Below are 123,347 nucleotides of genomic sequence, written 5' to 3' on the forward strand. Positions count from 1 at the left end.
GTTTAGGTTGTCTGTTGATGCCAAGCTGTTACACTTTTCCTCCAGGCTGGTGGGACAAGATATTTTATAAAACCTCAGCATCAGAATTCCAATAAATGGCATTGAGACCTGATGTTTTATTGATAATGAGCTATTTGTGACTCATAATCAACTACAATTCTCCATAAGTGTGTACAAATGGCATTTTCATAAATGGAAATTCGAAATGTAAAATTCCTGCGAAGGGTACAACTTTTAAAAAATAATTGATGTAGTTTTTAGCAAAACATGATGACAAGATTGAAATTCGTTTGCACCAGTGGACCTAATTCCTGATCGCGATGTTTAGGTTGTCTGTTGATGCCAAGCTGTTACACTTTTCCTGTCCAGGCTGGTGGGACAAGATATTTTATAAAACCTCAGCATCAGAATTCCAATAAATGGCATTGAGACCTGATGTTTTATTGATAATGAGCTATTTGTGACTCATAATCAACTACAATTCTCCATAAGTGTTGTACAAATGGCATTTTCATAAATGGAAATTCGAAATCTTAAAATTCCTGCGAAGGGTACAACTTTTAAAAAATAATTGATATAGTTTTTAGCAAAACATGATGACAAGATTGCAAATTCGTTTGCACCAGTGGACCCTAATTCCTGATCGCGATGTTTAGGTTGTCTGTTGATGCCAAGCTGTTACACTTTTCCTGTCCAGGCTGGTGGGACAAGATATTTATAAAACCTCAGCATCAGAATTCCAATAAATGGCATTGAGACCTGATGTTTTATTGATAATGAGCTATTTGTGACTCATAATCAACTACAATTCTCCATAAGTGTTGTACAAATGGCATTTTCATAAATGGAAATTCGAAATCTTAAAATTCCTGCGAAGGGTACAACTTTTAAAAAATAATTGATATAGTTTTTTAGCAAAACATGATGACAAGATTGCAAATTCGTTTGCACCAGTGGACCCTAATTCCTGATCGCGATGTTTAGGTTGTCTGTTGATGCCAAGCTGTTACACTTTTCCTGTCCAGGCTGGGGGACAAGATATTTTATAAAACCTCAGCATCAGAATTCCAATAAATGGCATTGAGACCTGATGTTTTATTGATAATGAGCTATTTGTGACTCATAATCAACTACAATTCTCCATAAGTGTTGTACAAATGGCATTTTCATAAATGGAAATTCGAAATCTTAAAATTCCTGCGAAGGGTACAACTTTAAAAAAATAATTGATGTAGTTTTTAGCAAAACATGATGACAAGATTGCAAATTCGTTTGCACCAGTGGACCCTAATTCCTGATCGCGATGTTTAGGTTGCCTGTTGATGCCAAGCTGTTACACTTTTCCTATCCAGGCTGGTGGGACAAGATATTTTATAAAACCTCAGCATTAGAATTCCAATAAATGGCATTGAGACCTGATGTTTTATTGATAATGAGCTATTTGTGACTCTTAATCAACTACAATTCTCCATAAGTGATGTACAAATGGCATTTTCATAAATGGAAATTCGAAATGTAAAATTCCTGCGAAGGGTACAACTTTTAAAAAATAATTGATGTAGTTTTTAGCAAAACATGATGACAAGATTGGAAAATCGTTTGCACCAGTGGACCCTAATTCCTGATCGCGATGTTTAGGTTGTCTGTTGATGCCAAGCTGTTACACTTTTCCTGTCCAGGCTGGTGGGACAAGATATTTTATAAAACCTCAGCATCAGAATTCCAATAAATGGCATTGAGACCTGATGTTTTATTGATAATGAGCTATTTGTGACTCATAATCAACTACAATTCTCCATAAGTGTTGTACAAATGGCATTTTCATAAATGGAAATTCGAAATCTTAAAATTCCTGCGAAGGGTACAACTTTTAAAAAATAATTGATGTAGTTTTTAGCAAAACATGATGACAAGATTGCAAATTCGTTTGCACCAGTGGACCCTAATTCCTGATCGCGATGTTTAGGTTGCCTGTTGATGCCAAGCTGTTACACTTTTCCTATCCAGGCTGGTGGGACAAGATATTTTATAAAACCTCAGCATCAGAATTCCAATAAATGGCATTGAGACCTGATGTTTTATTGATAATGAGCTATTTGTGACTCTTAATCAACTACAATTCTCCATAAGTGATGTACAAATGGCATTTTCATAAATGGAAATTCGAAATGTAAAAATTCCTGCGAAGGGTACAACTTTTAAAAAATAATTGATGTAGTTTTTAGCAAAACATGATGACAAGATTGGAAAATCGTTTGCACCAGTGGACCCTAATTCCTGATCGCGATGTTTAGGTTGTCTGTTGATGCCAAGCTGTTACACTTTTCCTGTCCAGGCTGGTGGGACAAGATATTTTATAAAACCTCAGCATCAGAATTCCAATAAATGGCATTGAGACCTGATGTTTTATTGATAATGAGCTATTTGTGACTCATAATCAACTACAATTCTCCATAAGTGTTGTACAAATGGCATTTTCATAAATGGAAATTCGAAATATGAAAATTCCTGCGAAGGGTACAACTTTTAAAAAATAATTGATGTAGTTTTTAGCAAAACATGATGACAAGATTGCAAATTCGTTTGCACCAGTGGACCCTAATTCCTGATCGCGATGTTTAGGTTGCCTGTTGATGCCAAGCTGTTACACTTTTCCTATCCAGGCTGGTGGGACAAGATATTTTATAAAACCTCAGCATTAGAATTCCAATAAATGGCATTGAGACCTGATGTTTTATTGATAATGAGCTATTTGTGACTCCTAATCAACTACAATTCTCCATAAGTGATGTACAAATGGCATTTTCATAAATGGAAATTCGAAATGTAAAAATTCCTGCGAAGGGTACAACTTTTAAAAAATAATTGATGTAGTTTTTAGCAAAACATGATGACAAGATTGGAAAATCGTTTGCACCAGTGGACCCTAATTCCTGATCGCGATGTTTAGGTTGTCTGTTGATGCCAAGCTGTTACACTTTTCCTGTCCAGGCTGGTGGGACAAGATATTTTATAAAACCTCAGCATCAGAATTCCAATAAATGGCATTGAGACCTGATGTTTTATTGATAATGAGCTATTTGTGACTCATAATCAACTACAATTCTCCATAAGTGTTGTACAAATGGCATTTTCATAAATGGAAATTCGAAATCTTAAAATTCCTGCGAAGGGTACAACTTTTAAAAAATAATTGATATAGTTTTTAGCAAAACATGATGACAAGATTGCAAATTCGTTTGCACCAGTGGACCCTAATTCCTGATCGCGATGTTTAGGTTGTCTGTTGATGCCAAGCTGTTACACTTTTCCTGTCCAGGCTGGTGGGACAAGATATTTTATAAAACCTCAGCATCAGAATTCCAATAAATGGCATTGAGACCTGATGTTTTATTGATAATGAGCTATTTGTGACTCATAATCAACTACAATTCTCCATAAGTGTTGTACAAATGGCATTTTCATAAATGGAAATTCGAAATCTTAAAATTCCTGCGAAGGGTACAACTTTAAAAAAATAATTGATGTAGTTTTTAGCAAAACATGATGACAAGATTGCAAATTCGTTTGCACCAGTGGACCCTAATTCCTGATCGCGATGTTTAGGTTGCCTGTTGATGCCAAGCTGTTACACTTTTCCTGTCCAGGCTGGTGGGACAAGATATTTTATAAAACCTCAGCATCAGAATTCCAATAAATGGCATTGAGACCTGATGTTTTATTGATAATGAGCTATTTGTGACTCATAATCAACTACAATTCTCCATAAGTGTTGTACAAATGGCATTTTCATAAATGGAAATTCGAAATCTTAAAATTCCTGCGAAGGGTACAACTTTTAAAAAATAATTGATGTAGTTTTTAGCAAAACATGATGACAAGATTGGAAAATCGTTTGCACCAGTGGACCCTAATTCCTGAGCGCGATGTTTAGGTTGTCTGTTGATGCCAAGCTGTTACACTTTTCCTGTCCAGGCTGGTGGGACAAGATATTTTATAAAACCTCAGCATCAGAATTCCAATAAATGGCATTGAGACCTGATGTTTTATTGATAATGAGCTATTTGTGACTCTTAATCAACTACAATTCTCCATAAGTGATGTACAAATGGCATTTTCATAAATGGAAATTCGAAATGTAAAAATTCCTGCGAAGGGTACACTTTTAAAAAATAATTGATGTAGTTTTTAGCAAAACATGATGACAAGATTGGAAAATCGTTTGCACCAGTGGACCCTAATTCCTGATCGCGATGTTTAGGTTGTCTGTTGATGCCAAGCTGTTACACTTTTCCTGTCCAGGCTGGTGGGACAAGATATTTTATAAAACCTCAGCATCAGAATTCCAATAAATGGCATTGAGACCTGATGTTTTATTGATAATGAGCTATTTGTGACTCATAATCAACTACAATTCTCCATAAGTGTTGTACAAATGGCATTTTCATAAATGGAAATTCGAAATATGAAAATTCCTGCGAAGGGTACAACTTTTAAAAAATAATTGATGTAGTTTTTAGCAAAACATGATGACAAGATTGCAAATTCGTTTGCACCAGTGGACCCTAATTCCTGATCGCGATGTTTAGGTTGTCTGTTGATGCCAAGCTGTTACACTTTTCCTGTCCAGGCTGGTGGGACAAGATATTTTATAAAACCTCAGCATCAGAATTCCAATAAATGGCATTGAGACCTGATGTTTTATTGATAATGAGCTATTTGTGACTCATAATCAACTACAATTCTCCATAAGTGTTGTACAAATGGCATTTTCATGAATGGAAATTCGAAATCTTAAAATTCCTGCGAAGGGTACAACTTTTAAAAAATAATTGATGTAGTTTTTAGGAAAACATGATGACAAGATTGCAAATTCGTTTGCACCAGTGGACCCTAATTCCTGATCGCGATGTTTAGGTTGTCTGTTGATGCCAAGCTGTTACACTTTTCCTGTCCAGGCTGGTGGGACAAGATATTTTATAAAACCTCAGCATCAGAATTCCAATAAATGGCATTGAGACCTGATGTTTTATTGATAATGAGCTATTTGTGACTCATAATCAACTACAATTCTCCATAAGTGATGTACAAATGGCATTTTCATAAATGGAAATTCGAAATATGAAAATTCCTGCGAAGGGTACAACTTTTAAAAAATAATTGATGTAGTTTTTAGCAAAACATGATGACAAGATTGCAAATTCGTTTGCACCAGTGGGCCCTAATTCCTGATCGCGATGTTTAGGTTGTCTGTTGATGCCAAGCTGTTACACTTTTCCTGTCCAGGCTGGTGGGACAAGATATTTTATAAAACCTCAGCATCAGAATTCCAATAAATGGCATTGAGACCTGATGTTTTATTGATAATGAGCTATTTGTGACTCATAATCAACTACAATTCTCCATAAGTGATGTACAAATGGCATTTTCATAAATGGAAATTCGAAATGTAAAAATTCCTGCGAAGGGTACAACTTTTAAAAAATAATTGATGTAGTTTTTAGCAAAACATGATGACAAGATTGCAAATTCGTTTGCACCAGTGGACCCTAATTCCTGAGCGCGATGTTTAGGTTGTCTGTTGATGCCAAGCTGTTACACTTTTCCTGTCCAGGCTGGTGGGACAAGATATTTTATAAAACCTCAGCATCAGAATTCCAATAAATGGCATTGAGACCTGATGTTTTATTGATAATGAGCTATTTGTGACTCATAATCAACTACAATTCTCCATAAGTGTTGTACAAATGGCATTTTCATAAATGGAAATTCGAAATATGAAAATTCCTGCGAAGGGTACTACTTTAAAAAATAATTGATGTAGTTTTCAGCAAAACATGATGAAAAGATTGCAAATTCGTTAGCACCAGTGGACCGTAATTCCTGAGCGCGATGTTTGGGTTGTCTGTTGATGCCAAGCTGTTACACTTTTCCTGTCCAGGCTGGTGGGACAAGATATTTTATAAAACCTCAGCATCAGAATTCCAATAAATGGCATTGAGACCTGATGTTTTATTGATAATGAGCTATTTGTGACTCATAATCAACTACAATTCTCCATAAGTGTTGTACAAATGGCATTTTCATAAATGGAAATTCGAAATATGAAAATTCCTGCGAAGGGTACAACTTTTAAAAAATAATTGATGTAGTTTTTAGCAAAACATGATGACAAGATTGGAAATTCGTTTGCACCAGTGGACCCTAATTCCTGATCGCGATGTTTAGGTTGTCTGTTGATGCCAAGCTGTTACACTTTTCCTGTGCAGGCTGGTGGGACAAGATATTTTATAAAACCTCAGCATCAGAATTCCAATAAATGGCATTGAGACCTGATGTTTTATTGATAATGAGCTATTTGTGACTCATAATCAACTACAATTCTCCATAAGTGTTGTACAAGTGGCATTTTCATAAATGGAAATTCGAAATATGAAAATTCCTGCGAAGGGTACAACTTTTAAAAAATAATTGATGTAGTTTTTAGCAAAACATGATGACAAGATTGCAAATTCGTTTGCACCAGTGGACCCTAATTCCTGATCGCGATGTTTAGGTTGTCTGTTGATGCCAAGCTGTTACACTTTTCCTGTCCAGGCTGGTGGGACAAGATATTTTATAAAACCTCAGCATCAGAATTCCAATAAATGGCATTGAGACCGGATGTTTTATTGATAATGAGCTATTTGTGACTCATAATCAACTACAATTCTCCATAAGTGTTGTACAAATGGCATTTTCATAAATGGAAATTCGAAATATGAAAATTCCTGCGAAGGGTACAACTTTAAAAAAATAATTGATGTAGTTTTTAGCAAAACATGATGACAAGATTGCAAATTCGTTTGCACCAGTGGACCCTAATTCCTGATGGCGATGTTTAGGTTGTCTGTTGATGCCAAGCTGTTACACTTTTCCTGTCCAGGCTGGTGGGACAAGATATTTTATAAAACCTCAGCATCAGAATTCCAATAAATGGCATTGAGACCTGATGTTTTATTGATAATGAGCTATTTGTGACTCATAATCAACTACAATTCTCCATAAGTGTTGTACAAATGGCATTTTCATAAATGGAAATTCGAAATCTTAAAATTCCTGCGAAGGGTACAACTTTAAAAAAATACGAGGAATTCGTACTTTTTCCTCTTCTCGTCTGCCCTCCTTTCGGCTACCCATCCTGGTCGAGTGCTGGTATGGAGGATGTGGGATGGGGCTAAAGTGTCTCCTCAAAAAAAGTCCCAAACGACGGCTCTGCCTCTTGCCCATGGAATGAGGGTGAGAACGTCGGGACGCTTTCCGTCTGCTCGGGAGCAGCCGGGCGGCTCCTTGGTGCAGGGGATTTCGGCTGATCGCAGGGCGCGAGCGATCACTTCATTGACGGCAGCATGACGAGATTGGCGCCCTGCACTGCTACGGCAGGAGAGGTCGTGATAGCCTTTCGAGGTGACTTGAGCCCCACACGGGCACTTATCGCATCCGAAGCGGAAGGCAGTTGCGACGCAGAATGCTTCGTCGTGGAGCAGTGTTCCAAGTTGAGGTGAGGGGACAACGTTAAGCCACGCACCCGTATTTGGCTCCCTCACGGCGAGAAGTCGGGCTTGGTCTTCGGGCGTGGATGCCCAATTTTTGAGGTGGGCAAGAATGGCTTGATTCTGGGGTTCCTCCCAAGCTGCTTGGATCCCTCTTATTTCCGACGGGGGGAGCTCCATTGTTCCCAATGGATCCCACGTCTCCACCCTTTCCTGCATGGCGGTGTCGGAGCCATGGATTTGTGTTGGGAGAAGGCGTTCGATGAGGGGCAGGGCGCTGTAGATGGACGCGAGGAAACACGGAATCGCCGCATCTACACCGTGCCTGATCCCAGACCGCCTGACTTGACTGGAAGGGAGGACTGAGTCCAGGATTGTGGGGAAAGGGAGCAGTTGAGAATTCCCTCCATCGCTGTCTTCAACTTGTCGTCGTAGATGGTGAGGGCATCGAGCTTTCTCCAAGTGAGGGCGCAGCGGAGGAAATAAATTAAATGAGCTATTTGTGACTCATAATCAACTTTAATTCTCCATAAGTGTTGTACAAATGGCATTTTCATCAATTGAAATCCGAAATGTGATTACTCCATTACATTTTAGCGACTAAAACTAAGCTGGACCCTCTCGTAGACCGTCCTGTAAAACTTTTTCGAAGTCGATCCGGTTTTTGAGTTATGGCGTGATATTTCAAATTCTAATTTTATTGTGCTATATAACGTATGTGTTGCCGAAAGCAGTGTTTTCCGCAGTTTTACCACATAACTTGTTTAGTAAACTTGTTATACTGTGTAAACAAGGTTTACACAGTATACATCTATACTGCATCTATACTGCGTCTATACTGTATAAAACCTCTCAGTACAGTGTTGCCGTTTAATTCTTGTCTTGTCTTGTCTTGTCTTTATTTACGAAATGGCCGCAGCCCTCATCGCTACAGAGTTGCCGTTTAATTACTAATTACAAAAAAAAATATTTTGGCCGAATATATTGACCCGCCAATGAATTAAATTTTTTAATCAATCCCACCTTCGAGCTCGATTGCTTAACTGTGCAGACACATGTTTCTGCTAATTTTCTTTAGAATCCTTTAACCTGCTATTGAATTATGGTTAGGCAGACAGAAATATATTATGATTCTATATGCTCTGACTCTGACTAACAGGTAATAAAATTTATTATGCTTAAAATTATTTACCTATTGATATTCACCCTATCCAATCTAAATTAGTACCACGGGAACATAAATGTTATTACCTCAATTAAATTGATATAACAGAACACTCAATTTTGGTCATACCACGGATCTGTCTGATCAGTCATCACGCATCTGTGGATAAGATGGCTTTCCTAAAATATTTAGTAAATCTTTTTATCTTCTTCCCGATAATATCTGTATTGTGCACTTTCCAAAACCCCATTATCTCAGATTTACCGAACACCCCACTAAATTGTCCCCTAACTTGGGTATCGTTCCACAAGGGGAATCATTACCTTAAGGAAAATATTATTGGTCTCAATTTCAACCCAATTTTTTTACCAGGCCCGCCAGAAATTATGGCGCCTATCGCTAGATCAAAATTTTATAATAAATTTTCTCTCGGATTTTACTCCCCTACGCAACAAACTGGCCACTTTATCAACACCCCAGCAGAGGGATTGTGGACTTATGAAATTTTGACAAACCCAAACCAATGCCAGTATGAGTGGGTCCCTGCCAAAAATAAAAGTATGGCTTCGTTCAGCGTAAAAATTTCGGAAAAAACCGAAGAAACTATTGGACGGACCTTTGTTTCCGGGGAGTGGCATGTTTGCACCATTGCGAAAGATGGACAATGCCGATTTATGCAAGGAAATGGGACAATTTTTCGACAAACTTGTGTAAGTTATTTTTCAGAATAATAAAAAACTCTTTTGAAAGTTTTCTACTAAATAAATTTTCAGAATTTTCAACGTCTAACGAGCCACACCCAACTTTCGCTAAACTACAGAAATTTATCTATCCAACAAATTGTAAACTATACTCTGGACATGGAACTTGTTGGGGTGGAAGTTATTCAGGGCGGATGTGAGTCTCCGTGAATCCATCAGCTATTCGAAGACGGTGGTAAAAACATTAAATTGGGATTTCGACTTTACCTTCAAATTCAAAATCGGTCTGTCCCTCAACATTATGAAGAACTGGGTCGAACCCTGGCTCAACCCGGCTGACCTAGCTGGATATTTTACCTTTGGCCAGACCCGGTCGACCTTTAATGGGCGAGTGACACAAGTGGGAGTCACGATTTCGAGAGATGTCGATATTCCGGCGAAAACCTCGGTCGAATTGGTTAGCACGATCGTGTTGAGCACGTTTGTCCTCATTATTAACGGCGATGCAGAATTTTCCGCGAAAGGAAATGATGCCACGGAGGTGGCAGAATATTTAAAAAATGCTGGCATTACGGAGGAGAGATTGGTATTTTTGAACGATAAAGTTGTGATGATGAAAAGTAACGCTACAATTATGGGGAGTGCACCGTCCAGTTCGGAATTTCTGGTGGTGCCGTACAACGCGTATAAGGGGTCAGCTGCAGTCAGGATGATGGAAGATATGAAGGAGAGGCAGGAAAAGGTCAAAGGTTTTGGAGAAGACGAATTATTTCAGTTTATCGAGTCACATATTACGAAATGAGCAATAAAATATGGCATGTCATTTTTATTGGATTTTAATTTTATTACATTTTATTATGAATCACTAAATATTTGCATTTACATATACCGAGAAATTTGAATTTCACAGATACCACACCGTTGGCTAATTAAAATATTTAGATTTCTACGATGAAAAAATGTCGATAAAACGTAGGATTAAACAGTTTCCAAAAATTCTGTATTATTAAATTAAATATATGGATGCTAAAATAAATAAGCAACATTCTGATGAAATTTATTAAAGTTCGAATAAACCTTGTAAATCTGACAACGAGTTTTTCCCATCATTTTCCAACACTGCGACACAAGCCCTTCTAGCATTTACTGGTTCCACGATGTAAGACGACACCACGGATTTCTCTGCCGCAATAATTGTACCAATTGACTGAGAGTCTCCTAAAAGATACCCGACTTGTATAGGAGAGTTCGTGATTTCTAATATGGTGCAAGATTTCACCGAAGTTCTGGCCGGGAGTGTGATCGTTCTTCGTATTGTGACCGATTTTTTGTCCACTTGTGTCTTCCTGTTTACCCAATGTTCTTCATGGGAGATTAGCAAGACATCTTTGCGTACGATGATGTCCACATCGATTAAAGTGTCGAGGTTGGTCCGCACGGATTTTTCCAAGGAATGTGTCTGGCTCAGAGTTTGTGTCACTGTGACGTCTGCTTTGTTCCGGATGAAATCCGTACCGGGGTATCGGACTGAGAGGAGATCAGGTTGTGTGGTCAAGGTTATTTTGTTGGCGTTAGGGAGTGTGTTTTTGAAAGAGGTAAGAACTTGTAGGTGGGAAAGGTCGGCGGTGATCTTGAATATTTTTTGTGTGGAAGTTTCGATACAGGAAGTGGACCATGATTGACCGACTTTCGTCACTTGGCAGACCGACCACTGCTTTTGTCCATTTTTCATGGTTCGTCCGATAAAGCGTGGTTGGGTGGAGATGTCGTCTATAGGGACAGAATAAGATAAGCTCTCTTTGGATAAAGGTGTCCAGAGGAGGGAGCAATTGTAAAGATTTTGTAAGATGTCTAATTTTCGTGTGGAAGTTGCACTATCGAAGTGAAAAGTTGCGTGTTGGGAATTTTGGAGTATTCTGGTCTGATAAATTCCAAAAAGTTTGGCACGAGTGATAAGCAATCCCGTAGTGGGTGTGTTATTGTCCAATTTCCAATTTTTGCTGGAAGTCCATACCAATTGACAAATTGATTTTGAGTCGGACCACTTCAGAAATATCAGCATTATTAAAATTTTAGAAATCATTTTAGAAAACGAGTGCAAGAAAGTTTTGCAGTAATAAATACTTTGTGCGTTATTGGATATAAAGTTGTCGGCTATAAATAATTAAATAAATTAAAGTATTTAATACCAAGAATTGGTAATAAAAATCAAACCGAAAGTAAGCAATTACTCATAATCCCTCCAATTTGTCGGAACTGGGAACAATTTACAACTTTAATTTGATCATTTACCGAAAAATTGGTAAACAGTCAAATCAAATAATAAATGACGCAAATGCTTTTCTTTTTTGCACACATTCTCAATCTCTGATTTTTATCATTAATGTCAAATCTAGTGCAGAATTTGCATTGGTAAAATATAAACCTGATTCTAAAAACAGCGACTTACAATGTCCCCAACTTTTCTCCACATTTTCGCCGCTTTTACAATATTTTGCGCAGATTCGCAAATTTTTGCAAACCATCTTCCTTCCATCGAAGTAAACATTTTAAAGTATGGTATCCCATGCAAATTAGAGTGGCAAAGGTACACCAGAGGAAAAAGTCTGCCAGATGGTGTAGTTTCCCTAGATAAGGGCCATCACTACATCGTTCGCGGTACCATTCTGGGGCAACGCGTCCTTGGGACTTTCTCCGAGGATGGGGGCGGCGTGGCAAAATTTTACTCGAAAAAGGAAGGTAAAATGGTCTCCCTCTCCGCAAAATTTGACCTATTGACAAACCCTTTGAAGAAATGTAGCCTCGAGTGGAACTACTACTTTCCCAGGGAACAAAAATCACCCCATAATTTTTTCAATGTTTCCGAAAGATTTGTCAAAATTGATGGAAATTCAAGTATTTATCTGGGTCGTGGGAAAAATGAGAAAAATGAATGGGTTCCATGCACCACAATTGCATACTTCCCACCAGAAGTATGGCAAAAATTGCAACAATGTCGGATTTCCAGGTGCTTGAATCCCTCACGCCGCAACTGACCGTAGCCCTGGAGAATGTCACATTTTTAGAGGAGGTGTCCATGCTAAGTGTGAATTTTGAAGGGACGGACCGCATCTTAAATAAGGTAACTCAACGGATCATAAAAATTTGAATTTCTTCAGAAATATTACTGCTAGGCTTTTACCACTAAGTATTTTACTACGTACTTGTGCTCTTAGGCCGATGCAGAAGTGACAACCTCTTTCTCTTCTTCCATCTCCAAGTCGTCTGGAACAGGGACAGATCACTCCACCACCACCACAGTTGGCCCACCAACCTCCAGTGTGGCCACGTTCATCGGAAATTCCACCGATTCCAGTGAAGACTCTGACCTCGACGCCTCCTACGACATTACCGTCCCCGCCTTCACCTCTATCGAGTCCTGCTCCTATCAAACTTTACCCGAATTGGTCGTCACCTACGATGCAGTGGCAACCTTTACGTGTGATGGGGGAAATCTGGATGGGACCACAATTGCAACGATTCTCTCCCAAGAAGGGTATCCCGGTCCATTTACTTTAACTCGGAATTCGGTCAAGACCCGAATTTTGGGCCAGATCGACGGCATCATGGGCATGGTGTCGTCCACGTTCAGGGTCAATCCGGTCAACGCATACGAACTGAAGGGCTGCGATGAACAGAAGAGAAAGTTGGATAACGAGAAGAGAAAAAGAATTGAGGGTCAGATTGGAAAATTTGTGGAAAATGGAAGAGGGGTCACACAGGAGGAGTTGAGATACTTATTTACAAAAGAGTTCAAGGGGTGGGGTGGCTGGAATTCGGTGGAATAGTAAATATTGGTGTGCCAAAATAATAAAGAATTTTGCAAAAAAAACTATGCAAAAAATAAAATTGGAGTTTTATTCAAAATTTAGATATTTTTTAAAATTTGTTCACAAGTCTGTCCCACTTCATACTGGGATATGGCGGACACCTTACCCGAATAAAATTTCCCGTTGATAACCCCACTTATCTTTACGACGGCATCCTTTCCATTCACATTTAGTACGGCTCGGCCGGAAGCTTGTAGAATTTTTGCGACTTCATCACCACTAAGGTTTTCCCCTTCGAATCGGCCAAGTGCCTCGTACTCCACCTCACCTTGAAACATGTTGACCCCGGAGCAGATTAGGACACCATTTTGATTAGTGGGCCCAAGTTCGATGATCTTTTTGAAAGAAATTTCGCGAGTTTGGGTATATTCGAGGTTGAAATTGTTGCCGTTTTCGATAAGGAAGGTATCAGGAGTTTTTCCAGGTGTAAAGATTGTGGTCAATTTGTTAATCCCATTCCACCCAAAGGGTGACTCTGAGATTTGATAGATTTCCTGGATCGTTCCGAAATGATTGATTTCCTGGCTGGTTTCGAATCCAGAGTGGAAAATTGTTTCCTGATCGATGACTTCGACATGGTTAGGTGTCAAATGACCCGTGTGGAGGGTAAAATTATAGAGATATCCGGACAAAAAGGGGTACACAGATGTCAAGATCTACTTAAACACAGCCAATTGTTAATATGTATTAGTTAAGGAAATCAAATTATTTATTAACGAAAAATTTAAATTCACCCGCCTGAAAGTCCAAACTGATTTCTTGCTTAGATTGAAATGCGACGAAAAGTTGACCTTCTGACACCGTGCCCCCTACGGTGTTAAAGTTACCATCCTTGTCGACCATATGTGTCCGTCCGATCATTAAACTGTCTGTAACTTGGACCTGCTGGCCATTTGTTGCTAATTCGTCGTTATTGTCGACCCAGGTCACAAGACAGGACGACGAAGGGTTGGTCAGGACGTCATAAACGTTTGATGTGTGTACCGTTTCGTCCAATGGAAGAGTTCCGTAAGCCATGCCATCCTCTGGGGAGAGTCGGGCGGGTACAAGAAGGCCCGAAATGTTCAACCTGGCGACGATTTCATCGCTAGAGAAGGCAATTACGCCTCCTTCGGGGGACTCTCCGTTCTGAGAAGGGACCCATTCTAAGGGACATGCCACCCTGGAATAAGTTCCCGGTAATCTGGCGAAATAAACTAGGAAAAGGGAAAAGTACAGGCTGGTTTTCATGATCTGTGTGTATAGAGTATTCACCTATGCGCGAATGGACAAACTATAATAAAGTAAGGATTTGTGTATGTGCCCAGCTCACTTTGTCGGCACAAGAAACACCGACAATTACTAATCGAAATTTGGTGGAATTTATGACATTAGGAATATAAATATGTGTAGTAATGTCGTAAATTAATAAAGGTTGCGAATTAATTACGTGCTCGGCATTAGATAATCACCTTGATTCTGTCAAAGTCGCAAATAAAATGGAATATCCAATCTATCTTGTTTTCTTAATTTTTCACCAATTTTTTCAAACTCCTCCCACCTGTGCGACAAAGCAGGGAACGAAATATGTACCGTGTCCGCTCCAATGGCGTGAGGTGTACAGAGGGTGTCCCATTCCTCCCGGGTCGGTTACAACATCTCTAAAATCTAATAGTTGTGGATCCCTTGAATGTAAATACTTGGGCAGAGTAAAAGCTCCTCAAGGGTATACAATTATTGAAATCGATTCAAACTTCACTGTCATCGAATCACTCGCAGAAATCTTTGGGAACGAGGATATCGAAATTTTGATCAATCCGCTTAATTGTACGATGAAATGGATGTCAATCGAGGAAAGTAGGGTCCCTGTAAAATATTTGGTCAAAAATGGAAAGGAAGCCTATATTGGCGCTATCAAGACCCAAAGTAATGAATATGCCCCCTGTAATTTGATATTTGGATCGAAAACCATATGCCGGTCGTTATTTCCGATGGGTAAGATTATAAAAAATTTGTATTATTACAACCTAAAAATTTTATTTTAAATTATTTGTCCATAGATTCAATCTCCTGGTCAGACACCTTCCTTTTGAAATCATACATCAAACCTGTCCTCCAAATAGAGCTGGATCATTTAGAAATCCTAAATCAAACGACGCAAAATCACATAACAAACAACAACGCAAACTGCGAAAAACTGAGCAACAAAGGAGACGCTGATGTCTCCAAGATTTTAACGCTTTCGACAGAATCCTCCCAGAAGTTTAGGATCGCGCTAGGAGCCGGAATTAATCTCGGGGTGGATGGTCAAATCGAGGTTGAAGGAGCAGTTACGGCCTTCTCTGTAAAACTTTTTTATGGATCAGTCAGTCTACATTTGGGTCTAGATTTAAGCCTGAATATTGGCGGGGATTACTCACAAGAGGCAAAAACCACGGTTCTAACGACGCAAATGATTACCTTACCGGCGAAAACTGCGATCGAAGCTTGTTCTCAGGTTGAGGAAAGAAATGTGAAAATATACTTTGAAGCTGAGGCAAAAATATGGCATTCATTTTTAAGAGGGGAAGATTTGTTGGGGATAATTGAGAATGACGATAGGTTCGCGGGACCGTTTGAATTGGATAGTGATACTATTAGGGTTAAACGTGTTGAAGGATATGCGATGGTTACTCAGCCACTAAATTCTGAAGTTGTGATTGCGCCATTAAATTATTTTGAAGCGCGAAGTTTAAATTAATTGATCAGTAATAAATTATGTCAAAATTCAGGTCGAGTCTTTTTTACAATTTTTATTTGACTTCTCGCACTTTTTTGACAGTACATGTTGTCTAACTTTTCTTATGTCTAAAAATTTTGACTAACTTCTGGCGGGTTTTACGTTTACTAATTCGTGCCCAAATCTGTTTATTTCTTTTGTTCATTACGGTCTGCTTTAAACATGCTCGAGAATACCGATTTAAATTGTTGGCCGTATTCCTTTTTATATTTAACCCTTGTAAACATTCATTGCACAACTCTCTTGTATTTTCTCTGCTAGTTTGTTTTCTTCTCTCTCGATAGTACTTGCGTGCTTTCTTACGTGCTTTCTCACGTGCCTCCGATTTCTTGCCTAGATTTTAATAAATTTAAATTTGTTAAATATATAGATTTGTGGAGTATGAATAAGTCTTGCTTACCATCGTTATATTTTATATTTGAAAAGAAATTAGACAATTCTCGCATTTTTTTTCTTCTTCCCCCTTAAACCCTTGATAAATCCATATAATTCTTCGCAGTTCGGGCATTCTTTTTTATAACTATTTTTAAAAAGCTCATCTATCCCCTATAAATATCTAAATTCTAGAATGCTAAAATAAATTAACTTTCATATTTCTCACCTCACCTTCACTGTTACTCCTACATGAAGATTTGTTGTAATATTACGTGGTTGCTTGTATTTGGCCGGATATTTTTCAATCTTCTCGGATTTCTCATATATTTTTGACAAGCGCTCCGTTTTTGGGGTACCATATTTAATGTCGATGTATCCAACTTCCAAATCCCCATTAAATACATCTTCAATTGCGGCCGGGAGGGAAGTTGCACATTTATTACAAACGGGTTTATTCACTCCAAGAACGAGAATATCTTTCTTAGGTGGCTGTCCGGCGTTCGAGGATTTTATTAAATGGCTAATTAACTGTGGTTCCGCGTGAACTCCTGTGCTCTGGTAAATACTTTTGGGTTTTTGATTTTGATTGACAAAGTTAATTTTTCCGCCAAATCGTGACATTTCCTGCAGAAATTAATTATTAATAGACTATACTAACAGTAATACAAATCTTCAATATTATAAATTTTTTTATATTTTTGCACATCACCTTGGCCTGTCTTATAACTTTTAAGGCAATTGCCATATCCACTTCATCTAAGCCAAAATGTTCTCCAGGTTCTTCTCGCTTTTGCGTTGTCTTTGTTGAGAAGATGGATGCAGAAATATAGAGGTCTCCATCAACTTCTAAAATGGCAACTGTATTAAATTCCCAGGATATCTTATCTTTTTTGCCAGTCGGTGTGACATCGTCGACATTATTCGTCTCCGTGTTTCTGGCATGATACAGTTCAAATGCGATCTCTCTTGATAACTCTGCTGCAATTCTTGGAGTAAAAGTGGTTTTCGGTTGTTGGCTTGCTTGGGCGCATGTAATCTATTATGGATAGCATTTTAGAATATCATTTTTTTTTATTTTTAAGTAAACATACCAGGTCTATGAGAAGCAAAAATGAGATAATTAATCCACATTGTGAAATCATAATTTTGTCATGTAAATATTGTCTGCTTGTCAAATGAAAACTAAGATGTCCTCATCCTCACTCAGCAATTTATTTACTTTATCGTCGTATCTCTCGTTTTAATAGAATTTGCATCGAATAATGATTTGACATGACCCTGCTGTGCGTCATGTCAGCAATAAATATTTCGGCCCAGTATGTAATTATCGGATAATTTTGCACGATGCCGCAAATAAAATTTAAAATAGTAATTAAATTGTAAACAAATTATTGTATTTATTACCTTGTAAAATTAATTAATTATATGATTTTGAGTATTCCATTAAGGTGATCCATTTTCGAGGATTTAACTTATGTATTACAAAGAAGAGCCGTCGTTATAATTCCAACCCATAAAAAGGAATTCATCAAAGAGAAAATATATTTACAAGGGAGATTTATTTTATATTCGTGGAATGAGTAAGGCCGACTTCAGTCACTAATAAAGAAATGATGCAACCAGATAGAAATGCATTTGGATAAAAATATTAATTAATTATTAAAGTGAAATCATCTTTACGCGTTAACTTTTCCTGTTTTGGCTATCTTTCTGGGCGAGGTGCAACTTTACTAATTGAGTTTTTGTCAATCGACATTAGGGTTCATATCGGTGTTCAAGTTTTTTAACTGCCCTTCTATATCATAAGTTACCTGCGGCCGGTCAAAATTTTGACATTTTTTAAATAACGACACAAGTGGGGTGTGAGCCTGTCATCATTTCATTGAACATTGACTAGCTCCACAAAACTGGTGTCAATATATGTATCTGTCTTAACCGTACCATCATTTTGCTATACATTTAGACTTTTTTACGATAAGAAATGGACGAGAAGATCTTGAAAACTTAATATTTTAGGTTTTTATACAGCAGATTTTTTATCTGAAAATAAAGTATCTTCATATTATAACTTTGGGAATTGGCAGCATACGATGTTAATGGGGTGGCTGGGTTTATGGGGGTGCTTATTCTAAACCTAGAAAAGGGAATTTGGATGCTCCACTCCAGTCTTCCCCGTTTACATATTGTGAATTGGAGATCCTCCCCCGACACGGTGCCTACTGCTATGAATGTCAGCATTCTCCGAATTGTAAATCGCTTATAATCTCTGGAGTTCATTTTTTGTATCTGAATTCTTCACTTCTCTGCAGTCAGGGCCGAATGGTGTTCTGCTTAAGCTGGTTGTGGTTTATCAAACACACCATAATGGTTATTTTTTCTACCACTCCACTGATTGATGTCATAGTTATTATTATCTAAATATTTGGCTCTGTACATATGCAAGAACTATTAATTGGTTGATATGCATTAAAGAATATTTGCATTTATACATACTTCTATTTATGCCGAACAATTAAGTATTAATCGATAATCAATTAATCAGTAATTGATTATCATCATCAAGTTGATATGACACATATGGAACAGATAATGAATCAATGGAATTGAACATATACTGCAATCATGCCATCATAAATGCTTGCCAATATTTAGAATGAATTTACGTCTGATTTTAATTAATAACAGTTCCCACAATTTAATAAAAAGATTAAGAAATCTTACGTAATTCTGATCATAGCTACTGTGACGATACTACAAATTTTCCCAAAGCCCACAACAACTACTGGAATTCAATGCAATCTTATCTGGAAACCGAGTGGGTTTGGAAATCTTTTAAAATTTGACGTGCATCCAGGCGTCAAAAACAGTGTGGCCAAAATGCAAGTCGCTCCGCAAGGTGACCAGCCTGAATACGTGGGAGGGTATTTAGACGAGGTTGATGGAAATGCGTATGGTGTAGATGAACAAGAAAATATCATAAAGAAGGAAACTTATTTGGTAATTTAAAAAAAAAAATTCCATTATTTAAAAAAAATTCATTATGCTTGAAGTCGAGTCGTATACCTTAATAATGCTGTAAAATATTAACAGGTCCTCACCAATCCCTTAAACTGCACTTTACGCTGGATTTGGATAAACGCCGAGCCCTTCCAAATCCCACACACCGCTGTGAAAGTAGACGACAGCCAGCCCACACCGGATTCGTCGTCATACATTGGACGCGCCGCTATCGACAGTACTTACAAGGCTGGTTCCACCCCGGTTGGAAATTCTCTCCTGCATGTCGTAAGGGATGGAAAAGTCCTAAAATTTTCAGAGTTTGAAGTCCTCACGAGTGAGTATCCGTCCCTGCAAGTGTCCCTGAGGAAGTTCGACTTTACCGAAATTGACCTAACAGCCGTCGAAGGTAACGCGAAATACGAACTATTTGGGGTTGACGAGATAACGACGAAATTCAGCGACAGGACAGAGGTCACGTTGGAACGGGAAGGAATAATAGATGAATATTTTGACCTTGTTGAAGACATCGCAGATAGTTGGGCTGCCGTTTATGGGGTAGAATTAAACATGATATTATGGTGCGGTTCACCCGCGATGAAAACCTGGATTCAAATGGAAGATTACGAAATCCCTAATGTTTTCGGGTTTAGGGTCGAACGTGAAAGAAAGGTCAGAATTAGCGCCAAGTTTGAATTAGCCAGCGGCGAAAATTCAGCACAATGTTCGTTCGCGGTAATTCATGAAGATTTAGAAATTCCTTTCAAGGCCACCGCCATTTTTAGGAGTGGCGGTAATGGTCAAAATAAAATTAGCCAGGAGGAAATTTCCAACCTGTTAAGGGTCACGGGTAGGGATGAGAGTACCTTTGTTAACTTGCCAGATGGCAGTGTCCAAGCGACGGTAACTGGGAGACTTAATGGGAGATGGGTACTTAGAACGTATCTGCAATCCGATGATCCGGATGATCCGAACTTAAGTGGGTATGGCCCATGCGATAGGCATCTTATTAGAGGGGGACCTTAATTTATGTACATATCTGTTTTGTTAATTTTTGAAATGATTTATTCTGGGAATAAAATTAATTAGTAACACTGTTAATTAAAAATATTATAAATTTCATTGTTCAAGACCCCTATCACCCCACAATTCCATTAACGTTACGATCCCATTTTCTAAATCGTGGCGTTCTAACCGAGAAATATCCACAGGTTCCCACCAACTGATAAATTTCTCCCTTATAACCTTCCTTAACGTTGAACTGTATTTCCGTCGACGTCTCCATGCCCCAAGTCTCGACCCCTACGACGGTCCAGTTTTGCCCCGTTTCGACACTGTCTGCTAGTACGGTGGCAAATCTGTTTGACAAGTCGTGCATCAGCCAGAATGGTGGTTCTCCGTATTGCCAGGAAGATGTAAAGCCGAGCGCCGAATATTGGTAGAATTCATCAAGTAGTGATTTCCCCCCAGGTGGGGTCGCCTCAAAGTTTGGCGTCCTGCCGATTCCTACTGTCCGGAAGAATTTGCACTCAATTTGTAATTTACCCCGAATGTTGTCACATTCTTGGACGAGTTCCCATCTCTCGGTGGGCACACAGTTAGTCGCTGGGCTGGGAATGTCGCAACATTTTACGCGAATATTATTAATCCCGGTTTGGTCAGAGCCTTAAATTTGTAGAAAAACCAATTTTGTAATTTGTAGTATTTCTATTTAAGAAAGTGTTTTTTACCCGAGTTTTGAACTTGACTCTTAATTCCGCAAATAGCTTGGCGATCCTTGCAAAATTGTGGATCCGTCCATTCTCCCGTATATTCGCCGTACCCTTCGACATACTGTGTCGGATTTTCTTTCAGACCGGAGCAGTAAATTCGCAAATTATTTGCCCCCGTGTTATCCAAAGCGATTTGAGGTTCGTCGGACAAAAGTTGAAATCCAGTGGCGAATCCGTCACAAGCAGTTTTTAGTGGGGCGACAAAACTACCGACGGGACGACCACTGATTTTTACTGCGCCGGGTAGGTCAACAGAGTCTGACATGGAGGAACATTCTATCGCGATGCGGATCAGGCCGTGGTTGTCGTCCGTGTCAGGGCCGTCCCCACCGGGGGGAGGGAATTCCTCTGCGAACGGACTGTACTCGAGTTGAATGGCTTTGACGAAGGTATTGTGGTCACATTGAACCCAGTTGGCGTCCCAAACTCCGTAATTTGTAATGACGGGAGAGTTTAGGGCGAAATCGGGGTAAGCGGGGTTACATAAAAGGGACAGGGTAATTATTACGAAATTTAGAAACGATGTCATTTTGGGTTATGCTAAAAAAATGATGGAGAGACTGGTGGTGCTTGGTTTTGTGAATGCTTAAATATTTATTTGTCCACATTTTGAGCTAGCTCTAAGATAGTATTTATTGGTGCAATTTGTGGACATTTGCCGATTTTTATTTGTGGACGGATTTAGTCGGTCAGCTAGTAATTATGTAAATTGATAAGTTTTAGTCCGACGTGCAAATTTTTTTATGACACTATTTATTAGAGTGATGCCGACTTTTGCACATTTTTATTTTTATGATGGTATTATGTAGACATACATGCGTCATTAGGACGATTTTTTTAAATTATTATTTACAGAAATGAACAATTATATATTATTTAAATCGATGTATCGTCTTAAGAACTTTTTGCATCTCGACCCTTGAATATTCCCTTTTTCTGGAAATTATATCCTTTATTTTTTGGCAGTCCATTCCATACGAGTTAAGTTGGAGGACGTAAAACTCAAAACTGTATGGACCCTGATTTCGAATCCTGCCAACACTTAAGTTTTCTACTTGAACATCGGTCCCATTTCCTTGGTGGTTGGCAATCTGTGGTATTAACTTATCCAGTAAATTTGCACCACATCCATTATGGAACTGATCGACTTGAAACCGTCCCCCGACCTGGAGAGTAGCCTCACTTTTTCTAGTCACAGAAACAGGACAAACCTGGACCGATGTTTTTCCAGGAATCGTGACTTCAATGACGTTTGTTTTTGTACGACTCTCGATTTTTGTGATGGTCAGATCACCCTCGAGATTTAGGAAGGCCTCGAGCTGAAGGAAAAATCGGAATTCCAACTCAATCCAAAATATTCCGAAGATATCCAGCGGTATAATTTTGATGGGTCTAATTGCACACCGTTTACCATCACAAGGTTCAAAAATCATGCCAAATGTTCCATCCAGACCGTTAGTTGTGGTGGTTGTTTCCACGTTTCGTTCCATCGCGGAAACGGGGCGTCGCACTTGGGCCTCGCCGTGATTGTGGAATTGTGCCGTTTCTCCGACGGAGATTTCGAACGTTTCCTCCATGTCGACTAGTTTGGCAGAGTGCAGCTCGAATTTGACCTTTGTGGTGGTGGAGGACAAAATTTCCGAGACAGGAATTTTATACTGAATTTCAGAAACATTTGTAGGGTGGGTTTGAAATTCGGCGGTGTCCAGGTTGAACTTCCGTCCGACGAAGATGGTTGAATTGTTGGTTGTCCCAACGGGGACGAACTTGGTAGGGCAAGAGGATGATTTGAATTCGAAGTATGGAACCCAGTTGATTATGAAATTGTTGGGATTTGTTAAAATTTCGAATTCTTGGTTTTCCAAAATTTTACGTGATATTGAAATAAAATGCGCCGTTCCAGTAATATTTACTTCTCCAAGCGTCCACCTACCAAGTATTTGGGCACGAGCGATAATTTGCGTCGCATCACCATGGATCATAACGGTTTTTGTGGTGGTAGTGCTGAAACCGGGGTCATCATGGTCGAATGGTGTCCAAACGAGGCTACATGAGATTTCAGAAGTTGGAAGGATGTAGGGTGCAAAATAAGTGAGAAAAATTAGCAAAATACCTGGTTTTGTAAAATAATAGTAATTCATTTTTTAGATAGTGAGACCCACGCAGGAGATCCTGGTCAATTGGTTGGTGAATTATTTATGCAGTTTTAACAACTATTTTACAGTTGATCGTGGAATTAAGGGATTTAGTAAATGCGATCCAGCATGTTATCAGTTCAGTTTTGTGGCTTGACTGAATTATAGTCTGTAGTGATGCAATGGTATACATAAGTCTCAAATTTGTAAAATCTATACTAATTGACAACCCTCTGAATAATATTTCACCACTCCATCTACACACCAGCTATCTCTGTTATCATAATGTTTATGATGTTAATAATCCATTCTCACTATACCCCTAGAGGGTGTGGTTGCGTAGATAGACAGTATACACTCTCCGCCACTCCCATTAATGCACACTTTCTTGTAATAATGTATATAGCAATAAGACAGATGAATTTATTCAGTTTTTGACATTATCTGTAGATAGCAACCGACATCTTGGTGTAGGCTGTAAGAAATTATTACCGTTTCATATAGGTATCTGGCTCACAATCACATAACCACATATCTACTTACAATATCTAACGTATACGATTAATATCGCAGGTCCGTACAAGAATTTGCAGATAAGCGTACCCATAATGATTCACACCTGACTAAATTACGCAAATTAATACGTGCGCTCACCTTCATCGTCAGACGTCATCCTGCCACACATTACAGTATATCAAACATAGGAATTATATATATGTGTAATACCTCTCTTCCAGCTGTAATCAGTGTATATTCCTGCTGAATGAAACAGTAATAAATTTAATAATTTATTGTCACAAAAAAGGCGACTTTGTAGTTTGACATTTATTTAAAACTGCGAAATAAATTTAATTAATTATCTTTCCTCAGCTGCTCCTTTCGGAATGGACTCTACTGTAGGCATGTGTACAAAAGTTGGCCTTCAAAGATTTGAGCACAATAAATTTTAATTTTAAAAGTTTAAGTAATTCCTGTTTTTGGTGTTTGTTATTCTACATCTACTCAAGTTTTTTCTTTATTTCTTTTAGTGAATTTTCTACATGTCGAACTCGCTAAATTAATTTAAATGGCTCTAGTCCATTTCACTGAGGAAGAAGTAATTCAAGACCTCCTGTCCATAAGCATACCGAGACTTTCCGACAATAGAGCAAGCATGTGGGGAGTCGGTGGGATAAGTGAATTTCTTCTCCTAAATTCAAAAACCAGGGCCCACTATACCCTTACAATAATTGATAAATGCCTCTGCTCCAACCCAATTGTTGCAAAACGGCTCAAACAATTTGACCAATTCGCCACTCTGGATCATCCTTTCCTGTACAAAATACAAATTATCCACCACACGTTTACCCGCGAAGAAATTCTGATCCTAGACGGTCTGAAGGGTGACAATTTAGCTATTCTTGTATTTCCCCCAATCACGGACAACCCAACTGTGGATACGATTTGTCTAAAAGTGGAACAGCGCCATACCTTTAGTGTCATTGCGTGGGTGCATAACAACCACTGTCGAAGAGACTCCCCTATATTTCACCAACAGCAGATCGTCATCATCCAAAATTTAATAGAGGTCATGACCTATCTACACTCGAAAAATATATTCTCCGATGGCTTACCTTACTGCGGTTCGTTCTATTGCGGGGAAAGCGAAACTACTTTAAATTCTCCGCTTGTTAAAATTCACTTGCCTAGTGGATTACTTGGCCTACGTGAGGAGACGGTCGCCAATGTGGATGATATTGTCAGCCTGGCCTCTGCGTTTACAGAAGTGTTAACCTGGGGAAATCCATTAGTTAAAAATATTGAAGAATTGTCAACTTTGGAAAATGTCACATCTATCGATCAAATTCTGGTCGAAGTAATTGGCCAAGACAACAAATTCCAGCAGCTGATGAGTTTCCTAAGAGACCCGGTTGGAACAGGGTGGCTGGATAAGATACAATTTACTGGTTACCTTGGGTCAGGCGCGTTTGGTTTGGTCTTGTCGGCAGTGCATGGACAGTATGAGAAGGTTCTTCCACAATTTATCAATTCATTTTATAAATTACCGGAAAATTAACGGTTAAGCATCGCTGGGCTATCTGTTATTAACACTTTATTACCTTTCCTTGCAATTTAGACTGCACTGGCCCCAGCCAGCGCAGACGAGGTTCATTACACAGCGGTAAAGATAGTGGCTGGTCGAGATCCAAATTCGGCAGACGCTGATGAAAATTCTCGCAGTAGCGAAAGCTTATCAGAGCGCGACACAAGTACTGAGACTTCTTCCGCACCCTCCCCCATGTCCAAGGCCAGGCGGGAATTTGAAAACATGAAAGACACTCAACATCCCAACCTAACGAAACTTTACCAACTGAAAGAAATCAAATTCACTCTCCAACAAATCCAAGCTTTGCCGAATCTTCGCGATAACGATTACACGAAATTTAAGTCTATGTTAGGAAGAATTGCTGAACGGAATGAAATAGTTTACTGTATCGAGATGGAGTTATGCGGACCCAACTTAAGGACTTGGTTAGACACCGTGACTCACAATTCTTCTACCGAATTCGACATTATCAGATTAGCCATTATTCGCGATATAATCGAAGGCATGCAATATCTTCACGGTAAAAACATTCTTCATCGAGACTTCAAACCTGCCAATATATTTTTTGCCTCGCAAGATAACATGTTTCCTGTAAAAATTGGCGATTTTGGGCTCTCTCAGACATCCTCAACTCCTGTCTTTATTTCGGACAACGCCAGCTGTTACCCAACCTTCGGCACGAGCTACCACACAGCAAACATTGGCACGTCCTTGTACCAAGCGCCAGAAATCAAGAATCCCACCATGCCCCAGACCAAGTATGGGAAACAAGCCGACATTTTCAGTGTCGGGCTTGTTCTCTTCGAAATTGTCCAGCTCTTCAAAACTAGGGTCGATAGGGTTGAAGCATTCTCTGCAATCGCCAATGATGTCAGCATCATTAGTGATACCGATAAATTGGTCAAGTCCACCAACCTGAAACAATTAATTATCAAAATGACAAGGATCCTAGCTCAAGACTAGCCTCAATGTCTGATTGTCTCCTAATAGGACCGGAAGTAAGGGCTGGAACGACTCAACAATTCCGGAATCATTTGACTCTTCCTGGAACAATACTGCTTCCCCAAGGAATCTACCAAGGGCCATTTCTGTTGGATAGGGACTGTATCTATATTAAGGGAACATCTCTAACTAACACGATCCTACAAATTGATGACCTCTCCATTGGAGACCCTGTCGTAACCATGACCGGGAATAACTGTTCTATTTCCAACCTAACAATCCTCGTTGGACAAAATAATCAAGGCCTTCTAGTCACCGGAACGGACAACAAGTTGGATAACATCACCGTTTCCAGCATCACGGAATGTCTCCCAATCCAAGACTATTATCGATTGTCAGGTCAGAGTATCTTACTTCAGGGCGACAATGCAACCCTGACAGATTGCCGTGTTCTTAATTTGAATACCGGTATTCAAATCTTTAAAGGCAGGGGTAACAATACCTTAAGTCGTATCAGCTTTACCGTGTGCCAAACAGGGTTAGAGGTCTGTCAGGGCGGAAACACCATTTCAAATATTTTCACCAAGGACTGCGAGATAGGAATTGCTTTGAGAAGATCCACGAATAATGTTGTGGAGGATATAAGTTGTGTTTTAAGTGATGAAATTCCAGAGACTGTGGCATCCTATGGCATATATATATCTTCAGGGGAGCGCAACGTGTTGAGAAGGATTTCCTGTGAGAATTATAGAAATGAAGACGACTACGGAGTTAGAACGGAAAACGCGAAAAGCTGGGAAATCTCGGACAGCAAATTTTACAGCCGTATTTCTTTGCACGGAATCCAACATCAAGTTGGAGTCGGTGGATGTTAGGGATCATTCTATCGAGGTGAAAGGCGAACAAGTCCGATCAATAAAATGCACAGCAAAATTATTTAAATGCTACGTGGATGACAGCCAATTAATATGCGATCAGTGTGAGTCTGGTGAAGTTAGGAGGGATCCTGAGCAATAGGTGAACGACGAAGAGAAACTGCGTAGATTGATAAAGAGAATGTAGAACTTTAATAAATTAGTCTGAATAATTCAAGGTTGTGAAAAAATTAATGATTTTCGTGTCCCTGTAGGACACCCAGGTTAGAAATTTAATTTTAGTCAAACCTGATCTTAACTAAACATTAACTTATATATTTACCCAATTCTGTCTGTCTGTCTGTCTATCTGTCTGTCTATCTGTCCGTAACGCTCTGTCTATGGGGCTATGTCTGGGCCAGCCTTGGACCTGAGCAATGCCGTCTATCCAGATAACGGGGTAGGCTTATCCTCTGGGGCTATGTCTGGGCCAGCCCTGGACTTGAGCTATATGGTCTACTCAGATATCGGGTTAGGCTTATCATCTGGGGCTACGTCCGGGCCAGCCCTGGACCTGAGCAATACGATCTAACTGGATATCGGGGTAGGCTTATCACCTGGGGCTACGTCCGGGCCAGCCCTGTACCTGAGCAATACGATCTAACTGGATGTCAGGGTAGGCTTATCATCTGGGGCTACGTCCGGGCCAGCCCTGTACCTGAGCAATACGATCTATCCAGATATCGGGGTAGGCTTATAACCTGGGGCTACGTCCGGTCCAGCCCTGTACCTCAGCAATACGATCTAACTGGATGTCAGGGTAGGTTTATCATCTGGGGCTACGTTCGGGCCAGCCCTGTACCTGAGCAATACGATCTAACTGGATGTCAGGGTAGGCTTATCATCTGGGGCTACGTCCGGGCTAGCCCTGGACCTGAGCAATGCGGTCTATCCAGATATCGGGGTAGGCTTATAACCTGGAGCTACGTCCGGGCCAGCCTTCAACCTGGGATATACGATCTAATTGGATATCGGGTTAGGCTTATCACCTGGGCCTACATTCGGGCCAGCCATAGACTTGGGCTATTAGGTCTACCTACATAGATATAAGGATAGACTAACCCAATAAGGCTAAGTCCGACCTGGACCTTACCTTTACAGTAGGTAGGGTTTAAAGGATAGTTTGTAGGGAATATTGTATAGAGGATAGAGAATGTAGGATAAAATATACACTATGGAGGGTGGGGGTTTGACGATGGACGACACAAGAGAAAGAGTAGACGATAGAGGATTGATTTAATTAACTATGAAATTCCTAGGCATGGATTAATCGGATGCTTTGCATACAAAGTTGCCTTTATACTAAAATAATTGGTGCCACGGGCACCAGTGAATTGCCTAGTATGTAATAACGCACAAATATATTTAAGCAAAAACTTCTGGAAAAAGTATTCTTAACAATTAATAAATCCCTTTGTTTTTCCAGATCAAGTCGATTTTCATAAGTAATTTGAAAAGCCATAATTTGGTATTTCAATTTTAATTCTGAAAAATTGATATATGAAATATAAAAGATACGGCCAATTTGAAAATTATCAAAACTAAATCTGGTCAGATTCGTGGAATTGATTTTATCAATTGATTGGGAAAGCTAGTGCTTCATGTGAAGCAGCATCGAAACAGCTTGGGCAACTGAAAGACTATGAGAGGTACAAATTTTAGTATCACTTTTGACTAGTTGCATATTTTTTTTAAATTTTACCATGTCAAGGCCAACGCCAAGAGTCTGAGTTGGGCATACTGGAGTTCAGATATAATAGTTACTTAGTTAAAGATAAATTGTTTGTAACATAAATTTCGGAAAAACCGAAGATATCGAAAAATTCTGTTTTCATGTAAAAAAAACCGACAAGTTTTTTTTTTCAAATGTGAGTGAAGTACCAAGTTGGTGGAAGTATATATGTATATGATAAAATATTTAAAATTATGAAAACCCTTTCAACGGAAATTATTATTGTGGCAATACTTTTACTGCCTCGAATATACTCAAACCCTGGTAAACATTCTTTCATGTCGAACATTTTAAATGAAAAAAACCTTACATACTTTCTTCCCCACTTTCCTTGAGCTCTATTAAATATATTGGTTTGAATAATTTACAGTATAACCTGAAATTGAGGAAGCAGTTATCAACTGAAATTGGATTGCTATTTATGAAATATACATTCGTCGCAAAGGTCAGTCCAACCTAAAAGCTCGCTTAAACCAATCGTGAAAATAATTCATTCTCTACATCAATGTCCTTCCGCACTGGAGGAATTGCGGTCCTGGCCGCTGTTTCGCTCAAGTCGCAAACCGCCCTTACCGCTAAAGTTGCTCAACTTAAGAAAAAAATTATGGACAAACACTACAGTTTGGCGCTGCTCGTTCAAGAGTTGTACGTTGACCGTTACCCAGTTTTATATAAGCCGTCATTAAGTCTTTACGTGTCAAACGGTCGTATGCACCTAATTAGTGTAACGCGACCTTTCGACAAATTGCAAACAATTATACCACTTTTAATCCTGACCAGTATATTGATCGCTTGTTTGTGGGCGGTATTCATCACTATCGGAACTGAGTCCATAAGACCTACGATGGATATTAGGATTTGGGCGTGGTTCTTCCTAATAGTGCTAACCAGTTGTGGGATATGCATCTACTATTTGTGGCTGGTTAAGGGGAGGCAACCATCAATCTTTTGGGGAAATGAGATGTTGCAGTTGGAGCTAGATTTGAAGAAATGTGAGTGCTACCTTGTAAAAATCATCACCTCACGGTAATAAAATTTCTGTAATTTCAGCTACCCTGCAATTATACCGTATCCAAAATCAAGATCCGACCACCCTTGACGCTCTTATCCTGCTTGGCTTAAAAATATTTGTCTGGACTGGCTACCTCTTCACCCCGATGGGTTCTCTGATTCTTATGGTGATCGGAGTAGATCCTACATTCTACATCGTAAACTATTTAATGAATTCTTCCCCATTGACCACTCTGCTTCTGCGCACTTTCACCTTCAATAATGCCATCCTCCTGGATAGTGTCATCCTTGTTGCACGATTTGTCTCCGTAACGGTCGCCCTGTATGAAGGTGAACGCGTTTTGTTCATTGTCCTGGGATCTGTTTATATCATCATCTACACTGCTGACACGATCGTAGGGCTTCTCCAGAAAACAGTACACATAAATAGGCGGCGAATTCAAATTGGACTATTCCACCGTCACATAAAGCTCTACGTAATGCTTCAATTGGCCGTCCAGGCGGTAGAAGACATCGTCAAGGTTACCCTGTCAATGGGCATAGTTGCATGTATGGTGGTCCTCGTTACAATGACGTTTGTCTCGATCAGACTGAGACATTTGTTGCCAGGATATCTTTTAGTATTTCCAATTTTCACGGGTGTTTTTAGTTTCTTTTTGGGGAAAACGTTACTAACTAAGACGGGCGGGATATATAAAAGTATTGTCGGATTGCTAAGGTCTTTTCGAGCGGTGGGGATAATGAGGGGCATGAGGCGTTCAGTGAAGCAGGGTTACGTCAGGGATGTGAGGAGATTGTCGAAACTAAAGATCCCGATTGGTATTGGAAGTGCTGTTTTTGCTACGGTTAATCAAAATACGAATGTGGGGTTGACGCGTTTGTTTGTGGAAATTACAGTAAATGCGCTTATTTTGTTTTAGTATTTCATTGTTGTAAAATTGAGGAATGCGTAAATGCGTTCATTTCTTTCATATTTATTCAATTGGTACGAAATAAAGAATTATTGTTTATTTCGAAAAAAATTGTTTATTTTGCTCATTTCATTAAATTATTTAAGAACGAATGAATATTTCCTCGTCTTTAGTGCTAATTAGTAAATTATTATACATACGTTTTTGCCCCCGTGTATTTATACTTTAATTACGGGACTAATAATGAATGAGTGAATAATTCATAAATATGAATAAATTATGAATCAATATTTTAAATTAAATTTCCCAATAAAGGAATTTTGAATAAATCCATTTTTTCTATTACAGTTGATTGATTGTTATGCGATATGTTATGATTTAGATTATTTGCTATGTACATTTAGGACTTTATTGTACCAGTCGTAACTTTTAACATAAACTAAATGGATCTATGAGATTCATAAGAAACATGTACAATTATTAGTCCATGAGTGGTTTGCAAATATGAGATTAAATTTACCATATTCAGTCCAAGAGTTCAAGGTTGACCTGTATATCTGCTGGACAGATTTCCTTTCATAAATGAGCGATAAGAATAAAATCTGTGGATATGTATAAAATATGTACACGTATCCTTATATTTATTTATGCTTAAATTTTAGTTATCACGCATTTACGGATTAATGAATGGCTGAATTTCAAGATTACCGAGCAAATCTTATCAATTTCTTCTTAAACTTTTCATCCCAGTTACTTAATACGTATGTATTTACACTATAATAAATACTTTTACAAAAAAATGACTCTTAGGTTCGGCATCGCGGTAAAAAGAAGAAAACAAGTTTACTGTAGGATAACAACGTTGCCGAAATATTAACTATAGTTAGCGAGTCTTGCAGTATTTGCTGAACCGCGGGCCAATTCCTCTACATAGTTTTTAATGACACATTTGCTTTTATATAGATCACGCCACATATTCAAATATTTTTTTTAATCTTCCTGTATGATTTTATTGGCGAGTTCATAAAAATTAACTATAAAATAATACAGTGACTTTATGTAATATCCATTTACATACACGTAAATATATGACCAATATTTGATTATGTGCATGTAATACATCAGGACTGTTTATACAAATACAAAAGATTCTTAGAAAGAACTTAATTTTAAAATGGCGTAGATTATGTTGGTGCAAGTATATTATTTTCAAAAGCAAGCTTTGATTCTTAGTTTTACTGGTGATTCTTGAGTCCTGATAAGCAAAATTGATTTAAGTAGAATGAAAAGGAATGAATACGAAAAATTAACGTTGCATGGATAAAGGAGAAAATTGATAACTTTTCCGTACTAAAATAATATAACCACGGAATGCAATTGGCCCGCGGTTCAGCAAATACTGCAAGACTCGCTAACTATAGTTAATATTTCGGCAACGTTGTTATCCTACAGTAAACTTGTTTTCTTCTTTTTACCGCGATGCCGAACCTAAGAGTCATTTTTTTGTAAAAGTATTTATTTACTAGTTTTTATTCGGGTTTAATTTTTTGACATCACTTCACGAACCAGTGTTTATTTTAGCCGGCCAAAGTCATTTTTACCACTGGCCGGTGAAAACTGGCTATAAGTAATCAATGACCAAAAGTGGTTGACTAAAGGTAATGAGAACCTAAAAATCAGTACGGATGATCCAGGGTGAATTTTTTTAAATTTCATTTTCATATTCCTCAATTTGAAGCAATCAGAGACCTATATGTCAAATTTAAAGGTTCTAGGAAAATATTTGAAAATCGTTGGGGGTCACCCCACAGGGGTTACCTCCGGTTAAAAATTTTCCAAATTTCACTCCATATTCTTTCATTAGAAACCATTAATGACCTTGGTACCAAATTTCGGCTTTCTACGACCAATTTAAAATTTTGGTGATAATACTCCTACTTCTGTATGTATGACCCGAACCGCTGGGCCGATTTGGCTAATCTTCGAACTTGGCTCGTAATTTCACCCCATAAAGATATGGTGAAAATTTCAACCCAATCGGATAAATTTAACGAGAGGTATCGTTAGATGGCCAGACATGGCGGTCACATAAGCCATGCCTCGGTCTAAAAATGAGTACATATTAAATTTAAAACTTAATTTATGAAAAATTTATAAAAAATGAATGATCTAAACGCGAAAAAAAGTTGCAAAAAAACTGGGATCCAACGAGATTCGAACTCGGTTCCCTTGGGTCTTACCGCTTGTCCTAACACCACTCGACCACCAGAACAACATATGTAAAATTCATTTATTTACCCATATACTTCTGACAGTACACTGCTGTATAACTGGATAAAATCTTTATTTGGTCTATCACGTATTCAATAATTATTTTAGGTCAGCACATGTTATAGATGAAAAATAGACTATATTTAGGACATTAATTTGTGAAATTATGCTAATTTAAAAGTTGAAATTTTTATCAGACATCAGCAATTTCAAAATTTCAAAATTCAATTTCTATTGGAAAAACTGACAGAATTCGAAATCTGAAGAAAAAGGAAATTAAGTTAGAGAATGCTGTAATTATTTTGCCTCTTGTCATTTTTTGATTAGACGCATCGTTTTGGCTGAAACTTTGTGAGACTTTTTCAGCACCCACGCTGAATGCATATCTTATGCTTCGCAGGGCCCCACTTGAGCATATTCACATATGCTTTTTGAGACGGGGCCCCGCTTTCCGGCTTTGCCTCACCTAAGAAAAAAACATGACATATGAAGAGACAAATGTGCTCGATTTATTGCGACATCAATCATGTAAATTTCGTTGAATTGTTCATGAACTATTTCTCAGAAAAATAGTGTACGGCCTTGCTGTATATAAATCTTTTCACTTTTCGCTCAACCACCACACATAATTTGCGAATCGCAAAATTTCGATTCTATAATTATTAGAATAATTTTTCAATATCAGTTCACATTGCTCAAACAACAATTCGGTAAGATGATCAAAATATGTAAGTTTTTAAGAATTTTAATTGGATAAATAAATAAATTTCAATTTCAATTTTTTAAGAGTAAAAACCTACATTGATTTTTTGCTTTATTCAATTTGTCAAATGTGTAGGTTTATATTGGACATTTTCCCTAATGGCATCTTCCATTTTTGTTTCCGAATCCGAAGCTGGCACCCATAACTCCGGTTTCGCCATAAGTATGGCACATTCTCAATCCGGTGGAGTTTTCGCTAACGAGAAGCAAGATTCTTATAAAGTCCGATTTTCCAAGGGAGACATAATTAAGTGCGAAATCATGCCAATTGCAGATCATATTCTTTTAGCGACAAGTTCTGACCGTGTTATCCACATCGTTCGGGTGGGATCGGATAAGGCCAAGGTCCAGGAAGACGATTGGTCCACAATTTCCGCAAAGTATAAAAAGTGCAAAGTTTCTACATCACATTTTCACGAATTTATGGAGAACAGTTTCGGGTATTACCCGTATTCACGGGATTCAGCTGTCTCACGGGCCAGAAGGGATATCTCAAGGGGTCTCCAATATTACAATGTGAGCACGTGCAACTGCGAACATTGGGTCACCTGGTGGGTTTTTGGAAAGGCGTGGAGTATTCAGATTGGGGGAACGAGTTCCCGGTGCCCGATTGAATCGTAATAAATGAAATTGTAACTGCTATTTTCTACAATTTGTAGTGAATTGGTAGGGGATATATAAATTTGTTTTACATAATTTATAATTTTTGAGAAATTATTTCACGAAAAAAAATATTTTGACTTAAAATAAAGTTACTAATCATTAATACTTCAGATCCATATGTATTACGCAATTATTCATGATAAAAAATATGTACGTATATAACTTCATTATTTGTGAATTCATTATCATCCATTTGCTATTCCCCGAGAACCAAAAGTATATTGTGGTGCACCTCACAGATCATCCGAATAAGCTTGTATACCATAAACATTTTAGTGCCTCCCTAATTTACACAGGGAAATTGTAGATTACCGTAATTAGTGTAAAACTACTGCTGGTAAATTAGTCAAAGAAAAGTTTTTTTCAGAATCGCAGAATTTTTTTTGTAGCTGGTAGATATGCAAGTACTTACTTTCTCAAGAATTAACTTATATATTTACCCAATTCTGTCTGTCTGTCTGTCTATCTGTCTGTCTGTCTGTCTGTCCTTCTGTAACGCATCCCTTCTATGCATTATTTTCAGCCTATTTCACAATGTATTACTGAGCAGAGTCATAGCCAGAGCCTGGCCGTGGTTCTGGCCTCCTAAGGTAACCCTATATGCTAGATCGTAGGCCAGATTGTGCGAGGAAGCCAGAGTCGGGCCGGAGCTCTGGCCCTATACTCTCACCATAGGCCAGATCGTAGGCCAGATCGTCGGCCGGAGCCAGAGTCGGGCCGGGGCTCTGGCCCTATACTCTCACCGTAGGCCAGAGTCGGGCCGGGGCTCTGGCCCTATACTCTCACCATAGGCCAGATCGTAGGCCAGATCGTCGGCCGGAGCCAGAGTCGGGCCGGGGCTCTGGCCTCCTAAAGTTACACTGTAGGCTAGGTCGTGCACGACAATGTCACATGGGTACGATTATGTGTGGTGCCACGGGCACCACAATATCGCCTAGTTACTTTTATAAGTATTTTTATAGCATATGTATTTTGAAAATAGAGGTGCAGAAGAATAATTTTTGCCATAGTGTCCCTCACAGGGTGTGTTGTGTTGTCTCATAGCGACGAAATGTATGTCGGAGGGATGCGTTACGAACCTATAAAGCTGGGTAAATGTAACAGTTAATTTTACATTGTCTCGGTAATTTGCTTAACAATTTTAATTAACTACATAACTAAATATAGAGCTGATGGATTGTTTAAATATAAAGTGGTAAAGGTCCACCTTGACCAACCATGATATCCATTTCGCTGGTAATATTTGTTTATTACTTGTTCATTAATATCATTTACATGTGAAAAAAAATGATTTTACAATAATTTTACTATAAATATCGTATAGACTAGTATGTAGCCAACCGTCAATTGTCACCAATCATATCCTAAACTCTTTCTCGTTATAGTGTTGCAAAAATGCAAAAATTATGAAGAATTAGTTCATTCCTAACTGAATGAGTAAATAGTTATACAGAATACTCATCACTAAATTGAATCTTTCACCTGCTTTAGTGAACTTCTTGACAATCCGTTGTCATCATCTTGTAGGATATCCAATTCTTTCTTCTCTCAATTTAAATTTTCCGCCAATTCGACGGAATTCGGAAGAGTAGGATCCATATTAGGAGTTTGTTCACTGGGTCCCTTCTCCTGAACACGGAATATCCTACAGCAGCGGAAATTTGCATGTCTGCTACAGTAAAAATCAGACGCCGGATAACAATTGTGTTTACTTGATTCCTATTATTTATTAACGTTAATTAAAAAACTAATTAATTTTGATTAAGTAATTGTGTAATTACAATTATTTTACAAATAATTCTGCATTACCTCATTATCATCTTCAACTACCCAAAGTGGTTCGATATACACAGTACAATTGGGACACTTACTGGCCTTGCTACTAATTTCGACAAAACACCGAGGGCATTCTCTCTCCACAGGAGGATTTTCAGAGACCACATATTTTTTAATTAGGTCAAAGGGAAGAATGATACAAAGGTAGAGAACCAACCCAACGATGGCAAAATTTACTATGGCATCAAGAAATGCATCATGATAAAATTTTGAGTTGTTGATTGTGAAGGTTAACCCCTTAAATTCGGGGATGCCCCCAAATATCCCGAACACAGGGATGATAAATGCAGATGTAAATACGGCCACGACATCAATGAACGCGTTGCCAATGATGTAACCAGCCGCACCTTTAATGACGGATCCGTCCCGGAAGAATTCTTTCAAACCCATGTTATTTTGTACCGATAATTAAATATGTATAACGTTGGTGGAGAAATTTAATATGAACTTTTTGACGTGTGTAGATTTATGTGGTACGATCTCCAGTTTTATGTGGAGTTCGACTGAAATGTAATGGGTTTAAATAAACACTTTAATATCTGCAAGATAATAAGATGATTGACACCTGGATCTTCTGATGTCTTTCTAATCTCAAATGCGGAATTGTTTGTTCACAGTTTAATTTATATGAGGAGTGGAGTATTGTGGACCCTCTCAAATGAGATGGAATCCGACAAGATTACGTTATGAAATAATTGTCTCAGAATTGTTAAATATGTATTATATACTAAATGCCATTGAGTAAATGGGTTAATGGAGGAATTGATAACATAACTAGGTTACACAGAAAGCGTGATTGAACTGGAAAGTTGTCAGTTGCGAAAATATTAATTAATTATGAATTCGGCCCGAATGACTTAAACTAATTACTTTCCCAAGATTTTTTTCCCCATGTATTTTAAAATGGGTATAAATACAAGTCGTTCATTCCGAAATCAGGAACCATCCATTCTTCTTCTCCAATTTTGTACGCATAATACAGGTTTCGCCATAAGTTTGGAACATTCGCAATCAGGTGGAGTTTTCAACACTCTAATAAAATCCGGTCTTCCAAGGGAGACATCATCAATTTCGAAATCATGTCAATGGCAGAGACCACAATTTTTAGCGACAAGATCTGATCGGGTCATCCACATCGCACGGGTGAGATCAGAGAAGTTCAAGGTACAGGAAGACAATTGGTCCTTATTTCTGTCAAGTATAAGAAGTGCACGGTTTCTACATCACATTTACACGACTGTATGCAGAATAGTTTTGGATCGGGATTTAGCTCTCTTACTGGCCAGAAGTGATATCTCTCAAGGGGAATCCTCTACATACAGGTTAACAGGAACAAATCCGTGGTATAAAATTCTTTAAGTATTCCCTGCGGTACCGCGTGCAAGCTGGACGTATTAACATTTTGGAATATTTTGTCATAAAAAGGAACCTTTTAGCTTTGTCGTTTGGTCATTAACCCCATTGCTCCGAGGCCTTTCTCCTTGAGCCCAAGTTTATCCCATCTTCTTGAAAATTATTTATTATTACGTGTAGGTTTTCACCCATCACTCTAACACATATTTTAACGGAAAGGATTAAAACTACTCAATCTCACCTTTTGAACAATGACCAGGATTTATTTCTCCCCGGTCTTTGCCCTCAGCTAGTAATACAACCATTCGAAGTACCTGAACATCCACTACACGCAGGAGAAGAATGCGTCCCAAAATAACAACTGAACTTTGGTAGGAAGAAAAGGTTCAATTACCGTCATTATTTCACCAAAGTCTACAGAGTAAACTACATCAGTCTAATTTGCCATCGAATATTTTCTGAAATATTTCAAAGCACATTTCGAAAATGGAGGTGAAGAAGAAGGATACCGAAAAATACGCTAGCATCATCATAACCGTCATCCTGGTTTTGATTTTTGGACAGATGGCACTTCTTGCATATGAAAATGCAGGATCTCAAATTAAAAAGGTTACGGAGACCTTGGCTGAGAAGGAGAAAGACGTGTACAAACTTTATTGTTACGTTGGAAAATTTTTCTTTTGGATTTTGTCCGCGATATTTGTCTTGGTCGGATCAATTTTACTTGAGATCTGGGGCACTCGAGTTACCATTGATTTCTTAAGTGGAGAAAGTAAGTTCCCTGGGTTAAGTTTAAGGGGGTGGAACCTTAGACATATGTAGCTGTACACTCTGAAAAAACCAATGTACATCCGTTATTAAAGTCTCGTAGATATACATACATTGAGTACCAACACAAATTGCATGATACATACTGTAATATTTAAGTATAATAACGTAATAGACTAAATTAATATTTTTTGTGTAGATATTAGTCCTCCTTTGAAAGTGGTACAGGAAAATTTAGTACCAGAGCATCCCGCTGAAAATGAAGCAACGACAAACAGTAACTCTCGGTTGGAAGAATTGAAACTCAAGATAGGAACCTTGGAGGAATTGGTAGGTTTAAAAATTATGTTAGATATGACTCAATAATATTTGATTAGAGATGAAATGATCCGGATGGTAGCGAGCTGTTCCAATTTCATAAACTCGTAATTGTGTCAAAAAATGATTCTACAGATTCTGTATTTGTAATAATTGCACGCAGATAGCCAAATTCAAACGCCAGGATGAATCTCAGGAAGTTGAAAGGGATTGTGTGGATGGGAACATGAGATTTACTCCGACTGAGGTAATCACAGACTGGATAAGCTAAATTATCCAGTAGAAATTATTTTTATTTGTTACGACATCTGATTATACCAGTTTCATATCATCAAAGTTTTTCATACATATATTTTTCAACAAATCGTAAAATATTTTATCGGATTATTTAATAGTGTGCATCAAATTTAAAATTCATTTTATTTGTAGTTATGGTTATGTATATGTATTTTCAGGGAACCAGGGGGTTAAAAATTTCGCAAGAGCTTCGCGCGTGTGCCTTTGTTCCATGGCACGAGCGAGATATCGTGAGTTGGGTCAAATAAAGGAAAGACGAATGGAACTAATGTGACAATATATAAGAAGAGTGTAACAACTTCTCCCACGAATTAAGTAAATGAAATTGCAAACTATATAAAGGCCAGAAAAAATAGCATAAATTGATTAATTAGAAATTATTTATAAATTAATAAAGTGTTTGTTAAAAATTAACGATAGAACTTATGTCACTTTTAACAATAAAAGATAATTTTTACCTACACTTATATACACGTGTAATTTCAATTTTTCCAAATCTTTGCCTTTAAAGAAAATTCTGAACAATTTAGCTCTCAAATTGTTTTTGGTATATTGTGTCTACGCTCTCAATAAGAGACAGAATTAATAAAAAATATTTTTATCACAGATTCTAATTTTGCAACAATTAGTTGTTTCAAAATTACATAAGTTGTTTTCTCTCTCCCTATTTCATCTATCGAATGGAATGACAGTTTTTCCAACTTAATTCGTAATTTTTTACATGGACTACGTTAGTTTGTCCCCACGGTTCCCCCGGTTTTCATAATTTTACACTGATCTTTTTCAACTGAAATATTCAACACATCATATCCTTAACCAGTTCTGCTACCTAATTCTTATTTTGTAACCCATTGTTTTGTGACAGGTTTATCTAACCTTCCTTATCTTTACAGAGATTAATATGAATTGTGTTACGTATTTGAGCATAAATAGTTCGATTTGTATCTCCTCACTTCGCCTTTTCAAAAACAGCAGTTACAATTAACTTGGAAAAGTTTTACTGAGATTATTGTAAAAAATTAAACATGTCTCAAAATAATTATATTTCCAATCCGAGAACCAACTCTTTTTGGACTTCCTGTATGAAATTGTCCGTTGAACCGGCCGGATTCCTCCTCGTGTTGAGCATGGTAGTTTCCAATCTCCTATTTCAAAATATCATGATGGAAACGATCTGCCGTGTGGATCTGGGCTACGAAGCGGAAATGTGCAAAAAATTATCAACAAAGTGTAAGTCTATATCAATTATGACATGTAAATATGATGGCAAATAAGTCATGTGATTGATAGTGTAAACCTGACCAGTCTGTAGCATGAGTTGTTGACGTTTTGCCAAGATTCAGAGATATAATTTAAATATTGGTTGAGCTCTATGACAGATTCTAGGTTATCAAGGTTACAAAATTGAAGAAGCAAACCCAAGTTCGAATTGAGTTACTGTGTGGCAAACATTATTTTATTAGTCTTTGATTTCTGATAATTTAGCAACATAACCTATAAAACAGAGGAGCGCGAAATTCAAAAAGGTGTCGCTGGCGTGCAAGCCGTTACGTCTGTCGTGTTCAGCTGTATCACCGTCCTGGTTGTGCTATTCATCGGACCTTGGAGTGACACTTACGGACGCAAGATTCCCCTCCTCGTCTCCACCATCGGACTAATTCTAATGCCTACCATGATGATCGTGGGATATCTCTGCTTAGGAAAAATCCGCGCTGTCTATATCGCACTTCTGGCCATGTTGCCGACTACGTTGACCGGCGGCGCTACGGTGTATTCCATGTCAGCTGGGTCATACATTTGTGATACTACCACCCCCAAGAACAGGACAGTGAGAATGGGCGTCTTCTGGGCATCTGTGAGATCAAGTGCCCCGATCGGTTACGTGCTTGGCGGACTACTGATGAAGTTTCAAGTCGGGATCATAAAGTCGCTCCTAATTCCGGTCGGGTTGTCGGGAATAGCGTTGCTTATTGTGCTCTTCAAGGTCAAAAATGAAAGGCCGGGGTCACTTTCGGACCATGACGTCGAAAATAGTGGGTCCGCCAAAAATAGAAGGAACGACCCTTGTTGGAAAAAATATAATCCACTTACGAAATTAATTCAAGTATTTAAAATGCTATTTCAACAGCGGGAGAACCCTTGGCGTTTCTACTTACTGATTTTGGTCCACATCTTTTACGTCGCACCAGGGGTTACTTATGCAATCGTGTATCGAAATACAGTTTCCTACTTTGCTGGGGCTTTCTACTTGCTCTCGGCAGGGATAACGATACCCGCTGAGATTATTTTTGTGTAAGGATATTGAAATTTTATTAGTTATTATAATATTTTTGCGGAACGGCATTTTAGGTTTGTATAGCCGCAAAAAATCTGTTGTATGCAAATAATTACGCAATGTTACTTGTTTGGTATTATTTTTTTACAAATTTATTATAATGTGTACATCTGTCTACTTCACTGGGTAACATATTTTTTGCAGATATTTTATGTTTACTAAAAATAACAAGACCCCTGAAAGAGAGGATGAGCAGCCTGCAGACCTGAATCAACATACAATGGAGCCACTGAATAAAAGCCACACTGACATTGAGCAACTCATGGCAGTTGGCTTCCGCTTAAGCATTGAAAATTTGGAGGGTGATGTCAGTCAAGATGAAGGTGATAGAGACAATTTGAAATTTTGAGTTGTCCTTCTCGTTTTGGAAAGTATCGTTCCTTATCTGGATTTAATAAGAAATATTTTTCAACCTACAGAAATAAAAATAGATTTCTATAATCAAAGCGTTGATAATAATCATATCATTATGACATAATGATCTTACAGAATCTTACAGTATCTTAGGAGGAATACGTACGACCTTTGCAATGCCGGATTTTAAAATCCTTTAGATATGTTATTGGTCTATATGAGTAATAAAAAAGTGAAGGAGGGTTAGACTCACTGAGTCCTCTTGCTCCCGCCACACCCCTTTGAAGGTGCGCCAAATGCACGATTTGACGGACTAAACCTTCACCAAAAATTCAATTTTGGTCGGATTTTCATAATTTTTAAATTTTTGGGATCCCAGATAGTTCCTCTATTATATCCAATAGCTATCTCAACTTTTTTGAAATTTTTATTTTTTTTTAACTTGGCTTTGGACTTTGGACTTTGGACTTTGGACTTGGCTTTGAACATGGCTCGGAAATTTTGAAAATTTCAAAAAAAGTTGAGATAGCTATTGGATATAATTGAGCAACTATATGGGATCACAAAAATGTAAAAATTATGAAAATTCGAGCAAAATAGGATTTTTGGTGAAGGTTTTAGTGCTGCAAAATTAGCAATTGGCGCACCTTCAAAGGGGTGTGGCGGGAGCAAGGGGGCTCAGTGAGTCTAACCCTCCTTCACTTTTTCATTACTCATATAGACCATTAACATATCCAAAGGATTTTGAAATCCGGCATTGCGAAGGTCGTACGTTATCCTCCTTAGCCATGCCGAACGAGCCACGGTTAATTAAATACTTATGTCGTAGAAATTATTTTACGTTAAATTATTATCTAGGAAATTTAATAAAATCTCGTATAAAAAACGCTTTTAAAATATGCCCGACAGAATTAATATGGATAGAATTCGCTTTGCATGGATTGATTTCGTTAATCAACATATAAAATTATATCACAATTTTAAAATTATTGCGGGATCATGTTTTCCTTCTAATTTCAGGCCTGCATCCCTTATGGGACTGTGTTTTAGCCAAGAGTGGCACCTTCCATACGTACATATATTGTCGCTGAATATTCCAATGTATTTAGCACTCTATCTTTACTATGGTTGAACAGCATCCAGGCATACATATTTGTACGGAGACATGGACTAATTTAAAGCGGTGGCGATGTGAAATTCCGCCCCACGGTGTCTCAAATATCAGTAATTGTCAACCTTGCTTCTGGATTTAGGCGAGTTTCCGCCTGGTCAGGCCCAGTCTGCACATAAATCGAGGGGAATAGACAGGGTACACATAAAAGAATCTGTAATAAGCCTTAGAAAGCCTTAGAAACATCCAGACCTGCTTGCATGAATGGGTGTATCTCTCCAACATACATACATATTAGAAATATTACCACTATACATATGAGTGGACTTGGGGTTTATGAGCATTCTACTTATGTATGTAAGAGCTAGGGGTCCTTAACAGTGAGGGATGAAACGCTTTCTAAATTAATTTAGGGGCTTTAGCCCATTCCTTAGTTTTGTCCGTTTTTAACCGGTAACATTGGCAGAAGGAAATAAATCTTACTTCTACCTCGATATTCGTACCAAGTTGAACTCTTGTAGGAAACTTTTTTACCTAAGAATTTGGGAGCAATAATTTAAATATTTACTCATATAACTAACCGATTGATAACTTGTTTACCGCCAGACATTTACCTTATTCTATAAACACTTTCATCATCATCAACCTTGATAAATATGGAGTCTGCCATGTCCAATGCAATTGTAAATATTTACGAATATATAAAAATAAAAATTTTAACAGTCACTAATTATTTTCATAATTTCAGATCTTGGCTAAAATTCTGGAATTCATTCCTCCCAAGGTTGCCCGATCCGTGTCGAACTTTTGGAATGAAATTATCATTTCTCAGGGTAGGCTGGGGATAGCATTATATGACTTTTCAAATGAACGAGAGTTCAGGTCATTTTTGGGACAAGTGAACCCCAAATTAACAAAAAGGGTGGAGTTCTTTGACCACAATTTTAATATCTCGTACCACATCATGGACAAATTTTATTCAACTATAAACCGCATGAAAATCGGTTGTGATGAGACAGATATATTCTTGGATTTACACGGAGTGCTCCAGAACCCGAATAATTTACCAAATTTGAAAACCTTATTTATGAACATTTGTTTCTCTAATTTTTCCCCCGCTGATGACGAGAAGGTTCCGATAATCGCAACCTCACGGCGGAACTTGACCTGGCTACGTTTGAACTTTCTAACCGACGACGAATATTATCTGGCCTGCTTTCAAAATCTGGTTAGTAGTGCAGGAAGATTGGAAAAAACTGGAAATCCACACTGACTGGGCGCCCGATTTGGGAAAGAATAGCAATCTGAAATTTTTCAAATTTCGCGGGATCGACAATTGGGATAATGCCAAATTATCCCAAAGTTTGACACAAGTTTCAAAATCTTTACGGCATTTAGTTCTCAGAGGCTACACGAGCCGAAGCCAAAGTCAATTATACCTTCCCGCCCTGCCAAATCTGTCTAAGATAGTAGTCAGGAGTGAAGGCTCATTCCACTTCCAGTTTTCCGACCTCTCTGGCCAGGCGATGAAGAAGCTTAAGACGGTCACGTTTTTGGTATATGAAGAGTATGGATTTCAAAATTCGCGTGACAACTGGAGTAACCCTACCGTGACTAGACTCAGACTAACCGGACTACCGGCCCCCGATGAGACGGAGCGTTACAAAAACTTTTTCCCAAACCTTGAAGACTTCGAGATTGTGGCAATTTCAGGCTTGTCTGCTTGCGATCCCATACAGTCTGCGAAAATCTTCTTCGACAGGGTTGTACTCCTAATTTCTATTTTGAACTTAAAACGGATTTCCATCAAGTTTTTCTACAGTATTGGATGTAAGGACTTCTTCAAAACTTTAGATGATAATAAAGCCTCATTATTTGGAAAAGGTATGGTAAATCGTTAGATTTAAAAAAATCTTAATTAAAAATTAGACAACTAGATTTACCCTGCCTGATTTTTTTAGATGGCTTTTAGTATTTCAAATTTGAACTGTGGGATTTTTCTATAAAAAATTTAACCGATGGAGTTTCCGATGGTGAGGACGCCCAGTTTAATGACACGTTTTTCCGCGTTCTCTCCGCCACGAAGGGACTCAAGAATGTCATACTCAGCATGAAGGCGTACCATGTAAATTAATGTGAAATTTTTTGGCTAAATTTATAACCGTAATAAATTTCTTGCTTTTGTATCATTATAGTTTTCGCCTGGATTCATTAAGAAGATGGACTCCTTCATTGCGGAGAAAGGGCTTCCCGCAGAACTGTTTGTTTCCACCGAATGTGACTAAGATGATCATAGCATGATCTAATATATCATGGGAAGAATCTACATAGTTGACAAGATGTTGTAGCGGTGTACGAATTTTATAAATTGCTGGGAATGTTACGAATAGGTATGAAGTTTCTTGAGTGTTTGGGTTGAAATTACAAATCATGTGCAGATTTCTTAAGGTATGATTATCATAAGGTCTTAAGTTAATCAATTGTATCAAACGTAAAAATTAATTGTAAAATTTTCCCGCATTGCTTTCACCTTGATTGTGACAACCACTAATTCGGCTTTGATTAAAATAAACCAGCTGCACCAACTTATTATTAAAATTTAGCGGACATATTTAGATAGATTTTGCACCCATGGAGACCGCGGTATTTCTAAATCCCACGAGAATAAAGGCGGCCTTACAATACTGCTCCATAGAAATATTTATTTCCATTTTGAACGTCCATGTCTTAAATCTGAGAAGTGAATTTTGCTAATAATTATGAAAACGTAGCATAAAATCTGCGAATACATATACGTATTTCTGATTCTTGGAAAACCACTCATACTTTTAACCAAAGCAATCTTACACTTGGGTTCCCCTAATGCAAACGTTGCTTATCAATACATGGATATCCAACGACATTGGGTGGCAATACTTACGTAGGTGATATTCTATGGAAGGAACTCTTATACGTACATATAGTTATCAACATTTGTTAAATATGGATCTGAATATGTAGAGACTTAACCTCATCTCAAAATAACAAATAGTTCCAGTTAAAATAATTAGTAAGAAAATGATCTTGTGACTAATTTACTTATATTTTACAAGTCGTGTGTGTCCGCATTGTATTTTTATATAAATTAGCTACAATTTAGATTTGACGTTTTTTATTTTCTTAAGTATTAGATGTCCAGTTACTGCTACAGGCTTATACATATACGCTTGTATTGATCGATCAAAAAAGTGGAAAGGTAGAAATTTTGGGTAGATTTTAAGGTATCATTCATCAAAATCGGTGGACTTGAGAAAAACACTTTGTGGTGGTATGAGTGTGTGTTAATTAACAAATACTTTTATTCGTCTTGCAGATATATCTACCGTACCGTTTCTAAAAAAAAAATTTAGATATCCATAACTTATATTACTGTCTATTAAATTAAAGTAAAATATATTTGCGATTTGTTCCTTTGTCAATCCTTCTGTCGATTGAAAAATTATCCAAATTGTAAAATGATGTTCACATTTTGATATTGTAATGGTAACAATGCCAGGATGTTGCCGCCCCTCTATACAATTTTATTACGCTATCCTCTATTGAAACTTCAGTCGTAAGCTGGTTCCATAATGACACGCTATATTTTAATCTTAACATATTTATCATGTGTTGCAGCAAAAGGCGTCCGATATTCGGACTTTACTTATGGAAAACCATTCCCAGAAAGTATGGCCATAATGCGATTCGAATTCCAGTAAGTGTCATTTTAAAAAAATATGTACTTTTGAACAATAAATTAAGACAACAAATTCAATTTTCCTAAGCGTAGTGATGCCCCTGATACTGATATGTTTGGATAGCCCAGTAAGAATAAAATATTGAAAATATAGGAAGCCATGCTAAAATTTATTTATGATGGTTTCAGATCTACATATCGAAATTTATGATGAGACCAAACCTCGCTGCTTGAAAAAGACGAAGTATATCGATGGCACGTATAACCCGTCTTTTCCAGAAATATTTACATACAAGTTCCACAATATACATGTCAGTATGCATTTCTAATAGAGACGTTCATCTTTTACAAGCACTATATTTCCTTTCAGGATTTGAGAGTCGATGTGTATGAGAATGAAGCACTGGCGGAACATTGGGTGAGTTGCTAGAATGATATTTTTCTGGTTTTCTAAATGGTTTGTACCATTTAGAAAACCCTGACTTGACAAGTAAGGCAGGCAAGAAAACAACGCTACACTTCTCGTTGTATATTGATGATAAGAATACACCAGATGCCGACCCAAAATTGAAGAATTGGAAAGGTCCTGTGCAAACGATTGGGATTTGCTGAAGGAGCTACTTTTTTTAAATAGAAACAACAGTTTTCAGGAAATCGTAGAATTGCATAATTTGCACAGATTTCGCACTGACTTGTTATCGAATTATTTTGAGCGTTTGTTATATATATATATATATATATGCAAACAAATAAATAATATGCTCCTAGAATTTATAATATTATTGTACCATGAGATTCTTGTTAACTTATATATTTACCCAATTCTGTCATTCTGTAACGCATCCCTGCAATGGTTTAATTTACACTGAAGGGATAGCAAAAAGTAGCACACGCATATTTCGACGCTATATGGCTATGTAAATACAAACCCAGTGAGCGATACTAAATTACTGAAATTCAGTATTCCGAATTTAGTATTCAGTATTCAGTACTTAATATTCAGAATTCAGTATTAAGAATTCAGTATTCAGAATTCAGTATTCAGAATTTAGTATTTAGTATTTAGTATTCAGAATTAAGTATTCAGAATTCTGTATTCAGTATTTAGTTTTCAGGATTTAGTATTCAGAATTCAGTATTCAGTATTCAGAATTCAGTATTCAGGATTTACTAAACGATTTTTTTGATCGACCAGCCGCGTAGTAGTATTTAGTATTCAAAATTTAGTATTAAGTATTCAGTACTTAATATTCAGAATTCAGAATTCGGAATTCAGTATTTCACTATTCAGTATTCAGTATTTCAGTATTCAGTATTCAGAATTCAGTATTTTGTATTCAGTATTTCAGTATTGGAGACTGAAAATTTTCTGATATTTTGATGCTTTGCATATTTTGATGTTGTGAAATTTAAAATATCGAGATACCCTAACCCTCAAATTCACGGCCAATGTTTGCAACACTCGCATTAAAGTAAAGGGCATGCCGCTCACTTGACCTTGGCTTACCACTATTACTAATTGTAAGTATGGTTGCATCTTATGTGACGGGAAAGGCATGCCGTACCTCAGACATCCGAGTTGGAGCCATATTTCTTGGTAGAAAGTGAACAGAATTCCTTTCCCTACATTTGGTGGAACTACGTACTATGAAATGAAGAATAACCATAGAAATGCATTGAAGACGTATATTACGGACGGACAGAATTGTGCAAGTTAATTCATGTGGTGCCAGGGGCACCACTAAATCGCCTAGTACTATAATAATGGCTGTAAAGCAGAAAACCATGACGCAAACATTAATATAATTTTTATAAGAGGTTCTTAACAATTTATTTAAACTTTACAAATTTTAGATTTATAATACTTAATAATAGGATTTTTATTTCACATTTAGTCAATCCATTACATTCAAATATATGATCAACCCCTAACAAGTAGGAAATTCTTGATCATATTCAATCACAATAAGTAAAACACAGAATTTTATAATACATTTCATACCATACAGATTTACGGAGCAATGTATTCATATGCAATACCATAATTTAAATAGTACTCCGCACGGGTTCCAAATTTAGAAACCGAAAATTTCTACCCGTGTCCGATGTTACATATTTTACTTTTATATAGGAGGGGGCTGTCACGGCATATATATGTATACTAACACATATAACACATAAACCGTTCCCCAATTCCGATGGTAAATATGAATCCTTTAAATTTTTCTCTCTATTCTTTAAAATCCTAACACTATATTAGAATCACCACATCTGCTTACCCTTGCCACAAATCTTTTATTTTCCACAGCAAAACCCACTATCCCTAGTGCCGTTACGACTGCACAAATAATAAACATTGGCCAGATAAGCTCAATCGAAACTGGAGTAGCCTCATGAAATAGAGCTCCCTCCTTTAAATTTCCCAACCATGTCTGTGTCACCCTAAATTGTTTGTTTTTCTTGAAATGAGTCTTCTTTTGGCGTAACTTGCTGCTTATCCAGGCAACAGATGCCCACTTTTTTCCCAACCCGCTTTCCTCTAGCCGTCTAAATTCCTTCCTAAAATAAGGAGCCAACAAATTTTTTTGACCCTGACTAAACACTGTAGACCTGAACGGTGAGTCGCCCTTGTTGACGACAACATGTCGGTTTCCAAGGGTGCTAATGAATTTCTTCTCATTTTCTAACTCATCTTCAAACAGCAGTAAGGCCATGCTTTCTTGGTTTCCCGTTCCCTGGATAATTAAGCTGACCATAAACTTCACTAAAGCATCATAGTTGGATAAAAGCCTAGCCTGAAACTTGGCCAGGAATTTTAGAAATTTTGGGCTTTGCAAACCACTCGAAATTAATTCTTGAATCGTGACATTCACAAACAATCTCGGGACGCGAGAACCGTATATTACATTTGAAGCTACTATGTGTATATCCCAGTTAACTAGATCTTCAACACTTTCCGGAATATTTGGTGGGGAAGGTACGGTCAGTAATGAATATATTGAACCCTGATACAAATTGGACGTGACTAGAAAATTTCCATAAAGCCATAGGATAACCAGAATTAAAGAAACTTTGACAGAACTAAAGACCTTCCCAGTACTATCTCCAACCTGCCCGAGGAGAATGCACGCTACCGTAATAAACCTATCAACAACCGTCAAGACATAACTGCTGTGATTATTTTCTTCTCGAAATCTTGTCAGGAACCCTGCCACTAAAACTATAGTGATCAAGAGGAAAGCCCAGGTCTCGCCGTCGAACGGTTTAATGAACGCCTCCACACCGCTAGATGTGGAAGGTGGGTTTGTTACCGTCATAAAGTTTACGTATCTGAAAGTGACTCCGTAAATGTAATTTCGCACGCTTGTGCCATCCTTGGTCTCCAATACGAAACCAAATCCAACATCGGCACCCCTCGATAAGCGAGTATTTTGTACCATTGTCAAATTATATTTTTCAGCAATTGTTGCTATAGGACAGAAGTGGGTATATTCCAAGTTTACATATCCCCAGTGAAACAAGCCACAAGTTCCGTCTGTGGAACCCAGCACGGTGACTTTATATTCTTGCATGTCCCTATTATTAGCATCCCAAAGTTTCCGAATGCCTCGTATGTTAATTATTCTCACCCTTGAATATGTAATTGGTCTGCATGTCAAACATGGAATTTGGAAAGATGCTGGGAGAAATTTATCGAATAGGATCAATTTCGATATACCAGCAATATAAGTGCCGCCTCGCAGGCATGCCTTGTCATGGTAATTTACAATTTGACCAAAAATGAATTCCTGCCGAAATACATTTCCTAAAAAAAGGAGCAAGTATTCACACTTTAACCAGCCGTCAATGAATCCAATGCCACTATCTAGTCTTATGAAAGCAGCTTTAGGTCGTCCTGATTTTTCTAAATCTCGGTATATGAATGCCCCCATGGCTAAGGACCCAGGGAGGGTGGAGATTTCTGTGGAGGTATGGCAAACCACGATATGGCGCATCGGGATGTATAAGTTATCCAACAGTAAATTAAAATCGGTGGATCTATCTTCGAATGAATTAGCACAATCCTGCGTCTATATGAAGGTAATGTCTGCATCATGCAATCCTTGTAAGAATCCTTCAACGTGACGTGACAGAATGTGGAGTGTTCCGAACAGGAAATAAATCCAGGAATGAGGCAGCATTTTTGAGGGAGAGCAGCAAAACTGGAAGTAATAAAATTTATTAGCCGGACAGACTATAGAAAACTAAATCAATACCTACGGTTACTTTATAAGTGAATGTGTACTTATATACCTACCCACTCAACGCTAAACTCTGCCCTTCTCGCAAAGTATGTTTAATTTATTTGTCATGTTATTAGTTATGTTGTAGAGGACGGGGAAATTAGAGGAATTAGAGAGAATTTTCAACGTTTCTAAATTTAGATCATGCAAAGGAATTGAGCAGATTTAAAAATTTGCTACGAGGAACTTGAGCAGGTGCTGTATGGCGACAATTGCTTTTAAGTACGTTGTCAAGAAACTTATAACTCTCAAATATCCGGATAGTAATACGTAGGACTTAATGACCTGACTACATAAAAATGTTTGCAAAAATAATGATGATTACTTACGGCACGAGGTCGATTTCTGTTATACAACCTGTAACTAATTTATATAGTGTTTCATCCCACAGGAAATTTAACTAATTTACTAAATTGGAAAAGTAATAGTTATATTAATTATTTTCCCAGAATTTCTCGTGAATTGTTCATAGAATTATTAATTCTGTTTACTTAACTTCCTGCCACGTGTAATTACTCGCTTGCCCAATGGGAATTAGATACACGTAAGAATAAATCAAGGTTCTACATACATATGTATATAAAATTAGCACTTATGTAAATACTTTTTACTTAAGTTATAACTAGAAAATTTGAAACGCCAAAAAATATGGAAATTCAAGCTGATGTAAGTAGATGATATCTATCTCATCTCGTCACACTGGCAACCCTATCATCCAGGTCATGGCAAAAATTTTATTAGCTAGTGATATCAACATAGCTTAACATAATTTACAATTTTGTGATGTAATGCCCTATTTTGTAATATTAACGTTCCACATATTCTTATTAACTACATTGTATTTATTGATCTTTGGTTTGGCATTAACATATTTCATAATATCATACCATAAAGATTTAAAGTTCCTCTAGCGCTGATTAGTATTTTGTCTGAATGTGTCTAGTACCTCCATTCTGTCATGAATATCCTGGAATATACCAAATTTTGAATTTCAAAGTCCTGTGAAATTGATTATCGTGGTTCGTCCAGGATTGGGATGTCATGCAGTTGAGATCATGTAACTGAAATATGGAGGATTCTTTGAGCAAATTGATTGGAATATATTTATTTTGACTGTCTGCACTTGTCGTTGGACTTTAAAAGGTGACGAGCTAACAAACAATTTCATTAAATAAAATATGTAATAAATCAAAGCTTATATCGATTACTACAGCATGCATTACTACTTACGACACTTTTGAGCTTACATGACCGTCAAAATAACTTTCACTCGGTACATAGATCTGGAACATAGATCAGGGTAAGATATCTGATTTTGCACTATGCATAATGCCAATATTTAATGAGTATTACATGAGAAACCTTGCACTTTTACTCTATAAATATTCTTATTGTGCAAATACATCATAAGAAGTATTTATTTTGCTACGTAATTATTAACAGCCTTTATATTGGTGAGGATACAATTTTATTTGTAATTAACAAACCAGAAAATTATACTCCATTTTCAATTTTTGATTTTGATTTCAGGTAATGTTACACGGTGCTGGAACCTCAGGCTTTAAGTGGTCAAATATCAAATGACTAATCCAACTTGAATTGTTAATCGAAGTAGTTAGTCCATTTTTCTCCATTGTCCCTACTAAATTATAATCTTTTTTTCCATCATCGTAAGTAATAGTCCCTTCCACCCCTTTGCCTAATTTGACATTTTTATTGGCAGGACGACCTCTTGTCCGGGTCCGGGCTAACAGTGCTACAAAGTTAAATACACAGTTAATTTTTCCAGTCAAATATCTATTTTTATAAAAATTGCATATACCTCCTGTAGGAACAACAGTAGCGAAATACCTTGTAGGTACTTGCTGGCATAAACGTAGACATAGAACTTTAAATTCGTAGGCCCTGTTAGGATCCAAAATCAATGTAGGTTCAAATGTTACATAGTTGTTGCCCTGACCGGTCTGAACTTCCAAGACTCCTCTAGCTTGAAGAACTTAGTCATTTGTCCGCACAATAACAACAAACTTGGCAGGACGATTAATTTCAGAAGAATGTATTCGGACACCAATCAAACCTATTGCTTGGTTAACTTCCAACCTAGATTTGAGTGTTTAATATCAATTATTCAGTGGCAATTGCATTTAGCCTGTGTTAACATTGTTAACATTCAGTAAATTACGAATAAGTATCCCTTGAATATAAAAACCTACCTACCTGATTTCTGTAATCCCTTCGAAATAATCATCCGCTTGTCTGTACGAAATAATATTAGAGAAATTACTGGTGTCATTGTCAAATATCGAAATCTCCGTCTTTGTTGAAAAATTTCGAATGCGATGGTTAGTATTAAATTGACAAGGGGAGGACCCAGGATCCGTAAAATGCAGAAACATCTCAACGACTTGCTCACTTCTGAGGATTCCAGTTGGGACGACAACAGCTGCAAAATCTTTCTGTTCCATTGTCGGGAAGCGGATTAGTTTCATTAGTTCTGGAAGTGCTTTTGAAAAGTCATCTGTGGATTCACCAGGTTGGTTTCCCCATCTATATATATTTAAAGGAAAATCAATTTCTTGTCAGAAAAACTGATAATGTTTTCATATAGTTGTCAAATATGCAAGAGCCTTACTTCATCAAGGCCTTAAATAAATCCACTTCTCCAATATCAATTGAATCCTGGTTCAATATTTCTTTTACTAATTCTGAATCCCAAGTAAGGTAACGATCGTGATCACCAGCTACTCTGATGTTTCTAGGAATTGATAAAATAATTTTAACCGACTCGCATTTAATTGGATGAAAGTCTGCCAAATTTTGCTTACTTCAGAAAAGCCTGAAAACTTAGCTGGCTCAACTCTGGGTTTAAGTATCTCGCACCTGCATAGATGCTTAAACAGGAATTTACAGCATCTTTCCTGGTGGTGGTTCCGGCTTCGACAATTTCACTTGTAGAACTGCGTCGATCGATACTTTCAATTACTGCGCGAAGTCTTGAAATAATTTCATCCAAAAGTTCAGCAACATCGTACAAATGGGCCAATTTCAGTAAGCCTAATAGCCCAGTTACGTCCAGCTCTCCCAGTTCGTCAGTATATAAGAACTATTAAATTTTGTTACATTAAATTAAATCAAGAATTTTGTTTCGATACTTAAGTAAAATTTCAAATTATTTGCAAACCTGTAAAAATGTCTTGACCGACTCCACCTCGTGCTCTTCAAGTCGAATCGACACCTTGCCCTCAGTACCCGGAAGAGTTTGCTGTTCCGTCCACCTACGTTGCAACATGGTCTCGAAAACGGGCGACCTACCCCCAAGCACCATCTTGTGAGATTTGATCTCATAACCTTCTGCACCGACGAGGAGGACGACATCGGAGAACAATCCGTTGCCTAAGAGTCGGCTCATCATGTCCTTAAGATGGCTACTCTCTTTAATTTTCTTGGAGTTACCCATTCTGCCAAATGTGGTGTAATATTTAATTTCAACTTCGGTAAAGCTTTGAATACTAATTGTAAGTAAGTACGTTAATTTGTAATAATGATAAAACTTACATACTTGTGCGCTAATTAAGAATCGTCCCTTCAATTTTATTAATTATGTAATTATTTAATTGTCGGAGAACGTGTTGTTAATAGGTACGGCTAAAAATTTTAGGGTTGACGTGAGTGCTGCTTATGTGCAACTGCAAGTCTGTACTCTTTGTCAGGACGTTGGAATTTATTTCTTGGATGCATGTTATATTTATATCCGGTTTGGACTGAACATTTCAATCGTCATATATTTGACAAATTCTACATACATGCCATATTACAGTATAAGGGGTCTCCATAAAGGGGTGCAAACTGCCAACTTGGGGAATACATAATGGGACTGCTTTTGTCAGTTTATTATAAGTTCAATGTTAAATATTTACTATCTAACTAGTTGGGGATATCCACAAATCTCACGCTGAAGCTGACAGGGCGGTACTTCATCGCCACCGGCACAAAAGAAGTTAATGAACCTTACTCACTATGTGTAACAGTACAGCATATGTACATATAATCAACCCTGTTGTTCAGTACTGTTCAAAATATATACTAACCTGCTAAATTATGGCTGAATGTCCCCAACTTCTGGCATCATTTTATGTCGTCCACTCTTAAGTAGGGGTGTAAATCTTTTCCAAGAATATGGAACCCTCCGTGTCCACACAACAGAGCAAGTTATGCGGTAAAACCGTGGAAAATACTATTTTTTAACAATAAATATGTTATATTACACATTAAGATTTGAATTTGAGATATCGCACCATAACTCTTAATCCAGACCGATTTCGAAAAGGTTTTACACGGGAGAAATATAAGTTGGACCGTCTGAGAGAGGGTCCCGCTTAATTTTAGTTCGTAGAATGGAAAGGCTTCGCTGTAGCTCTGTTTAGAGAATGACAGCTGAAATTTCTAAACTTTTCAAAGATTCTAATTTTGCGCCTCTGAGAAGCGTTATTTCGAAAAGAAGGTCCTGACGAGGGCCCTTCACACACCTCTCAGGAATTCGATTCCGTCGACAATGTCGAAAAAAAGTTAAAATTTCGACATGTTCCTTTGACGCAAATGAAGTGACCCCAAAATCGACATTTTGAATTTTCGCGCCTTACGGTGGCGCTGTATAAAAAAAATTTTCGACCAAAATTTGTAGCTATTACATCTATGGATATGACCCTGCAGACAGTTTTTCTTTATCATGCACTCAAATCATTTACGGTGCTATTTAGTGATTAATTCGTGTAAAACGTTTTATCGTCGGTATTTCAAAAAGTTTTCGAAATTTCGAAAAACGGTATGCGTGCCCTATACCTATATTTGGGAGACGGTCATAAAGTTCTTTAACCTTATACGCCTATCTTGTAAGGTTTCGCCACACGATCAGCTTTTATTTAACATTGGAGTGTCTGCTGACATACTATAGCTTTCACATACACATCCAGCTAGTGGACGTAAATGGAAAAAATAGAAAAAGTTTGTGGTTCATAGCATAATTTCTATTATTAGAAAATATCGACCATTTCCCTGCTCTTTTTTCAAAAGGGACTACTAAGGCCAATGAACCCTTCAGATGGGACCAATTAGTTAGCTAAAATGGATTTCCTACCAGAAAGTTTCACATTTGTCCTGCGAAAGCTACATGCACGTCAATCTTGTTTTCAGGACAAACACGAACTTCGCAGATATCTCACGGCCGTGGTTCGTAACTTTAAAGGTGATAATGCCAAATAGTACATTGACAAGATATTGCACGCTGCATGGCCCACGTTGATGAAGGCTGGGGGAGGAGTGTCGTACCGATGAAGGATATTAGGCATCGTTTCCAGAATGCTGCCATTCGAACCATAGCAGGAATCCCGTGACAAATATCACACTGATCACGAGACATGTTCAGGTTTCTATTATGGTTGTCGGTGAGATGATACCATCTCATACTCGTCTGATCAATAGAAGAGAAAGGAAATAGTGAGATGAGACGGAACATGAAAATAATTTCGTTGACAAGGTATGTATGTTGATCATACCTGTTCAAAAAAATTTCATTCAAAATTTATTTACTACGAAATTCATTTCAAATATTCTGTCAAAATTCATTCATTTTCATGAATTATTCATTCGTTCTTTATTCGCCCATTTATTTAACCTATACGAAGAATGAAAGAATAGAAATCCACTTATTCATTCCGAAAATTTTTCATTCGTTATTTATTTAATGAATTAGATATTCACTCATTCATTATTGTTTCCGTACATTAGGAATGAAAGTAAATAGGTATGATACGGATATGAAGATAGAAAAGTAATGAATACTTAAGCACATAGTTATTTATTATTTCATCTTCAACAATTCTCTTTTACAGATATGTGTTCACCCCAGTAATGTAATTACTGGGGTGCTCAAACGAAATGATTTTATCCTATCACTATGTTTCCTCCCCCTTACATTCCTATGAAGATTTGTTAATTCGCTACTCTAACGTAATCAATAGTTCTAACTTGAGTAGGCTAAAGGCGGTTTAGTATTACACTTGCCCATAAAAAAATTATGTATTAATAATTATCTTTGGTTAACATGCTAATATTTTAAAGGATTCAAAGATGAAATAACCGCTAACAAATGTATAAAATTGCGGACAAATTAAAAAATTTTCACGTGTGGCGCCCCGCTTGATAGGCTTGCTTTGTAAATATTTTGACGTTATCAGCTCTGGAAACTTTTCTCTTCATAGCAGGGTCTCCACCATAAGAATTTGGGCAAAACTATCCCAATTTTTATGCTGCAAAAAGACCTTCATTCTCTTTAACAAGCTGGCTTTTCTACAGGTAAAAATTCTTTTTTATGCATCGTTTCATTGCTATGGGTGTAAGTAAATTTTACATTTTGTATTTATGTACGGAAATTGCTTAGATATAATCGACAATAATAATTATCTACCTTGACCACCTTAAGCGCGTTACATTTAAATATGTGCTAAAAATGCATGATATATTTCTAATATGTCTGATATTTCCAACAACCCTATGCATAAGGCGTTTTCCAACACATAATATCACTATGTTATTCTCCATCAAAAACATAATCACTCCCAGTCCAATCAGCATACCACAGATGGCAAATATTGGTTGAATCAATTCAACGGAAACTGGAGTTGACTCATGGAATCTGACCGGCTCTATCAAATCTCCCAGCGCAATTTGCACCGCCTCAAAATATTTATTGTTTCCAAAGCGGTTCCTATTTCTCGTCAAAAACCTGCTACTTTCAACCACTTTACGCCAATAGACTCGCAGACCGGTTTCATATATTCGTCCCAATTCCTTCGCGACGTAGGGACAGAGCAAATTTTTAACTCCCACTAATAAACCCACGTTTCGAAAAGGCGTTTCAGTCCAACTAAGAACCACGTGACGATTTCCTAAAAATTTAATTGTTTTCACAAAGAAAGACATTTGTTTATCCCCCGTGAAAAATGCCATCATTTTATGATCACGAATTGGCTTTTCGCTCATAATTTTCATAAACATGTTCTTCACAGACTTGAACGCCACAATCCTTTCTTGAAATTCTGTTAGGAATTTAGTAAATTGTGCGGTGTGACCACTACTCGAAAGTAATTCCGGAATAATAAAATCTACCAGATACGATTGATATATTTCTTCACCAGTTATATATACAGCATCATAGGCGACAATAGTGACATCCCAATTATGAAGGTCCTCAGTAGTGCGAGGAGTTTCCGGCGGTAGGAGGACCGCTAGACAAGAATATATCGAACACTGATACAAGTTTGCGATGAGGGCGAGATTTCCAAAAAGCCATACGATTACGAGTAGTAAGGCCACTTTTACAACGCGATACGCCTTTCTACCACTGTTGCCCATCTGCCCGAGAAAAATGCACGTTAAAGTGATCATCTTATCCGCCGTTAAATCAATGAACGACATCCAGGCTTCTTTTCGAGATTCCTGCCATTCCGACCATGCCAGAAATCCCGCAACCGATATAACACTGACTGAGAGACATGTCCAGGTTTCTATGTCGAACGGCCTTCCAAATGTTGCCACGCCGCTCGCAGGCGATGGCGGGTTGGTTAAAGTTGCAAAATTGAAGTTCTCAAACGTGACATCATGAACGGAAGTAAAACTTGGATCATGTCTCGGCATTTGTTGTAGAGCATACTGGAAATTTCTATTTCCAAATGAACTGAAGACATCGTACTTCTTATAGCCATTCAACAAGGTCAAGTTATACTTTTCCACGATAGTAGTAAGGATACAGAAGTCGACATTTTCTACATTAGTAAATCCATTAAAGGGTAGTCCGCAGGTAACGTTTATTTTGGAAAGGTCGATATCCACGAGTGTGTAATACACGACAAATTTGTGCATATTTTTGTTCTGTTCATCCCAAGCTTGGCGGAATACTGTCAGTGATGATTTACCAATTTTCGTAAACGTGACGGGGTTACATGTCAAACAAGGGATGAAGTGGGGTGACGTAAGATTATCTTCAAAAAGGACTAGTTTCGCGGTACCGTGGAATTGAGCGACACCCTGAAAACATGCAGCATCTCGTCGAATATCCGTACGAGTAAAGATGTATTCTTTTCGAAATAAAAAGAAAGCGATGTATATTAATCGTTCGCACATTGTTAGTCCCCCAACCTTTAGAATACCGATAGACCCATCTATCGGAATAAAAACGGCCGTCGGTCTAGTTGACTTGTCCATTGCACGAGGCATAAAATCCGTCGCTAAAGCTTTCCTTGGTACTCTTGGAAAGTAGTATCGGGGTTCTTTATGGCAAAGTATGAAATTTCTCAGCGGTGTAAGCGGATTCGTAACTCTGGCAGCGTCAAACTGAGGGAAGTCTGCCTTCTCGTCAAACATATTTGAACAAGGAGGAGTGAATACGAACATTAGATCCGCATTGAAAAATACGCCGTGCCAAATATTGGAAATTTCGGAACACCTTGTGAATGTAAAAAGTACCGATAAAATAAGAAGAACATTGGAAATATGTGACATTATTAATTCGACAAAATTACACGAATGTAAAATCTAGGCAATCAAAATCAGGATGCTGATTCGTAACAAAGCTTCTGTGTAGCTAGTAGAAAGTACACTTATGTTGACCACTCTATCCATCAAAATTTGTATTCTTTCACCTTGTCACTCTCAGGTAGAATAAAGGTTTCTGGAATACGAAGATGACAAACCGAGGTATGGAATTTATTAATATTGACGCATACGGCATGTATTATATTTTGCTATTGCAGACGATGTACAGCTAATTACACTCCTAGGCTAACAATCATAATCGGTCCAGTTTTTTGGAAATATCAGATTTCCATTTCATTTGGTTGGCTTCCTTTAGTCCGTTAGGGGTGTCAGGATACGATTGAATTGTGAGAATATGTCGGGAAAATACGTTACGTATGCATTTAGATCGCGCGGGTTCGGTAATTAGTTTCTTAGGTGGGTTGTAATTTAGTGAAGTAGTTTTCGTATTCGATAAAGTTGGTAAAAACAGGTCGGTAGTATGGTTTTCAACAGTGCAGAAATTACAAGATAGAATTTATTATTCTTTTGATTTCACACAATTTTGATAATACAGATATTCAAATAATTTCAGAAATTACAAAATCTTCCATTTACTTTCAACTATATCGTGAGAGTTCGTTGTTTTGCCTAGAAATAAGTATCAATTTTTTTACAGTAATATGTTAGGTAAGCAGAATACCTAGAACTAATTTAGATACATATATGAGCGATGCGACAAATTATATATTATATAAAATACTTGTTGTTCTACATAAGATAAGTAACTAATATTTACATATATAATTATGACGTCGCATGATCATTCTGATGACATATAATTATCATGCCATCTCTCACGTAAATTTATAAGCCAGTTTGTATGTACTTTGTGGGATAGCCGAGCTACTCATAATAACTCGAGACAACCGAAACAGCGGCGGTGCCACATTAAAGACTAATTGCCGGCTATTTAGTATTTAAATTACAAAAAATAAATACAAATTTAAGTGTGCATTTATAATTCTAGTGCTGAAAAAAAAGAATCATTACATGGTAGGTTAGACAATTTTATAATTATACACTCTCAAAAAACTGGTTATTATGCTATGCTGATTTTTTTTAATATTTCAAAAATTGATTGATTGTGTACCTCACTTGAAATTAATTCTTAAATGATGATACAGAGCATGGGCCACTTATCTGAGCGAATTTTCAAGAATTTTTTTCATCTATATGGAATTTTTTTTGACGAGTGACCTCCTCCATGTTATAGGCCTTGATCTTAACTATTAGACTGCACCACTTTTTTCGGGCTGAAAATACCTCTCGACACTTTCCAAACGTTAGTTTGGACCACTCCTTGTTTAGCGCGTGCCAAAGTGGCCTTAAAATTTCACTCTTCGATGAAACGTACGCTGTTTCGAATACCATAAGCCGGAAAAATCCAAAGGGGCAATGTCAGATGATTGAGCACTGATTTCTTAATTTTTTATGATATCGGGATCCAAATTATCTTCAACCGTCTTGGCACACTGTTGAGTTTTTCGAGCGGTGTGCGATGACGCATTTTTGGGACGAGTGAAGATTTTGCGCTCCTCCCCTGGACAGCGTTTTGGGAATTTTTTTATACCAAAGGTATCAAAATGTCACAAATGTATGTGTCTTCATTTATTTTAGCATTTGCTTGGCATTTTATGAAGGGAAGGTGGCCATGATTCGATAATGCCCCGATGATCGTGACTTGGTCACCAAACTTTTTTTTTCTCGAATACCCACTCAATGAGGACATTTTCTCCACGACGCACTTAGCATGTTGACCTTATCCCTTTACAGTTATCTACCCTAAGTAGTCCTTCGTTAATTGTGACAACATACTAGTGGCTACCTCCTGCTTGTCGCGTTTCAACCGACTTTTCGCGTTGGTCATCCGATTTTTATATATGACTGTCTTTCTGAGCATGCATTGTGGTCTTCTTTTTCTTCACCTTCCCTAAATTCATCTTAATTATTCTGAAATTGGATACTGGATTGGATTTTAGGAGCTTTTACATGCTCCGAATGCTTTCGTGGGTTTCCTGGTTGGATAAGCGAACCTTGGAATTTTTCGACTTTTTCATGGGTTCCGCAATGAGTGTTTTTTTAGGGGGAGGAGTCATTCCAGATCATTGGATCCTTTTCGAATACCTTCCCCATGTTGTATTTTATAAATTAAGCCCACAGAAATTTCATATCCACGTGTTTTAGTTCCTTTTTTATCATACTTCCGGTGCAACCTCGGCTGGTAAACTCTTTCACGAGTACCTCCACTTTCAAAGAGCATGGGGGAGGCATTTTTCAAAATTCTGATTTGAAAAAAAATCACACTCAATCTTGATCGGTTTTCCTACAAAATTCGGATAACCGTTTGTGCTTATCTGTCACCGCTTTCATACAGCGCGCGGTCAAAAATTCGCTCAGATAAGTGGCACGTGCTCTGTATTCACAGACAATCTCGGAGTTTTATTGCTGTTGACCAACTTCTTAGCTACTTTATGTATGTACCAGATAGATAACTAGATTCTCTACCCCATGAGGAATATTTAGGGGTGCAATATGGTCATTAATGAATACATCGAACCCTAATACAAATCCGACGTGAAAACCATAGGATAAGGAGGAGTAAAGGAACTTTAAAAATCCTACCCATACTATATATTCCAAACTTGACCGAAGAGGATGCATGTTATTGTGATAATTCTATCAACAACTGAAAAGATACAGTTTCTATAATGTATCTGCCGAAATTTAGAGAGGAACTAAAATTACGGTGATCAGTAGGAATGCACAATTCTCAGGTTTGCTATGCATAAATACTCATAAGTTTTTTATCTGTAACAAAATCATTAGTAAATTCAATTTTTGTTGCCTTTAAAATATTTTCACAGTGTCAGAATCAATACATTTGAATACCATTGATACAAATTTCTTATTTTCCGAAATAAAACATACCATTCCTAGTACCACCAATACTGCTAAGATAATGAATACATGGCGAATAAGGTCAACTGACACGGGGGTTGCCTCGTGAAATGGAACCCCTTCCTTTAAATCCCCCAGCCATGTCTGTGTTAATTTAAAATATTCAGTTTCCATGAAAGCCACTTTTTTATAGCGCAATATCATGCTTATCTTGAGCAGAGAATTCCACTTTTCGCTCAGACCGGATTCGCTAAACCGTCCCCATTCCTTCCCGAAATACGGAGCCAATAAGTCTTTGTTTCCATGATTAAATAGTGTGGACCGAAATGGGGTGTCACCTCTGTTCACAACAACATGGCGGTTACCAATGCTTCTAATTAATGTCACCTGATATCCAATGTCATCTTCTAATTTCATTATGGCCACGGTTTGTTTTGTTCCCGGTCCTCTACAAATTCTTTCCACCATTAGACTCACTGATTCGTCATCGTAGGATAAAAGCTTCGCCTGAAACCTAGTCAGAAATTTAGCGAATTTTGGAGTTAGCCATCCACTCGAAATTAATTCTCCAATAGTGTTATTAAGCAACAATCTCCGATTTTCTTCAAAGGAATCCATTGCCACAATAGGGATATCCCAGTTAGCAAGATCTTCAACCCCTGCCGGAATATTCGGCTGCGGAGGTACCGCCAATAATGAATATATCGAACCCTGATACAAATTAGCCGCCAGAAGAAAGTTTCCAAATAACCATAAGATCACGAGGATTACAGCAACTTTGCCAGAACTGAAAGCCCTCCCAGTGCTATCTCCAACCTGACCGAGGAGGATGCATGTCACGGTGATAGTTCTATCCACAACCGCAAAGCTACCGGTGCAATGGATTATCTCCTGCTGTGACAGAAACCCTGCTACCAGAATTACGGTTATCAAAAGTAATGCCCATGTCAGCTTGTCGAAGGGTTTAATGAAAGTGTCCACTCCGCTAGATGGGGACGGTGGGTTGGTCACAGTTAGGAAGTTTATGTATCTTAATTGGACATCATACAAATAATTTTGAAGCCCTATATCATCCGACTTTTTGAACACGACGCCAAAACTCTTATCGGCATAGGTTAATAAATTTGGGGAGTGTTCTAGATATTGTATCATGGTCAAATTATATTTCGTCGAAATCGTTGCTATAGGGCAGAAGTGTTTGTGTTCCAAGTTCACATATCCCCAATGAAATAGACTACAATTTCCGCTTACGGAGCCTTGTACGGTGACTTTGTATGTATGCATGTCCCTATTTTGAATGTCCCAAAGTTCCTTAATGACCGGTATGGAGGTTTCGATTGGCAATTTAATATATGTGATTGTATTGCAGGTCAAACATGGAATGAGGAAAGATATCGGGAGAATTTCCTCAAATAGGATTAATTTAGTATTACTCAAAATCACATGGCCGTATTTCAGACATTCCCAATCCTGGTCATTCAAAATTTGACCAAATATGAATTCCTGTTGAAATACTTTTCCAGCAATTTGAAGCAAATACTCGCACGTTAAGCAACCGTATATAGATCCGGCAATCTTGTCAAGCCTCATGAAAATCACTTTGGTTCTTCCTGATTTTTCTAAATCTCTGTATTTAAATGTATTCCAAGATGGAAATCCAAGATGGTTTAAGATCTCAGATGAAGCATTAAAAATTTGATATGACGAAGAGGGACGTATAGCTCATATAAAAATAAATTAAAATATGGTAATGTATCTTCCAATATGTTGTAACAACCCTGAATGGATACGTATGTTACGTCTGCATCAATAAAACCTTGAAGGAGACTCCCAGAATGACATGACACTATGGAGGTTTTCAATAGTATTCCGAGAATCCAGGAATTGGGCCACACCATATATTTTGAACGCCTATTTGAACAAGTTTAAACAGTTACGTGGCATGTAAAATCCTACCTAAAAGCAAAGAAAAAATTATTCTTAGAAAAATTCATGGATACCATCAGTACCTTAAAATTCTCTGATTAGTAAATTCCTATTTAGCTTCCAAGGAAATCTAGCGCGTTCAAGTGAACTCTATAGTTACGCCACTGGCGCCAAGGGCTGTAAAATATGACAATGGCCTGACAATGTCGCTCAATTTCTTGAATTATCTGCAGCATTTGGTTAATTGAATCTCTTTTTGTTTGCATCAAGAGATGTAAGTAGCCCATACAAATACAACACGATTAAATGTATAGGTCAAAAGATATATTAAGTTAAAGTTACCTGAAGCATTTCAATAGTTCCCTGGTTAAAACCATGTCCACAAACTGTATAATTATTTATAAATGTTTTCCCTGATCCTGCTTCCAACCTCTACCATGACAGGTATGAACCTGGTTGAAATAGTATTATGGAATTTATTTCAACAAAGTACCCAAAAAGTTTCAGAGGACATAAATATTTTGAGTGCAGTTAATAGTTGTAAAATTAATGAAATTAATGTAGTTGTACATAGGATTCAAATTTTAAAACGACGATTCACGCTATAGTTATATTACAAAATTTGTTTATTACGGGTAATGATTTATTCAGGAGAATGAGAACAGGTATGACAACAAGCGGCTGTTATGGAGAATCTTCTAAAAATCATATGCATACGGGTTCTTAAATATGACTATTTATTGACCTGATTACGCGGCTAAATTAAAAATATTTTTGCAAACTTAACCATGTCACGCCTCTATTATGGTTATGCATACCAACAAATAATATATAGAGCTGTATATGAGAAATTTACGTTTAAGAAAAAATAATAATACCGTTAACAATATATTAATTGCCTGGATTTTGATTACAATTCTCTGAAGAGTATGTATATAATTTCTGGGAGCACAAAACGAATTTGTTTGGTCACGCTCACCTTCTTCCTCGTATTCCATTCCACATTTAATAATACGGTTCTATAACGTAATCAATAGGTCTAATATTAGTATACTCACCGTAATTTGTGTTCCTGGGTATAATCTGGGCTGTTAATTCTTTAATTTACATATGTAATTTGCCTATAAAAACTTATGTACTACATTCTCACTCACGTATGGTTTATTTTATAGCTGGATTTTAAAAGCCTTGAAAGATGAATAAATGCTTACTTATATATGAAATTAGTTCACCAATAACAAAAATATTTACTTTTGTCCCACCATTCTACTTGTAGGCTTTCACTGTACCTTCAATTATCTTCAGTTATCTGCTTTGGGAATTTCTCTCTTCAGTGAAGCGTCTCTACCATAAGAATTTGGGTCGAAACACCACAAGTTTTCTATCAGGATAACCCAATTTTTTTTTTAAAGTGCTGACCACACTAATTATTCTACATACATCGGCATATTCTGACCTGTACATATGTGATTATATCGTGGTAAATATTGTGAATTTTCTCGCAGTAGGTTAGTTTTACGTAAAACCATTTAAGACAAATTTGTCAATAGAAATTATATATTTCTGACCTTTAAACATTTTAGCTGTAGAGTTCGTACGAGTCCAAAATTTTCCTTGCATATGTAAATATTTCACATACATTTATGATATGAGTTTGACCTTCAACTGTTTATTTCTGACAACCTGTAACACTTTGCCTACAGTTTTACTACAGTTATGACAGAATATATTAAGCGATATCTTTTAGTGGGTATGAAATAAGCAACATGCCAGATTAACTACAAAAAATTAATCCTGGATGGTTTATTCGGAATTACAAAATATAGACATTAGAATAAGTAGATCTATCCACTTATACTCAAACCTACATTTGCACATATTATTTATTATTTACAGCATTTACTGATAGGTATCTGGGCATATATACATATTAGTTGCTTCCTTTCTTTCTCCTAAAATACGGTCTTGTTTAAAACAAGTTGTTTTACAGAAAGTTGTTAAAACAGAAAGTTTGACAGTTGTTTTACTGTAAATGATGAAAACAAGCAATTATTGTTCTTATCATTAAACACACAAAATACTGTAGATGATACTTATTTTGTAATTGCCTTCCTAAACACCAATATTTAATGATTTGATGGCACATATATACTTTTTGTTGGCATTTTTGGGATAAATATTATTTGAAATTGAATAAGAATTTACATTTGGTCAACTTGCAATAATAACGATCAATCGGAAAACGAAGACATTTCAATAACTTTATATTGGTGGCCGGCCAAAAGTTCCTTTTGGACAGTTTCAACACAGTACTGTCCAATTTAGTTTTGGCCACTTGAAACCCTGGGTGATAGACATATCTGAATCCGTGAATTAGGGGTATATGCATTAGGAACGGTCGATGCATACTTGACTTGAAATTAGTTGCACAATAATTTAGGTATTTATTTGTATCTCATCCATTTCATGTTTAACAAATCGTTCTGCTGAAATCAAGACACCATGCAAACGGTAAACTGGAAACTAATAAAAGTGTGTTCCAAAACATGCGCTTGAAGGATAGTTCAACTAAATAAGTAGTTGGCAGAAACATTAAGTATGTGTGTACGCGCAAAATATACATCTCGATTACCTTACTCGATGAGACTAACCGAAAATAAGTATCTATATTGTTAGGTGGTATGAACCACCATCATGCTATGTAAGTAGATGTAGTGCATGAAACGAGAACAGTGAGGAATAAAGCTTGATTGTGTCCACATAACCATATTTACCGGCGAAAAATTTTGAACCATAACTTCCACAACGACTGCCTTCCTACCTTACAGATATCTTTTAAAACCAGGATAACCCTTTTGTAGTCTTCCACTAAATACACTAATCCCGCCCCCGAAAGCAAAACCGCAAGTAATACAAAAACTAGCCCAATTGATTCCTTCAACTTGAGCTCCGTTACGTCCTCCCACCCTTCACCATCGCTCTCCTTATGTAACCGTCTCACAAAATCAGTAAATTCCATATCCGTCCACCTGGACGTTATCCCGTACTCCTCAGACCTAACTAAAATACGGTCAAGATCTCTAGAAACTGCCAAACTTCCATACACCATCAATTTATATGAAAACCCAAAAAACACTTTCTCCGTCACGAAACAGGATTCCGTAGCAGTCCTAATTTTTACCTCAGACTTCCCCAACTTATTTCGTAAGCCTTCCTGAATTGGGACGTAGCTTTGGGATTTTGCAATTCTATGTAACCATGAAAATTTCAGCATAGTTTCCAGATAATCTAAATCGAGGTCATAATTCAGATCGTTCAGGGTCATGTGCTTCCCCATCATCGCAGAATACGTATCCCCGGCTAATAGTTCATACACTTCAAAATCTTCTTTCTTTTTAATTATCATCTTAAAACCGGCTAGCTCCAGTTGCTTTGTGGTCTGGTATATCAGAATATTTAAAGGCGCCGTTAGCTGTGTAGTCAAAAAGCATTCGTAATGATATGATAGGAAGGTCATAAAAACAAGGCCTGGAAAGAGGAGAACGCCGAAACCCTTTGGATTTACGAGAGGGACATGCACAAGAAATAACAACACATCGAAACTCACTTTCGTTGAGGTGCGGACAAGTCCTAGTAAAACTAAGCTAATTGTCAACAGAAACCAGATTTTCCAGTCTAACGGTGTCACAAACCAGGTCCATGATGGGGCAGTGAAGCTCTCATGTCCGACGCAGTATAGCGAATGCATCGTCATCTGACTACCACAGGAGACTAGGACGTCGTCGTAATCACTGATGTCATCCAAGGCGGCCTTGCCTACGACTTCCCAGCACAAGTAGAGGGCAGCCCAGGGTGAATCCTCATATGGGGAGCATGTGTCGAGAGCTGGCAATTAATAAAAAATTTAAAATAAGATATATAAGTAGACGCCCAAATTTTTTCCTGGACCCCATACGTACGTATGACAGCTGAAATATTGATTTTCTCCATCAGCATTTGCAGCACAACGGCAAATACATTTCTGCAGCGCGGCTCCACACTCAAATACTTGGCGCATTGTGCTAGCCTAGGGTTGGTTTTAATCTCTTCCTGTGTCAGGACGGGTGCAACTATCTGGTAGATGTAGCCAAGTCCCTCATGGCCATTGGAATGTAATAAGGCATGTCGATCTAGTATGGCTGAAGGTTGCTGCACCAAATTAATTTCAACATTGAAAAATCTTTCCTTTTCATTACAAGTATAGCAAACTAAGCTTGAAGATACGGTAATAATTTGTTTCATTTCCTCCTTTACTTCTAATAATACAAGGGCACATGTAAATCTTGGTTCAGGGATTGTGTTCAGCTTTCTTAGAGAATTCATAATATTTTGCACATCAACTCTCATTGCGACATAAAATAGTACTGGATTTTGCGAGTGGGTCCCATATCCTGTTTTTGTAATGAGGTAGTGCAAATTTTGCAAAATATGAGGGCCCACTAGTATAAATACTTAAATTTGGTGAAAATTTTCTGGAATGTCGGAAATATAAGGCTTCCCTTTCGTTAAGGTAGGAGTCCATGGGTTCGTCACATTTGTCAGATTTATAAGTTTGAATTGTGACGACATGGTCAGGATTAAGCTTTAAGTATGCAGTTAAAACTCTTTGAGGGAAACAGGTTCGGAAATTTATTTCGTATCTGGCAGGTATTTTATGTATATAGTTAGCCAATACGGTAGATTTGTTGAAAATTCTAGGCGATATCGAAGTTACTAAAAGTGAACAAATTATGAGAACTCTCATTTCAAAGCGCAACTTGAAATCCCTGATTTTTTAACCACAAAATGCCTATTTTCCTATGTGAGAAGAGTTTACTTTTTGGAAAAGTGTTAGTTTTGTAAAACAAATCGTACACTATATTTAGTTCGAGCGATGCCATATATCCTAAACTACTTCGAATACAGGATGTTTGTCTTAATGACTTACTTATTGGCTACGTTTAATACTAATTCCGTGTAATCTTGCAATTATGCATACTGGAACATAATACAGTCCGTTTCATAATGATAGCCAATTTTGAATTTTTGTCATAAAAGATTGATTAGTTGCAGAAACTTTCTTATTTTTTGCCAACTTATTCTCCAAACTATAGCCAACTTATGTATACAAGATAATGTTCCTGTTTGCCTCCATTAAATTTTAAAGGCGAATTTACCAAAAAAAACACAGTTTCATATTGATAGCACATTTTTAATGTATCTTATGAAATTTTGCACCATAATCTACAAATATTTCGCATTTTTGGGGCATGGGAAGGAAAAAAAGACTCGACGAGTTTGAGAAGGGACAAATTGCCGGTCTAAAAGCGTCCGAAAAAAAAATTTCCGGAAATTGCGAGAAAAATTGGCCGGTCACATAAAGTTATGACGAATTTCATCAATTCTGAAAAAAATTACGGATCTAGCAAGTCGCCAGGTCGCAAACCAAAACTTTAACCACGCGATCAAAGGCGGATTTTAGGCGGGACAAGTAACAATAGCATGTCCCTCCTGCAAATATAGTCATCCTTGGACCTGGAAGTATCGAAGTCAACAATTTGGAGGGCTGTAAAGATATCTCCTCACATTCCATACGACAGGATGAAAGGGAAACATCCACTCACAGATCACCTCAAGCTTCCTCGATTGGCGTGGGCTAAAGATCACATGACCAGGCCTAAGGAATGGAATTCTTTAGTCTTTAGTGACGAGAAAAAGTGGAACCTAGACGGATCTGATGGATTGATGAGAGACTGATGGACAGTTTTCCAACGTTCAACAGCTGAAAGACTAAATCTTGCTACATAGGAGAAAGTCAGCCTCAATAAGCTTTTGGACTCGATGTCCAACCGGAATCTTTAAAGTAATTGCTAATCAGGGTGGTTCAACAGAATACTGACATATGTTTGGCATATTCATTTTTTTGTTTTATTCATGAAAAATAAAGAAATTAAAAAATGTGCTATCAATATGAAACAGTGTTTTTTAATTAATTCGCATTTAAAATTTAATGGAGGCAAACAGGAACATTATCTTTTATGCATAAGTTGGCTATAGTTTGGAGAATAACTTGGCAAAAAATAAGAAAGTTTCTGCAACTAATCAATCTTTTATGACAAAAATTCAAAATTGGCAATCATTATGAAACAGACTGTATGTGGCTTGCTTATACTGATGAGATATATAAAATATAATTCTCAAGCTGTAAATATGTACCAACTAGAACTTTTTATTAGAAAAATTAATAAATTACAATTTTGCCATAATTTAATTACACGGTCACTAATTATACGTGACGCTTTTATACCCAAATTGGAGAAAAATTTTCCAAATAAATAGGCCTGTTGTTAAATTTTCGTTATGCCTCATTTTTTTGCAAATTTAAACGTTGAATCCTTCAATGCTATAGCGAGAAAGTTGGGAGAATTTTAATTTTTGCGGAGTTGTTGTGAATTTTATCTTTAACTTAATCAACTCCTGGTATTCATTTGAAAAATGAATGGTATAGATAAATAAAATGACATGTCTAATCTTTCAAAAAATCATTGTCTGTCTATTTTAGTAGCCAAGTGCCTGAGCAGTCTAGAGGCATGATCACCCATTTCTTGACCGAAACCTAGCCTCCGCTCCTCTAAATAGTGATACTTCACGTTAGGAAAACTTTCACCAAGACGATTCAGAAACTTGGTCGACTCCTCCCAGTTCCAACAATTGCAAATGTTTGGGCAAGATTGATGCACCCCATCGTTTTCGTGTCTTAACCTGAAGTGTTTCCCTGGAGGGAGTGGAATGTCCAATTTTCGAAGTGTTCGGCACACAGCGACCTTATCCGTGAACGGGGTGAACGAAGAATATAAAAACTGAGCCGTAGAATCGAAACAGAACTGCAGATCAGGCTCGCTTCCTCGCAAATTACTTCGTCTGACAATTAGCTGCTCTAAGACTGGAAATTGCTTTTCGTAATCAATCTTCACTCCAGTGGCGTCATCTTCAGTTTCAAACTGGAGCCGAACTTCATGCCCAACTTTGCAACTTTTCCCATCATACCGAGTAATTTTCAAAACCCGCAGTCTCGGGAGAATTGGGACCCATAGACGACTTCTTGTGCCAGTAAGCGTGATGGCAACTTTTTCCAAGGTAGGAGCAACTGTTTGCAACAATATGGCACCCAGGGAATTATCGCGGGATGTATAAAATTCTAAGCGGGTCAAATTTATCTGGGACCAATCTTGTTGAATTTGTGGTGGTAATGTACTGGCCCGGTTAGTGAAGGAAAAGGATTTCAGTTTGGGAAATTGAGAAACGTAATTTTGAAGGTTGAAAATATTACCACAAATCGTGTCCTCTTGACATTGCAACATTGTCACGTTGGGAAATATTGGGGCCAGTTTAGCCAGGATTACACTAGCGGATGGCAGGTTGGGTGAATCAAATTCGAAATTTGTAATGGAAGGGAAGACTAAATCTTTGTTAGTAAAATTTGTCAAGAATGAAGACAGGTTTTCTACTTCTGGCAGCAATGTGTTATCTTGGAAAACGTACTGTAGAAATAGTTGCAATCGAAGCGACGTTAATTTGTCCCCGAAAATTTTGAGAATTTTGAAAAATTGGTTGGAGTAATTTCCCCCATCGATGAAAAATGGGATTGTTAAGTGTCGCACTTTATTTCGATTTGCCACCGCGAAGTCTTCGAGTCGGCGGAGCAATTCTTTACTATATCCATGGAAACCCCAAGACAGGCAGATTTGTTCGTTGTAATATGGGCGTAAAATTTCCATTGGAGATTTTAATTCGATATTTGAGACAGTACGAGATCGAAGACGGTTTCTTGCTTCTTTTTCCCATACTAAATTTACAACGGTGCAAGTGAATAAGTCCTTAGTGGGGAGGTAAATCATGATGTTAGCAAGAATCTGCGTTAAAAGTAGAGGAAAATTTAAAATTTTAAAATTTTATATTAATTGATAAAGTTTATGTACATATAACTACTGTTTTCATATAAGTATGTCAAACTCGGACCTCTGGCAGTTTCATAGCCAAACTATGGGTAAAATGTCCACCCGGATTCATTTTCAAGACCTTCTTAAATATTATTAAAGAAAATTGTAATTACTTTACTTTTCCATGGGCCCATAATTTAATAAAATTCTTACCAAATACGTAGCAAGCGATGCAGACAGATTAAATTGCTAACAATTAATTAAACACTCAAGTTGTTTGTGATATGTAGGATGAGCACAATTTTAACGACTGCACACTGACTGAATCCCGGTTGGTGTTTTTCACCTATTTATATTGAATCTAGTATACATAAAGCTCCACTATGGTTACTTACATATATATTATGCATTCATATACGCCAAATCCACATTTAATGTACAAGGTTGTCGTTCAGTACTACCAACCATGCCACTGTAAGTGAATGTTTTCATTTGTAGAAGGTCTTCATTTCATGGAGACTGGGTAACAAAATTTCTTAAGAAATTGACCCAAAATCGAATACCTTTTGTCTCGGAAGGCTATACTTTCAATAAAATATGGTTATACTTTTCTCTAAAATATCCATGACCAAATTATGTTCCATGAGCTTGTAGCTTGTTTCTGAAGGGCATTTGTCGGGCGAGGGTCAACAAAATGTATTTACGCTCTAATATATATATACTTCTGCCATACATACTCTAAATCTCATCTAAGATATCCTGTTTATTTATTTATTATAGTAGAATTTTAAAAATATAATTTTTTTCAGTCAATTGAATTGGGTTATGGAAATATCTGTCTGCTAAATATTCTATTGCGTTATCATAATTCCACTGCACCGGATTTACGAATAACTTACGAGAAATTCACAATCCCGCTAGAAAACTGAGATCTGAACTGAACACTTTTTTATTCTAAAATATGAAACATTCCATCAGTAGTAAAGTTTAATGACAATAAAAGTTCGATTTAAAATTGTCTTTATTTATCAAGTCGCCTACATAAACTGTAACATTTATATTTTCTTCCAGAATCAAAATCTAGGCAAAGAATTTTATCCTATAGAAAAACAGCTAAAGTGGCAGTTACAGTCACATTCTTCACAGGCATAGCATTTATATCCGATGCTTTTACACCTGGACCTACAATGCATAGGCGTATATCCCCCACAGAAAGAGCAGCTGTAATATCGGACATTCGTACCGTTCATCACAGCGGGGTGCATCTCCAGCTCGTCATTTGCATCATCATCTTCTTCCAGTATGTCATTCGACAACTCGTCTCCAACAAGTCCACCCTGCCCTAGAGCATCCGCCTGAAATTAAGTAATGTTTTTATTACCCGATTTAACGAAAAAGATTATCAGGTATAATTACCAGTAAGACGACAAACACGAAAATCAGAGACTGCTGGGATAACTTCATTTTTCTTTCCGGGGTATCCAACAACGAAATTTCGAATTTGCGATAGAAAGTTAAACCAGGGACTGATCTTCGTTTTTTGATAAAAATGTAGCAATATCGTTCCGATTTTATACACTCCTGAAGAAAAGATTCATCTGTGACGCAAATACTGAGAACAAGAGGACCACTTGTTGGTCATGTGAATTACAAATTTATGAGATTGAATTGCTGAAAATACTCCGTGTGCAATTATGTATTAGTAATTAATTCTTGATGCAGCTGCAACAATTATTACACATCTGAATTAATAATTGCACAATTATATAATTAGGTATTAACCTAATTATACGATTATATAATTAAATTCATATACAAGTCTCATGATTTATTATTTCATGAGCTTCAGCACAATAGATTTGATCAGATGTTTGTAGGACATTCAAATTTGCTTAAATAAATCCTCGTGTGAAGAAAGCATAAGTTTTTGCATCATGTGAATTCATGAGAAACCTCGGCAAGAATTAGTCAATTGCACTTTATGTAATAAAGACATATTGCAATATCACATGAATCCGGCATTTTACAATAAATATTTTGTACACGTACGATAATAAAAGAATATGGTATATAGAGTATGAGCAAATTTGGCTTAGCAAACTATAGAAGATATTTAGCATGCCGATATATGAGTAGTACGCGTGAATCTTGTGCAGCTAACTTTTAATGTGCTTCATGGAAAGCCATCAAATCCTACAAAGATTAATTTAAATTACAACAACAATTATTTAAATTTATTTCGTCATGGGGTTTGTCATTCATATGGAAATATACAATAAATTATTTTTTGCACCTGTACTCATTTTAATATTTTATTATTTCTCGCACTACCAAGAATATTACAGCCTTGGCCAACAAATAATTATACAAGTAAAAAATTCAATAAAAACCCATCATTTTTAGAGCAGAAGCAAATCAGTACATCAAATACTTTTCCTCAATCGTGGCCACTAAACACAAGCCATGACCTTTATCAATCTAATAAAATTATCTCTTCTCTTACTCCAGCTTTACGCACCCGATGGAATACTTGCCTATCGAAACCATGGGGAATCCTGTCGCCCAGAAAACCCCTCTTACAACTTCAATCCCAACCCTTGCAAGGACTGGCTAGGTCTCACCTGCCGAGGTGGAACTTGCCAGTGCAGCCTAACGAATAGCACTTACAGCCAAACTCCCCATACCTGCGTCACCACACTCGGGTCACAATGCAACGACGTAACCCAATGCGAGACCGGATATTGTGGGCGACGCAGAAGGTGCGACTGCCTCCCTGGCCAACGTCTCTCTCCAGATGGGCGGTCCTGCTTAAAAGGATTTGGTCATAGGAAGACCGATAGGTGGCGTCCCTGCCACGGGGACCATATAGAAATGACAACCGTATTTGAGTAATGTTATAAAAAGGGGCGTCGACTATGGGCAAAAATCGCGATCGTCACCGCCCATTTTTCAACGCATTTCTCTTTGTCTTCCACTTTTCATGGAAAAATGCAGACCAGTGGTGGTGGTGGTGGTGGTGAGTGAGTGATGCATAGAACAGCTGATGATAGCATAGTGGTAGTGAGCGATAGTGATGGTGGCAGGAAAATGAATGAAGGGATGTTCAAAAGTGACGTCGGCGAAATTTGGCAAGTTTTGGCATTAAATTCATAAATTAGTTGAAATAATTTTGCAGTCATTTTTCTAATGCTTTGAATTTATTTTGCAAATTTTTTTATCACAAAAATTTTAATTTTACGCCAAAAAGCCGAAAAAATGTTCACAAAGATCATTTTGTTCATATTTTAACAATTTTTTATTTCATATCAAAATATCAAAATAAAAATTTATACAAATAACAGCAGGAGATCAACAAATTTAATAAATTAACGGTTTTAGACATTCAACAAATTCAGTCTCAATTAAAATAAATTAGCCTATTAGGTATTTATCCTTTAAGCACGTTATTAAAAAAATATAAGTTAATATATAAAATAAGTTATCCAAAATTAATTAATGTGAAAAAAATTATCACTATTGATCACTGCGTTCATGCGATTCATTTCGTCGCTCCTTTGGTTGAAATAAACGAAGACACGGGCACGTAAAAATAACTCCAAAATCTGTCTGCGGTGTTTTTGACAATTCACATTAGCATTTGCCTCCAAAAAAGCGTTGACAAGTGGTATTTCTTTCAACTTCCTCACCAAATTCCTGAACACTGAAATTAGTTCCGACTAGATTCAAAGATGTATAGAAACTTTGTCCGAAATGTTGATTAATTTCATGGAAGACATTTTTAACTTCCGATTTCAACAGGTGACCATAAGATAAGGGACTTCTCCTAAGGAAAGGGTCCGCTTCTTCAAAAGATTTATTATGCATTAATGTTTCGTCCTTATCTAATCCTGGTTCGTCTCTGTCTGTGTGAAATTCTAACATCTCATGACAAGTCTGGCAATCTACCCGGCTCAGAATTTTCTTAACTGCCCATCCAGCTCCATAGATAGCCACACATTCGCTAGTGCTTGTCCCCTCTAGTTCTTTTAAATCGGCGCATAACTGGTTCAACTCAAAGTTTATCCTGTCGTCATCATTAGAATCTTCCCCACCAGACTCAAACTCAGAATCAGAATCTTCTTCTACTACTGGAGTTGTCTTCTTTTGGCGAGACAACATAAGAAGAAAATCAAGTCGTTCTTCGTTGACAGCTACGTAGTCATCCTCTTCTACCTCAACATTTGAGCCGAGAGGATTCCTTAACAAAGTACTAACAAACATGGATTTAAACGCATATTTGAAGCGAATCGCAGTTGGATTTCCACCAGATTTCATTTTGACTAGTGAAAATATGTGCTCAGATCCATCTGATTGGAAACGTCGAGTACAAATCCATTTGTATTGTTTGGATTGAAGAGTTTCGACTAGATTAATCATACCTTTGATTGTAATCTTGAGGCCTTTTACGGTTGGCGTGTATGATCCACAATATTTCAGCGTGTTCACCCAGTCGTAGAAGTCATTGAATCGGTAGAGGTTTGTAAAGATCTTCGAACCACATTTTAGAGGATTTGCGTCGTCCTTCTGAGAAATATTGAATAGATCAAACAAATCATTGGCCATCTTGCAGAAATTCGCTGTTGGTTCATGATCTTTAGGTAATTGGTGCAAGTCAATCATGGTTTTCATTACAGCGTAGACCGAATTGCTAAGTAGCTGAGCTGCGAGTTTTACCTTCATCTTCTCTTTGTGATTGGGCTCTATGTGCCGTTTTCTCAATCGTGGTGCTGATGGAAATGCAGAATTCTGGTCTCGTTCCATGAAATTGTTTATATGACTGATAGTAATTGATGGTCCAACACATCCATCGGGTTTGTCGATCGTGTTGAATCCATTTTTTCCCGAGCCCGGCCCGGCATTTTATCAGATGACAGATATCGTAAAGAAAAACAACTTGCTGACCGTCAAATTCGAAGAGAGGATGATCCACAGTTATGTTAAGGAGATTTGCCAGTCCTCTGTTCGTAGCACCTTGATCGCACACTATAGCAACAACATTACCTCCAGACTCCTTGACATCTTTCATGCATTCGAATATGATCCGTTTCATGTCAGGAGCAGACGTCGTTTTGTTAACGAAATAGTATGCCAAAGGGAACTTCCATCCTGTTGTTACTCCTCTTACTGATACAACAAACGCTTGTGTTGCTTCCTTCATCAAGACATGGCCAAGTCCAAGATCTTCATAACCGACAAAGGAGTCTGACGACTTGCAATACTGGAGGCCACTGGTTATCTTGGTTTCGTCAAACGACAGGATGCAGTCTCTTTCAAATGTATTCATGGTAGACAGTTTCTGTTGAAGGCACATTACCACTTGAGGATTCCGACCAACCCCCATGGGGAACCGAGACAGCCATCTGGAGATTGTCCTTAAGGCGGGTAAACGTAGACCAAGATTTTGCAGAGTCCTGTAATAATAAGATTTTAGCACGGTATAAGTAGATAAATTTCAGTATTATGTTACATACCTATAGCCATTTGATTTACAAGAATGAAGTATAGTAATGGCCAATGCCTGTTCAGCGGAGGAATAAGTCTGTTTGGCTTTTTTTCCATATCTTCTAAACTGCATGGCCATGAACATTCCCAGAGAGGGAGAAGAGGCGAAGAATTCCTTTACCTTGTCTTCAGAAATAGGCATGGAGGTCGATTTATTCAGCTGTTCTGATAATTTCTTGTTCCTTGAGGACAATTTGAGTAGCTCTTGTTTTAGTCGGCGAATTTCGGCATCTTTCCCATCAAGCTTTTGTGTAATCGAATGTGAGTATTCTATATAAAAAAATAATAATCTATAAATATTCCATAACAATTAGCGACAAGCAATAGTCATACCGATAACAGATGGGTGCTGACTGGGAGACACCTGAGCAACACTGTTTGTAATATTCCCAAGTGCGCGAGTAGTAGAGCAGGAATTTAAGGAGGGAACAGCAGAATCAGACAACTTTCCAGTTGGAAGAATGTCAGATGGCTTAAAGTGTAGACTGCAAATCCGCCTTTTCTTAACCAAAGCTATATTGGCCGGAGACGTACCGATACCCAAAATTTGACACCAATTGCTTCGTCTGAAAGAAGAGTTCAATAACAGAGAAAACATGAAAACTCGAAATTTAAAGAAGAAAAGTTGCTTAAGCGAGTTGCTTACCGATCTTCAGTTGGCGGAAAGGAAAAAAATCTGTGTGTCTTATGCTCGCGGATGTTATTGCAGCCGGGGAAAGCACAGTAATGCGACATCGCGTATGAGAATAAGCACAGGAAAAGTTTAAAGCCTGTAAAAATTGTTATAACGATGTATGAAAAATATGGTTTTCATATGATTTTCATAGTTAATCTTCTCTAACTTAAAGTTAGAGAAGATTTTAACGGTTATATCATATTGCCCCAAACAACTTCTACAAATTGGCGGGGCAATATGAATATCACATTTTTATTGTATTGGTATGAAGCAATTACGATTGACTTATTAGTAGATTTTTTAAGTTTACGTGACCATGTGTAAGAAATTTTAGGGATAAAAATTCAACCCATAAAAATTTACACGTATCGGTTTCAAAAAAGAGTTTAAATAAAGAAAAAATTACAGATTATATAAGTAACATTTTTTTTGGAACGTCATTTGTGGACGACCCCTTTAAAAAAAATTGGCGTGGATCATTTTAGAAATCACAAATAGCAAAAATTTTTACACAAATTACATACATCAACATAATTTATAATAAATGATTTTTTTTCAATTTTTTTTTGCAAATTTTCTCATTTTTTATTTAATTGGACATGCTTACCTTTAGCTGGTTGATGATTAAATCAATAAATTAATGAGTGATCAATGAGTCCGTCCGTCTCAACAAAAAGATCAACAGTTACTTATTTATTTATTTTAGCACTAGAAAATTTTTATTTTTGAAACTTAATTCAAATTGAAATAAGAGTTACTTGAATTAGTTTAAATTAAATTTAAACTAATTAAATTTAAGTAAATTAAATTAATGAGTGATCAATGAGTCCGTCCGTCTCCACAAAACAGATCAACAGTTATTTGTTTATTTTGCACTAAAAAAAACTTATTTTATGCAGTAATTAATGTTTGCAAAAATGAGAGACAGAAATGTGCGTAAGTTTTTTTTAAAATGAAACCCGCCGTGGGGAGAAGTGGTCTGGTCTGGGTGGAAAATGTTAACTCCCATCCCCTTTCAGCTCCCCGCTATGTTGTCCCATCTATCTTTGCGGGTGCGTTCACTGTTCACGTTATGTCTCGTTTATGGATTTGGTGAAATTTGCACAAAAGATGCTGACTGTGATGCTACATCCCGGCTGAGATGCGCTTCTGGCCACTGCGCATGCCCGAACCAGACGGAAACCTATTACGATCATACCACCTCGCTATGTCGATTGCGCATCGGGTCGGTGTGTCAAACAAAGAATGACAGCTTGCGGTGTCCCAGCGATGCAAACTGCGTCCAAATTCCTAATCCAGAACTACAAAATTTTACCTGGTGTCAGTGCAATGAGACGTACCCGACCCCTGCAGACAGTCTTGTGGGATCAGGAAGTACGCGTGGTAATTATCCGACTTGTTTGAAGGGTAAGTGGCCATTTTATTTTGAACTTATGACCTTAGACATTTGTGGTGACTATTCCTTGTGGACAGTTCTCACACACAATGCCACATGTCACAGTTTCTTAAGCCATAACCGGACGAGAAACGTGTGCAACTCGACCTCCCTCCTGACCTGTGCCAAGGGAAGATGTTCTTGTGACGTGGATCGTGACCAAAAATGGGATTCCGTCAATGAACGATGTGCTGTTGGAAAGGGGAAAACCTGTCGCATCTCGAGGAACAACCTTGTGCCGGACAGTATCTATCTAAATGCAGTGGAATCACCTTATAATCAAGTACCTTGCATGGCAGGATTAAAATGTGTCATTCTCACCAGTACGGAATACTTGAGGAAGGGAATTTGTGCAGATAAGCAGGTACCGCAATGACGATTTGAATAATTTTTTAAATAAAATTCAAGCATTAATTTTTTTGTTGCTAAAATTACAAGGAAATACCTACCTCTACCCCTCCAAATGGCGAGGTATCCACTTCCGAAACAACCGTGGGTTAAAGGTATGTCCATACCACCCGCACAAATAACATGGTGAATGAATTTACCGTTGAAAATTTATTTTATTGTCATAAAATTGGTGCATTATAAATGATAGTAGATATAAATTTTTATTCTTCTAGACCCATCGCATTTTTGTACATAATTTATTCCAAGGATAAGCATAAATTTATTTTTTGAACAAAATATCATAATGCTTAACTCCGCATAGGATCCCAACCAAATTTTAACGATATCAACACCACCTTTTAACGAAAAAGAAATACTGTCATAAAAAATTCGTTTCTAATATTTAAATTCTTAATTAACTAAAGTTTTTTTTTCATTTCCAAAGTATGAATTCTCCTGCAATGTTGCACCAATTCGGGAAATCTGTGAAACTTTTTGCCGCAGAAGTAACATTCCTGTCTCTTTTCTTCATGACGCTTCAAATGGTTGGTCAAGCATCCCTTCGATATGGTCTTGTACTCGCATTTCTCACAAAAATATACGGGACGATCCTCTACCGGTACGTGTTTTGCGGCCACATGCCTCCTCAATGCGCTTGGATACCCGAACTTGGATACCCGAACATCATATCGCAGCTGGAACATCTGTGCGTCTTCTTGTTTTCATGACGAATCCTTATGTGGTAGTCGAGGTCGGGTTTATGCAAATAATTCTTGGGACACACAGGACACGGAAACACAGATCGCTCAGATTTGTTCATATGGCTCAACTACCGATAGATAAAAAATCCACGAATTATTACATCGTGTTAAAAAAATACTTCGAAATTCAATTGGTTTCAGACACTGATTATATTAATTTCTATGCCAGCCGAAAATATTTGACAGTGTTATTAGATACTAAGAGCAACAACGGGGAACGTTTTAGTTGAAAATGATGCATATTTTAATATTACCCGGGTACATACATATGTAAACTATTTTGATGACCCTGAAATTCTCTTAAGAAAAACTGCATAGTTATCCGATTTGTTGAAACTAATAGAATCCATAAAATGAAAATTCAATTCCTGAAAAGAGAAGCTTGATAACTAACCAACTTCTATATGTAGATGAAATACCAATCTACAAACTCTGCGAATCCGGGAAATTTAAAAATATCAATATTTTTCAGCTCATTGGCAGAAACTATTGGGTATACAATACATATTTCTAACTCCCTAGCCTTACCATGTGATACCTCAACCTGGCATTTCCTGCAAAACTCCTCCCGCAAGTTGAACATTTGAAGGGCTTCTCGGTCGTGTGGGTGGAAATGTGTGTGACCATTCCTTGCCTGGTCTTAAAAACATTTACACATAGGGGGCACTTAAACCGGTCAGGATTTTCATCATGTTCACTTCGAAAGTGTTTCCCCATGTGATATTTGTGCAGAAAGATTTTTTCACAGCCAGGGAATTTACACGGAAATGGGACACGCTCTGCTACGCTATGAATATTCTTCATGTGCACGTGCAGATTAGCTCTCGTGGCAAATACGCGATGACACTTTGCACAAGGATATTGTCTTGAGTCTTCGTGAATACTTCTGACGTGATTACGGAGTACGAAGCTATTTTTTAGAACTTTCCCACAAATCTGAAAAAAATAAAAAAAAATATTTGTAGATTTCTACATGGCATTTATTGTACAACTTACCCCACATTTAACTTTATCATCGTCATTATGAGTGAACATATGCCTGGCGAGGGTTTGTTCAGATATGTAGCAAACGCTTAAAACAGATAGAACACTCCCGCTTCTTTTCTGGGCTTGGTTCCATTATCTAAACGTGAAATGAGTAGAGATGTCAATATGTCGTGTCCAGGGTAAATGTCGTGTCACGCGTCATAAATGTCATGTCATGTCATAAGTGTCAGTAAATGTCAGTATATGTCAAACTATTTAAATGTCTGACTTTTATGACATTTACGACATGACAAATTGACAAATTGGACAAATTAATCTCATTCTGCCCCATGCAACCGGAAAATTCAATTTATGTGCTGTAGCTCTCTATTTTATTCTCACGGCATAAGTTTTATTTAGTATTTTTTATATAAATCATTTTAAATTTAAAAAAATGGAGGTTGAAGAAGATTTGGAAGTTACGTTTGATGAACAAGGTAAGTTAATTTGTAGTTAAAATAAGTGAGGTTACTGCTTAAAAAGAGTTTGCTGCACTTATAAATTACATGTTGTAAATAAAACTAATTACTAATTCGATATTTATTCTTTAGCAAAAAGTACTTGACTGGGGTGCTAGCGTTCCTGATGGAAAACCATCTCTCAGATTGGAATTTAATTTTATCGCGCTTTACCCTCAGAGTGAACTCCCCCGACTAAGAAAGATGGTCCAGATTAAAAAACGTTGTAATAATAAGGCTGCTAAGCTTCAGCAGGTAAATGAGATTCATTTGTACTCGATATGATAAATATAAATAAAATTTCTTATTAATTTTGTTACAGAACTCCGAGTTGACAGCCACAGGTGCGGTCACCTCATCGTCCGATGCAGCCAGCCCATCTGTGGCTGTTGTTCCTGTCAAGAAATCATGGTGGGAAGAATACGACGATAAGGATATCATCGCTTTTGATACCGAAATGGTGACCAAGCCCAAGCATTCTGATCGTGGAGAATATAAACAACGTGTTGCAAGTATTGATGTGGTTGATTACAACAAAGAAACGATATAGTCCACGCTAGTCCACCATCGCCCAGGATCATTTCGTGATTGCTTCCCATTTAAACAACTCACAGGATTTAATAAAGATTCGGTTTCTAACCCAAATCTACCCAGCGAGGAGGAAGTGATTGCAGACGTTAAGAAAATTTTTAAAGATAAACTTATCATTACCGTGGGAGAAGAAAGTGATTATAGAGCATTAGGACTTGAAAAAGCTGATTTTGACACTTCTGACCTTCAAGAGCATTTTTTCGTAAAAAAACAGAATGAACATGGATGCATTGTTCGCGAAAATCACAGCCTACGCTCACTATCTTCACATTATTTAGTTAACAAACAGACTTCCGAACATTCATCATCAATGGAAAATGACAATGGAATTGTTTCACGTTTACAAAACAATTAAAATGAAAGATGACAAAGAAAATTATGACAAAAGATTTAATTCGTTAATTTCTTACAATTCAATTTCTGTTATTCCTAGCTCACTAAAGCAAAGAAATAAATGATAATTTATAGATTTAATTAACTATTAAATAGTGCAACCAATTAATGAACTACATATATTGTTTTAACATTTAAACATACAAAGAAAGAGTCGACCGATAGGATAACTATGGCTTACTGCTTTACTTTGAAGGTTTTACTGGCTATTATCCGCTACAGAAATTTTGGCAAAATTTAATCACATATTCAAAGTCCAAGGTATGAGCACAAGGGACATGTGGAATAATTTAATTTTCAAACTTCCACCTTTTTCTTACGAGATGGCAGTTTATATGTCATAAATGTCATAAATGTCAAGTTCAATTTGTCATGACATTTTGACATATTGACAAATAGCAACTTTGACAAATACTGACATTGACACGGTGTTTTTAAATGTCGACATTTATGACATTTATGACATGTCGACATGTCGACATGTCATGACAAATGACATATTTAACATCTCTGGAAATGAGATGTTAAAATTATGATTTCATAAATCGATCAATCTTGATCCTTTGAATTTATTGCTTGCCTGAATTATTTTAATCAATTTTGGTGTGTTGGAGTGAAAGTTTGCATCTCAGCTAACACGTCGTCTCGACTACTGCGCAAAAATTTTACTGATAAAATACAAGAATAAACCTTATTTTCTCTTCAACAAGGCCAGTATGGATGGCAATCCTTGAGACGAACACAATACATCCTTCAGTTATTGATGCTGCACTAAATTTGACCGACTAGACACAATCTTTTATGCATGTGACATGAAGAATTTGTAACCTTGGTTAAGCATAGTTTATATAAGTACATAGCTTGCGTAGAGTAATAGATGCTCGTTCATACCTACATAGATGGATAACCCACTTGCCTCGTTTTCACTAAACCTTTATTTGTGGGCTGATAAAAATAATATACAAATGTTTCACTCCTACCCTGTGACAAAGGTTAGTTTTCTCCACCCCACGAATTTAGGTATACCCAAAATATGATATATAAAAATCACATTGTTCGTATAGTTCTCTAGATTACTTGTACTGCACACATAGTTCTAAGCACACAGTGGAAAAATGCCTTTCCTATAACCTTTTCTTGGAATTGGGCCTTGGGGCGGATAGGCCGTGTTCTTCATTTCAGGGAGAAGGACAAACTTTTATTATTCTCTACCCCTCGCATTTCACTATAGCCAAAAAATGTTATATAGTAATCAATTCGCCCATATGATTGTACTTCGTAAGCATCCAGTGGAAAAATCCCTATCCTTTAACCTCTCCTTGGAATTGAGGCATAGACTGCATTCTCCAACCGCATTGAGAGTGAATCGTGGCAGGTTGAATTGTCCAGTCAATTATTTACATAGAATCTTTCCTGTGTGAAAATTTCTTAGTTCGGACAAATATTTAGATCTCTATAGTTTGGAAAATAATTCAATCTAACCCGTCACCATTTTTCATATTATTTTTTCCTCTAGAACAATGGAGAAAGCCGAAAAACCACAATTCCATTGTCCACACTGTTTAAAAACATTCAAAAGAAAATACGCCTTCACCACACACCTGGCCATCCATGATCCTCATGGTCATGTAAAATGTTCGGTAAATTAACTACATAAATCAAAATGTTATCTTACAAATTATATATCCTCTAACACATACTCTAACACACGGTGTAAATTTACAGATTTGCAGCAAATCATTCAAAACCAAGAACAGCATGATGTCCCACGTTTCAAGCATTCATAAAAATAAAGTTCAACCAACTTGCAAAATTTGCCACAAAACATTTGCTAATTCTGCATCTTTGCAAACTCATACTTACCGTGTTCACCGTTTCACGATGCGTCAACGAATACTCTGCCCATTTGAAGGATGCGATAGGACGTATCTTAATAAACAATCAGTCGATATGCATGTCAGTGTCGAACATACGGAGAATCCCGACCTATTTTCCTGCATTTTATGCGGGAAAAAATTCAAATTTAAATCGAACCTATCCAATCACATTGTCACACACACGAAGGAGAAGCCCTACAAGTGCCCTATATGTGAGAAGATTTTCGCTATAAAAAGTCACTTGAAAAGTCATGAGGTAAAGTTTTCCAATCCTAGAATATCCTATAATCCTAGAATCCTAGAATTTCCAATCCTAGGTACGAATGTTATTTCTGCGGGAGAAAAATTCTCCAGTTTCAAAATTTGGCCCTCCACATTTCCAGAAGGCATACTTTCGAGGCGAAAAGGTCATTCTTGAAGTAGAAGAATAAAGACCAACCTCCCAATACATGACGCGAAATTGGTTTTCTAAAAATTATTAGACTCCCTGATGTATATCTGAATTATAATTCTAGATTCTACATTTGGTGTACAATTAAATTCTATTAAGATGCACTAAAATGTAATTTTCGAATTTAAACAGAACTGAACGAATACGGGTTTGTGGGAGAGTAACGCAATTATGTGTATTTAATGTAAGATGCAGGGCGTCGGAGCTGATTCAGATATACAGTTTTTATTAAATTATACAATAAGCCATTTCCACAATAATTTAATGCTACGAAAATTATGTTTACACGAATCTAAGTTAATAGACTGAATCACCACAGTATAATGCTTATTCAGGGTACAGGGTGCGTAATTTTAGGATGGTGGGAAGGAATACTTTCTAAGGCTACCTTGAAAGAATGATTACATCTTTTGTTGTGGAAAATTTTTGTTGTGGACAATTTCTCCAATAAAAACAGGTACACCGATCTCCACCGATCAGGATGAGATATAGAAATCACATTGTTCATATTGTACCTAAGATTGCTTTACATTCAAGCCCAAACACGCAATGGAAAAATTCCTTTCGTTTAACCTTTTCTTGGAACTGGGCCTTGGGGTTACAGAGCATCCCTTAAAAGATAGAAGGGCAAAAGTTTTATTTCTCTCTATACCTAGCATTTTGGTATAGATACGAACAAGACGAAATATAGTGATATGCGAGAATTTCGTATTGCTCATATAGCGAACGTTAGGTGTACGGGCCAAGTTACTATGTGGCACTGTACCCTGGGACAAGGCCTTTTCTCCAACATTTTTCTTGCAATTGTGCCTTCGTGCACAGTCCCATTCACATACTGGGAAGCGGTGAGTTGTAGGAAATAACCGTTCTCCCTTGTCGCCACACTTTCCCAACTTCCATATTTTAGTTACACCTTCCTGTAATAAAATTTCTTACAAATATTTATTCCGCAAAAATTCGGATTATAATTGGCCTGAACATTTCTGATTTTAGATACCATGGAGTCTGCTCATAAGCGTCGCTTGAAATGTGAACAGTGCTCCAGGTCTTTCGAGCAGGAGGACCTTGCCAGACATCTGCTCACGCATGACCCTGTTAATAATGTTAAATGCCCGGTTAGTAAATCAACGTAGAATCAAATACAATGATATATCTCCAGACATATTAAATTTTAACAATACATATCAAATTTATAGATCTGCAACAAATCATTCAAACATCTTAAAAGTATGAAAACACACTTTGCCAATCACCACACAAATAATGTCCGATCGATTTGCAAAATTTGTCTCAAAACGTTCATCAATTCCACGATTTTGGCCCAACACACTAAGAGAATTCATAGTTCGGAAACCCGAATACGGCTCCCCTGCCAATTTAGTGGATGTGATAAGACCTACCTAAACAAGCCGTCGATCAACCTACACGTCAAAATGGAACATACAGATAACCCCGAAAGATTTACCTGCACTCTTTGCGGGAAGGAATTCAAACAGAATGCAAACCTTTGCAAGCATATTGTCGTCCACACGAAGGAGAAGTCCTACAAGTGCTCCATTTGCGTGAAGAGTTTTGGAGAAAAAGCTCACTTGAAAAAGCACCAGGTAATTTTTGTTATGACCTACTTAAATACAAAATTTATTAACATGCTGTATGTACACAACTTTCAGGTCCAACACATGGAGAAATCCGTACGACCAGTGTTCACCTGTCATAGTTGTCCCAGGGTATATTTCACCAAATGTGGCTTAAAAAGTTACATTCGGACTATTCACGAAAAACAGAAGAATTATCAATGCATAATTTGTGCGAAAAAATATGGACTGGCGCATCATTTAAAAGTTCACGCGGAAGCGGTACATCCATCTAGTGGAGCTGCTGTGCATTCCTGCAAAAAATGTGGGTACAAGTGTTTCTCCAAACAATATCTAGCCCAGCATATAAGAATACACGAGATTGGTGGGAAGAAGCATGAGCGTTATTTCTGCGGGTCAAAATTTATAAGATTTTCTCACTTGGTCGAACACGTTTCCCGTATGCATACTCTCGAGGCGCACAGATCGTTCTTAATGAGACCAGAATAAAGACGGCGTCGTAGGCTTTTATAATTACTAAATAAATTGGCCTTAATTTGGCGGACAAATTTATTTGAACTTAAATTTCAAATAAGTAATCATGGATTATTCAAATTATGTACATTATATCAATAAAATCCAGAGCATATTTACAGGTTGTCCCAAAATTTTATTTTTGATCATTTTTAAGTTGCCTAGGTAAAGAGGACCATAATCATGATGGTAAATCGACATAAAATTTTTCAATAACGCGTTGCACAATTCATCTTATGAAAATTAGGCTTGTATTCATTGCAAATTTTTGAGTAAATCATCAGCACTATAGGAACAGCAGCACTGATGGATGTAATTATGTCATGAATATGAATTTTATCTACCAGAAAGTCAAACTTGTTCTATCAAATATATTGAACACATATGACGTTCATAGTAAAATATAGGGGGTATTCACGATTACTTATCCTTAATATCGTATCCTTAATATCGTAAAATATTTTACAAAAAAAGAGTGGGTAAATATCAAGAGCATAGTAATGGGGTTTGCATTGCCAAAATCTTACCAAGTTGGCTAAAATCTCGTATCCATCGTAATTTATTTTACGATACGAAAAATATTTTAAAACTAGGCGGTTTAGTGGTACCCGTGGCACCACGGTAGTTTCTAATATGACATTTAATACGACCATGTGGCCTATGGTGTAACCTCGGATGATCTGGCCTATGGGGTAACCTTAGGCGGCCAGGGCCCCGGCCCGACTCTGGCTTCCTCGCACGATCTGGCCTACGATCTGGCCTATGGTATAACCTTAGGAGGCCAGAGCCCGACTCTGGCTCTGGCTGCTGGACTGGGTGCCGATATGGCTGCTCAGTAATACATTATGAGATAGGCTGAGAATAATACATAGAAGGGATGCGTTACAGACACACAGACAGACAGACAGACAGAAAGATAGACAGACAGACAAACAGAATTGGGTAAATATATAAGTTAATATTGTAAAATCTTACATAATTTAATAAATAAAATACTCCTAATATATTTAATCTTAACTATTTAGACAGGTTTTCCGCTAGAAATTTATATTAAATTAATAATCTACTACCCTAGTTAATCATTTCCAAAAACTAATCCTTATTTTCCTCGAAACAAGCAAACTTACCAATGTCTTTTAGTTGCGAAGGACCATCCAGAAAAGTACGTTGGGAGAGGTGCTGTGCGAAAACATCGTGCCTTCATGACACGAAACACGTAAGCTTTGGGGCTTTGAAAATCGCCATCGCGTCGTTTCTGTCGGTCCCCGATGATTTTGACAATCATTCGTTTAGGTAGGTGGAAAGAAACAATTTTCTGTCGAGGGTGCAACTTTCTCAAAATCAATGCCATTTCCAATCTGGACAAAGTATCGTACAAGGAGTTTAATAACGACTCATTCATACATCGTGGCCCATCACAACTAGTGGAACTTTCATGTGAGAAAGGCAGTGGCCTTGGTAGCTTAATGGGAAAGCGTCTGACATGTATTCAGAAGACGTGGGTTCGATACCCCCTAGGTTACTAAATTTTTCACAATATTGCAATTCCGTATTTAAAAAATTAAAAAATATCTAACTTTATTCGTCAATTTGAAAGCTTACATAATTGCATTCAAAATGGTGATTCTTTATTGCAAATATTGAAATAATCCGTTTTGATCAAAGCTTAAAACCTACCCAACACAACCCAAACCATCGCATCCGCTACAGTTCCTGCGAAATTCATTCTACCACCCCCGCTCCCTCCACCAAAATCTCTAAAACTATCACGACAGCGACTACAACAAGAGCCACAACGGCATGAAAATATGTCAGGGTGTGACTCATGCGCTACTGTTCCTTCGTCATGGTTAATTTGAATGCAGCACCATTTCGAATTGAACCTTAAAAATGCCGAATTTAAAATTTCTTTATTCTTCCGCATAGCTGGATGGGGACTTTAACTCTTACGCTTCTCATACCTCTTATCTTGGGCCATGTACCAAAAAAATATAGTTATTATATTGCACATGGTTCATACACATACATTTCCAGAACTGGATACTGCCTAAGTAATAACACGTGGTACATACGTGGTCGTCAATGAGAAAGGACCCTACTTCCTTGAAAATGTGCCCTTGGGCACAACCATCCAGTATATATCATCCACATAATGGAAAGTAGTTAATGCCAGTAAGCACCTACACTAACCACCAAATTTTGCCCTTGTTTAGTGAAAGAGAAATGGCTTAGCTCTATTTCATGCCTATGTCGGCTTTGAAAAGGTGTCCATTAAAACTGAAACAGGGCCAAATGGTATTTTCACCGCTACTCTTATATGCGATATAATGTTACTTTACTTACTAATGCTCTTATTAGTTAAACCGTTTAAGGGTGGTTTACTTATAAGCAATACGGAGAGGCATTGTAGAAATTTCTTACGAGGAAAGCCTTTCCTTTATCCTCTTCTTGGGATTATGCCTTATGGTACATATGGTTAGCATCCAGACAATGTACTGTTGCTGTTGTTCTAAGAGTCAGAAAAACCTCCGTCCTTTAAACAATCCCCCATAACTTTGGATCCAGAGGTCACACCCTAATGCATGAGGGCTCGTTGGAAAGCTGAGGATATTTGGGGGCCACCCCTTTGTAATTCAGTGACCTAAGCCACACCCACCCGGGACCACACCCCCTCAAATCCAAACTTTGCGCCTGTAAGCTTTATATAGTCATGTGGGGTGTCAATCGAAAGCTCCTGAGATAAGCCAACCAACCCCACAGTAATTTAACCTGATAACCACACCCACCGACAACCACACCCTCCATGTCGAAATTTTTATTTTCTTTATACCACATCGAGTGGGGTATCGTTGGAAAGGTCTTGGTTGTGGCAGCAATTCTGCGACACCAATACCACTATTCTGAGCCACACCCATCTTGGACCACACCCCCTGGTCGAAAAGTTTTATTTTCATTTAAACATATCAAATGGGGTATCGTTGGAAAGGCGTGGGTCTCACCAACCCAACGATAACGAACGTATAACTCTGAACCACACCCACTGTGAACCACACCCCCCATATATCGAAAGTTTTATTTTCGACAAAACCTATCGAGTGGGGTATCGTTGGAAAGGCCTTTGTCGCAGCAACTCTATGATGCTATTACCACCTCTCTGAACTACACCCATCATGAACCACACCCAGTGGGAACCACACCCCCAATGTCGAAATTTTTATTTACGTCGTTACTCATCGAGTGAGCTATCGTTGGAATGGTCTGGATCGCGCATCTCTGCGAATACAAAATTACCATCCTGCACCACACCCATCCTGAACCACACCCCCAGGTCGAAAGTTTTTATCTAAATTGTAATATATTGAGTTGGGTATCGTTGGAAAGGTCTTGGTCTCAACAATTCTGCAAAACCAAAATTGCCACTAAATTCCAATTTTTAGCCTGAATCAGAATTTATGAAATCATCATGTCTGTCTGTCCGTCTGTCTGTCTGACGATAACTCAAGAACGCGTTTACCGATTTGGATGAAATTTTGTAGAAAGGTGTATTTAGACAATGCAACGATAGAGTTCGAAGATGGATTTGATTCCTTTTTTGTCCAAAAAGATTTGGACCGGTGGAGGTCATCTTGGTGGTGTGGACTTTCATAACCAAAATGGGAGCCTTTGGGTTTTTTAGTTTTACTGCGGAATAAACGTAAAATAATTAAATCGGCACCAATCGGAGTCAAAACTCGGAAAATGAAGTTATATTGAAAAAATTCATATTGAATTTTTTGAATTTTTTGAATTTGAAAGATATTTATTAGCTCGCAAAAGGTACACCCATAGAGCACATACATATGTATATAATTAGTTAAGTAGAGTTCTATAAATTATTGGAATATAAGGCAAATTTCGTAAGTTTAGTTCTATCCTCTCGTTACTCTCCCACAAGATTCATAAACAATTTCCTTCTGAGCAGGCAAGCTGTGAGATAATTTGCTAACATAATATTTCCCTTCTCATCTAAATTTGCAATACAAACCTTGAAATTGTCTCTAGAAATTATTAATTGACAAAATAATGGATCTAATAGTAATTTTCTTGAACCGGAGTGGATTTTACATTCAAATAGGAAATGAAAGGTGTCTTCATAAGAATCATGGTCGCATATTGTACACCTTACGCTTGCCCCTAGGATTGTTTGGTGGCGTCGAAAGTAGAATCTGCCGTTGTTCAGTCGAGTTTGGGCGACTAATCTAAGCTTTGCAAGTGGCATGTTGACAAGGTTAATTAGGCGGTTTTCTTCTTGCAATGAGTGGCAATAGTGGTGTTTGAGGGACGATTGGGCTCGCATCGTGTCGTTGTTTCTGAGGAAGTCGGTGAAGTCCAGTAAAATGCGTTGTTTTTCGCTGAGGATTGCCCCGGGCTTCATCATCAAGTCCTGTGAGTTACTCACGGCCAGAATATCTCGGATGTAGGAGGTCCAGTTATATTTGTTCAGTTCTTGGCCTGGTTTTAAGTGAACGAGGAGTGCTTTCATACATTTATAAGCGATGCGTGATTCATCCATTAATTGGACTTTGATGTAGAAGTTTATCATTTGTTTGGCAATTTTAGACAGTAGTTTGGTGCAACTAGTTTCCATACGAATGGCGTAGTTGGCTACTCTGTTGTCCAAATGGAAGATTCTCTTTAAGAAGCGTGTCTGTACTTGCTCGATGATGTCTGCGTAAGGGTAACCCCATATATGGCTTGCGTAGAGCACTGTCGACATTGCAATACTTGAGAATAGTTGATAGTGGGAGTCCCAATTTTCTACTTTTCCTTTAAATAAGATGGGCCAGAGCGATCCAAGTGCACTCATTCCCTTCGTCTTGAACTTTTCTGCTGCTTTCCGAAAAAGACAGGAAGATGAAAATGTGACTCCAAGGTATGTATATTCATTCACGATTTTGATTGGTAATCCTTTATATGTAAAGATTATATCTTTTGGCAATCTTCCCCCCCTTCGAAATACCACGACTTGAGTCTTGGTCAGATTCACGATGAGGCAATTTTCTCGACAAAACTTCTCTAATTGGTTGATTTTTAGTTGAAGGGCTCGTTGTGATGGGGCTACGATGACCATGTCATCGGCGAATTTTAGTAGGTGCATCTCGAAGTAAAAAATTTTGGTTTTGCAGAATTGTTGAGACCAAGACCTTTCCAACGATACCCAACTCAATATATTACAATTTAGATAAAAACTTTCGACCTGGGGGTGTGGTTCAGGATGGGTGTGGTGCAGGATGGTAATTTTGTATTCGCAGAGATGCGCGATCCAGACCATTCCAACGATAGCTCACTCGATGAGTAACGACGTAAATAAAAATTTCGACATTGGGGGTGTGGTTCCCACTGGGTGTGGTTCATGATGGGTGTAGTTCAGAGAGGTGGTAATAGCATCATAGAGTTGCTGCGACAAAGGCCTTTCCAACGATACCCCACTCGATAGGTTTTGTCGAAAATAAAACTTTCGATATATGGGGGGTGTGGTTCACAGTGGGTGTGGTTCAGAGTTATACGTTCGTTATCGTTGGGTTGGTGAGACCCACGCCTTTCCAACGATACCCCATTTGATATGTTTAAATGAAAATAAAACTTTTCGACCAGGGGGTGTGGTCCAAGATGGGTGTGGCTCAGAATAGTGGTATTGGTGTCGCAGAATTGCTGCCACAACCAAGACCTTTCCAACGATACCCCACTCGATGTGGTATAAAGAAAATAAAAATTTCGACATGGAGGGTGTGGTTGTCGGTGGGTGTGGTTATCAGGTTAAATTACTGTGGGGTTGGTTGGCTTATCTCAGGAGCTTTCGATTGACACCCCACATGACTATATAAAGCTTACAGGCGCAAAGTTTGGATTTGAGGGGGTGTGGTCCCGGGTGGGTGTGGCTTAGGTCACTGAATTACAAAGGGGTGGCCCCCAAATATCCTCAGCTTTCCAACGAGCCCTCATGCATTAGGGTGTGACCTCTGGATCCAAAGTTATGGGGGATTGTTTAAAGGACGGAGGTTTTTCTGACTCTTAGAACAACAGCAACAGTATCTGCAGACGCATTTCTCATCAGCGCAGGTAAGTTGGGCACTCTCATCACAAATGTGGCGAGCATAAGGTTCTTCTGTATTTTGGTTAAAGTTGTACCATTTTGTACACTTTTCGCTATACTGCATCACTGTAATCTAGGGAAAATTTTAGGCGCAAATTAATTTTTGACGATATTTAGTAAGGAAAGATTATCAATACAAACGCAGATTACGCAGGGTGCCCTTCCGTACGGGATACTTTCTACGGCTATCTACTGAAACTGCTTGGTCGACGTCGGAAATTTGGAATTGCACTGACACCATGACATTTTGGCCAGTTTCGGGTCAGGCATCGGTACGCAGTCCGCTTCAGAATCGCATGTAAAATAATTTCCAGGGCGGCACTTTCCACCCACGTGTACTCGAAAAATACCAGCGACCTTGTCGAAATAGTTTTCTAGTGGGCTGGGACACGAACATTTTCCAGCAACGCACCTCATCAAGGTTTTCCTGCACCCACATTCTTCGTCTGACTCACATTGCAGAGTCAATGTCAATGTTGAATAAATACGTATTTTAATTTGTACAAGTACCAAATATTTATTTACGACGTAATTTTATAGTCGTCAACAATTATTATTTCATGCCAACTGTAAGATATACAAAATTATGAGAATCCCACAGCAAATTCACTCAATAACCATAAAACATACCCGTTTTTATTGCTTAGCAAAGATGAAACCCTGATAATAACATATATGCAAGCATAAATAAGTTGGGCGTCAGAAAATGAATAGATTAATCTTCTATTTTAAATGAAATAATAATTCTTATAAAAACAAAAAATAATGAATGAATGTCGTATGCTGGTAGAAGTCAAGAAGCATATGTATAATCTTTTCCTGTACACATCAAACCTTTTTGACCGTACATAATCCCTAAACAAAGGCCGAGGGAGACCGGTCTAATCCGTTCCACGTATTTTCTAAACTTTGTGAAAGCAATCACCGCTGCTCTATAAAAAATAAAAAATAGTATTCAAGGTATATAATATTTTGCACCGTCTGGCTTTATCCATTTCTACAATATAGCAAATACTTTAGCTATAAATCCCTAGAAGAAGTTACTTATTTTCTGATGCATAGTGACCTCATGTTAAACGATTTTTAACGTCCCAGTCTATGTATGTACCTTGTTGGGTGGCCGAGCTACTCATAAATTGAGATAGCCCAACCAGCGGTGGTAGAAATGATACCGTAGCACATTAAAGGATAATTGCTGACCAGTCTCGTCTATTTTGGGTGTACAATTATTATGTTGCGAAAGGGTCCTTTTTATCTATTTTTTCCTTTTATTCCTTTCCAAGGATGTCGACTCCTCACTTGGATTTTTGAATGTGCTCAGTGAATACCGTCTCTTAAACAGTACCATGTGCAACCTTGTGTGGAAAATATCTACTAAATTTTCAACGAAATTCTGAAATTCTCTACAAAACTTTTCCAAAAATTGGTGCCATTACTTTGGGTAGGACAGTTTTAAAATACTTGTAATTAAGTAAAATATTATTCGTTTGTTAAGAAGACGAGAAATAATTAAAAACTTAAAGTATCGAGCTTCTACATAATGCATTAATGGAAACTACCAAAGAATCGGGGTGGGAGTGTACGCACTGCCAAAAAATATTCAAACACCGATCTGTATATGCAAATCATTTGGTAATTCATGACCCGAATTCTCAAGTTCAATGTAATGTAAGTATGAAAAAATTTCTTGAAATATTTCAATTAAGTAAATATATTATGTTTTCCATAAATTTGTACAGATTTGCAAGAAAATTTTAAAAAATCGATTCACCCTTTATCAACACGGGCAACTCGTACATGGAAACCGACCCAGGCTTCCATGTGTAATTTGTCATCTAACATGTTACGATGGCTCACACCTCAGGCGACATATGAGAAATGTTCACCACACGTCGGAACGGGAACGATTCCCATGCACATTTTCAGGCTGTGAGAAAACATTTCTAAACAAAGGTTCCGTTGCAGTACATTGTCAAACCCATCATACTGAAAATCCCACCCGATTTTATTGCGCCTTATGTCCTAAGCACTTTAAGGCAAAAGCTATACTGCATCTCCACATTGCAAGCCATACGACAGAAAAGACCTACAAGTGCACCATCTGTGGGAGGAGTTTTGCAATCAATGGTGACTTGAAAAGACATCAGGTAAAGAAAAACATTTTCTTTCTAAGGTAATTATTAAATACGTCTATTATGCATAAGTAGTTGGTCCACCAAGAGAAATCCCAACGACTACGGTTAACTTGCCATATCTGCCCAGAAACTTTTCTAAGCAGACACGGTTTAAGCAACCATATCAAGGTTGTCCATGAAAACCAGAAAACTTACTCTTGCATATTTTGCGACAAGAAGTTCACCACGGCCACAAATTTGAAGTTCCACGTAGAAGCGAAACATCCATCTAGAGATGCTCCCCTTCACTCCTGCGACAAATGCGAGTACAAAAGTTGTTCCCGAATTTATTTACGTCGACACTTGACGCGTCACAAGGACAAGAGATACGAATGTTATTTCTGTAGAAAAATGTTCTTCGGTTTTGGGGATTTAGTCAGGCATTACAGAATTCATACCGTTGAGAGGTAGAATTACAATTTGTACGATATTTGTAAATACTGAACAACAGAGTTACGTGAATTTGTATAACATGTTTGTCTTGTTAAAACTACACTTTAAACAAAGATTGCAGAATAAAATGCGTTACAGATTGTCAGATATTATAAAATGGTTAGTTTATTCGCATTCTTTTGCGTATCAGAAAGGAGAAGGACCAGAGACTTTTTTGTGTTTTTAGTTGACTGGATTTAAACAATTTTGATTAAATTTGATTTAAAATTATTTAAAGAAATTTTGCATGTTATATACATAAAGAATTGTTAGTATAAAAAATAAAAGTATTTGATCAGCCAGGTTGCTAGCTTCGTATACTTAGGAAAAACTTCCTTAGCATACATAATTATCTATGCACAAAATTTTTATTTTAAACTAATTATAATTTTGGATCGCAAGACTAAGGATTGTTAAATTTTATTCTATCTTTTTAAATTTACATTACATTTCGATTCATGGCCTTCAAAAAGAAAATTAGTATTTTAAGTATCATAGAACGTTTTCGTCGGTAAATTAACGCCAGGTTTTTGTACACTTATATTAATCAGCATTTTTCTAGTGCCCCTTTATCTAGCTAACTCAAACAATTTAAATGTTCATTATATGTAGTCTATGGAGTTATTGCTACGAATTATTTAATTTTTATATTTGATCTGATACTTATCAAATATCCCAGTTTTCTTCGCGACATTCAGATCGTTTCGAAGTATGTCCAACGACGAGATAATCTTCGATGGATAAATGTCGGGAATGACTTTAGCCAGTTTTTTACTCCATGTAATATCTTTTTTCCCTCGTAGGAAAAGCAAATATTGTGCAGGGGGTTCATCAAGGTATCGTCTTCGCTCACTCTCATACTGAGTTATTTGTTTAATATATTCATTCATCGGAGAATTTTCTCCAATCAATTTCTTGACTCGGTCAAAGAAATCTTCTTGTTCCAATACATCGATGGTGACCCCCAATTCTTCAGCAAGTTCATCAAATTCACGTTCGTCACCTACATATGACAATTTTTACGAGTAGTTAAATAGATTTATCAACCATCAGCAGCAGTACAAATATTTACACGCATACCTAACTCAGGGTTAAGAACGTTATACATTTCATATGGTGTGCCCTCCATAAAGAACAATCTTCAAGATTGTCTCCTTCCCCGCGTTTAATAATGACTACACATTTACTTTCGTCCATACTTGATTTGAACAAGTCTACGTAATTTACCATCATCCGCTTATAAGTTTCATAATGATGAAGTGCATTATCGCCTTGGTAAAACGGCTCTGGGAAATAGGCCGGGTAACCCATCAGATTTCTATGACGAGTTTGACGATCATCTACAAGGCTACCGGAAAAATCAATCGCGGCCTTACACCAATCGTCCTCGGGATTAAATTGGAATGGGGGTTTTATATCTATCCGCATGTACACTCCGGTATTGTCATTAAAGTCCAGTTGTCCAATAATGGCTTGCACGGTGCCTTGTTCAGTAGATATTGTGATTTTACAATGAACCTTGTCTTTATGAGCAGAGTTTACTCCTTTTGGAATAGAAATTGACTTCAGTACGATATTATCATGTGAACGAATCCTAGAAAAATAATATTATGAAAATTTGTGTATATATATCGTCGAACTAATCCTGATAAGGTCCACCGTTATCTGATTTTAAAATCCGCTACTCCACGAAAATAAAATTTAAATGAGTGAATCTTGCTCTTATTAAAATTTGTGCGACGATATGCACCTTTTCTGAATTGACAATATTTACTCACATAATTGTTTCAGCTCCATTTCCATATACTACATCAGTTGCATCCTTAATCAATCTATGCCCATTAGTTTTCCTTCTTAGAAGAAAATTCTTAGAAATTTAAGTACGTGGAGATGATAAAAATTTTCCGCAAGTTAGCGAATTTCTAGAATGTACATAGTAAAAAAAATTCGCCCAAATTTAAACAAATCCTTATATATCTTAGTTCTACAGCTGAAAAAGTAAAAATATATAGACTAACAATGCAGGTTTTTCTCATGTAATACTCAGATCCTGATGGGACTAATTTTAATTTGTTCACCATTAAAAATAAGCGGACCCGTATTTTTGCTTTTTTTCCAATGGTCGCATTTGAGCGCGTGGCGGGATTTTCAAACATTTTTCCAGCCAAAATCTCAAATTTTGAAATCGCTCTAACATTTTGAATTTTGGCGCGAATTCAAAAAACCAAAAACATGTATGCTTAAAATTACTTCCTTTACAATATAAAAATTCAATTTCGAAAAATTTCGAAAATTCGTGTTTTTTCGGGATTTTGCATATTTCGAAATTCAAGAAAATGACTAAAAATACTTGAAATTTTTCGAAATTAAATTTTTATATTGTAAAGGAAGTAATTTTAAGCATACATGTTTTTGGTTTTTTGAATTCGCGCCAAAATTCAAAATGTTACAGCGATTTCAAAATTTGAGATTTTGGCTGGAAAAATGTTTGAAAATCCCACCACGCGCTCAAATTCGCGCATTGGAAAAAAAGCAAAAATACGGGTCCGCTTATTTTTAATGGTGAACAAATTAAAATTAGTCCCATCAGGATCTGAGTATTACATGAGAAAAACCTGCATTGTAAGTAGCTACCTATTCTCCGGTAGAACGAGAATGCATGTCAAAACGTCCATCCCTTCTTCACTACTGAGCAGGTTCTTAGTCGCCACTTTTAAAACAAATTCTGACGGATCCATCAACGGAAATCTGGTATGCTTTAATGGTTCGGCTAGGCATTTCCGAAGGTCTACTGGATTTGTGTGATCCAGGGATTGTCGCTCGCATTCAGCTATTCCCCATCTGGGTAAAGATATGGTTATTTAAAATAGATAGTAATACTAAATATATTCCTCCAACTTTATGGTGGGTTTAACCCACCATAAATTGGGATTTACAAATTTATTCTGTGAATTACAGAATTTATATTTATTTATCTTATTTATTTACTTACTCATTTATTCTCATTCTTATTTATTCTTATCTTACTTATTTATTTCCAATTTATTTAAGAATTTTGTAAATTATTACCTATAAATAGCTTCAAATACCTCCATCTCGTTTATAACTTTGAGTGAATCCTGCTTAATAATTTCAATCAAACACTCCAACCGAAGTTTGGTAAACTCATCGGATTTTAATATTATCCGAGCGTATCTGCTCACCAAGAGTTATTAAATTAACAATCGGATTAATATCAATATTCTATCAGATATAAAGAAGTTTTTTGTTATATTGTGTTTTTAACCAACTGTAATTATTAATCTTACCTGCAAATACATTTGAGCGTGCACTGTACAAACTCTCTGTGAGCATATTCCATCCCAGTTTGTAACATGCAAAGTGCATTATCCAATGCCAATTCCGTCCTTAAAACATTAGCGCATTCATCCCTTAACCCGTTGATCTTATAAACAGTTGCAAGTTCCATAAGTTGAATTGCATCGCAAATTTCAACATCTGATTTCCCAGTGTACAAAAACTATAATTAACAAACCAATTTATGATTTATACGATTCGGTGAATTTAAACTGAATCGTTGATTCTACCTTTAAAAGCATCTTAAAGAGGTGGCTATCGACATCTTCAATAGCGAGCTCCTCCATGGACACGTCGATCTTGTCATTTAGAATCGGAGAACCGGCCTGGAGAAATATTCTGTGCACTGGTATCTGCCAAAAATCGGTTTTGCAAATAATTTCTTCATTTAATAACTAACAAAATTAACCCAACTTCATTGGAACTAACCTTTAACCCTTCTGGAAGAATTGTGACGGTTAAATCATTTTGAAATCCAGTCTCCAATAAATTTAATAACCGATCGTCATGACTTCCCGTCCACTGCCAGAGTGGTTGTAGCATTCCTCCATAACCACTACTACTATTTTCAAAAGATGGTAGATTCTTCGATTTTAACGGCGTGTTGCTCATCTCGACTTTTGAATAATCTTTGTTTTTATAATTCAAATATTTAATAAATAATCAATTTTCACAATTCTATAAACACGATTATTTATAAAAATATCTTCAAATACTTAATTTGGAACCGTCCTTGTTAAACTATAACCGTGCACAATTCACTTTCACAATTAGCGTAATGTACATACATAGACATTTCATGGCTTATCTTATCTGTGTGCAAATTCTCGACAACCTCCACATCATCAGCCTTTTGCATTTGTACGTGACGGTTGTCATCCTCAAAGGATGGAATTACCATTACGGGAATATTATAGTTATGCAAAATGGTTTGTGCATTACATAAGCATTCAATATAACTCGCTTCATTAATTACATGCAAATATGGTTATTATAAAAGTACAGATCTGGTCATTATATGGATTTGGTAAAAACTGAAATAAGTATGTACTATAAACTATAAACATATATATCTGAATTGAAATTATGTATAAACTATTTACTTACATATACCTCGTCGAACAGATTACGTATGACAACATAAATGAGAGTTTAAATAAGTATGTATGAGACGAATAATACTTACGCAATAACAAAAATTAAGCAGTCATTAAAAGTATGTATCTAACAGTCATAACTTAAACTAGAATTTTACTTTTACTTTTCCATCAATACTTCATCCATATGCAAGTCCTGTCTAGTAGATAGTGGAGAGATTCTATTATTGCACCATTCACCGCCTTACCAAATAGTTATCTCAATTCACTTTTAAATTTTCCTGAATTAAATCTGTATTTTTGCACTACCTACAAACTTGGCAGTTAATGGTCCCAGATGTTTTACGCATGGAAACCCCACAAATTTATTATTCTTTCATAATACATTTATTTTAAACTATTTATTTTAAATTTAAAGTATACAGATTCCCCGCTGACCATAAAATTCATTCTGTATGATAACGCATTTCAGTCCTGACGAGCAAGAAAGTCCATGGGTAAATTTCTTGTCGGGAATAAAACATTTTCCACCTTCTCCAGATACGCAGCTTTTCTTAACGCTATCCCACTCCTGTGCCGGTCCAAATCTACATAGACATTTGTTGTTTACGCAAGCTAGGTGGGCATTCTCGTCACAACGGTCGCGGACATAATGTTGTATGTCGTCAGCAAGGGTGTACTGATCCGAACATTTTTCACCATACTGTAGTGCTACATATGAATACGTAGATTTTTTTAGGCAAAGTTTTGACATGAGTTTTTACTTTTAATTATTGAAAGTTGTTAGTATACCGTTTCTTTATCTTTAACACATGGGGCCGTCAAGTAATACCCAAGATCTATGCCGGGTTCGTGAGTTGACCTAGTCGATATCGGGTAGTTCGAATTGCACTGACACCACGATAGTTTGGATAGTTCCTGGTTACCTATCGGCACACAATCCGCTTCGCACGTTAAGTGATTTCCAGGCTGGCATGTTGAACCTACGTTTACTCGACAAATTCCATATTCCTTATCGAAGTAGTTCTATAGTGGGTTCGGACAGGTACACTTCCCTTCAACGCATTTCATCAAGGTCTGCCTGTACCCACATTCTTCATGTGAGGCGCATTTCTCGCATAGGTCGGCAAAAAAGTGTCCATCGTCCATCGTCCATTTTTTTGTCCTGCGTCCATCGTCCTGCGTCCATTGACAATTTTTAGTGTCCTGTGTCCATCGTCCTGCGTCCATCGACCATTTTATGGTGTCCTGCGTTCATCGTCCTGTGTCCATCGACGATTTTGAGGTGTCCTGCGTCCTGCGTCCATCGTCCTGCGTCCATATGGACACAAAATTGTCCATATGGACGCACATTTTTTGTCAATTTTTCATATCATAATCGTTAAATTTTATTAATATTGTCTAACGGAAGATCCCTTTGTTGGAAACACCGTAAAAATACAAAAAAATATTGTAATTTATGATGTTTGTGAAAGAAAAAAATTCTATTAGTGTCCTGCGTCCATCGTCCTGTGTCCATTGAAAAATTTTAGTGTCCTGCGTCCATCGTCCTGCGTCCATCGTCCATTTTCTGTGTCCTGCGTCCATATGGACGCAAAATTGTCCATATGGACGCTTGTCCTGCCGAAGTGTGATTTCTCGTCGAGTGCCTTGGAGCAGGACATTCCATCGTACGATGCAACCTGGCAATATTCACATGTGCAGGTTTTAGTTTGTCGCGAACAAGTTCCAGCAACACAACCTCGACCCAAATAATTTTCCGGGTCGCACGTCGATCCTATTAGAATTATGCATTTTTTCGTTCTTGGGTGATAAAATGCGTCTATCGTGTCAGGATAGTATGTGCAGAATCCATTCTGGCAAGCTAGATAGGCGATGGGGTTGCAGTCGTCAGCACTGCCGGTATTAATCTTCTTCGCACAGGCTTGTCCATACTGGAGATAGGCCTGCGATGGTTGTAAGGCCTCTGAAAGCAAAAAAGTTAATATCAGTAAGGATTTTGTAATTGGTTGCTGAGCCATCACAATTTGCAACAGATTAATATTCCCGATTAAATTTAGTACTTTCACTGAAGAATGATGGTTTTATATGGTTTTCTGGTATGACGTTCATGCAAATTTACAGATATCCAAATTTTATATCAAAAGAATAACTAATTTTTAGATTTGTTAATCTACACAAGAATATGGTGTAATGTCATTCTTCGTAATAGGCCAGCGTTGGCGAGGTGATGGCTCCAGATCCTATAAACGGCCTGGAGTTAAGCACTTATGAACCAACCGAGGGGTAGCGATGGGTGCCCCAAAAGCACACAAAACCTGCCCTGGGAGAAAACTGGCTGTCCCGCCAGTGAACTAGTGGTTGTAGCAGACCATTGGGGATCTGTTGAGGTGGTTGGACATGGTATCTAATCTATAGTACCATAGTATCACAAGGAACATACAATAAAGTATAATACCGTGGTGAATGGGACGCGATCAGGCCGCATTATGGGCTGATAAAATTGAGGTGGTGCCCCTGTATGCATTGTGTGTAAGCACAGTGGGTATGGCTATTCCCCCCTCCTGGTCGGTTTGCCATTCTTAATTGGTTTCTCTAACCGTGGTAGCTAGTTCGGGAATCCGAACTGTCATAGCTACTGCGGTGAAACTCAGAGTAACTCACAGCCACGGTATACTGTATAATAGGGAGTCTGCAATAAGCACTCACGTGCTAACGCAGGGTTGCTGTAGAGCCGTGACCTATAGCAACCCTGGTGCTAACGCAGCAGGGCTGGGAACAACCCACCCTACAAAGTACATACATTCTTCGTAATTCCTTGATTGCAAGAGAACGCGTTCCTCTCACGATGGGACCACATGTTATTATTGAACAAAATATAATATCAAAATAAATTAATATTATTAGGATGTCATGTTTTATATGTTCAGGTTATTTTGCGACGCAATTTCATGGTCGTCAACAATTTTCAATCACTAGTAGAAAATGATAAGTATATTTCATATTGCGTATTAAGCTCCCAGAAGTAATTATGATGATTTTTTCCAATTCAAATATATTAAAAGTTTGGAAATTATACAGTACAGATATTCTTATTGTTATAAAGTGTGGTTCAAAAGAATCTCCCTACCTCAACGCGAGGCATTTTTTTCAGTAAAAACATTACATTTCTCCAAATATACTTCACCTGGAGCAATATTTTTTTTTTCTCTATAAAGTAGAAGGATATGAGAGAACATGGGCAAACAAGAAGTAGGATTAAAATTTTATTGGGCGAGATATGGGGTCTTTCCTAAATTTTGCAAAAATTAGGAGTTGATGAGAATTCCGTCTGATTGCGTAAAGCTCGAAGATGGTTGGAAGATAAACCAAGGTCAGGATGACCGAGAGTATTGTCCTCTATCACAAAATATCAAAGTTCAAGAAATTAAAAATCAGATTTGGGGGGAACTTTAGGAAAACATGATTTCGCAGAAATGAGCGAAAACGATATTTGGAGAAAAGAAAGAGAATTAAAAATTACAGAGTATTTAGACACGTTAAAAAGCCATAGTCCGGATGACAATGGTATAAGAGACCTGTGTAGCAACTGTTACGTGCCCGAAACGTTTAAAATCGGAAGAAATTTAGAAAAGTTGTGCCGAAAATGGGGCATTTAGCAGACCGAGGATGAGTCTCACTGGCCAAGGTCCCACTTATAGGATCTAATTGAAAGTATCACGTATATTTAACTGACATATCAAGCTATATTATGTCGAAGACCCGAAGGAAATCGACAGTGTTATACCCTCAAAACATTGTGTCAAAGTTAAGGTTACTGGGGAGTGCGCGCGCATGGCGTCACGAAACTGCATATGACGGAGGATATGACCGTTCTCGCTTAATACTGCTAATACAAAATTCTTCTTATTTTCCATAAGTACATCAGAGTCAACTAAATATTTCTTATAATTTGCATGGTTCGAATTCGCTAAGACGGTGCGTCACCAAGCCTTGCAAAAATTGTTACCCTTGTTCTGCAACGGGTTGACAATGACGCATGGGGAAAATTATTTTGGCCAGAAAATTTACGAAATATGACCCCAATCGATAACTTAGGGCCTATCCTAATAAATTAAGCTCATTCGCCCCCATGGCCGAAGACGATTGTGGAATTATTCAAAAGATTCCAAAAAAAGTGGAACCGAATTTCGGTCACCGTTTTGGAAAAATTGATACTGTCGTTCAAGAAAAGAGAGGAGGAAATGTTTAACAATTCTGGGAGACACACTACATATTGGTACATAACTGCACCAAAAATTGGAATTTTTTGATTTCGCATTAAAAAGTTATTAACTGGTAAAGTTGAGTATAAAAAACTAGGGAGATTCTTTTGAACCACACTTTACGTCACACAGTCTGCATGGAAAACTAACAATGCATGTCATTTCCCTTCTACATATCATTACCTAAGTCATCCGATATTTAATAAATGCTGTTTTTAATGAAGAGATCGAATAAATTTTGGTTTAAGATTCAGACATATATTTGTAGACGCAAATCTTATGCAGCATTGAATGACAGTCATCGAAATGGGTCCGACGCGAAATAACATTAACATGAGTTATGGAACAACGGGCCCCTTAAAATAGCCTACTTGTATGTATGTATGTTAGTTTTAAATTTCATATCTTATTCCAAGTTTATCTATTAATTCACCTTCATTACGTCATAAGTAATAAAATTACCGATCGTTACGGCACATTACTTCTAAAAAACTGAATATGTATTTAATCAGTACAATCCAATCTCGCAGTGGTGTAACACCACAGGTGTTCCTTCTCTCTCAAAACATCTTGGTGGCGTAAAATCCTTTGCTATCATATTTACCAGTGTTTCCCACCCCGGATTTTTGCTTGGGTTAAATGCTGCGTAGAAAATTACCTCTTGAACGACACACGATCCAGCAAAATTAGAAAAGTTGAATTAAGTAAAATAGTCTGAACAACATCAATATGTTTCTATAAATATGGATACCTACATTTAAATGTGTGTTACATTGTTAAATTAAGTTTTATATTTGTTGCGTCTGATTTCTTCTGTAACACAATGTATGAACGCATATGAATGAAGCTTTCATACATAGGCCTGAGTGAGACTAGGGTTGAAATTAAGACAGGTACAGAAGGGTGTTCGCAGTATTGTGCATCACTTTAAATTACCTTGTCAATTTTTCAATTTTCGATGATGAATCTTGGCAATAGGCTCGACATGTAGCCCATTAGTTTGTCTAACGAGCCTTAACCTTTTTTACACGAAGAAATCACCCGTTGCACTGTTCCAGGGGTCACATTGTTGCACTCATGTTTTAGAACTTTCCAAATTCCCTTCAAAGTTGACTGTTTCCTATGAAACAGGCGCTGTTTCAGGTACCCGAATCCGAAAAAATCCATTGGACTTGTATCAGGAGACTTGACGGGGGTCTCCTTGGTTGGTGTGATTGTTATTCCGAGTCTTTTTTTTTAATCGGCTGCGTAAGCGGCCGTGGCGTGGAGACGTGTGCGATGGCGCTTGATCGTGATGGACCACAACTTTGTGCGTCTCGTTTCCGTACAGCTTTGGAATTTCAATTTCAAGCAAGGGCTTCAAAACTTTGTCAATATAGTACCTCAAGTTTATTTTGACTTTTGGAGGCACTTGATGTAGTGGAAGTACTCCTTTACCAGACATTGCTCCCACCTCCATGAACTTATCCGTCAAAGTTTCCAAGCGTGGGACGACTAAATTTGACGGAATTTTTTCGCCCTCCTTTCTGTAACATATTTTTCTTTTACCGTTGCAGTTTCCAAGATAAAACCATGCTTCATCCAACGTCACTGCAAATTTTGACTTTTCACCGGCTAAATATTTTTCATAAATTTTTCAAGAAGTCGTCTTCCGATTTTTGACGTGTCGAGGTTTTAGCACATGAACTCGAGTTTTGCGGCGCAGTAACAATTTCAAATCTTTGTGAATCACTTTATTTACAGTGCCCAGACTAATTCTGCACAAATTGGCAATGGTCCTTTGACTAGGTGCATTTTCTTTATGGACGAGATTATGGATCTTGTTGATGGTGGCTTTGGTGCGTTAGGAGCGAGGAGTTCGTTTAGGGGGTGTGGGCATGCCAAGGGCCGCAGCATAACGTCTGATCCAAATTTTTCTGATCACTTGGGACACTGTGCTCTATTTATGTTGATTCCGTTCTAATTTTTTACACACTTGTCTTTGGGACAATCCTTCTTTGGAAAAGGCCCTTATCAATGCCTCACACTCAGGGGACAAGTACATTGTCATTTTGACTCGGATTTCAAATTTTTTTTTACTGCGACGGGCAAACTATCTGACCATACTCACTTCAAATTTGGCGGGGTTATCTTTCCGCATTAAAAAGATATCACGATGACCGACTGATGCACAATACTGTAAACACCGTGTAAACTTGTTGTCACTATGAACCTTTTGCAACCGAAGACCTTCATTTATACTGGAACCATGTTCATAAAATTGATCTTGGTTTATGATCATTAAATTTATTATAATTTTATTACCATTACAAATGTTTCACTTAAAATCAGGTTTATTTTAACCATGTGCCAATGTTTTACGTCCATATAAACTCAAAGCAATCAATTTATACAATTTAAATAAACGTGGTCTCCTTGCAAGGAATCCTTGCACTGCAAATATTTCCACGATTCGCCGCCAGATTATCCCATTTGCCGCCTTTGTTCCGCTATCTAGCTTTACCATTACATGACTTTCACAGAATAGTTATTCATTTTAAATCGCATCTTCCCTTCATGACTTTAATACAAATCTGGGACAATATGCATGAATAATTTCCCCCTTAACTTCACTGCACATTAGTTTTATGGGTCTGCATAATGTGTACAATCCTAGCTTACAGGAAGGTGCCATCTCCTCCAAAAAATTCTGAAAAAATCCGTCAATTTGCTACGAATCTAATGGCACTTCAGTTCTTGTTGGATTCCTGTCACCTATGGCCACAATCCAGTATATGTAAAGATAATATTTAAATAGAAATTGTTGAAACAATGGTAAGCTTTCTTCTGAAAGACCATAGAGCGGACCTTTTCATCCGTCTGAATTTTCCTTGTCCACCTTCAAAAATAAATTTGTAATGATAAATCGACAGAGTTACGTAAATATTAAATTTCGATTTATTTACAAATCACGCGGCTACTGGAAAACGATTTTCTTTCTGTAGACATACAAAGATACCTACACTTTGAGTGTAGGTATCTTAGGACTTAGGACTAGGGTAAATAAGAGTCGATTTCTGGCCCAGCCTTTTTATTATTTTATTCTAATGGGTATGATGGGAGAATAATAAATCAGTAAGGTAACGTTGAAAACAATTACCCCACCCCTTTTCTAGGCCAAAATCCGAAATTTCAGATAGGGTACTTTCAGATATCGGTGGGCTATATCTTTAAAACTCTAGCATTTGCAATAAATTGCCTGATAGAAAAAATGAAGGTACTTACTAGCGTTACTTAAAATATGTGAAACATCCTAGGGATGAAATTCAAATTCGTAGATTTCTATGATGTGAATCAAAATTTCATGGTTTCTGATGAAACTTATACGACGAAGTGGGCATATGATGGAACCGCTAAATTGACCTTGTTGTGTGTTCGTAAAATTTGTTTTAATTTTATTGCAATTGTAAATATTTTTCGTAAAAACCGGATTAAAATGTGCCAATACATTATATTCATACTTACTAAAAGCCTTCCATCTCCACAAATTTATACAAATACTTATTTGTAAAATAACTACTTATCCGATAACTATATTTTTATGACTGGTATACCACTTTTTTAAATTTTCATACACTATTTCGAACAAACCCTTTCAGATATATCAAGACTAAAAATCAAACTCGAATTCCAACTTCTCAATCATGCCGTACTTATCTGCAAGATTGTCTCCATCAGGTCTTTTAATGTCGACAATGCCCATACTGTCTGCCATACTTGATTTAAACAAATCTTTATAATTAGCTACAAAATTCTTATTTCCGGATCTAGGACATACGTTCGTATTTATTCTGTTGGCCAAGGTTTGGCCGACAGAGTGATATCCGATGTAACCGGAAAACCTAATCGAGATATTGATCCAACCATCGTCTTTATTAAGTTGGACGGGAGGGTTGACCTCGACACGTAAGAATTCATTGTCCATTTTATCGTCTACTTTTCCATTACAAGTTTGCTCCCTTCTCTGTGTCCATGAACTTTCCCCGTCTCAAAAAGCATATGTGAATATGCTCAAGTGGGGCCCTGCGAAGCATAAGATATGCATTCAGCGTGGGTGCTGGAAAACTCTCACAAGGTTTCAGCCAAAACGATGCGTCTAATCGAAAAATGAGAAGAGGCAAAATAGTTACACAGTGGGCTAACTTAATTTCATTTTTCTTCTAATTTCAAAATTTATTAGTTTTTCTACTAGAAATTGAATTTTGAAATTTTGAAATTGCTGATGTCTGATAAAAATTTAAACTTTTAAATTACCATAATTTCACAAATTAATGTCCTAGATATAGTCTATTTTTCATCTATAACATATGTGGACCTAAGATTATTATTGAATACGTGATAGACCAATTAAAGATTTTATCGAGTTATACAGCAGTCTATAGTTAGAAGTAAGAGGGCAAATGAATGTAGAACATACATGTTGTTATGGTAGTCCAGTGGTGTTGGGACAGGCGGTTAAACACATGGGATCCGAGTTCGAATCCCCTCGGATTCCAGTTTTTTGCAACTTTTTTTCGCGTTTAGATCATTCATTTTTTTATAAATTTTTCATAATTTAAATTTTAAATTTAATATGTACAAATTTTTAGAGCGAGGCAGGGCTAATGTAACCGTCATGTCTGGCCGTCTTATAAGACGGCCAGAGTTATCGTATACGATAACTCTCTTTAAATTTATCCGATTTGGTTGAAATTTCCACCATATCTTTATGGGGTAAAATTACGAGCCAAGTTCGAAGATTAGCCAAATTGGCCCAGCGGTTGACCGGTGGGGGTCATACATACAGAAGTAGGAGTATTATCACCAAAATTTTAAATTGGTCGTAGAAAGCCGAAATTTGGTACCAAGGTCATTAATGGTTTCTAATGAAAGAATATGGAGTGAAATTTGGAAAATTTCTAACCGGAGGTACCCCTGTGGGCAGTGTTCGACAAAAAGCAAAAAAGCAGGACCAAGCGTATACTTTTTGCTTTATTGTTTTTTTCTGCTTTATTGCTTTTTTATGCTTTTTTTGCTTTATTGATTTATTGACTTTAGCTCCATCTTTCCAACAGATTTGTACCACAATGATCATCCAAATTTCTTTTCGAGAAGTAATTACGAGAAGTAATTTCAAATATATATTTTCAAATCTATTTATCTTAAAATGCAAGAAAAGAGATTTATGTGCGTGAAATTAAAATTCATTCATTATTTTTCAAGTGCAAACATTTAAAAAGCAAAGTCACAAGTAATTTACACAAAATTGATACGTATTATAAATGTAGATTCTACATTTATAATACTTATCAATTTTTAATCTACATTATAGATACATCAATTTAACATTTTCTCATAATTTCCATTTGCTTGTCAACTTTCTACTTCCGGATATAATTGAACTAGTGTCTAGCAACGCCCCAATTTCATAAAAAAGCAATAAAGCAATAAAGCATCTCATTTTGATAAGCAATAAAGCTGCTTTTTAAAGCAAAAAAGCAATTTTCCAAAAAAGCGCTTTTTTGCTTGGTCGAACACTGCCTGTGGGTGACCCATAACGATTTTCAAATATTTTCCTAGAACCTTGAAATCAGACATACAGGTCTCTGGTTACTTCAAATTAAAGAATATGAAATTAAATTTTAAAAAATTCACCCTGGATCAGCCATACTGATTTTTAGGCTCTCATTTATTTAGTCAGCCACTTTTGGTCATTGATTACTTTTAGCCAGTTTTCACCGGCCAGTGTAAAAATGACTTTGGCCAGCTAAAAAGAAACACGGTAGGTGAAGTGATGTCAAAAAATTAAACCCGAATAAAAACTAGGAAATAAATACTTTTACAAAAAAAGGACTCTTAGGTTCGACATCGCGATAAAAAGAAGAAAACAAGTTTATTGTAGGATAACAACTTTACCGAAATATTAACTATAATTAGCGAGTCTTGCAGTATTTGCTGAACCGCGGGCCAATTGCTTTCCATGGTTATATTATTTTAGTAAGGAAAAGTTTGTTATCAATTTTCTCCTTTATCCATACAACGTTAATTTTTCGTATCCATTCCTTTTCCTTCTAAATCAATTTGCTGGACTCACGAATCACCAGTAAAAGCTTAGTTTTGAAAATAATATAAATGTACTTGTACCAACATAATCTGCGCCATTTAAAAATTAAGTTCTTTCTAAGAATCTTTTGTATTCGTATAAACAGTCCTGATGTATTACATGCACATAATCAAATATTAGCCATATATTTACGTGTGGAGTATGTGAATGGATGGTAAAGTCACTGTCATATTTTATATTTAAATTTTATGAGCTCGCCAATAAAATCATACTGGAAGATTTAAAAAATATGTCATTAAAAAGTGTTGAGGAATTGGCCCGCGGTTCAGCAAATACTGCAAGACTCGCTAATTATAGTTAATATTTCGGTAAAGTTGTTATCCTACAATAAACTTGTTTTCTTCTTTTTATCGCGATGTCGAACCTAAGAGTCCTTTTTTTGTAAAAGTATTTATTACAAGTCAAGTCTCCCTTCAACACAGTAGCGCAATCGTCCCTTACCCCTTGATATCATATTCCGTCGCAAGTTGCATTAAGTGTAGAGCATCGCCCATTTCCACGTCAGACTTGCCAGTGTACAAATACTACATTCAAAAAATAAAAATAGAAAAAATAGTTATCATTTTCTGCATCTTTTTCTACTTTTAGCATTATCTTGAAGATGCCACTGTCCACATTTTCTATGACCAGATCCTCTATTGAAGCCTTGATCTTGCCATTCAGCACTGGAGAGCCGGCCTGGAGAAATATTCTGTGGACAGCAACCTAAATATTTTCCAATGTGTATTGCTAGTTGCTAATTACTTCATTATAAATAAAACAAACCTTTAACCCTTCTGATCCAAGGTGTAGGGTCAAATCACTTTGAAACCCAGTCTCAAGTAAACTTAATATCCGATCATCATGACTTCTTGTCCATTCCCATGTTGGTTGCAACATCCCTTGAGAAGTATTATTTCCATTGAGTTTTTTAGAAGACAGACGGTTCCCGGACATTATGAGCTTATCAATCTTTTAAGCTATTCTAACGAAAGAAATGGCAGATTATTTAACGGAATACAAATGTCAGAAATAACTCTTCTTATTAGTAATAAAGCGTAACACTTACGTAAATTTTCCCCAATTTAATTTTGGAATATTGTATCGTTAAATATTATTTGACTACTCACAATTTTCCAATGAGTTAAATATGGGCACAACAGGACATCCTTTATCTAATCAGCATACAAATACGCAGAAAACCTGCGATAAGCCATGGACCATTCCTTCTTGGGAACGTGGTCTCTCCTGCATTGGAAATATTACTACGAAATGCCACAAGGTTGCTCCGATTGCTGCCTTTTTTCTCCATCTCGCTGTTATGTTGTATGAATGTCATGCCACTTTGGCATTATGTGCATACATAATTTCTTTGTTAACACATGCATGGAGAGCTTTATGTCATAAATATAAATGAGTCCGTTTACAACAGCTTCTATTTGTAATAAAGTATTAGTAGTCATACCGTGCTAGATTCATGGACATAATTTACTTCACTTTCACTGAAATAATTTGATTTAAATTTTTGTTTATGCATTAATTATAAAATAATTTGGGACAAGATAACAAAACTGCCAGGAGGACCTCTTGAATTTTAATTTAGTTTGTGTCTATTTTATTATTCTTATTTTCATTTTACCACTCTCTGTACAATTGTTATATTTGAAATGAGGATGAAATTACAATTTTCCTCGGCATGAATAGAACCTCTGATAGACATTTAAATACACAAACTTCCAAGCGTAATTACAAACTTCGGCCAAAAAAACTATCATAGCTACAGAAAACAGAGCCCCGCAGATCATAAAAATTGTCACAAGTCTTCCATTCATACCCATAAATGAAACAATGTCGGATGTATCATTTGCTACTGGTCGTCTCTGCTTCCACATATTTCTTGCCATTTCCCTTTTCAATCTTGAATAAATCCCAGAATGAACCAGAGCTTTAAATCTTTGATGAACGGGAGATATGCTTCTAGACACTGGACTCCTACCTCCACCAAGAAAGCTCCATCCAGACCATTTCTGTTCCAGGAGGTCGCTTCCAGAATAAAATTTCTTTGAAGGGTAACTTTTAGTAAGAAAATCCATCTCTCCCTCAATCAGTGCCAGCATCCCTACTAGGACAGTTTTCTTCTGACAAATTGTAACATCTCGCTCCACCAAATCTTGCAGTTCTGTAGTAGTATACGAACTCTTTGTGAAATTGATATAGCTGGGAAGAAAGTTATGGACTGGGTTCAAAAGAAGGAGGTAAAATAGCTCGGCTTTGCTAATTTCTATAAAACTTTTCTTATTGAACTGAAATTCCTTTAGTAGATTTATTATATCATAGAAATATTTGGCAGCTAAATGAGTATACCATACGTACGTTGTGCCAAATGTAGTTTGAGCCGGGGTTGAAAGCATTCTAAAACAGTTATCCGAGTCAAACACATTTGGAATAGTTGGTAAAAATAAACTACTTTCCCCAATACTCAAAATATGAATTTAGATGGGCATCCTTTGCCCATCCTTCAACATCTTGATAATCTTTGCTGTTGAGAATATGTCTATCTCGACATATTAGGTCCTGGAACTTTTCCGGCGTGATTGTATCAACGGTGCGTTCAGTTCTGTTATCATTATTCCCGTATAACAATTTGTTAACAAAACAGCAACCAATCCCAAAGCGCTGAATAAGATACGATAAAAAAGCGTATTTGCTATAGATTTTGGAACTGATGTGAACTCATCAAAAAATAAAGATAGGAAAGACAAAAATAATGCAATCGCAGATCGCTTAGGCTTCCAAAACATGTAGAAAGATAGAACCATAAAAGTCAAAAGCAGACTGGATATCAAAGCTAGCCACACTGCCGGGTGGAACGGTGTCACGTAGAAATCGAAAGTTATATAGGAATCAGCATAACAACTCAGAAATTGGTAACCGGTAGAATAAGTGTATTCGGAAAGCATGCCTTCGTCATTGCGAACATATAAATTGGTTTCTACCTCCATGTTGGCCACCACAAACGGACCATGGTCCCACCATCGCTTTAAAACAAGCGTCGCATTTCTCCCTGATTCCACAACTATTGCTGCCATGTATAGTGGCATGGAGATGTAGGTCTTACCATCAAACGGATTCAACGAAGGGTGAGGCAACTTTTTGATTTCGATAAAATCATCTTCCTTCATGTTTGAAGGATTATAGGACCCTACCCAAATTTCTTGTTGTGGCGTAAGCCTCTCATAACTTGCTAGTATTTTACCGTCGTCTGCTAATTTACAATCATAGTTCTCCTTAATATGAGGTAACAACCCCAATCTTTTTACACAAATTTGTACACCTAGTCTAGAGATGAGGAGTATGAACAAACTTTCATAATAATTACTTTGACGGTTGATTTTTCAAAAAGTTGTTGCTTCCTCCAAGCCCAACTCAGTTATAATTATTGGGTAAGTATTTTTTATCGACGATACAAATTTCCAATGTCCTCTCAATTTATACATGTAATGAAATGCATTAGACATCATCAGCCAAGCTGTAAACCTGGGTGTGTCATGACTTTGCATATTTTTGGTAAGTAGACACTTGCTTAACCAAATACTTATCTTATTCCCCGCAGGTCGAGTTATCATAACGTCAATGGTGAATGACAAGTCTCTGATATTTGTGAAATTATGCACTCTTTTCTCAAACTGCGGCATAAATATTATCGTTCTCGCGAGCAATGCATCTTGCAGGAATGAAAAGTAGTCCGAGGACAAATCGACGTCGTGGAGGATTTGTAGGTCACAGTTTTCAACATGTTGCACAATCTTTTTTGGAATTGCAACATCACTATTATCTTTCAGAGAAAAGCAAACCGGGTACAATATTACCCACAGCAAGACCACAGGACCATATACACGATGCATTATAGAGATAAACATTCTTCTTAAAACAAATTTAAAAAACTTGTTACAATACTTTAAACAGGACACATTGCACCCGTTCCACAAAACTGAGCGCTCACGGACAGAGCGCACAGATAATACTTATGACATATCCTGGTTTGAAAAACCTCATGCTTACATAGATAGCAGAAGACTCTTGAATATGCAAATACTAAAAAAATTTAATGTCAATGTTTAAGCAACCCCTTCTACATATTAACCGATGTATTACATATTCGAATTTCGAATATGTAATATATCGGTTAACTTGGAAGTTTAAATGTTGGATTCGAATTTCGAATCTTTGATCCAACATTTAAACATTAAAGTTCCCTAATTTACTAATACTACAACTCTAAAATTATTTCATGAATTTTGTCGGGTTAAAATTGTTAATTAACGAATTTCCCTAGTTTTCTTTAAAAAGGGCCTCTTACTGCTGTACCCACAACTTTGAGGCTGCAATTCGAGTACAACTTAACAGTTCTCTATAACGCCTAGTTATAGTCCGAAATTAATTTTCATCTTCCTTGTCCTTCAACACTATAGAAATACATGACAGGATAGGGAAAATGAAAATTAATTTCGGACCAAAAACTAGGCGTAAAACATGAAAATTTTGGGATATAAATAAATTAATTCGCATGTTTCTCAAGACTATTTTTTTGTGAATTTTTTGTGAAATAAGTGAAAATTGTATAATGAAAATACGCATGTATTATGCGTTATCCTGTCTTTCTATTAAGGACCATATAATTGCCGAATAAAATTTGAGATCGCTATGTTTTCGTTCAAACAGGTGCAATGAGTCCGGGTGAGACGAGTGCTCTTGTTGGATTCCCAAACAAACAATGTCTTATGTTCCGTTATGCGTTATACTGTGTACAAGAGTATAAAGACTTCAAGTTAGGTTTAATTTCCTTGGCGGATAAACACCTTTTCGAGATACTGCAGTAAGAACTGACAGATAGCTCGGACCAGGTAAAATCTTCAATATTCTTAGATCTTAAAGTAAATAAACACTGAGAACTCAAATTTCTCCAATTATTTTGTAGTATCTACTAGCCTGGCAAAAGCCGTTGTCCCAGTCTTTAAACAGTTTCTTTTATTTACGTAAGTATTTGTGCTGAATTTTATTCAAGTACTCCATTAAATCGAAAATTGGATAAGTTTGGGGCTGTGGAATAATTGTAATGTAACTTATAATTCTACAAATTTAATTGGCACTCAGAATGTTGCCAAACCCTTTTGTTGTGTTTTAATAGAACCGACAAGCCATTGCCTTATCACGGAATACGGGATATAAAGCACATAAAACGGGATAAATTTTGCACATAACCGAGTTTTACATATGATGACAAAAAACGATTATTTTAAATTGTCACGCAATAGTCAAGGGAAGTTTCTTTTGTATGCAAATTAGTGTTTTCCGGGACCTGAGGTATCTTTTGTTAAATTCAGTAATTTGGTTGAGCATTATTTAAATCATTATGTGGTTTAGGAGAAGAATATCTATCTGCATGACAACATTTTCGGAAGATAGCTTGAAATTAAAAATAAGGATACCCCCTGTTTGAAAACTCACGAAACATTTCTAAAATACTGGTAATTGCTAAAATTATATGTATAATTTTTTGGGCCGAAGAATAATTGTAAGGTAACTTATAATTCTATGTATTAAATTGGCTCTAAGAATGTTTCCAAACTCTAATGTTGTATCTGAATATAACCGAGAAGCTATTCCATTATCCCGGAATATATACTTGTATCAAGCTTTACTAAAATGGGATAAATTTTGCACATACTTAACCGGGTATTACATTTGAAGGCAAAACACGATAATTTTAAATTCAGACTGGATCTGGTAGAAGGTTGAAACATTTTTATATAGTGCCAGGAGCGTTAGCATAATAGATTGCAATTACTATCTCATATAACACTACATACGTGCAACGTTATATGCTTAAACCGCTGGGCCCACTGCATATTTCCATAGTGCAGGCTTGCTGGCAAATTTCCAATTTTGTACGTTCTGTGTTGAAGTACTTAAATATGTAGTTTGAGGAAGCACACCTTCAAAAACGTTATTTCATAAATAAAATATTTATTTTATTTGTCTCTTATATTTTTTGGTCAACTGTCAACTCGACGTACTCTAATTGTCAGAATACATTTAATGGGAAAAATATAGTTCTTATTCAATTCAATTCAATCTTTATTATAACGTGACTGCAAAAAAAAGTAAAAGATGTTACATAAAACTTAATACTAGTGAATCCATTTTTACAAATAGTTTCACTAAACTAATAGTAACTGTCATTCTTTCTTTATTTAATAATTTATTACGGTATGCAGATTACACTAGATGGCGTCCCTGAATACCGCTAGGTGGCACACAATTTTCCCCCCTTCCCACTGAACAAAGTGGATGGGAAAAAGTGCCTTTTTCACACTTTTTCCCACAGTCCGGGGAAAATTAATTGTTTCGTACAGGAAATATGCAATACTGCTCGCTTGCTCAATGCATTTCCTTTATACACACAGGTTATTTATCCATGAGATACAACTTTGAAATTGATGGTTTACCCAGAATTACTCGATACGTAAATATATTGTCAAACTATTTCGGATAAGTATGAAGCGCCTTAATAGGATTTAACAATTTATTCCGTGTACTTCAATCCATTTAATATTGGTTATATCTATATTCATGGCAGAGTAGCGTCTATGTATAATTATATGTACCAAATAAGAAATAATACAATGCATGTATGAATTTATATTATTTACCTATTATTAACTTATATATTTACCCAATTCTGTCTGTCATTCTGTAATGCATCCCGCAATGCTGGAGAGCAAAGCATTGGAAGGATAATATGTGTGTGGACGGGAATGAACGGGTAGCCACCACCAAGCGAGTATCTCTCACTCACATGGTGGTGACTCGCTCGCTCAGTTTTTACGCATTTCCTTTATAAACCGGGTTATGAAGGAAATTTTTATCAAAGATAGGGGGTTTAAAATTATATATTTTATGAAGCGGGAGTGGTCATATCGTAAGTGACGGGTGCATTTGGTGCCAAATGCACGGGCACCAAAAAATTACCTAGTTATTAATATTATTTAACTAGAAGTACTAGAAATATTCATCTTTATGAATCATAAATTATGATCCAGAAAAGTATTTCATACAAAATTGTCTCTCTATGTAAGTACTTATTATATGTTGGAATCATATTTCTAGCGTGGGCATCCTGATATGTGCCACCAACCTGGAAAAACGGTAGAACTTCTTCAGACAGAAATAACACGACTGCCATTTTTCACCAATATTGTGCATTTCTATATGTTTTACAAAATTGGATCTATAATGGGTCTTGTGCCCGCATTTGTCACAGGAGTGAAGGGGGTTATCACTGGTTGAGTGTTTCGCATGCATGTGTTCCTTCAAACTATACCCGCTTGAAAATCTCTTGTCACATATTTTGCAAGCAAAATTCTTCACTTTTCGGTGAACAGTATTGATGTGGTAATTTAGGTTTTGTTTATGTAGAAAATTCTGGTTATGGAGATGGCACATAACCATTGCCCGTTGAGATTTCTCCATATGTATATTCTGCAAAAGAAGAATGTGATGCCTCAAAGACTTTTTTAAAACTGAAAATCCTCCAATAATCATTTGCAACTAATATAACTTATTTGGTTTTTGACTTTCTTAGTCAGCATTAACATTAGCCTTCATGATACGTTCAGCAATTTCGAAAATTCAAAAATTAGTAAAAGAAAACTAGTAATCTACTACTCTGTAAAATTGCATGCCGTTTTGCCCAAAACTACCATTGCGTTGCCATTTTTCCTTCGGGTCTAATGTTATTTAAAATATATGACACTGTTATCCGTCAAAATGGCATAAAGCTTAATACGGCGAAATACAGCGTACACTGAAAACTAGTCTGCAAATGAAACAAATTTCTCGTTTTACCAATTGATTCTTATTAACCATTATTTCTACTCTGTGCATTTTTTGAAAATTAATGGACAAAATTACATCTTTCAAATAATCCTATAAAACCTTAATTTTTTATCAATTTTTTGAGACTATCTCATATTCTTTTGGGAACTTTAAGCTTCCACGTGTTCATTTGTAAGTATATTATTGTTAATATTATTAATATATTGTAACTGTTCATATTGTAAAATATTCGAACAAAAGATCCTTTCAAGTTTACCTGATGTATTTTAAAATTGCCTTCTTGTGCGAAACCCTTCCCGCACTTGATGCACTTGTAGGGTTTCTCCGTTGTATGGATGGCGATGTGTATGCTAAGGTTTTTCCTGCATTTGAATTCTTTGCTGCAAAGTGTGCACCGAAATACAGTGGGATTCTGACTATGCTCCATTCTAATGTGCGAAGCAACGGCAAATTTGTTGAGGTAAGATTTGCCACACCATGGAAAACTGCATGGTAGGCGAGGTCTAGGCGTTGCGGTGTGGGCCGTTATGCGGTGTCCTTGCAAGCTTCTTTCTGTTGCGAATGTCTTGTTACAAATATTGCAATAACTTCGGGCTCTATTGCTGTGAAAATTTGCCAAGTGAGTTTCCAGGCTTTTAGGATTTTTGTATAGTTGCACGCAAATCTTAAAATAATTAAAAAGTAAGAATTAATACTGTGCACCAAATTCTCTGAGATAACTCACCTTACATTTTACTTCAGCTTCGGGATCATGTGTGATACGATGTCGGTTAAGGTAGAGTTTCAATTTAAAAACCCTTGAGCATTGTTGACATTCAAAGCGATTCTCCATTATTTTAAAAATTTGATGTTAAATTAAAAAATACTTTAAATCTTTCCGAAATTCGAATTATTTTCCAGAATTATTTACAATTTTACTAACAAATTGATATTTTGTTCAATAAACCAAAAATTTGTGCGAAATATTAATGAGGTTCCGATCGTGGGAAGGACGTTGGGAAGAGTGACCCAGGAAAAAGGAATGAAATACGTATCTAGATACCATTTCAGAAAGGACCATCCTCAAGGGTAGGGTAAAAATACTTTTGTTATTTGACATTCTACTTTGTTCTTATAACATTGTGACCCTTAAGAGTATAGCTAATAAAAGGTGCGGTAATAAAAGTTACTAATAAAATAATAAAAGGTAGGTAAAAGGTAGTAATACAATTTTCCCTCATAAATCCAGGTACTAGGAAGGGTATGCCTATCTGCGACGGGGATTCTCATTTTAGTGGACGTGTTTATATTTTTGGCATCCGTAAAAAAATCTTTTCAATTTGTTGAGAAAAATAGTTATTTTTCTGGCCTTGATAATAAGCGGGTGTGGTCGAAATTTCAAAATCTGAAAGTAAGAAATTTGCCTAAGTGTCGGGGGTATATAAAACAGTTTGAATTTCGAAAGTCGGATGGAAAAGAAAAAAAGTAATTTACATTTCAATTTTCAATGTTATTAGGCATTGCAAGGTCGGCCACTTAATGATTTAGGAATATGGCAAAATTGGCTCTAATTTAAAAAATCCTACCATAGTGTATGTCTATTTAATTATTCATATTTTCGGTGCACCATTCACTGACTTGTACAATAGTTTTTTTATTAGCCTGGAACACCCGTACGAAGGATAAAATAAATACAAATATTCTATGTATCCAGGGATGATTGAAACCTTTAATAGAGTCTTTCGTTAAGTAAATTAACCAAAGACTGCATTTAGATCTTTCTAAAAATTAATTTAATTAAATTAATTCCACAATTAACTATTTATTTGAAATATTTTTATCCCACTTCTAAAAAAATCCAAATCACACAAGTGGCACCAAATCATAAATATGTTGGATTTTTCCGCACCTAACAAATATCAGTAATTTGTAAGATGGTGTGGCGTACACGCCACACCATCTACTTAGTGTGTAAATATCGTTCAATACATAACTTAAGATGTTTGGATGGGGGATGGTGTGGTCTTACTTATGGGACGATAATGGTCCTGATGCATCATGACCATTCGATTTTTCAACATTTCTGATGTATGTTACGTGCATCAAAAAACCATGAGACACCTTTTTTTAAATTATTATTTATTTACTTTTCTTTTCTAATTTTTGCTGAGAAATGTGGATAGAATTACAGTTTTCCACGGCATGAAGACAACGTTAGATAAACATTTAAATACACAAACTTCCAAACACGATTACTAACTTCGATAATAAAGACTATCAAAGCTACAGAAAACAGAACACCACAAATCATAAACATTGTAACAAGTCTTCCATTCTTCCATTCTTCCTCCGAATGTGGGGTACTCGTAAAAGCGTTTTCCAAAGAAAGATTGTCCCAGAGAGCGATAGTCAAGAAACTGGCGACAAATTGATTCACTGTCAGTCAAACCTACGTTCATAACGTATTAAATAACGTTGGAATTAACAGAATTGCAGCATCCACTGGGGCTCCACCCCCACCGATACGGAAACCACGATCCGCTAGAACCAAGAGGTTGATCTGAAAGGTGGCAAAATTCGCCAAGAAGGAAAATCCAATTTCGCAACGGGGTATGGTAAAATGTTGGGGGTGATCCAATCAACGATTTGAAGGGTCATTCATTTGGAATCAGAATCAGAATTCTTTATTCTAAACACTGTCCTCTCACAAATGGTAATTCCTTCAGTTTTTAGTTGCCGTTATATTTTTTTATGGGGGAATCCATCCGCGCAAAGTGCCTTTGCGGCATGAAGCACTTTGGGGTCCAATTGTGGACCCATTTTCAAGATTTGGAACTCACAAAAATCGTCTAATCTTATGATTAGGTTTATCTTTCAGATATTCCTTATCGAAGTAGTTCTCTAGCGGGTTCGGGCAGTAACATTTCCCTTCTACGCATTTCATCAAGGTCTGCCTGTCCCCACATCCTTCTTCGTGTGCGGCGCATTTCTTTTCGAGTGCCTTGGAGCAGGACATTCCATCGTACGATGCAACCTGCCCATATTCACATGTACATGTTTGTCGGGAACAAGTTCCAGGGATACAACCTCGACTTAAATAATTTTCCGGATCGCACGTCGATCCTATTAGAATTATGCATTTTTTCGTCCGTGGGTGATAAAATGCGTCTGTATTTGTTCCCTCAAGCCCCTTCCTAAAAAGCGTACTCATACTGGATATAAAGTCTCCTTAAATATGTTAAGACGACAAAATATTTTTACATGGTTCCAAGTGTTAGGATGATGGTTAGAAATTATTAAATCATATACTACTACTACGGTTGTCATCCTTGAAGGATGGAATTTCCATCATGGTAATGCACACTGGTACGGATTTATTAATTTTCTTTCCAAAAGTTGTAGATTTCAAACAATTCATACATAGCTTCGATATTCCGTTTACAGAAATACCAAAGATGATTACAAATTATGTGAAAATGGAAAAACGTAGATAAAATGTTAACAAAGTATTCAAAATACACAAAACTTCATATATACAAGATGAAAGGTCATGCCCCCAAAATTTCAATTTCCAAATTCCAGAGAAACAAGTCAACTTTCCGGGAACATCATTATTTTCGAAGCCAGTCCAACTTGTCCTACACTTGACGTCCAGAATTTCAAGCACATTGACAAAACGGAAGCTCTTGAATGACTCACTCAAGGAGGGTGTGACGAGGTGGAAAACCTCAATCACCACCATGTTGAGTCAGTCTCCATTGAGCCGTTCTACATTCCATGGTTGGGAAAAATACGATCAAAATG

General features: G+C 37.1%; 13 protein-coding genes and 1 long non-coding RNA gene across 18 annotated transcripts; 6 read left to right on the forward strand and 8 right to left on the reverse strand.

Moving 5' to 3' along the window:
- Positions 1-13,270: 13,270 nt before the first annotated feature.
- Positions 13,271-14,516, reverse strand: LOC118439070. Its single transcript, XM_035860095.1, has 2 exons — positions 14,006-14,516; positions 13,271-13,923 (listed from the first exon to the last, which is right to left on the reverse strand). Exons 1-2 carry the CDS (start codon positions 14,495-14,497, stop codon positions 13,306-13,308), a joined length of 1,110 nt encoding a protein of 369 aa, XP_035715988.1. The 5' UTR covers positions 14,498-14,516; the 3' UTR covers positions 13,271-13,305.
- A 232-nt stretch (positions 14,517-14,748) lies between these two features.
- On the forward strand, positions 14,749-16,016 carry LOC118439083. The gene is made up of 2 exons (XM_035860110.1): positions 14,749-15,241; positions 15,307-16,016. The coding sequence occupies exons 1-2, from the start codon at positions 15,079-15,081 to the stop codon at positions 15,984-15,986; spliced, it is 843 nt and encodes a 280-aa protein (XP_035716003.1). The 5' UTR covers positions 14,749-15,078; the 3' UTR covers positions 15,987-16,016.
- A 122-nt stretch (positions 16,017-16,138) lies between these two features.
- LOC118439082 lies at positions 16,139-17,985 on the reverse strand. The gene is made up of 5 exons (XM_035860109.1): positions 17,492-17,985; positions 17,110-17,436; positions 16,632-17,024; positions 16,426-16,571; positions 16,139-16,358 (listed from the first exon to the last, which is right to left on the reverse strand). The coding sequence occupies exons 1-4, from the start codon at positions 17,540-17,542 to the stop codon at positions 16,455-16,457; spliced, it is 888 nt and encodes a 295-aa protein (XP_035716002.1). The 5' UTR covers positions 17,543-17,985; the 3' UTR covers positions 16,139-16,358; positions 16,426-16,454.
- Positions 17,986-20,464: 2,479 nt separating this feature from the next.
- Positions 20,465-21,733, reverse strand: LOC110860189. Its single transcript, XM_022109244.2, has 2 exons — positions 21,128-21,733; positions 20,465-21,062 (listed from the first exon to the last, which is right to left on the reverse strand). Exons 1-2 carry the CDS (start codon positions 21,696-21,698, stop codon positions 20,536-20,538), a joined length of 1,098 nt encoding a protein of 365 aa, XP_021964936.1. The 5' UTR covers positions 21,699-21,733; the 3' UTR covers positions 20,465-20,535.
- A 193-nt stretch (positions 21,734-21,926) lies between these two features.
- On the reverse strand, positions 21,927-23,361 carry LOC118439096. Its single transcript, XM_035860124.1, has 2 exons — positions 23,283-23,361; positions 21,927-23,215 (listed from the first exon to the last, which is right to left on the reverse strand). The coding sequence occupies exon 2, from the start codon at positions 23,149-23,151 to the stop codon at positions 22,042-22,044; it is 1,110 nt and encodes a 369-aa protein (XP_035716017.1). The 5' UTR covers positions 23,152-23,215; positions 23,283-23,361; the 3' UTR covers positions 21,927-22,041.
- Positions 23,362-28,132: 4,771 nt separating this feature from the next.
- Positions 28,133-30,926, forward strand: LOC118439077. 2 transcript variants are annotated; one of them, XM_035860104.1, is made up of 3 exons: positions 28,133-29,623; positions 29,759-29,970; positions 30,029-30,926. In XM_035860104.1, the coding sequence occupies exons 1-3, from the start codon at positions 29,484-29,486 to the stop codon at positions 30,907-30,909; spliced, it is 1,233 nt and encodes a 410-aa protein (XP_035715997.1). In that variant the 5' UTR covers positions 28,133-29,483; the 3' UTR covers positions 30,910-30,926. The 2 variants fall into 2 exon arrangements, with proteins under 2 accessions (XP_035715997.1, XP_035715996.1); XM_035860103.1 differs by having other exon boundaries at positions 28,133-29,970.
- A 7,282-nt stretch (positions 30,927-38,208) lies between these two features.
- Positions 38,209-39,510, forward strand: LOC118439103. The gene is made up of 4 exons (XM_035860133.1): positions 38,209-38,557; positions 38,753-38,883; positions 39,035-39,118; positions 39,327-39,510. The coding sequence occupies exons 1-4, from the start codon at positions 38,272-38,274 to the stop codon at positions 39,414-39,416; spliced, it is 591 nt and encodes a 196-aa protein (XP_035716026.1). The 5' UTR covers positions 38,209-38,271; the 3' UTR covers positions 39,417-39,510.
- Positions 39,511-40,540: 1,030 nt separating this feature from the next.
- On the forward strand, positions 40,541-42,033 carry LOC118439053 (proton-coupled folate transporter-like). The gene is made up of 3 exons (XM_035860070.1): positions 40,541-40,563; positions 40,654-41,152; positions 41,267-42,033. Exons 1-3 carry the CDS (start codon positions 40,541-40,543, stop codon positions 41,462-41,464), a joined length of 720 nt encoding a protein of 239 aa, XP_035715963.1. The 3' UTR covers positions 41,465-42,033.
- Positions 42,034-43,369: 1,336 nt separating this feature from the next.
- On the forward strand, positions 43,370-45,544 carry LOC118439080. Its single transcript, XR_004837215.1, has 4 exons — positions 43,370-43,651; positions 43,717-44,852; positions 44,930-45,093; positions 45,164-45,544. It is a non-coding gene; the product is annotated as an uncharacterized LOC118439080 (long non-coding RNA).
- A 27,838-nt stretch (positions 45,545-73,382) lies between these two features.
- On the reverse strand, positions 73,383-73,904 carry LOC118439113. Its single transcript, XM_035860145.1, has 2 exons — positions 73,796-73,904; positions 73,383-73,734 (listed from the first exon to the last, which is right to left on the reverse strand). The coding sequence occupies exons 1-2, from the start codon at positions 73,841-73,843 to the stop codon at positions 73,474-73,476; spliced, it is 309 nt and encodes a 102-aa protein (XP_035716038.1). The 5' UTR covers positions 73,844-73,904; the 3' UTR covers positions 73,383-73,473.
- Positions 73,905-85,009: 11,105 nt separating this feature from the next.
- LOC118439068 (gastrula zinc finger protein XlCGF7.1-like) lies at positions 85,010-88,285 on the forward strand. 2 transcript variants are annotated; one of them, XM_035860093.1, is made up of 5 exons: positions 85,010-85,290; positions 85,376-85,783; positions 86,972-87,093; positions 87,175-87,582; positions 87,649-88,285. In XM_035860093.1, exons 3-5 carry the CDS (start codon positions 86,977-86,979, stop codon positions 88,060-88,062), a joined length of 939 nt encoding a protein of 312 aa, XP_035715986.1. In that variant the 5' UTR covers positions 85,010-85,290; positions 85,376-85,783; positions 86,972-86,976; the 3' UTR covers positions 88,063-88,285. The 2 variants fall into 2 exon arrangements, with proteins under 2 accessions (XP_035715986.1, XP_035715985.1); XM_035860092.1 differs by lacking the exons at positions 85,010-85,290; positions 85,376-85,783 and adding an exon at positions 86,694-86,897.
- An 8,714-nt stretch (positions 88,286-96,999) lies between these two features.
- Positions 97,000-98,648, reverse strand: LOC118439104. Its single transcript, XM_035860135.1, has 2 exons — positions 97,906-98,648; positions 97,000-97,828 (listed from the first exon to the last, which is right to left on the reverse strand). Exons 1-2 carry the CDS (start codon positions 97,952-97,954, stop codon positions 97,464-97,466), a joined length of 414 nt encoding a protein of 137 aa, XP_035716028.1. The 5' UTR covers positions 97,955-98,648; the 3' UTR covers positions 97,000-97,463.
- Positions 98,649-99,455: 807 nt separating this feature from the next.
- On the reverse strand, positions 99,456-100,794 carry LOC118439054 (BTB/POZ domain-containing protein 2-like). The gene is made up of 5 exons (XM_035860071.1): positions 100,612-100,794; positions 100,413-100,535; positions 100,134-100,345; positions 99,895-100,020; positions 99,456-99,666 (listed from the first exon to the last, which is right to left on the reverse strand). The coding sequence occupies exons 1-5, from the start codon at positions 100,792-100,794 to the stop codon at positions 99,456-99,458; spliced, it is 855 nt and encodes a 284-aa protein (XP_035715964.1).
- A 7,076-nt stretch (positions 100,795-107,870) lies between these two features.
- On the reverse strand, positions 107,871-112,835 carry LOC110860190 (kelch-like protein 41). 3 transcript variants are annotated; one of them, XM_035860143.1, is made up of 5 exons: positions 112,735-112,835; positions 112,452-112,645; positions 112,269-112,391; positions 112,128-112,210; positions 107,871-112,059 (listed from the first exon to the last, which is right to left on the reverse strand). In XM_035860143.1, exons 2-5 carry the CDS (start codon positions 112,620-112,622, stop codon positions 111,984-111,986), a joined length of 453 nt encoding a protein of 150 aa, XP_035716036.1. In that variant the 5' UTR covers positions 112,623-112,645; positions 112,735-112,835; the 3' UTR covers positions 107,871-111,983. The 3 variants fall into 3 exon arrangements, with proteins under 3 accessions (XP_035716036.1, XP_021964937.2, XP_035716037.1); XM_022109245.2 differs by having other exon boundaries at positions 112,452-112,650; positions 112,735-112,795; XM_035860144.1 differs by having other exon boundaries at positions 107,872-111,329; positions 112,452-112,650; positions 112,735-112,795.
- Between the last annotated feature and the right edge of the window lie 10,512 nt (positions 112,836-123,347).

This window comes from Folsomia candida, unplaced genomic scaffold (assembly GCF_002217175.1).
Source record: "Folsomia candida strain VU population unplaced genomic scaffold, ASM221717v1 Fcan01_Sc030, whole genome shotgun sequence".
Lineage (NCBI taxonomy): Eukaryota > Metazoa > Arthropoda > Collembola > Entomobryomorpha > Isotomidae > Folsomia > Folsomia candida.

Excerpts from the sequence above, each read along its gene's own strand:
- LOC118439054 (XM_035860071.1), bottom strand. The coding sequence starts at position 100,794 with ATGAGCAACACGCCGTTAAAATCGAAGAATCTACCATCTTTTGAAAAT. Across the intron at positions 100,346-100,412 it reads TCTTTAAGATGCTTTTAAAG|TTTTTGTACACTGGGAAATC; the intron begins GTAGAATCAACG and ends TGTTAATTATAG. Across the intron at positions 100,021-100,133 it reads ACGCTCAAATGTATTTGCAG|ATACGCTCGGATAATATTAA; the intron begins GTAAGATTAATA and ends CTTGGTGAGCAG.
- LOC118439083 (XM_035860110.1), top strand. The coding sequence starts at position 15,079 with ATGAAATGGATGTCAATCGAGGAAAGTAGGGTCCCTGTAAAATATTTG. Across the intron at positions 15,242-15,306 it reads CCGGTCGTTATTTCCGATGG|ATTCAATCTCCTGGTCAGAC; the intron begins GTAAGATTATAA and ends ATTTGTCCATAG.
- LOC118439113 (XM_035860145.1), bottom strand. The coding sequence starts at position 73,843 with ATGAAGTTATCCCAGCAGTCTCTGATTTTCGTGTTTGTCGTCTTACTG. Across the intron at positions 73,735-73,795 it reads TCGTGTTTGTCGTCTTACTG|GCGGATGCTCTAGGGCAGGG; the intron begins GTAATTATACCT and ends ACTTAATTTCAG.
- LOC118439096 (XM_035860124.1), bottom strand. The coding sequence starts at position 23,151 with ATGATCCATGGTGATGCGACGCAAATTATCGCTCGTGCCCAAATACTT.
- LOC118439104 (XM_035860135.1), bottom strand. The coding sequence starts at position 97,954 with ATGGAGGGCACACCATATGAAATGTATAACGTTCTTAACCCTGAGTTA. Across the intron at positions 97,829-97,905 it reads CGTTCTTAACCCTGAGTTAG|GTGACGAACGTGAATTTGAT; the intron begins GTATGCGTGTAA and ends TGTCATATGTAG.
- LOC118439077 (XM_035860103.1), top strand. The coding sequence starts at position 29,484 with ATGTCCTTCCGCACTGGAGGAATTGCGGTCCTGGCCGCTGTTTCGCTC. Across the intron at positions 29,971-30,028 it reads GGAGCTAGATTTGAAGAAAT|CTACCCTGCAATTATACCGT; the intron begins GTGAGTGCTACC and ends CTGTAATTTCAG.
- LOC118439068 (XM_035860093.1), top strand. The coding sequence starts at position 86,977 with ATGGAGTCTGCTCATAAGCGTCGCTTGAAATGTGAACAGTGCTCCAGG. Across the intron at positions 87,094-87,174 it reads TTAATAATGTTAAATGCCCG|ATCTGCAACAAATCATTCAA; the intron begins GTTAGTAAATCA and ends TCAAATTTATAG. Across the intron at positions 87,583-87,648 it reads CTCACTTGAAAAAGCACCAG|GTCCAACACATGGAGAAATC; the intron begins GTAATTTTTGTT and ends CACAACTTTCAG.
- LOC110860190 (XM_035860143.1), bottom strand. The coding sequence starts at position 112,622 with ATGTCCGGGAACCGTCTGTCTTCTAAAAAACTCAATGGAAATAATACT. Across the intron at positions 112,392-112,451 it reads TTGGATCAGAAGGGTTAAAG|GTTGCTGTCCACAGAATATT; the intron begins GTTTGTTTTATT and ends GAAAATATTTAG. Across the intron at positions 112,060-112,127 it reads ACGGAATATGATATCAAGGG|GACTCTTAGGTTCGACATCG; the intron begins GTAAGGGACGAT and ends TTACAAAAAAAG.
- LOC110860189 (XM_022109244.2), bottom strand. The coding sequence starts at position 21,698 with ATGACATCGTTTCTAAATTTCGTAATAATTACCCTGTCCCTTTTATGT. Across the intron at positions 21,063-21,127 it reads GAGTCAAGTTCAAAACTCGG|GCTCTGACCAAACCGGGATT; the intron begins GTAAAAAACACT and ends TACAAATTTAAG.
- LOC118439082 (XM_035860109.1), bottom strand. The coding sequence starts at position 17,542 with ATGATTTCACAATGTGGATTAATTATCTCATTTTTGCTTCTCATAGAC. Across the intron at positions 17,025-17,109 it reads AAGTTATAAGACAGGCCAAG|GAAATGTCACGATTTGGCGG; the intron begins GTGATGTGCAAA and ends TAATTTCTGCAG. Across the intron at positions 16,572-16,631 it reads ATGTAGGAGTAACAGTGAAG|GGGATAGATGAGCTTTTTAA; the intron begins GTGAGGTGAGAA and ends AGATATTTATAG.
- LOC118439070 (XM_035860095.1), bottom strand. The coding sequence starts at position 14,497 with ATGAAAACCAGCCTGTACTTTTCCCTTTTCCTAGTTTATTTCGCCAGA. Across the intron at positions 13,924-14,005 it reads AAATCAGTTTGGACTTTCAG|ATCTTGACATCTGTGTACCC; the intron begins GCGGGTGAATTT and ends GTGTTTAAGTAG.
- LOC118439103 (XM_035860133.1), top strand. The coding sequence starts at position 38,272 with ATGGAGGTGAAGAAGAAGGATACCGAAAAATACGCTAGCATCATCATA. Across the intron at positions 38,558-38,752 it reads TGATTTCTTAAGTGGAGAAA|ATATTAGTCCTCCTTTGAAA; the intron begins GTAAGTTCCCTG and ends TTTTTTGTGTAG. Across the intron at positions 38,884-39,034 it reads TAGGAACCTTGGAGGAATTG|ATAGCCAAATTCAAACGCCA; the intron begins GTAGGTTTAAAA and ends AATTGCACGCAG.
- LOC118439053 (XM_035860070.1), top strand. The coding sequence starts at position 40,541 with ATGACAGATTCTAGGTTATCAAG. Across the intron at positions 40,564-40,653 it reads ACAGATTCTAGGTTATCAAG|CAACATAACCTATAAAACAG; the intron begins GTTACAAAATTG and ends CTGATAATTTAG. Across the intron at positions 41,153-41,266 it reads TGCTTATTGTGCTCTTCAAG|ATTCAAGTATTTAAAATGCT; the intron begins GTCAAAAATGAA and ends CTTACGAAATTA.